At 36.3% G+C, this 114,465-nt stretch overlaps 3 protein-coding genes, 3 long non-coding RNA genes, 1 other non-coding gene and 1 pseudogene across 7 annotated transcripts; 4 read left to right on the top strand and 4 right to left on the bottom strand.

Annotated features, from left to right (window-relative positions):
• Positions 1 to 11,068: 11,068 nt before the first annotated feature.
• LOC147509905 (glucan endo-1,3-beta-glucosidase 3-like) lies at positions 11,069 to 14,744 on the top strand (annotated as a pseudogene).
• Positions 14,745 to 33,158: 18,414 nt separating this feature from the next.
• On the bottom strand, positions 33,159 to 34,678 carry LOC147509904 (uncharacterized). The gene is made up of 3 exons (XM_086597944.1): positions 34,515 to 34,678; positions 33,654 to 34,327; positions 33,159 to 33,449 (listed from the first exon to the last, which is right to left on the bottom strand). Exons 1-3 carry the CDS (start codon positions 34,636 to 34,638, stop codon positions 33,159 to 33,161), a joined length of 1,089 nt encoding a protein of 362 aa, XP_086454070.1. The 5' UTR covers positions 34,639 to 34,678.
• A 2,022-nt stretch (positions 34,679 to 36,700) lies between these two features.
• On the bottom strand, positions 36,701 to 37,960 carry LOC147509903 (uncharacterized). Its single transcript, XR_015216676.1, has 2 exons — positions 37,755 to 37,960; positions 36,701 to 37,642 (listed from the first exon to the last, which is right to left on the bottom strand). It is a non-coding gene; the product is annotated as an uncharacterized LOC147509903 (long non-coding RNA).
• A 962-nt stretch (positions 37,961 to 38,922) lies between these two features.
• On the bottom strand, positions 38,923 to 42,478 carry LOC147509902 (uncharacterized). The gene is made up of 4 exons (XR_015216674.1): positions 42,161 to 42,478; positions 40,997 to 41,099; positions 40,158 to 40,314; positions 38,923 to 39,007 (listed from the first exon to the last, which is right to left on the bottom strand). It is a non-coding gene; the product is annotated as an uncharacterized LOC147509902 (long non-coding RNA).
• A 1-nt stretch (position 42,479) lies between these two features.
• Positions 42,480 to 44,241, bottom strand: LOC147509901 (uncharacterized). The gene is made up of 3 exons (XR_015216675.1): positions 44,175 to 44,241; positions 43,110 to 43,195; positions 42,480 to 42,633 (listed from the first exon to the last, which is right to left on the bottom strand). It is a non-coding gene; the product is annotated as an uncharacterized LOC147509901 (long non-coding RNA).
• A 3,081-nt stretch (positions 44,242 to 47,322) lies between these two features.
• LOC147509900 (uncharacterized) lies at positions 47,323 to 49,996 on the top strand. The gene is made up of 3 exons (XM_086597943.1): positions 47,323 to 47,673; positions 48,067 to 48,893; positions 49,015 to 49,996. The coding sequence occupies exons 1-3, from the start codon at positions 47,323 to 47,325 to the stop codon at positions 49,220 to 49,222; spliced, it is 1,386 nt and encodes a 461-aa protein (XP_086454069.1). The 3' UTR covers positions 49,223 to 49,996.
• A 34,111-nt stretch (positions 49,997 to 84,107) lies between these two features.
• On the top strand, positions 84,108 to 92,295 carry LOC147509899 (26S proteasome regulatory subunit). The gene is made up of 5 exons (XM_086602053.1): positions 84,108 to 84,295; positions 84,377 to 84,437; positions 86,524 to 86,631; positions 91,132 to 91,411; positions 91,930 to 92,295. Exons 1-5 carry the CDS (start codon positions 84,155 to 84,157, stop codon positions 91,949 to 91,951), a joined length of 612 nt encoding a protein of 203 aa, XP_086458179.1. The 5' UTR covers positions 84,108 to 84,154; the 3' UTR covers positions 91,952 to 92,295.
• A 19,576-nt stretch (positions 92,296 to 111,871) lies between these two features.
• On the top strand, positions 111,872 to 111,975 carry LOC147509898 (small nucleolar RNA R71). Its single transcript, XR_015219639.1, has one exon. It is a non-coding gene; the product is annotated as a small nucleolar RNA R71 (small nucleolar RNA).
• Positions 111,976 to 114,465: the final 2,490 nt, after the last annotated feature.

Here is a 114,465-nt window from a genome sequence, read left to right as displayed (position 1 = left end):
ATGTGGATATGGACTGTGCTGCTGTAAACGAAGGTGAAGCTCTTGTATTTGCTTTGTAATTATAACACATATATGAACTTATTTTTGTCGTTTCTCAGATATGAAATTATAAGTTTGCACTATTTAAGAGCATATCCACTATTATGATGGGAGAATCTCTCTTATAAATAAAAGAAATACAAATTATTCACCCTTTAATCAGCAATATGATTTTTCTGCATGTACATTGATAGACACATTGAAGACAATGTCAAGGTTGTGGAAATGGATTTTGGGCAATGTAGAGGGAGTACAAAGAGCAGGAATGGCTATTTAACCAATGTTCATGTTGAAAGGGGAGATCAAAGATATTCAGAACATTATTATGTAGAACTAAAGCAAAACTGTCTCTGCCACATGTTATTAGCAAAGATGAGCCCTAATGCTTGCAGTAGACATTTTGATGATAATTGAGTGAGTCTGAAGCGAGCAGTTCCTATCACAACTTAAGTGTGTCAAAACCGATCCAAGTTTATTAAGTATCTTTCAGGTTTTGGTCAAAGCTATTATAATAAGAATGCTTTCTAGCTCACCATTTTCATAATCGATTATGCTCTTGTGGTAATTTGTGGTGATTTAGGAGAGTTTATATAATGGAATTGCAAAAGCGCCCGATAAGACTAAAAAATCTAGACATCTAAGAATGTTCTTTTGCCTAATTCTTTTCGAGACTACCAATGGTGTGTTTTTTTTTAAAGTTCATCCGGTATTTGGCATTAGGTATTTACATTGTTGAATGTTGAGGTGCATCCACTTATTTACAATTACTCACTTCTTTTTAGAAGGCCCGAAAAACAAAACAATGCTATGATACTGAATACTTACTCCAAAGGTGACAAATGACTTATATTTTTTCGATGCTCGAACACAATATAACTTGAAATAGTCGAATTTGAAAAACGAGTGTGCTAATATTATAAATTTAAACTAAAAATTAACAAACTCAATAGTTACAAACTTTCATAAATAAAAAACGTTAAACTTCGGCCATTACCATATCACGTTCATCCTTTATAAAATGTATTGTGTGAAAAGTTGGTGAATCCTCTGCTTATGCAAAGAATATGTTGGGCTTCCATAAATTTGTTTAATTATGACGCGTCTTCTTTGTTGAAGAATAAGTCTTTTGGTACCTTTAATGTCACGGTGCTTTTGAATCGTCTCTCTCTAATTACGTGTTGTAGAATTTGGATCTTGTTGAATATTAAGTCCCCGGTTCTAGAATTTCTTTTTAGCATTTTTTTTTACATAAGCTGTAATTTTCATACGGCATTATCTGCAATATACATAATAAAATGAAGTCAATAAATAATTGTAAATAATAGAGAAGAGGGAGAAAGTAGGCTACCTGGTTTTTGGATATGTGTAGTTAAATTGTTTTTTTTAGGTTAATAGATTATGTTTTACTAAGTGATTGGAAGTTCACTTTTCGTAGGTTTTTAGTTTGTATATCTCTTAAATTTTGATATTTTGGAACATCGAGCTTCACCTTTTTTGCAGCCACCACTCTATTAGTAACATGGATTATGACACGTGTCGGGTAATTTGAAATTTGGATTTTGAGTTTTATGGTGTGGACACGTGCAAAATGTGTGAGGGGTAGTTGTTGCATTTTGAAATGGCATAACACCAGACACAACACAATAAACGGTCAAACTTGGTAAATGAATCGTTAACTAACGATAGGATTACCTAAAGCTAAGAAATGTAAAACTTTGGGTCTAACACAAATACCCATATTTTATTTTAAATTAGATTTATTTATTTATTTTAATTAGGTAGAATCTATTGGGTTTAGAAACCTCTAAGTATAACATATGTTTTAAGCGGGTATTGTATCTCAAATTCAATTCAAATTTGAGTTGCTACCTCTTATTGAGATATTGAAATGTCTTACACCTAGGTACTCATGCTGATTCATAGCAATATATTGAGAGTCGGGTAAACTAACAGATGATTTCTCAACTTGAGGAGTTTAGGAAGTGCGTAATACAATACCAACTTATTGAAGTGGTTTGCGTATAGGAGAGAATAAAGCAAACAGTCGAGGCAGGTATGGTATTTTTTCTCATTTGTCTAAGAAACTTATTAAGGTGTGGTTTTGACTTCCAATTGGATAGTTGTGTTGTTTTGAAGTTTTGTATCTTCTTGTTGGTAACTCTGATTTTGGACCGGTTAAAAACTCAGATTGACTATATAGACCTGTGGCATCTATTGATATCTTCGTGTTTTCACTGGTTAAACTAAATTTTTAACTTGCTGTGGATTTTTAACCTACCGATGTCTTTAAATGTATGAAAATTTGTGTCGAAGTAGCTTTTTTGTGTTAGATCAGTATATTTCTTGATCTTTCTTAGTTCTTGTTTCCCAAATTTCAGCAAATTTTGGAATTCTCGCTATATCTGCTATATGAGAATGCTTGGGGTTGGGTCCAACTGGTCTATCACTTTTGCTTGAGAAAGGGTTATTTCAACATACCACTTGATTTCACGCCTAAATCTCTTAAATTAAATACAGATGTGGATATGGGTGTGTTGTCATGCGAAGGTGAAGCTCTAGCTTGTATTTGCTTTGTAATTATAACACAGATATGAACTTATTTTTGGCGTTTCTCAGATATGAAATTATAACACAGATATGAAATTATTTCTATATAAATAAAATGACCACATGCATCCTACTGAAAATAGTTTGTACTACTTAAGAGCATATCTACTATTATGATGGGAGAATCTCTCTTATAAATAAAAGAAATACAAATTATTTGCCCTTTAATCAGCAATATGATTTTTCTGCATGTACATTGATAGACAGATTGAAGACAATGTCAAGGTTGTGGAAATGGATTTTGGGCAATGTAGAGGGAGTACAAAGAGCATGAATGGCTATTTAACCAATGTTCATGTTGAAATGGGAGATCAAAGATATTGACCACATTGTTATGCAGGAATGGCAAGCTAATATTATAAATTTAAACTAAAAATTAACGGACTCAATAGTTACAAACTTTCATAAATAAAAAGCGTTAAACCTCGGCCATTAAAAAAATATTGTGACCAACATAATAAAGTTTTGGTATTAAAGTACTAATCCTCATGGTTTTCTTTTCTTTATTATAAAACTCTACATGCCTTTCATTCCTTTAATTTTTTCTTCAAGATAATATATTTTATCTTTGTTGTGTTTATCATCAACCAAACAATCTAGCATAATATTTTTTGAGGATATCAAGTTGATTTTGCTTTTCTTCAACTTCTATTCTTTTTCTTCATAAGTTCTTTGAAATTGAAGTCTTCAATTTCTATATCACGTTCATCCTTTATAAATTGTATTGCATAAAAAGTGCTTTGAATCCTCTGCTTTTTGCAATGAGAATATGTTGGGCTTCCATCAATTTCTTTAACTATGGCGTCTTCTTTGTTAAAGAATAAGTCTTTTGGTACCTTTAATGTCACAGTGCTTTTGAATCGTCCGCTCTCTAATTACGTGTTGTGTATTTGGATCTTGTTGAATGTTAAGTCCTACTTCTAGAATTTCCTTTAGCATTTTTTTTACATAATCTGTAATTTTCATCGCCATTATCTGCAATATACATAATAAAATGAAGTCAATAAATAATTGTAAATAATAGAGAAGAGGAAGAATGAAATAATTAGTTAAATAATTTTTGAGTTTTATGGTGTGGGCACGTGCAAAACGTGTGAGGGGTAATTGTTGCATTTTGAAATGGCATAACACCAGACACACCACAATAGACAGTCAAACTTGGTAAATGAATCGTTAACTAACGATAGGGTTACCTAAAGCTCTGAAACGTAAAACTTTGGGTCCAACGCAAATACCCATATTATTGGGACGTCCTAAAGCTAAATCACCTTATTTTAAATTAGATATATTTTTTTTAATTAGGTAGAAGCTATTGGGTTTAGAAACCCATAAGTATACTATTAGTGTTGGGCCTGGGCCGAACAAATTGCGGGTATTGAATCTAAAATTCAATTCAAATTTAAATCGCTATATCATTTTTCCCACGCAGCTTTCTTTCAAAAGCATAAAATGCAATTGTCTTGTAATGGCGAAGCTTTGGCATTATCATAAATGTCATTGAAGTTTCTTGGACCCTTAAGAGTAATGCTTTAAACATCATACCATCTTTGTTAGCATCGTAATTTATGCGATGCTAACTGTCTCTCTCGACATTGTTTTGTGCTCTACCGGAGTGGTGATAGATTTGTAGTGAAGGTGAGGATCTCGGGATCCTTAGCTGCTAGGATATTCTTTGAACATGCGGCCAGATTCAAGCCGCTCCGGAAGTCGGGAGAGAGACCAAAAGATAAATAGTCGCTAGGTGTTCAACCACGGGGTCACCAATTCGAGAGGGTGGATTTTGGCCTTGACTTATGGGTATTGTTTTGGAGTGGAATCGACGGTGGACAACATAATTGCACAATACTTTTATGACCGGGTTCAATCTAATTGTCGAAGCTGCGGAATCATTGCAAACAAGTTTTGGTCTAGCTTAATTTCATTTCTTGAATTTGGTGGAGGATTAATCTCGATATGATGGCTAAGAGGTATGGGATGAGAGGTAGGCTCTGGAGCCTCTAGGTGGTGCAAACAATTGGAGGTCTAGTTTGTGTGTTGCTTGGTAAAGTGACCACCTTTGGAGGCTTCATTAACTATGATGATTGCTTTTTCTTTGTTGTTCAAGCCGCTTACGGGTGACATTTGGAGTAGTTCCTTCGTCTCGGAAGATATTTGTTATTATTCATCATATATTTTTAGTAGCATCGAGGGACAAAACAATAAACTAAAGTTTTGGAGAAATACTTATGTTCATGTCGATTTTGACTATGTGCCAAATGATGTTGTTGAGAGTACAACCAATATTTGGTGTCATTTCACTTAGAAGATGCACCTAATACCCCCACTCGTCTTGCAATACCAAAAGAAGCTTAATATACCACACCAATTGAAAACTCAATACAAAAACCTAAGCTATATGCAATAGACGACAATTCCCAGACAATAGAGATAGTACCCATGAAACTGAAGATATGTAGTAACTATTTTATAGAAACGGTAAATATCTATTGTTAATTTGAAAGGCAAATCATAAGAGTTTCGAATTGTGTTCTAATTTATGCTAGGGACAATTGATCGGCAATGTTGTTATTTACATAGATCATGTATCTCAAAGACTGACTTATGGGGGGTAGGCTAACACGTGAGGAGCAAAAGGTTTTGTTTCGGATGACCTTATGTGGATTCAAGCCAAAACAGGTTCTTAATGTCATCAAAAGAAAATTCTGAACGACTCTGTATATGTCCTAAAATAAATATTTCATTAAGTTATGATGAACTATAGATAATTCAAATTGAAAAAACAAAAACATAAATTTGATGTATCTAACACTGTGCTAATCCTCATCCAATATAGAATTCAGCTTGAAAAACACTACGCTAATCCTCATCCTCATCCGATGAATTATTTGGGATGCTTAGGTAGTCCATATCCCAATTTGGTCCTCCTATAAGCAATGCTTCATTTATTGACTTCAAATAGGCATTTTCTTTTCTCAAGTTTTCAATATCTTGATGAAGTTGTTTTTCTCTAGTATTTGCTTCATGTAGCTCTTCACGTTTAGTAATGACTTCTTTGTGGTTGATGTCTAAAACCTCAAATTTGTATATCTGCTGTAAGAAGCGGATAGCGTTTCCTGCAGCCGCATTTTCTGAGTCCACTTTCTTAGTTTGATACGTTCCCGGAAATGATTGGCTTATAGGATAATTTGGATTTTTGAAGATTTCTCTCATTATCGGCAAATCTATTATGACATCTGCAGCGTATCGGTTGTTTTCAATCTTTGATATGTAAACTGGTTCTCCCTGGATTTTTTCCTTGATGAGAATTTCTCTCAACGCTGTCTTGAGTGAAATATTGTGTTTGGTTTCATACTCCATGAGCTGCATTTAAAAAAATTAAATTAGTTAATGATTTGGAATGTGATAGTAACGACAACAAAATGTTTTATAGTATAAACGGGGAACAATTACAAATTGTCAACCAATTGGGATATCTAGTCTCACCATTTATCGATATGTTTGTAGAATGGTATAAACTTGGTTGTTAACTTTCGAGTATTTTCTTCATGGAAGTGGGGAGTTGTTGATTCTCTTGTCGGGGAATTCAAAAATTTGGTGGTAGGCTCTCTCTAGGAACTCATCTAGAAAATATTGTTGTTGAAAAGTGGTGAGTTGTTGGAGTCGAGGGCTAAGAAGTGGTCGGAGTAAAATTTGGTGTGTTATCCATAGTTCTTTTGATTTACTCTACTTATGTCTTTCTCGACAATCTTTTCTTTTAATAGTTGTATAATGTAAATAGTTAGTCCCGCCAAGTTTAGTGTTTCAATGAGAAATGCTCCATCTGTTATAGATATAGAATGCTCAACCCTCTCGAGCCATACCCAATTTTATAAAATGGATTACATGTAAGTTGCCTCCTAAATCTGCTTTCGTAGTGTAGAAAATCAGATTGGAAGCTTCAAGCTCTCGAGACAAATCCTTCATGATACTTCTTGAGGAATTTGGTTATTGTCGACAACTTATTTGTTTTGAAAACTTATAGGTAGCTTGTATATGTCAAATACTTTTGTTAATGGCATCTTTACTTCACTCTACACTTTCTTTATCCCATTTTTTCTGACCTCTCCTCTTGAGATTGTATCAAGAATCGGCACCCTTCTTATGAATGAAAAAAATCAAAATTCACTACAGTAATCCTGGTTCCACTAAATTACTTTTAGTTACTGAATAAATCCCACATTGACGTAGTTTCCCAGTTTGTGTTCAATTAAGCAGAATTTACTAAGATGATTTACGTCCTATGAGGCATCCAGCTATAGAAGCATCACACCCTAAGTGTGCCTAATGCATTTAGCTGACACAGCAAACATTACAACATTCTATCGTAGCGAAATAGTTTTAAGACAAATTCTAAAGGTTGTAGCTCTTGTTAAAATCTTGAAGTTTCTGTTTCATACAGTTCTTTAGTCGCGAAAGGCTCAGTGGATACTATGGAGTTGGTGCATTCACCATATCCAACTTCCTTTTTGTCCTTCCCTTTTTTCTTGTCGTGATTTCAGTTGTTTTAGGGACAATAACGTATTATATGGTGAAATTTGACTACGGATTCTCTCACTTTGTGTACGCCATTCTTATTATGTTAAGGCGTTTAGCTGCGTTGCTGTTGTAGAGAGCTACCTAACTGCATGATGGGAATAGTGCGGAGTTGGATGCAAAGTTTATATGAATCTTTTGATGAATTGGGATCCATAATCGCGATCCGAAAGCATCCCGATCTAGTTTGGGCTTCAACACTACTAAATGATATTTTGCTCACTTTGCATGCTCGGCTTAAGGTACACAACTTTTAGCTTAACAGTTTATTTGTATCAATTTGCATTGGTGTCCTAGGTTTTAGTTTATGTGCATGTTTTTTTTACCTTAACTAACCACAATAACTCTAGTAGTACTTGAACACAAACTAATAGAAGGCAATAACATATATATTTTTGATGTTGAATTCATTGATTAAATAAAACATGTTTATTAATACTAATAAATAAAATTGAAGTAGATGTAAAAATAAAAATTTGTTTACCTTAACCATTTGTGTTACTCTTTCAGAGCCTTAATTCAATATCTTCTATTCTATACAATGAAAATTTTTAGAGCAATTCAATTAGATATGTAATATTTGATTCAACATGTATATAGAAAAATAATTGAGAACCAAAAGTTTACTTGTGTTTTTTATATGTTAGGAGTGGGGAGATATGATCATTATGTTTTGTATATATATAAGAAAAGGTTTTCTTATTTCATTAGAATTCCAAAGTATTAGTATGACTCTAATTTTGAACATATCTATAATTTTTTTTGTTTGACAATTAGAAGTTAAAGCATGGTGGGACTCTTTCTTGTAGTCATCTATCTCGATAGTAGAATTTGCGGTATGCAGATAGGGATATGAGTTGGATATCTAGAGTATAGCAACTAAGGAAAAAGTAACATGTTTATAGCGAAAAACTATTTGGCATATCAACAATCACATAAATAATCTACAAAAGCCAAATATTATAAGTGTAAGTACCTGAGAACAAAAGGGAACTCAGTTTTATTAACAGGAAGAAGGCCAATCAAGTTTAAAGCAAGTACTAAAAATTAGAAAATAACAATCGACTTACATATGCCTATATCCAAAAAGCATTATTAAACAATTTCAATGGAAAGTCGACGTCTTCAATGCTTCTCGTTTCTAATGTTAATGATCAAGTTTCTAGTGTCATAGAGTTTGGACGTAAGGATGTAGGAAGTCGTTGTATCAAACAAAAATACTTTTATGAAGGTGGTTCTGAAATTAAGTTTCTTTGTTTTTCATAATCTTAGTTGCAGTCCTATTGTCAATCACATGGATGGACACTTATGAAGTAGGACATCATTTCATTCCTACTTGATTGGTTTGTTGATGTTGTACCGTTTTCACGAACAATTTTGACTCTATAAAACCGGAGTTCTTGTTACTTTTGTAAATCGCGCATACAACAAATTTGTGTGTGAAATGTAGCTTAACAATTTCTGTGGCCGGTTCTCATGTTCTTAATACAATCTATTTGTTGATTCTCTTGACTTTGTTCTTTGTGTCAAATACATCTTTGGTCCTTCTTTTCTTTTCCTTCTTAATTCGAAGCAATTTATAACTTCGGAATCAACATTTTGGTTAATTGATAGAGTTGCAACAACGAAAACAGATAATGTACTTTTGGTCTCGATCAAGAAACTTTCTCCCTTTTGTAACGATTTAGAGGTTTGGATTATGTAGAAAGTGTTTGCCCCTCCATACACCTTTAGGATTCAAGACAATTGGTTTCAAAGATTGCCGATGGACCTGCATGTGTGTAATGATAGTTACCATACAATTCGTAATTTGATCCGGGACTGAAAATGTATAGTTCTTCAAACCCACTACTCCCAATCGCGAATCGAAGTTTCTTCTACCTTGTTGTATTACGGTAGAAAGACAACTCTTAATATAGCAGGCCACATACATTTTAGGAAGTAAACGATTTGAAATTTTATCGTATAAATAATAGATGAAAGTCATGAAACGTATTCAGATTAAAGGAACTTCTAAGACCAAAAGTAAATTGGTTAAATTTTTTTTCATCGTTTTCTGTTGAAGAATTGGGTCAAAGTAATCAACTATGGGAAGTGCTGCCTATGTGTTCTCTGATTATATTGAACATTATCGCTAACACACATTAGGTTAATTTTTTCTTTGTCCTGTGTACTACCAAGATAAGTTGAATAAGAAATGATCAAGGGAAGTCCTATTTATTGGATGAGTATACTGTCAATAAATGTGAATTCGAGGTGCAATCGTGTATATCCCGCTCATTTCCTCGGTCACCGTCCATAATTATCTTTTTCTTACCCTTCCAATTTTTCTTACGTTTTCGGTGTTTTTGTTTAGTTCAGCAAAGACTTGTTTTGATCCTTCTTTCCCCCGCTAGAAAATAGTCCTTGAAAGGCTCCCGTTGTTACGCTTTTCGATCTTTGGAGGAATGATGGTGTAATCGGACACAAAAGGCAGTTTGCTGAATTTATTTGAACCTTCTAGCCCAACAGCATAAGTTGTATCGGGGCTGCTCATGCTTAAATGGCTCAACAAAGACCCAGTCACCTCTAGAGCTCAAGATCTATAGTTTGTAATCACCACTTCTGAGCTTAACACATCCGGATGCATGGTCACAATGTATTTAACCGACCATGTCGCCCCAATTCTGCTCACCAACTCTACCTGCATTGAGAAGTTCTACTGTCTTCTATTGAAAAGTGCTTTCTAACTACAAAATTAAAATTTGAATTGATAGATGACCTGCGTCGATAAAGTCTTCTACGTTTCCTCACACATCATGGAGAACCCAAGTGCCGGGTGACCATGGGACTCCACCTTGGCTTGTACACCTGAAATTTAGAAACATGCCTCTTTGTATAACAGCAGAACCGCCTTCACCCTCTGAAACAATTGTGTGTAGAACCTCGATCGTGCTTCCATGCCACATATGAGCCTTGTATGCTGTGATTAATCCGCTTGTGAGCATCAGTCTGGCGACACTTCTATTATCCAACCTCATGCTTACCACAGTCTTTATAGATTGATCACTATTTGATACATTTGGAAGTTGATTCTATTCTCTATCTTGTATATATGGCTTGATGTTGTGGAACTGCTATAAACCAATAACTATATCTTTTTTTATGGATATAAGTCTATGACTAATAATAATGTATGATAGATCGTAACTTGTTTCCATACAAACACTGAGTTACCCAGACACCCTTTCATGGCAAAGATTAGAACATGAAGTAGCCCACATCTGATCATCTCTTATCACGTGCGTGCACGCACACACTAACTTACTTATACACAAACACACTCACACATGAAATTTGGTTGGGTTTGGAGAAAAATGGAATTTCTTATTGGAGCTCAAGTTGAGTCTAGAGGTAGAGAGACTATAGAAGATTCATTGGTGCATGCACGCACACACTAACTTACTTATACACAAACACACTCACACATCAAATTTGGTTGGCTTTGGAGAAAAATGGAATTTCTTATTGGAGCTCAAGTTGAGTCTAGGGGTAGAGAGACTATAGAACATCCATTGGTGCATGCACGCACACACTAACTGACTTATACACAAACACACTCACACTTCAAATTTGAGTTGCTTGATTTAGTTTATTTTGGACGACATTGAACTGAAAAGCATCTTCTGTGTATATCACATATTGAAATTATTCCTTTTGTTGGGGATTGTGGATCATTTTGCCGAATTTCTGTTCAAGGGAGAGCTCCTTAATCATCAAGGAGATATTTGGAGTTCTGATGTATGGTCCTTTCTTTGGAAAATGGCCGAGATTAGCATTGTATCTAATGGTGCTAAACCATCACGAGAAGATGGTTGGCATTTCAGATTCAGAATCATCTAATGGTGAGTCTTACATTTGCTTCTCAAGAATGATGTGTCCCATGGTTAGAGTTATGGCGTGAGTCGGAGTAGATAGAAGTGACTATATTAATGTTTTTTTGTTGTTCTTTATATGTTTTCGTTCTTCAAATTAGGTAATGATTTTTGTGTTTTTTTCTTGTATATTTTTAGTGGCACGCGGATCAAGACCATTAAATGGAATATAAGACTCCTCTGGACCCTTCCTCATTTGCAAATGCATGATGGTCCGTATATCGGATAATCTTTGGTGATTTGGTGAGTTCCTATTATTCTGATTTTAATTGATATAACTATTTTTAAGGTTTAGTGCATGATATGGGCATATGCTTGTTATTATTGTCTTTGGGTGGTTTTAAAACACATTTTGTAATTCAGTAGTTATCGTATGTTTGACCAACGGTATTCTATATACGAGGAACTTCTGAGCCAAGAGCATCGAATCTGCAGACCTTAACTTTTCAAGATACGGTGGCACCTTTTTCGAGGTAGGCATTTTCGTACACTTATAATGACCTCTCATGTCTTTGATTGAATAAATTATTCTCTAAATGTTTTGTGTTATCATTTTCTTGGAAATTGTATCCCTTAGTAGAAAATCATAAGGTCATGGATGTAGGCAGAATTATGTCCCTCCTACCTGAAACACTTTAAACTTTTAAAGGTCATGGATGTAGGCAGAGGTCTTACTTGTTGTTTCTGCAACATGACCATAAAGACCACATACTGTGTTGAGTGATTTGAGTAAGTACTCAAACACTTCAAACTTATAAAGCTAATGGTCTGATGGATGTATGCAGTGGCTCTACTACTCATCTCTGCAATATGACCATAATACCAGATACTGCATTGAGTCAGCATTTAGATAAAGGAGAATTTTTGGATCGCTAGTTTAGTGAACTATATTTGGGTCCGTTATTTTAAAGTGTTTTGCTTATGAACTTGTATTTGGTTTCCATAATAACTGTTTGCAATTTCTTATATTTGCTTCTCTATCTGTTGCAGTGCAAAGATTGGTATGATGTGTACGAAGATGAGATTTTGATCGCTCGGGCCGTTGTACCTTTTGATTATGGTATGGTATTGTCGGTACTATCTTCGGTCGGTATGCTAAGAAGTACTATCTTCTGACATCCATGATATGACCTCCTTACCTAAGAAGGTATTCCCTCAGTAAGATTTTTCTTCTATCTTGCCTTCCTTCCAATTTTATAATCACAATAATTTTTGGTAGAAATTTCATGTTATCAGATATTGTTATTGTTTGATATGCAAAATTTTGACATCCATTGCATTATTAATTTTCAAGATAAGAGATAAGATTTAAGATTGTGTGAATTAATAACTTTATATGTCTCTAATTCCCAAGATCCTATTGTTTGTCGGATTTTTCCTCTAATCCTCCTTAATTCGGGATGTGTCCATCAATGTTGACATAGATATTTGCTATTTAGAACCGGGGCCTAACTTGTATTAATTTGTCCATGCATCCATGATTCAAAGAAGGGAATATTGCCACAAATTGTAGCTTTTTGTGGTTGAAAACGATCCAATAAATTATGTGATGCATGCCATTGGGTTCCGGGTGATGGAGAGAATTTATATTGTCTTTCTAGCAACCATCATGATCATACTCTAATCTTTCTGCACTTTGGGTGTTTTTTTTCGATGGAGCAGATGCCTTCATCGGTGTGAACATGGGGCTGAGACCTATCGACATGCCAAACCCTACCTGTGTAGTTTCTTACTGGCGAAGGCCCAGCAGATCCGACATGTCCGTCTCTATGATCTTCGACCAAGCAATGCTCCTTGCACTTGCCAACTCGGGCATCCATGTCACCATCGGTGTCCCCAACAATGAGCTCCTTGGTGTAGGGCAGTCCAATGCTACGCTGCTGGGTAGCGCGTAATGTTCTTTGCTCATGTACCGGCTACCAACATCATCACGGTATTGCAAGTAGGCTCGGAGGTTCGACAATCCTTCCTAATGCCGCTTTTGTTCTTGTTTTCGCACTCAAATTCATCCAAATCAGCCCTTGTTGCATCAAATCTTGATGACCAAATTAAAGTTTCCACACCTCACTCGTCTTCCATCATCCTGGACTCGTTTCCACCCTCTTCGGGCCTTGATCCGGTCATGGTACCTTTGCTCAAATTCTTGCAGACCACTGGCTCCCCTCCTTTGCTTAATGTGTACCCTTACTATGATTATATGCAGTCAAATGATGTTATTCCACTGGACTATGCACTCTTCCGTCCATTGCCTCCAAACAAAGAGGCAAAGTGGACTCTAATACTCTTCTCCACTACAACAATGTCTTTTATCTTTGTGGTTGATGCGACTTACTTTGCGATGGCCTACTTGAACTTCACCAATATTCCCATTGTAGTACTTGAGACGGGCTGGCCATCAAAAGGAGACCCCCCGAGCGGATGCCACTATTGAGAATGCGAATATATACAATAGCAACTTGATACGCCACGTCTTTGAATAGCACTTGGAACACCCAAACACCCGGTATAGCGGTTAGTACCCAAGACTGCAATTCAAAGGTATACCGAGTTTGGATTTCATATTTATTATCCCAAATCCTTAATATCTACCTTACTTTTCTTATATCTGTTTTAATACATTGTTATTAATGTATAATGGGGAATGTTAGGAGTCAATCCATCCTCATCAAAACCAAAATACCATAAGAAAAGAAGGTAATTGGTAGATCATATGCGGGCTTCCCAACCTACGAATCTTTGGTTTTTCGTTCTTTCAGTTACCAAACTTATTCTCCATTCTCAATTTAAAACCTTGCCTTTTCGCCAAGTCGGCTCCATTAGTTTTATGCTAGGTATCCTTTTGCCGGATAATTCTAAAACATACAATTCCATGTGATACCCTGTGAATTTCTTAGGTGGAAGAAGGATATAATGCCTGCCTACCAGTCAGATATCTTCTTAATCATTCTTAATCTACTCACGTCCTGTGGACTCGCTTGCATATCCTGCAAAATGTCTAGAGAAAAATCTATTTACTCTGGCTTTATGGGCTAACGGCCCGATGAGCTATTATACAGGACTGAACCTAGATGACGTATGGATCGTTTGCATCTACTACTTGCAAAATTGCGAAAATTAAGCAATTTTGGCATCTCTATCAATTTCCTTACACTCTTCTTTGATGTATGGATCAATAAATGAATCTCTATATTTAATCAATTAGCAAGGACCTCTTAGTTATAAGAATCGGATCATTTATACTGAAAATAGATGAACAATAGCCCTTGGTCCTCTTTGATATACGAAAGTTAAATTTATACCACCTAATTGGTAATGAGTTCTTCCACTTTTCTTTTTCAGGCCGTTGTGTTTTTTGCTTTGGGTGGTTATGGAGCGTATTTTAGGGTTCGGATCTGATACTTCGAGATGATGTGGTAAGTCGGGTTCTTGAGTGTGTGGTAGTCCAAGATTTACATATTTTTTTGTATCGGTCACCATCAGCTCTTGATATAACTTTGTCATTTAGTTCGTTTCATTTTATATATCTAATCGCTTTCGTTTCAGGAGGAGAAAGCCAATGCAAAAGGCATGGCAAATCAATCTGTTAAAAGGTGCTCAAGAAGCGATTCATAAATTAGAGGAGCTTGATATAAGGTATCTCGTTTTTCTTATTTTATTTTATTTAAGTAATTCAGTTTCTAAAAATTATTATTCGTTAGTTGTGTTGAAGAAAGCGTGCAAGCATCCATGCATCCACGTGAACATGTAAATGTACCTAGGTCATCCTTTATTGCACATGTTCACATATCAACTATTAATCACATTCGAAAACAAGACTTACTTACAGGCTTAACATTTTGGGAGAACAAATAAGACGTTAAAGCTACTAATGAGCATAAAGGTATGGTAACCTGATTTGAGTTTCTCATCAACAGCGTAATCAAGTGCGCTTTAAGCAGATTCCGTCAATGGTGGGTGCTAAGACTGCATGCAGATTTTCCAAGCAAATTGATTTTTTTTTCCATCAGGTAAAACCTCCATACAAATTAGTCTTATCTGCTGTAGAGTATGTGCACTTGAGGTTGCTCACAGAGTACGTATTAAATTTCTATATTTTCTTAATGCTTGCATCGTATCTGCTTGCTAGTGTCAGGGCTATCTTCTTTGAACTTTGGTGCTTGTTGTATCTCTAGTGAAAGTCACGATAATTCAAACTGACTCTGTGTTAATTTAGGATGAAAATGAAGTTTTCTTTAGGGTCAAAAGAAGTACTCAGCTGAGGAAACTGATGACTGCATACTGTGATGGCCATCTATCAAGTTCAATTCAATTGCCTTCTTGTTTGATTCACTATCACAATCTAGTATCTTTAGAATTTCTTAAGAGATGACTGACTTTTTTTTTGCTTGTCCTAATAAGATTGGCTACCTAGGCTACTGCAAGAAGTAGGGCCTTTCAACATGTTATACCCCTCCTATCAATATAGAGAGGCAAATACAACTTCAATTTCAATCCAATTTTGGTCTTCTATCAAAAATTATGCAAGTAAAGCTCAAGAAGACTTCACTTTCTCATATTACGGTTGGAGCAAGAATGAAATGGAGGTTCTAATTTATTTTATGCTTTAACAGGGAGAAAGGTTAGATTTCTCCATATATTCTTTCTAGTATGAATTATGTTGTTCTTTATCATTTCATTATCTGATTTGATTCATCCTCTTTTATTGTTTTTTCAGTTATTCCAACTATTAGATCTCTGAAATCGTAATAGCATTGACATAAATAAATTTGAAATCGTAATATCATTCACATAATGAAGAAAAACCAAATTAACTTGTAAAAGACATGTAAAAACATAATTTATAAGCAAATAAAAATGTCAAATTATTTTCTCCATTGTTCATTGAAGAAAATTATACCTACTGAAAACACTAAAATCCTATTACCCATCCTGTTCATTGTGATTCGAGCTTTTCAGGTTCTTTTTGTTGGTGAGACCTCATCTCGTAGGATTTTTGTTCTTATTTTTCTTTTTATTTGATCCATTTTCCTGTATTTTTGACATGTAAGTTTTTCTTATATATGAAAATAAAATTGAACAACGGCCGTAAAGAAAGTTAGTTTAAAAAGATTATTACTACTTTCGATGTTGGGGGTAAATGCATTTGGGTCAATATATTTTTTTTTTCTTTATCGTTTCTTCTTCCAAGACATTGTTTACACTAAATGTTGGATACATTTCATGCATACTGTACTCGTTTATCACAACTTTGAAGATGTATGTCTTTCCAGTATTTTTCTCTAGTTCTCCTTTAATTTCATCCCAATCATTGCCCTGCATTATAGAAATTGAAATGCATTAATATATATTTTCCAAAAAATTATACTTGTTATCATTAAATAATTGTATATTTACTCGCCTTTAAATTCATCTTTTTAATTTTGTCAAATGGTTGTTGCACTATATATTCTGCTCTATTTCCAAAAACAACAAATGTTGTTTGATTTGTTTCATCTTGCACACAAAGTTTAAGATAGTACTTGTGCATAAAAAGAAAACATAATTGAGAAGATTAGTAATATATAAATTTTATGTGTTTTTGAAAATTTAATTTGTTTACCTTTCAGATGGTTCATTGTAAGTAGTTTTACATTCCTTGCAGTATGGTTCATCCCCGGTTTCCACATGTTTGATGATGCAATTTGCAAGATTTGTAGTTCCAACGATTTCCAAAAAGCTTTACGAATCTTGCTTTGTAAGTGAATGACTTTTTCTACAAATCAATATTTACATAATGAAATAAATAATTTTTTTGCATCGTCTTTGCGTAATTCTAACATTACAAACTAACTTTGGTTGCATCTTTCCTTGCCTAATTTAATTAGGTCGATTGATGGTGACTCTGTCCTTACTAAGTACTTCGTAGTGAAGTAGGTTCACCTTCTTTATGTTCCTCAAACTCTATTTGAATGTTTTCGGTCTCAAACACGAATTAGATTAGATTTATGTGTCAATATATATTAATTATTAAATAATAAACATATTAGATTATTTTTACCTCTTTCTCATTTCATTAGGACTGAGGGATATCCAAATTGAAGTATACTTGTGTTGCCGATGTGACGGATGCTTTAAAGACGACTATGGAGTCAAATTAGATAATAATAAAAATTAAGTTTTTAAAATTATAAAATTAGAGATATAAACATCGAAAGTATTATTGAATAATTTGCATACGTCAATTTTTTTCATATAGAGTGGCGTTAATATGACTATGACAATTCCATTAGAATTGTTTAGTGCAGGAGAGAATTTATATTGTCTTTCTAGCAACCATCATGATCATACTCTAATCTTTTCTGCACTTTGGGTGTTTTTTTCGATGGAGCAGATGCCTTCATCGGTGTGAACATTGGCACAGACCCTATCTGACATGCCAAACCCTACCTGTGAAGTTGCGCCAATGGAAGGCCCAGCAGATCCGACATGTCCGCTTCTATGATGCCGACGCGCCAATGCTCCTTGCACTTGCCAACTCGGGGCATCCATGTCACCATCGGTGTCCCCAACAATGAGCTCCTTGGTGTAGGGCAGTCCAATGCTACCGCGCTAACCTGTAGGCGTAATGTTGCTGCCATGTACCACTACCAACATCACCGTATTGCAGTAGGGCTCGAGGTTCCGACAATCCTTCCTAATGCTGCACTGTTCTTGTTTCTGCACTCAAATTCATCCAAATCGGCCTTTTTGCATCAAATCTTGATGACCAAATTAAAGTTTCCACACCTCACTGCCTTCCATCATCCCTGACTTTCGTTTCCACCCTCCCGTGCCTTGATCCAGTCATGGTACCTTTGCTCAAATTCTTGCGGACCAATCGGCTCCCTCCTTTGCTTAATGTGTACCCTTACTATGATTATATGCAGTCAAATGATGTTATTCCACTGACTATGCACTCTTCCATCCATTGCCTCCAAACAAAGAGGCAAAGGACTCTAATACTCTTCTCCACTACAAGAATGTCTTTTATGCCGTGGTTGATGCAGCCTTTTACTTTATGCGATGGCCTACTTGAACTTCACCAATATTCCCATTGTAGTACTCGGATGGCCATCAAAAGGAGACCCTCCTCGAGCCAGATGCCACTATTGAGAATGCAAATATATACAATAGCAACTTGATACCCACGCTGAATAGCACCGAACACCCAAACACCACGTATAGCGCTTAGCACCCAAGACTCTGCAATTCAAGGTATACCGAAGTTTGGATTTCATATTTATTATCCCAAATCCTTAATATCTACCTTACTTTTTCTTATATCTGTTTTAATACATTGTTATTAATGTATAATGGGGAATGTTAGAGTCAATCCATCCTCATCAAAACCAAAATACCATAAGAAAAGAAGGTAATTGGTAGATCATATGCAAAATGAACCTACGAATCTTTGGTTTGTTGCCATTCGCGCTTACCAAACTTATTCTCCATTCTCAATTTAAAACCTTGCCTTTCTGCCAAGTTTTATGCTAGGTATCCTTTTGCCAGATACCCTGTAAAACATACAATTCCATGTGATACCCTGTGAATTTCTTAGGTGGAAGAAGGATATAATGCCTGCCTACCAGTCAGATATCTTCTTAATCATTCTTAATCTACTCACGCCCTGTGGACTCACTTGCATATCCTGCAAAATGTCTAGAGAAAAATCTATTTACTCTGGCTTTATGGGCTAACGGCCCGATGAGCTATTATACAGGACTGAACCTAGATGACGTATGGATCGTTTGCATCTACTACTTGCAAAATTGCGAAAATTAAGCAATTTTGGCATCTCTATCAATTTCCTTACACTCTTCTTTGATGTATGGATCAATAAATGAATCTCTATATTTAATCAATTAGCAAGGACCTCTTAGTTATAAGAATCGGATCATTTATACTGAAAATAGATGAACAATAGCCCTTGGTCCTCTTTGATATACGAAAGTTAAATTTATACCACCTAATTGGTAATGAGTTCTTCCACTTTTCTTTTTCAGGCCGTTGTGTTTTTTGCTTTGGGTGGTTATGGAACGTATTTAGGGTTCCGGATACGGTACTCAGATGATGTGGTAAGTCAGTTCTTGAGTGTGTGGTAGTCCAGTATTTGTACATATTTTTTGTATCGGTCACCATCAGCTCTTGATATAACTTTGTCATTTAGTTCCAAAACCACCATCATTTTTATATCTAATCGCTTTCGTTTCAGAGGAGAAAGCCAATGCAAAAGGCATGGCAAATCAATCTGTTAAAGGTGCTCAAGAAGCAGTTCATAAATTAGAGGAGCTTGATATAAGGTATCTCTGGTTTTTCTTATTTTATTTTATTTAAGTAATTCAGTTTCTAAAATCTTATTCGCTAGTTGTGTTGAAGAAAACGTGCAAGCATCCATGCATCCACGTGAACATGTAAATGTACCTAGGTCATCCTTTATTGCACATGTTCACATATCAACTATTAATCACATTCAAAACAAGATTTTACTTGGCTTAACATTTTTGGGAGAACAAATAAGACGTTAAAAATACTAATGAGCATAAAGGTATGGTAACCTGATTTGAGTTTCTCATCAACAACAGAATCAAGTCGCGCTTTTAAGCGGATTCCGTCAATGGTGGGTGCTAAGATCATGCAGATTTTCCAAGCAAATTGATTTTTTCCATCAGGTAAAACCTCCATACAAATTAGTCTTATCTGCTGTAGAGTATGTGCACTTGAGGTTGCTCACGAAATTTAAATTTATATTTTTCTTAATGCTTGCATCAGATTGCTTGCTAGTGTCGGCTATCTTCTTTGAACTTTGGTGCTTGTTGTATCTCTAGTGAAAGTCACGATAATTCAAACCCGACTCTCGTGTTAATTTAGGATGAAAATGAAGTTTTCTTTAGGGTCAAAAAGAAGTACTTTCGGTGAGGAAACCGATGATCTGATATCTTTGTGATGGCCATCTATCGAGTTCAATTCAATTGCCTTCTTGTTTGATTCACTATCACAATCTAGTATCTTTAGAATTTCTTAAGAGATGACTGACTTTTTTTTTTGCTTGTCCTAATAAGATTGGCTACCTAGGCTACTGCAAGAAGTAGGGCCTTTCAACATGTTATACCCCTCCTATCAATATAGAGAGGCAAATACAACTTCCAATTTCAATCCAATTTTTGGTCTTCTATCAAAAATTATGCAAGTAAAGCTCTGAAGAAGACTTCACTTTCTCATATTCTGGTTGGAGCAAGAATGAAATGGAGGATCTAATTTATTTTATGCTTTAACAGGGAGAAAGGTTAGATTTCTCCATATATTCTTTCTAGTATGAATTATGTTGTTCTTTATCATTTCATTATCTGATTTGATTCATCCTCTTTTATTGTTTTTTCAGTTATTCCAACTATTAGATCTCTGAAATCGTAATAGCATTGACATAAATAAATTTGAAATCGTAATATCATTCACATAATGAAGAAAAACCAAATTAACTTGTAAAAGACATGTAAAAACATAATTTATAAGCAAATAAAAATGTCAAATTATTTTCTCCATTGTTCATTGAAGAAAATTATACCTACGAAAACACTAAAATCCTATTACCCATCCGCTTCATTGTGATTCTTGAGCTTTCCGTTCTTTTTTTGTTGGTGAGACCTCATCTCTAGGATTTTTGTTCTTATTTTTCTTTTTATTTGATCCATTTTCCTGTATTTTTGACATGTAAGTTTTTCTTATATATGAAAATAAAATTGAACAATGGTCGTAAAGAAAGTTAGTTTAAAAGATTATTACCTGCTCGATGACTGGGCTGTCTGTTGGGTCAATATATTTTGTTTTTTCTTTATCAGTTTCTTCTTCCAAGACATTGTTTACACTAAATGTTGGATACATTTCATGCATACTGTACTCGTTTATCACAACTTTGAAGATGTATGTCTTTCCAGTATTTTTCTCTAGTTCTCCTTTAATTTCATCCCAATCATTGCCCTGCATTATAGAAATTGAAATGCATTAATATATATTTTCCAAAAAATTATACTTGGTATCATTAAATAATTGTATATTTACTCACCTTTAAATTCATCTTTTTAATTTTGTCAAATGGTTGTTGCACTATATATTCTGCTCTATTTCCAAAAACAACAAATGTTGTTTGATTTGTTTCATCTTGCACACAAAGTTTAAGATAGTACCTGTGCATAAAAAGAAAACATAATTGAGAAGATTAGTAATATATAAATTTTATGTGTTTTTGAAAATTTAATTTGTTTACCTCTCAGATGGTTCATTGTAAGTAGTTTTACATTCCTTGCAGTATGGTTCATCCCCGGTTTCCACATGTTTGACAGTACAGAATTTGCAAGATTTGTAGTTCCAACGATTTCCAAAAAGCTTTACGAATCTTGCTTTGCAAGTGAATGACTTTTTCTACAAATCAATATTTAAATAATGAAATAAATAATTTTTTTTGCATGCGTCTTTGCGTAATTCTAACATTACAAACTAACCTGGTTGCATCTTTCCTTGCCTAATTTAATTAGGTCAGTGATGGTGACTCTGTCCTTACTAAGTACTTCCAGAAGTGAAGTAGGTTCACCTTCTTTATGTTCCTCAAACTCTATTTGAATGTTTTCGGTCTCAAACCTGCATTAGATTAGATTTATGTGTCAATATATATTAATTATTAAATAATAAACATATTAGATTATTTTTACCTCTTTCTCATTTCATTAGACTGAGGGATATCCAAATTGAAGTATACTTGTGTTGCTGATGTGACGGATGCTTTAAAGACAGCTATGGAGTCAAATTAGATAATAATAAAAATTAAGTTTTTTAAAATTATAAAATTAGAGATATAAACATCGAGTATTATTGAATAATTTGCATACGTCCAATTTTTTTCATATAGAGTGACGTTAATATGACTATGACAATTCCATTAGAATTGTTTAGTGCAGCAATTTTTTCTGAATCTTCACCCCATAGAGCAATATCCAGTTCATAGTTCCTGCAAAAAGAGAAAAGAGATCAGAAATAAGAATTTATTTTGTAAAAAAAATTGTCGAATTATTTTTTTTCTTCGTATGTTACCTCTCATTCATTAGTGTAACATCTCTGAAACCATATGGGCTTTGAGCTGATACTTTTTTTAAAAGCCCTACAAAATCTGTTGAGTAGAAAATGTTATTACAAAAAATACATTTACAAAACAAAACTTTAAATAATTAATAACATACCAACTGTGTTGATTGCTTTGACATAATAATTTTTTTTCTCCATGAATTCTTCAAATTCAACAAATGAAAATTTGTGGTGCCTGAATATTGATGTGTCTTCCTTTGAAGTTGTCACGACTGTTTCTTTTTTGAATGATATTGTGAAGTTGAATCTCACAGGTTGAAATTTAAATGGGGCTGCCTTTACCTCAAAATTTTCAAAATAATAAACTTCTCCTTGTTTCAATTTTGTGTCAAAGTCCTTTTGCAAAACTTTATTGATTTTAGCATGAATTTGGTTTTCCGTCAACAACCTTGAAAATCTCAAAGATATAACAACTTTGTTTTTATCAAAATAGTGCTAATTATTTGTAGCAACAAAAACATTTAAAATTATCAAATAATGAAACTTGAATTTTAATATCAATAGCCTAAACAAATAAATTTTACCTTTTCATCAATTAATATCATCTCAGTTCCAAAGAGTCTTTCCTTAAACCGTGATATCCATAGTCCGCTTTTCGTGCTCTTTTATTTTGCAAAATCCTAAGTTAAGGTTCAGTTAAGTCAAAAGTTTTGCACTTCCTTGCCATTTCGTCGATCTGATTCAGAACCATTAACAATATCAAAATATTGTTAAAAGCATGTAGTTCATGGAGTATAAATAGATTAGTTAAGATTTTACCTTTTTTTGTTTAGGAGTTAAGAATGACAATTGTATATTGGTATTGTATTTATAGGTTTAGTATTAGTATGAATTAGAGGTTGAATTAAACTATTGTTCTGAGAAACGTAGGTAATAGGAATTTAATGTTGAACAAAACACTTAAGTAAATCTTTCTTAAAGAAGATAAACTTTGACATTAATATAGTCTTTATTTCATTGGCCGTAGTAGATAAACTTTGAAATTAGTTTATATTCTGAACGTAATTAATTGTTGTTATTGTTGAGAAATCGTTATGAAGATAAATATTAACCTTTATAGTAATCTAGTGGTAGATTCTATTGGTATGAAGATAAACATTAACCCTTATAGTACCGCACCTTGTCTTTTTTTTCATTATCAATCAATTTTTGCTTAGAAACGAAGTTGAAATATGATTGGAGTAAGTACCAATATGACTATGTCTTACACAATGAGCTGGGGATGCTTCCATTAAGATGGTTACTGGATAGGAAGAGGTAAAGCACTCCAGTGAGCATATCACCAATATTTTGTGGAATTGATCCAGCAATTTGGTTATTTGATAGATCCAAAATATTGACGTTAGAGAGATCTAAGTAGGATAGTTGGGAAGAAAGGTTTTGAAACCAATTTGGTATAGAGTCCGAAATGCTTGCATTGGACATCGTTAATCGCGGTGAATTGTGTTTGTGTTCAACCCATTCGGAAATCTGAGTCCTACATTGCAAGAAGTCATTCCAATATATTGGAGTTGAAAGGGTGGAATCCAACCTGATGCCATATTCACAAAGGAGAGAGTTCCAACTCAATTCTAAAAAAAAAACTAATTTGGGGAGTTTAGCAAAAATCACGTCGGATATAACACCATTGAGAGAGTTGCTAGATAAATCCAAGTCATTCGGGTTCGAAAAGTTGTCCTAGACTTTCGGAATGGTCCCATTCAATTGATTAGATCTGAGATTTAGTTGTGTCGGGTTTGGACATCCTCCAAATGACACGGAATTTTATCTGTGAGTTGGTTAAGGCTGAGATCTAGTTTTGTCAAGCTTGACAGTCTGCCTAAAGACATTGGAATCTGAATAGTGACAACAAAGCTCAGGAAACAAATACTAAGAATCTCATTGCATATATCTTTTAATAGAACAATCCACATTTACTCGAAATCGAGAAAAACATTTACAGTAAGAAATAAAAAACGAACTATTTAAAAAGTACTTTGAGATGAAGTACTCTTCTTAAACTTCTGTACAGGTTACCCAATCAAAATGCCAATGCTCTTGGTATGTCTCACTATGCTTTTTGCCAAAGATTGCTTTTCTAGTTACCAGGTTTATCCCTCTCACCCACAACTCAGCTACTTCAACCCCACTTTCACCAACGAAGTGAAACTCTTTGTTTTTAGTTGTTATGACCCGAAACACTCTTGCCTGATAAGCATCAGCTTTTCTCCGCCGGTTTCTCTCAAATGCTGAACTTGGCCCCAACTCTGTGTCCCTGGAGATCACATTCCTCTTACTTGACTTTCCCCACCGCAACACCCCTGCTTCTCCCACCATTCTCATCACCTTCTTGTGTGGAGCACCCTTGCCTCTCTATGTGTGTTTTTTAACAGAATCTCCATTAAGCACAAACACTATGAACAAACACGTGAGCAACCTCATCCAATATCACACGCTCTGTGTTATTTTGAGCACTACAAAAAGAATTACCAATATCAAGACGATAAGTAAGTTAGGTCAACATAATATGGGTAAGTTAGCAAGTGAAGATATTTATCCAATTATAACTGTTGAAATTAGAAAGCTCTGCCACTTTGAGATAGATAGGCAAAACATGTAGCTTAGTGACCTAAGATAATCAAAGAATTGTAGGTATTTGATCAGTTTCTAGTACAACCCAAACAAAGTGTCCTAGAGAATTACTTGTCTAAATTTTACATATATATCTAGTATAAGGGTCTAGTTCGATAAATTCGATAGCCCAAGCATTGGATAATGATTTCTCTCTAAACTTTCACATAAAATGGATGTAATAAAGTTAGTAAAGTTGCCAAGAAATTTTCAATTAGAAATAATTGAAAACTTCACCCTGTATGCTTAGAGCACAATTTAAATCCAGAATAGGCTGATTGTGTTCCACCACATCTGCAGTCAAACAAAGAAAGCCGCTTATGGGAGATTATTTTATTCGTTAGTAACATTAGCATATAACACTACGTCCACCTCTCATCAATTACTGCAAAATGAGCATACCTCATGTTGCAATGGCATGACGATTAATGGTTGGATCATACCACGCAAGTGGACCAAGGAAACCGTAACATAGTTCACCTGGGTCGGTCGGATATATTATTCAACACACGTTCCACATTCTCATAATGGATGTGTCAAAGATCTTCTGGTCTAGTCCCATGCTTCCAATGAATTTAACCATTGGGATCCAATCCATCTATACCCCCTAGTTCAGAGAGAGAGATATTCATATATATGTTTCCAGGTGGGTCTAAGGGCCTAGGCACATAAACGGATCTTTGTTCCTTTTTCTAAAGCAGGAAACTCACTTAAAAAACACGAAGCAACCATCACATATGTCCACCATGTCAATCCTAATAAAAAACTGTTCACATGTAGAGACTTCAATAATGTTGCCAGAGCTGACATGCTGATCTGGGAAGGGAGGTTTCTACACTATTTTGGTTGTGATTCCATAGTTCAGGTGTACTACCCGCTATAGATCCATGCTCAAGATGAAACAATCTCCACCAACTAAAGTAACATGAAGATCATTGTTAGGGGGTCATATCCATTTTTATTTTTTGCTTTTTGTCAACTCAAAAGTAATGTTTTAAGCGTGCTTACTGCTTAGTATAAATCAATAGTTTGCAGAGAAAAATTTGGAGCATTGGGAAATATACGCTGCAAGTATATATATATATATATATATATATATATATATATATATTCTAACTCCAAAGTGAACAACTGTTTGTTTGTTAGTGAAAGCAAGTACAATCGCAAATAATTAAGGAAACTCCATAAATAATTAAGGAAAAACGTAAAGAAGTAAAATCGCAAACACTTGAAACTAACATTGACAACATTAAAATTACCTTGATCATCCTGAGGTCCGAACACATGATCGAACTTAAACAGCTTCCTAGAAGAATCACCACATAAAATCTGTAGTTCATTATCTTTAAACAAATTAAATTCCACAGATGAACAATCACTTGAAACAGCTTCCTAGAAGAATCACCACATAAAATCTGTAGTTCATTATCCTTAAACAAATTAAATTCCACGATGAACAATCACTTGAAATTTCACCCCGATTCAATGGCCTACATCCGTAGAATGTATGAACTGGTGTCTTGGGATTAAGTTCCATTGTTGGATAAATAATGTGTGAGTTGAGGGATCTTCTGATTTATAGTAAACTCAAAGGTCATGGAGGAACCTCTTTTCTGATTGTCTAGGCGATGGTCGGTATATGATTACCCAGTACCACCTCTAGCATAACCTGCTAGTGGGAGGGATAATTGATGTTCCTAAGACATTCTATTCCTTGTGTGTCATTCAAAGCAATGAGCTGAATTGAATTGGAAGTGGTCCGACATTCACAACCGATAAATACCAACGATCAATGTGGTATTGTTGCTCCATAATTCATAACCTAGTCGCTAACCTCGAAGGTAGTGTACTACATCCATTTCGTATGTAGCTTAAACAAATCTCCGGAACTGAATTTGCCAAATTAACACAGCCGCATTCAGATACAAACTTGATGTGACTCCATTCACATTCAAAAATTTCAGATGATGATGCCTACACGGACACAATCCTAAAATGAAACAACTCACACATCATAACATAAAGGTTCATCAAGTTTGGTCAGCCAAGCTTAAAATATAAATACAACACAACATGTAAATAAATAGGACAACATCAAATTCTAGCGGGTTGATGACAATCAATCCCCTGTTTCCAACCATCAAACTCTTTGAGTTTGAAAATCAAAAATCGAATCGAGATGTGCAAGTATAACATTGATTAAAAAGGTGTGTGTGTGTGTGTGTGTGTGTGTATATATATATAAACTGATTTGCATTATGATCTCCTTAAACAGTTATTCAAAGCTTACACCAAATGCAAGTATAGTTGCAAAGCTTGCTTAATTTGTGCAAATGTGCAAGTATAATAATATGGTATTGTCGCTATAATTTCAACAACTCACCTTTTTCTTGGCTAGCTCAAGTCCGACCAGGTTTAATACCTATATTCCCCTCAAACAAAGTCGCATTAACCAATACCTAGACAGGACTTGACAACCTTGCAATATCAATGAAAACAAAAGATAGGCATATTTTTTGTCGAGGTAATAGGCATATTTTTATATCCCCGATTCCTAAGATCGACCCTGGGCAAGAGTAAGATCTAAAGTTCCTACATTAGATCACACTGAATGATGTTGAGTGTCCAGTCAATATCAATAAAAAAAAAGTGGAGACAACATAAGGTTTTTTTCATAAATGTCATAAGTAATAGGACAAAGAAATTAGACAAAGTTGGTATGAAATAGACAAAGAAAAATACAATCTTCTCTACGGCTTCTAATGCAGTATCATCAAATGACCATTCCAGCATTCACACATAGTATTTCTGCAAAAAACATGTATACGATTTTAGTGGTAAGTCCTTCACAGCAAAAATCAGATAGTAATAGAGCCTTACAATCACTTGCAAAAGAATTTCCAACGCAAACAAAAAATATTAATAATAATATTACAAAAAACATTAAGTATTATGATGTTGATAAGCTTAATCATAAGAACAATACCTTAATCAAATTGCTTGAAAAACCTCTTTATACACAATGTTCTGTGTATATCCTTTTGGCTCATCGTCTTCACTTTTTATTAGAAATTTTAGTCCCTGTCTAGATGTTGTTCTTGAAACAACCACATATAATTGGCCATGTGTGAAAATTGGCCGTGGTAAATAAACACCAACATGGTTGAAAGTTTGTCCTTGGCTCTTGTTTATAGTCATTGCATAGCACACTCTGATAGGAAATTGTTTTCTCTTGAAAACAAATGGCCACTTGGTGTCACTCGGAGATAGGATGATTCTTGGAATGTAGACTGGATCTCCTATATTACTACCTGTTATAATTTTTGCTTCAATAACTTTGGATCCCAACCTGGTCACAATCAACCTAGTTCCATTGCAAAGCCCTGCACTCTGGTTCAAATTCCGCATTAACATTATGGGAACACCAACTTTCAGCTCAATGTTATGGTTTGGCACTCCTGAAAATTGAAGAGTATTCAAAAATTCTATAGGATAGAGAACGTCTTGTTCAGCAGACTTTCCTGCAAAATAATTAAATAATCTTATAAGAAATGTAAAAAACGTCTAAAGGAAAATAGTTTTTTATTTATTTATTTGATGTGCTAACCTTCTATGGGACAAAGTGAGTCTGCACTCAAGTAACTCTGTAAATCTCCTGGTAGTGATGAAATAATGTATGAGTTAATTTCATCAATTGTTTCATTCTTAGGGGCTAAGATGCTTCTTTCCTTGAGGTACTTAACCGAGTTATGATTTCTGGCAAAATCTGGATAAATAGTTGACACAATATCTTGGATAGAGTCATCGGATTTTGAATAAGGAGATCTTCCTGGAATTTGTATCCATGTTCGTTCAATATCATTCTCCATAGCAATTGCTGGCAAGTTTCCATCTCCAAGATCTAAAACCCACTTGCTAAAGTCTTCTATAGAGCTAACTATTTTAGGGTCTACTCGGTCATTTTGTAATCTCATGTTTTGAGTCAGATGAAATACTTTACATTCTTCCCAGATTTTGGACCTGTCAAATATAGATAAATATGGTAAAAAAAATAAATTGTTCAAAGTTACTAAGCAAATTATTTGATAAAATTGTGTTTTTTGATATATCTAAAATCGTACCTATTTATTGAAGCGTCAACAATGTCACCTCTTTTACCCCTTGGAATAACTGGCAAAATTTGTCTGAAGTCACCACCCATTAGAAATGTTTTGCCACCAAAACGTTTGGTTTCTTCATCCATTATGTCTTTTAAAGTTCTATCAACAACTTCAAAACCGTGCCTATGAGTCATTGGTGCTTCATCCCATAAAATAAGATCGGCTTTCTGTATGAGCTTGGCCAGTGCTTCATGTTTTGAGATGTTGCAAGTTGAATCTTCATTGGTAGGAATTTGAATATTAAACCTTGAATGTGCTGTTTGCCCTCCTGGTAAAAGGAGTGATGCTATTCCTGAAGAAGCAACTGCAAGTACAATTTTACCTTCTGATCTCAACTTTGAAATGATAGTCTTGTACAAATACGTTTTTCCAGTTCCACCGCTGCCATAAACAAAAAATACACCTCCATTATGTGAATATACTGCTTCTGTAACTGATTGGAAAACTTCCCGCTGCTCAGTATTAAGGGCTTCATGCAATTTAACTTATTCATCACGTAATGCACGACAGTTATAGTCAAGTTCTTCTGCAATTATTTTATTCCCAGCTGGCATTTGGTCCTTCATATCTGGAAATGGAAAGTCCTTCACAGTTGCCAAAGTTTTTCCTCTTTTGAGCATGATATTTTCAATCTCACACAGAGTGTAATTTTTTATTTTCTCTTCTGATAAATTCAATGTCTGATTCCCATTGTTTCTTCTATACCGATATAAGATGTCTTCTCCAAGAGCATGATGATGTTTTTCCCATAATTTTTCAGGAAATGATATCTCGCACTTCAACATTAATGTCACAAACAGTTCACGTAACGCTTTAGGGCTTTGAAATCCGCTGGCCTCTTTCAGAGCATCATCCCACTCGCTTTGTCATCATCAAAACAAACCTAGTGCCCGAGGTAAATTTAATTTAATAATATATATATATACAAAAAAATGTGCTAAATGAAATCAAATAATATACATGCATAATAGGTGTCTCTAATTATGAAAATCTTTTAAATTTTTTGGAGCATTCATTTTATAAGTTACCTGACATGCCGCTTTGAAAGTAGGATAAGTAGTTCCATTTACTGTTCTGATCTCTTCAAAGCTTCTAGGGCCTTTGACAATATTAAGCAATATATGCAAGTAAAATCTTTCTCCTGATGTAGGGTGAGCATAGTAGACACGGCCGATTTTTTTTTTACCACCACCTTTTCTTGGAGTCCACTCTTTACTTTTGGTTTGCCAAACCCATTTAGTTGGAAAATCCATGTAAGTAAGTTCTCTGGCAGACGGGTACATGGCATTTGCTTTAAGCCACTCTGTAAACTTTGTCTTTGATATATTCTCGCGCTCTATGACTTCTTCTGGTAGATCTTTATCACTGTAATAGACCATTTGCTCTCCTTCAAGATGGAATGGCAACCTTTCTAAGCTTGGGTTTCTGTATTGAATTTCAAAATTCAATAACCTCCAACATGCTTCAGAAGCAGAAAGATAACGACAATCAAGAAAATGTTCAACTTCGTCTACATCTCTAATAGTTTGTTTCCCTGTGCCTAAATCTGTCGCGACATTTTCGACAATAATGGCAGTGGCTCTGTCTTTGCCCTTGTTAATATACTTGAAAAGATATTTGATCGACCTCGCCTTATTACAGTGCTCAACATTTATGTGTGCTTGAAATTTCACACACAAATCGACATTATGTGGTATCACCCACCTATTGTCCAGTTCTTCAGTTTTATCAAAAACTTTAACCGTGACTTTACGACCATTGTTTCTCTCCTATAAATGGTGAAGTCATTGTAATCAATAGAAGTCTCACTGCAAAAGGCCTTAGGATAGTGTCTAGAGCACTTATTTTCCAACATACATGGCGATCTTAAATTTAAATCTCCACAGGGCCCATGTATCATAAACCGTGTGGACTTTTGTTCATATGCAACTTTATCTTAAGTGCGGAAGCTCTGGCGATATTAACTTATTGATCTGAGTAGGGGTCTTTGGCTTGGCACCATTATCCAAAAAAGCAAGATATGAGCGTGTGGTAAACCCCTCTTTGAAACTCTATTGTGTATATTGCTGCATAACAAAAGTTGGAAAGTATTATTTCTCCGGCATAGTCAAAACTTGGAAAAACAAATTGAGTAGAAACTTTGGTTTACAAAAGAATATTATTATTGCTTCGGAATAGATTATATCTTGGCGTCTATGTTATTTTTTCAGCTTTGAATTCTCTTGTAGAATTTAGAGACTATTATTGGCATGGCTTAGTGATTATTATGCCCGAAGATTGAATCAAGACATCGATATCTGAATAAGCACCGGTTGCAGCATCTTGGGTTGTCGCACATAAGAGTGCTTTCCTTACTTATGAAGAAGGTGACAACTGACGCTCAAGAATAAGGGAAGATCTCTTAAGATAATAAAGCGAACTTTTTACTATAGTGAACTTCATTTCAATTAATAGGGGAGAAAGAAAAGATTTGTATATTAGAATTCCATTTGTGTCAATGCTTCGGTTCTCGGATTGGTTATCGCGAATCAAGGGTGCTACTATGTATGCGCATTCAGCATTGAGAGCGTCTACTCTTGTAACTTTAGGATTTACTTGTGAATTAGAGATCAGGTGCAGTTTGGGTTTTCTCATTATAGCAAAATTAGTTAGCAGCTGTCTAACGGATATTTGAAAGCTGCACATTTGGAAACTTAGCAAATAGCATTGCTGTGGTTATTTGAAATCCAGTCTTTTTATTAAAACTACGTATTGGAAAGGTTATTGCTTGCTAGCATCAGGGCTATGTTCTTTGAACTTTGGTGCTTGTTGTATCTCTGTGGTACTGAAAGTCACCGTAATTCAAACTGACTCTGTGTTAATTTAGGATGAAAATGAAGTTGATGATTGCATATTGTGATCGCCATCTGTCGAGTTCAATTCAATTGCCTTCTTGTTTGATGGTTGTCGTCTTAGAGGAGAGCAGACTCCAGATGAGGTATCTATTTTTCTATCACGTGTACTTCATTTTAATCCAATTCATCAGCTTCATTTCTGTGCGTTTAACTTTTGAGCTTGATTGTTGATATTACAGCTTGAAATGGGGGATGGTGATGAGATTGATGCAATGTTGAACCAAACAGTGCATTCACAACCAACTTTGTGGGCTAATCGACTACATCTGTAATATGGTTGGGAGAGGTGAAAAGGTGGGGGGCTATATATTATGTAAGGTTTCAATCAATGCTAAGACGTGTTGAAGTAATGTTCCAGTGTCTCTCATACTTCAACATGTGTTTGTAGTTTTCTTTAGGCTTTAGTTTATCGGTTTTACTCTGATTCTCTGATGGTGTTTTTAGATAAGTTGTTAAATGTACTGTGTGAACTCTTAATTCTGTTTGTTATGGATTAGACAATGTTCAATGTTTAGAGGGAGTGATTATTGACTGACGCAACAACAAATAATATGCTGTCACTATTACTTTTGCCTTTGTAGGGTCCTGCCCAAGCTCAGAATCTGAGAGATTCACTTGCAGAAGTGAAGTCAGACATTGTCGTGAAGGTGAATATTTTGTAAGCAGTAGTAAAATATTATTAGTCCTAAAGTATCACTGCGATTTGGATTCTTTAATTAGTTTATTTTCTGCAATGCAGATCGGCTTGAGAAAAGGCTCCAGTTCCTTTGTTTGAAGCTCGTGGTCTTTGGATTCACGAAGAGAATGGAACCACGGGTGATATCCGGGAAACTAATCTTGTTTTACTACTAATTTCTGATAAGGTTTGTACTTGAGATGCTTTTGAGTTTCGTTTCTTAAGGTTCCGACAAACATGTAATTGGTGCTTGTTTACTAAAGCATTCTAAACGTAAAATTAGTGGAAGATTTGTTAGAATAGAAGCGATATAATCAAAGTACATTTGATTTTTGCTTTTGATTATATAAACGTAAAGCGCACAATACTTTTATTATATAAAGCATTCTAAACGTTTGATAGAAGTAATCCTTCAGTAGTCTTGTCTTGACATTACTATTTGTAACATGCAGAAATATTTTTACCTAGTTTTTCATATTTATTTTTTGTTCAGATCAGTTGTTCAAGCAAGAGGTATGTACTAAGTTTTCTTTATTTATGCCAGCAACTGATGGCACTTATGCATTTTATAAATTATAGGCAAAAGAATTAAACATAAAGTCTGACCTGCCCAAGCTTTACCAAAATGTTTATGCCGTTGCAAATCAGTCATTAACTCGTGCAGTTTTATTTCGAATACCCGAGCAATAATTTCAGGGACATCTTCAGGTTTTAGTCCCTTAGAAACCTTGTCCAATGCCATTTGAATTTCAGGCCATTTGGGGTTGCAAGTAAATGTGGTGAAAATATCAGGAGTTCCAGCCCATCTGGAAATGGCTATGGCATCCTGATAATTTTGAACCATATATCTTGGACCACCTATAAAAAATAATGGTAAAATTAATCATTTGTCATTATATATTCATTTTCAAAGGTTGCAAGTGAGTATTTGGGATTTGATTGAACTTACCTATAAAAGACGATGGTAAAACTAATCGCCTACCAACAGATGCAGGTTTAGTATCCCCAGAAACAACAACATCAACCATACCTTGGTATAGTTCAACCCGAATCGTATGTTGGTTATTTCTAACCCACGAAAAGCCTCATTTCCTCGGCCGGCGATGTATGCATCAACCCAAAATTGTTGCTTCAATCGACCACCTCTAAATATTGTTAGTCCTTCATTTGCTTTCATTTGCATTCTAAAAGCATAATACTCTCTCATGGTAACATGTTGTCTCTTACCAACTTTACTACCATTTCTGTATTTTATTTCAGGTCTATACCCATCAGCTCCATCAGGAAATAAGAGAGGGTATTGCATTGACATAAAACTTGGAAAAGTCTCATCGATCCTCTTCAAGCCGTATCCTTTCTTGTCAACAACAACGTCACGGTGACCTTGAGATTCATCTCCATTACCAACAATGAGACCAGCTACCTCATTAGAAGTTGGCATGTTGTATACTCTTCCGTCAGTCTGTCTTGTACTAATGAGTCTTATACTAACATCAGCAATTTCAGATTCTGTAAATCTATCTCTGGCCATTCTGTAACTCTCAGCTATTATGTTGTTTTCATTTAACATTTCAATGAGTCCTGCTATAATGTTTGGATCTAACGGTTTTTTCTTTTCAATCTTTTTACTAAAAGAGTTCAATCTGTTTTGCACTTCATTGGCTGTATCATATACGTATAACTGGCCAAATTTAGGAATCTGACCTGGCGTAAAGAACAAAAACGAAATTAACAGGTAAATGACATGTAATCACAAAATTATTAAGAAAAATCAAATGTCAAATTATTTTCTGCATTGTTCATTAAAGAAAATTATACATACCAAAACAATATAATATTTTGCACTTCATTTGCTGTATATATGTATAACTGACCAAATTTAAAAGCTAACCTGGAATTGGTAGCAAGGTTCCAATTTTGTGATGATTCTGCCCACTTATCTTATAAACATATGGCCCCTTTCCGTTGTTTATTTTTTTATCAACCACTCCTCCAGTTGATGTGAAAGCAAACATCGAGTTATACGCCCGTATATTTTCTCTATAATTTGCTGACCTTGTACCACTTTCATGATCTAGTAGTTGGTTTAGGAATGGAGGTGCATTAGCCAAAACATGAAGTTGAACTTTTCCATGTAGGCAACATATTCCAAACTGTGGTTTTTTGGTTTGTCTTGTTCGCCCAACCCTTTCTTCATACCATAATATTGCTCCACAAAAAGAACACACACAGTTTGGTTCTCCAAAATTCCATGCTTCTTGAAAATTTCACGTGTAAAAAATAACATAATAACACGCTTAAAATTTTTACATTCTAAATATCAAAATAACATATATTTAAATTCTTACTTGTATGTTCACTTTCTCCAAGCATCATGTCTTCATATGAATTGCTTTCTTCATCAACATCTGATTCACATCCACTGATTTGTGAATAGTAATCATCATCTCTAAGCGAATCAAAACAGTTTCTTTTTCTTTTGAGGTCTGTTTTTTTTTTTTTTATGGGAATTTCTTTTATTAAATCCTTCTTTAACTGATTTTGCAAATCACCAACACCTAGAGGTCTATTCCTCTTTTTTGCTAAAGAAGACATCCGATTAGATCGATTAAATTTACATTCTTCTTTACTTAGTACCGGAGTACTAAGAATTGGTTTTTTTGCCAAACAATTTTCAGGGTCAGATACGTTTGTTCTTGATCTTCTTGCAGCTCTAGGTTTAGTTGTACCATGTGCTGCTCTAGCACTATTTGTAGTACGCTTTGTTGTCCCTCTTGCAACCATATTAGAACTGTAAGTTGCATAAGACATAAAATTATTATTAAGAACTACTAAAATTTACTAAAACAAATATAATAGCTATCAATAAAAGCAAGAGGTCTATTCCCCGCTAGTGAAACAACTTCAACCAGTTTCTAAGATAACAGGAATGCTGCTGGAGATGGACCAGAGGGAGGTACTGCATCTCATAGACGCCCTAGATGCACTGAAGCCCCATCTCCAAGCAAAAAAAAAATCGAATCAAACATAACATAAACAAATTAAGAAGAGTACCTGATTTGGTGAACAATGTCTGAGATATTGGTTGAGTATAAAGGCGGTAAGGAGGTGTTTTGGTTGAGTATGGTAATAGGTTTTGGTTGAATGTGTATAAGTGAATAGTAGATTATGGAGAATTAACCAAATCTAGGGAGGTATTTATAATTATTTAGCATTCCTTTTTTTTTTTAGAGTTGCTTCAATTACTACGTGATTTGTATAGATATAGGAGATAAGGCATGATTTGTATATATCTTAGATAAGATTTTTTTTTCAATTATCTTAAATTAAGCAAATCGGCCTTGGTTTACTTGTTTGGGTCTGCTGAAAATCTCCATCACCACAGCCGGTTGTGAGCTTAACCATATTTGTAATAATAATTACACAAATCTGGTTATTGGTGCAATTTGAAAGATGAGATATGAATGCTTTAAGATCTTGATGTTACTGATGATAAACTTCATGTGTTACGACCTATGGCCTTTTAAAGTGTCCTAATGATAATAGGATACAAAATAACTAAGATGGTTTAACTGCTACATTAATGATTTCTCTCTTTAACATTTTCTTTTTTAGGCAACATGTGAGTATTGGATACACATTACCTTAATGATAGTACAATTCCACTAATCCTTTTTGATTATCGGACTTGCTATTACAATTGAAAAGAACATCTAGTGAAGTAAAATAAATTGGGGAAAACTTGTAAATCTGCCTTCTACATGAAAAAGAAACATTCTGCCTTCTACATGTTTCTTGTGCATTATTTTTCAAAATCTGAATTGAATAACTTTTACACGAACTTAATTGTTTTAGATAATCTTGCATATAGTAATAAAGGCAGGGGTGATAGCTAAGTTTATAGTGTGGACTTGTTAAGAACTAATTAGTCACAAAATGGTTAAGACCATAAATCTAGAACCAAAACAATTTCAAAGAAGAACTATCAAACCTCTTTAGTATTGAGGCTTTATTCCTCATCAGATGATGTTGCTTTACTTATTTCCAACCTACGCTAATCAAATATATAAAAGCGAATTCTAAAAAAATCTCATAACACCATTTAAACAGTTGAGTCGCTTTTGGCAAATTACTTGCCCTTCACAATGTATACAGCAGTATATGAACTGTTACAAAACAACGACAATAATAGCTAATGGAAATAACCTCACCAAAGAAAACATTGGTTCATTTCTTCTTGGCTGCATACATTCTTACCTTGACTCCAGATGGGTATTTCTACTCAACACTCCTGATGACTCTCACAGCAACATTCTGACACATGTCCCTCATAGCAAAACGACCGAGTGGCGGGTATTCAAAGAAAGTCTCCACGACCATGGGCTTAAACAAAATCATCTTCACATATCCTGCATCAAGACAGGTCTGACCATCCTTGGAAATACCAGCTTCAAAACCTCCAGTAGTATAGTCAATAATGAGGACATCACATCAGCCTGCGCTGGGAAGTACCAGTAATCATATTCTTGATGAAATCCCGATGGCCGGGGCATCAATACTTGGTGGTCACAAACTTCTATAATGCGATATCAATGGTGATACCATGTTCCCTCCAATGGTGATTTTGGCAGGAGCTATTTTTTCCCTTTGGCCACAGTAACAGAAAAACGTAGTACACAAAAATGCAAGAAGAACAATGGAAGTAATCCCTGATCCAATTCCAACCCAAAGAGCCCGCTCCTTCACACCTGATGCATTTCCACCCGAACCTGATGGCTTTGATGGATAAGAAAGATCCCCTCTTTGACCGAGCTTAAATATCTCCAATCCATTCAATAATGCATCAGTTCCAGAAGCACCAGCAGATCTATTAGGCCCTAACTAAATCCAAAGAGTTTCAATCTTAGAAGACCATATCGAGGTAATCCGATTTCAGTACGCATGGCAGTGACCATCTTCAGTAAGTTCTCTTGTCAATACTTCGTTCAGTTCATCAAAAAATACTCCGTCAGCCACAAACTGTTAACCCAAAATGAAGACATTAGAAAAAAATAATAATAATATTAGTGAAAGAGCCAGTTTGCATGTTTTAGCAATCAAAACAGAATTAAAACAGAAGCATGCCGCATACCTGCTAGACATGTGTGTCAACAGGAATAACATGGTGTTGGTCTAATGAAAATAGAGCAATGCAGGCTACGACCTTGGGACCAACACCAGGTAAAGCACAGAGAGCTTCAACAACTTCATTAAGATCCAAATTACGAAGAGAAGCAAGCCACTCTACACCTCCACCAGGTTTTGATTGCAAGGACTTAACTATGCCAACTATGTATTTTGCCCTGTTCATCATCCGCAACAACCAAAAGAACAAATGGTAAAAATGTTAGATGGGAGTGGTCAAAAGACCATGTGTTGAATATCTTGAAAAAACTATAAAAAGTAGATGAAATAGAGGAAAAAATGATTTGGCTGCATGCTGGATTGTGAAAATGCTTCATGTATAATTTGACATGTTTCTGTTGGTAAAGAGTCCGAATTCCCTTCCTATGTTTTAAGGCGATTAATCATAATTTTCAGAGAATTTAAATTAAAAAAAAAAAAAAAAAAATTGTATGCTGATATCTTTGGTTTAGACTTAAGTATCACTCTAAGTCTCAATAACTTGGTTGCCATTTTTCTCCCACTTAATATGTTCGTACTATTCGAACCCACACTTTTGAGCCTACAAAAGAAGATCAAGATGGATTATTTCAAAATAAGCGAATGAATGGAAAGTATAACTTATTTACAACTAAAAGTATATTTTAATTATCAAAATTAAAATATTTGATTGACCATTGGTGTTCTAATTTACGCTTGTGAATGCGAGTGATGGTAAATAATAAAATTTTAGTAGTTGCTTATGGCAACAAAACTAAACTCTGGTCATCTATCTTCATATCCATATTGTCATAACCACCCTTAACGTCAAGAAGAGGATAATCTCACCCTTAACGTCGACAACCTTTACAATATAACTACACCATAATTTTAACTCCTAGTTACATATCAAGGAAGGCAATACCATAACACCTATCAAAGAGTGAAATTTTATGACACGTCAATAAATTTACTTGCCTGTGGAAGGATATTATTGACTCCTTTGGTTGAGTTAGTTTAGTACTGCAAGAAGCCAATACCATTTGCTCACTTAATCTGCAAGAACATTGATGCATTGAAGGGGAAATGTAGTAGCAGATGGTGCACAATGCATCATGAACAGATTTCCCAAAGTAATATTTTTAAAAATAATGAATCCCCAATCAACACCATCCTCTAATAATTTTGGCATAGCCTTCCTTGTTCTACTGACATTCCAACATTTTAGATGATGTTGTAAACCTGTTAAGATAAAATCGAACTCAATCTGACCAAACTAAGCAAGATAAACAATTTTAACACTGAAAACTGAAACAATAATTGCAGAACTCGTAAACATTCCAAGTTATCCACAAACTGAAACAGTCCACTAAAGAGATTGAGATTTTTCTCTAAATACTATCATGCACAAATTCATATGATAATACTTAAGAGTTCAAAGTGGCACATTGAAAAGCAAAAACCTAACCTACTAAGTGAACTGAATTGGAAAATAATGAACTAAACAATGTTAGTGTGGCTATAATCTATTTGGGTCTGCGGTTGAATACTCACTCTAAAATTTGCCAGAATTGCATACCCAGTTAGTTGACCTGAAATTGCACTACGAACCATTGTCTTTCACAATTCACCCTACGTTCCAAATTCTAATCCAACACATCGAAGTATCCAACACTATCATATATATAGCTAAAACTATATAATTTTAAAATAAATTATTTGTTATCAATATGTGACACATCAAAGTATCCAACACTATCATATATATAGCTAAAACTATATAATTTTAAAATAAATTCTTTGTTATCAATATGTGACGACCCAATGAAAGTACTCTTTAACATCAAATTTTAGATTACCAAGAATTTAGATTACCAAGATGATCATGATGTAATACAGTAATATGGTCTAAGCTAATATAGATTTTCCAAATTGAACCTAACAGAGAGGAATAATCATCTTCCTTAGGTGAAAGTATTAGAATGAAGAATAATAAGCCTGCAAAGTTTTTTATTAATTTTTTTTTTGGGGTGGATTCCAAACCAAACCGGCGAAGTACTAAATAGTAAAAAAAAAAAAATCCATTGACATTTATTTTCGTTATTATGCTTCGTAAATCCAAAGCATTATTTTAACATGATAGCTAACATTATGAGAAGATGAAACACAGCATGCTATCGATTCACATTAGAAAATATTCACACCATGCAACCATTGGGAACTACAAACATGAATGTTTTTCACATTAATTAGGGACTTGAACTGTACTCAACTCTTATTCAAATAACCCGAGATCCGTGAGCCATAAGCTTAACTGCCAAAACCAACCCACCAAGGATAACAAAACATATACTATGGCAAAAACTTAAAATCAATGAAAGAAGATGATTACCTATAGTTTAGGTTAGTGCTTCGAGCTCTGCTAAACATGCTATTCCTCAAAGTCACTGTTGTGTCAACATGCCAATGCCTAAGGCTCATTCTGCTTGTGCTTGCACATTGCTAAATAAAAGTTGTTGGTCTTTGATATCCAAAAGTAATGAGCATTTCTGCATTATCATAGGAGAAGAAAAAACACACTATAGCCTATATCCACAAACCTACCAATGTTGTCATGTTGATAGCAATGTACCAATCAATATGTTCAAGCATGTCAATGTCTAGCTAAATAATTTACTTATGTGACATGTTAGAAAGATAATTTTTTTTAATATTTGTGGTTTTTCCATTGATTTTGCCTTAGCCAATCCCTTAATATAAAAGCTAGAGAGGTTGCAAATCATGAACTTACATATGCATCCGAAAACCAAAAAAAAAAAACACAAATACCTATCTATTTAGTCATCACAGGCAAAACACAAAATTTATTAGCAAACTGTCATTTAAACTGGGTTGCTTGCAGTCGGAACATGTTGAATAAATCAATGTCTTGTATAATGCCACAAAATAAGCAAGCTCCATGACGAAAAGCCTAACCAAAATTGTACTCAACTCCAAAGAAAAAGAAAGAATAGAAAATGAAGTAAGCAAGTTAATGTCCCATGTCAGATGCTAGTAATGCTATCATTAGCAACTCAGTCTAATCGAGGGAGCGAACATCATAAACAAAAGAACACATAATAAACACTATGGTGAATGCAATGACATTCTATATTCTTTCTGGTTCAAACCATTAACAAACCTTAAATTCCAAATGGAAGAAAACGCAAAAAAGAAAAACAAATTAATTACCTTAAAATGAATGCTAATGTTGGTTCTTTCCAAAATCATGTTGTGTCCATGGTTTAATTGAGTATCTAACCATTTGATAAAACCATATTTGTAAGGAGTGTTCCTACCAAGAAGAGAGTAAAAATACATAGAAGAGGAAGAAAGTCAGATGTTGAAAACAAAAAAAATATTATAATAGAGTTTTCAAATAAAAGCAAAAATATGTGTGTACTGGTTAATGAACCGCCTTGAAAAGCCAAAATGTTAGAATAGAGTGTGTATCATGAAGTGTTTCACCACCCGATATACCACTCTCATCCCGAGTATCATATTATAGACACTCATATACGATATCAAATATTTATCACTTAACTTGGCATGCACTACTAATATCCTCAATACTGTAACTCCTAAAACTATTTGTCATTCATGCAAGCTAAGAAGATGCATCCCTTACAGATTAGTCGAAAACACTTTTATAAATAAGTCAGTGGAGAAGAAAGTATGAACACTAACAACTAAGCTTCGTAGCAAACTTGGTCGGTAAGTAGCAAAATCTTAAATTATAGAATCCAAGTTCCTGACCAGACCACTTCAAACAAACATAAAGTCTCAAAGTCGTATCATACTCTAATTGCAAAGAAAACACATGACATCCAACAACTCATATAGTGGACATATTGGGAAGAATCACTATAAGCTAAACATCATTGTAATAAGCATTGGTTGTTTCAACCGCTTTAACAAATAAGATAAAACTTTTTTTGCATTTTGTTGGTAAAATCCATAACTACAGATCTCTAAGTAATTGGATGAACTTTAAATAGTCCACTTGTTTTCTAAAACACTTGATGAATCAAAAATAAATTGTACCAAAATAATAATGTAATCAGAGTAAAACATCATTCGGGTTCTGGTAGCACGCCATCATGTTCACACGACCATGGTGAATGTCCTATTCATAAGACAAAACGCAAAAAAACAATCATCTTGTGCAATTTTGTTTTTCCTTTTTGTGATTGTTCTCTAATTTTTAGATCACTGTACACATGGATATGTCTACCAAACTATCATCATTAAAAGGCTAGTGGAGTCTAATAATTTTTCAGATTGATATTAAGTACATGACAAAAATTTAGTAAATAATAAAGTTGGGAATCACTAAAGCAAAAGAAAATATGATACCTTCATTGTCCGAGCTTGTTTAGAACTGTTTGATCACTTCTATGTTTTAGAAATAGAGCAGTCGTATATCACTCAAGGGGATCTTTTGGAAAAAAATCAACTAAAAATCGTATCAATGCTTTGTCATGGAGTTTTACACCAAAATAGATTAGCTGCAACTATTTGAAGAATAAATTGACAGATGCAAAAACCACCGCATTTAGAAGGCCTAAAAACTAAAACATTTGAATGGGGTTAAACGGAAAACTCATAAACACATACATCAATTCAGTTCAATAGAAATTATTATAATGATGAATTGGCGTGTAAGATAGATTACCAGATAACGAATGAGATGTAGGAAAAGAGGCGGGTGGAAAGTTGCGCTAACTCATGCTATGAGATCTGCATTGGAAATACTTCCATTGATTCCTCATAGATTTGTATAGTATGTCAAACTAAGAAGTAGTGTCTGATGGCTTAGACACAAATAACTGCAAGTATAAAGTTATCAACAAATAAGTCTTGGATGCACGTTGTTGTATCAATGACTTTCTACTTCATAACAATATGAATTTTTCATTGTTATAATAAAAATTCTTCTTTGTCTACATATATCCATGTTAAGATTTCTTCATTGAGTGTCCATGCTTGATGCTTCCACTAATGGTCCAATTATTGTTGATAGTAGATTGTATTGAAGCATGCAATCTTCAGTTTCTGATGAAGGATTTGAAGGCAGAAAAAAACTATTTAACACCAAGCCTAGGCATGTCAGATCACATCAAGATACCAAACAGTCAAATGCATGTAGAACACCTACATAAAATGCGTGTGTATTAATAAACAGGTCTCTATTTAGTTTCTAAAACTTCTTTATACTAATGATTTCAACATAAATTTTACCTCCAATTAACTCATTAGAATTATATTTAAAAGTCATGCTTGAGTAAATAGAACCATAACTTACCCATCCTGGAGTTAGAATTGGTTTGCAAGCAGGAAGCTCTTTAACACTTTGAACTATTCAAATTGTTTCTTCATCAAAATCACATCCTAAAAAAAAAAAGATGAAATCAATGAAGCATCTTAAATTAAATGCAAATGGGAAAACATTGAAAATAATTGGTCTAGGGCAAAAGCTTGCGGATGAAAAAATGAAAAACAATTTACTTGTTATGTGCGCGATTGTGTGACTTTTTTTTTTTTTTTCAAAGCACTACTACAGCTATCCTGTTCAAGCTAGCATGCAAATAGAACCGTACCCCATACAAATGTCAGTGAAGATACTTACATGAAGTGCAGCTCAACGTGGCATAACTTAGACTAATGTGATATTTAAATTTAATGGGTCACTAAAAAAGTGGATTATCAATTAAGAGAGTTGTCGATATTTAAATGAAGCACCAAAAAAGAAGATGGGCCTACGATTTAGTATGATTAATAGCCTAATATCTTAGCATAAGTGTCCATTCTATCATTGCTAAAGTTGTTATCTTCCATCCAGACTTAACCACCTGTATTTGTTATTGCTTCTTGTTGGTCTAATCTATCTGTAAAATTGCAATAAGAGAAATCCAAATGATATGATGTCATCACACCTAATGGTTTAAGTTTTGCTAAGACATGCAATTCCCTATTAGTTCAGAAATAAGCCTATAGATCATGGTAGAATACAAAGCAATACATAATATCTTGAATGAATGGAAAGTATAACTCGTTTACAATGAAAATTATATTTTATCATCAAAATTAAAATATGTGATTGACATTATATCGGTGTTCCAATATTCTATGTTTGCAAATGCGAGTGATACTTTTAATAAATTACAATAATTTAAAAATATAAAAGAATGTTGCATCATGTGATCTCATGTACACTGATGTGGATGTTCTCATAGTCATAAGAAGTAAGTCTGACATCAGTGCTAGGAGCAGCACTTTTGTGCCCTATAACAGCAAATATATGAAGATAAATTTTGTGCAAAGCTAACTAATTTCAAAGATAATATTGTCGAGTGGGTACATTAGTTACCTTTTTGGCAATTTGACCAAAGGCTTCAATCTATTGCCTAGCTATTACTTGTTGCCTGCAAAATTGCAAAGTACCGGAATTAGCCTCAATGCAAACAATAAAGAACCAATAATCTATATGATATGGAATTCCTGTTGTCATTATGACATAAAAAACTGAAAGCATCGCAATCAAAGACTCTGGGACTACAAACCTCATTTTAACGACTTCTAAAAGCAGATAAACCCATTTTGATGTTGGTTGTGCTTTAGCAAGTACAACATGTACCTCTCATGATAGAATGACAAATGATAGTAGTGAATAGGAACATATGTCTAGCTAGCAAATGAAAATTATGCTTAAGGTCACTCATAGCAGGTAGGATTCCTTAAAAAACCAATCTATGTTACAAATTTTTTATCAAGGCCATCATGGAATCGATAACCAAGGGTATCCCAAATGAAGCATAGAATGATCATATTTAAGTTTGATCAAGTAGTAACTCACCTGGGCCAAAGATCACAAGATTCAATCCTCTAAAGCGACCGGTGAACTTCATCACCAAGTTCTCTTTGAAGATTCACCGACTTCATAAAAGACCAACAATTATTTTTTTAATAGTAGTCCCTGAAGAACTTTGATCTGGCCTTCCAATTTAATCAATCTCAACTCCCAACTTAAATTCAAATGATTCATTTACATAGGACTATCTACCACACTTGACAATAAATGAAACAAATAATACGTAGACTTAAACCCATTAGCGAACATATGGGATTCGGTATATCAGCTCCATCAGTGCACCAAATATATATGCCTATTGACGAATAATAATAATGACTAATATTACAAAGCACTAATCAGGAAAGATAAATCCAACACAACCTATACTTCAATATAGCTAAAACAGTCAGATTTAATGGATACTGTGGTATATCTTGCATAAACTTTGATGCTACAAAACTGATATACAATGGTTTGTAGCTTATATATTCTTTTCAAGAGATACTAACAATATTTGACATATTATTTTATTAATAAATTATCTTATTACCTAAAATGTTGCACACCATTTTGTTGGGCCAGCAGTAATCTTGTGTTTTGGGTTCTCATAGCTCCGGTTCACCCGCTCCAGTGGGTAAGAGCAACCTACAATAACAATACCCAAACCAACAATTTAGATATAAAAATATGCAATATATATTACTCACAATAGAATTAGTTATCACAAAAAATGTTTTACATTTCACAACAGGAAGTTGTATCTATGTGTAGTTAAGAAAATAAATATAGAAAAAAATAGAAGTCCTCCAAATGATTTGGTTATATACATACTACAATGAAACATTCGTCAACTTTTTCCCTTAAGCTAAAGATCGTCAAGGAAGGCCACGTCCGAAAATGCAACTCCCCGTTTGTGTCACACACTCACATGTATTGTATACCGCCAGAGATCATCTAATCTTTCATAGGTTCCCATAGACAATAGTTGAGCCTTGATTTGTTACTGCTCGATGTTCTTACCATGAAAATACTATAAAACTAAAGTCCTCACATATTAAAGTTCAAAATTCTAACGGTTCTAAAAGAATTATATCTACGTGAAAAACTTACCTGCATTCAATGTCTAAACTATGATGTAAAGTATAATGAAAAAAAAATCAAATGTAAAGTATATCTTTTGCAATATACAATACTTCTCTTAAAAAAAATCAATTTTGTCTTTGGCAGTATACAATACTTCTAACTTTGCTTAAATGACAATAACGATATAGGCGATATAGTTGAAGCCAATGAAATACCCATCAAAGAACCATTTCTACGGTTTGGAAATACATAACCATAGCGGTCTCAATTAGATATTCAACAACTTGAAAGTCGAACAAGATCTTGGTATTTAAAACATGGAAGAAACAAATTAGGTAGGTGGGGAGCTTATAGAAACTCAATTTTTTTTATCACGTAGTCTATTACTCAAAACCAATTCATAACAATGTTAATTCAAAGAATAAAAAATCAAAACCTCAACTCACATCAGCCAATTTCGCAACTGTTGATTCCTTAAGCATTTTAATCCAAGGAAATTCATCATTCTTAACCGTAGAAAAAGCAAAAGCCCAACTGAAATAATAAGCAAATCTAATCAACTGAATGTCTTGTTGCAACAAATCAAATCAAAACCAAAAAGTCAAATATTCATTCAGCAAATCAAACCCAAAGTTCACCAAAAATATCAAAACTTTGACTCACTAACAGATCACCATTTAGAATCTATCATCTTCCTCACAGCTATCTCTCCAAGGTCTGATCTTGAATAGAGTCTACAATCTGTTCCCCTTGCCTTTAATCACAGCGGGTGCTTTCTCAACTGACCTGAATCTTTAGCCTCCTTTAATCCCAACGCAGTAAAACTTCTCACTTCTTTAATAATCTTAATCTTAGAATTAGCCTCAAAAGACTCCAACTTCCATTGCTAATTTGACCATTTTCGAAATGGTCATTCGATTTTTTGGACTTTAAGGAGGTGATTATAATTTTGACAAAAATAAAGGACATTTAAGCAAATATAGGGAGGTGTTTCTAATTATCAGCCCCTCCTCTTTTTTAGGAACCAATCATATTGTTCGGAGTGCAAAATAACGCAATATGGTGAAGAGAGAGAATGTCTTGAGTTTATATATATATATATATATATATATATATATATATATATATATATATATATATATATATATATATATATATATATAGATAGGGTTAATTAGACTAAACCCCCCATTTTATGATTCCTTAGACATAAACTCCCATTCTGTTTTCTCCTCATCACACCAACGTCAATATTTTACTTAATACCCTAACTACCCCTGTTGTGTTTAGTGTAAGCTACGACACAAAAGTTGTTTTTAGGAAAAAAAAAACGAAAAAGAAAAAAAGAAACTCCAATTATGCACAAGCTCTGAGTTCCCATCATTCTTCCTCTCCATTGCATCATCTTGGCATTTGCTCCTTTGAAGGTATGTTATTTGTTCTTCAAAAATATTGTCACATTTTATCTTATTTTAAGTTAGGGTTTTTCATGTTTTAACAAAATTTCAATTTTTAACCCTCCTTGTTAATTGTGTTACTAGTTTTACGTTTTTCACATCTTATTTTGTATTTGTACATAGATATGGGTGATGAATATGGTTATAGAGAATTTAGGTGTCACTATGGTGGTGTTTGGAAGCAAAGTGCTTACAAAGGTGGGAATGTTGTGGATTCGGAAAAAATTGAAGGCGATCGAGCAAATTTACTTGATCTTGTTAGTTGGCTTACTGATGTGATTCTTTGTCCATCAAAGCATGCTGCTGGAATTATTTGGCTTGACGGTGACTTGAGGAGAAAAATAATGTCTGATGGAGATTTATTGTACATGTGGAGAAAAGCTACTATAGATGGGCGTGGCTTTACTCACTTGTATGTGGATTTTATGGTTGTTGATGAGGTGGAAATGGAGCCTATTGTTTTATCTTCTGATGAGGTAGTTATTCCTTCTAGTGCCCCACAACCTTTACTATCAACACTTGGAACCGAGAGTGGACCAAAGACACAAAATAAAACACCTAAGAGCACAACACCTACAAAAAAGACTAGTCATGCACATGGGGGGACCATGTTGGAGTAAGAGACAAACAACCTTTAAAAAGAAGACTAAATGTTGAAGTTGGGCTAGAAGAAAACGGTAGTTCTCCTCCAACTATTCATTTTGAAGGTGAGCACAGTGAACCTATACTTGTTTATTCCTTTAGTTGTTATAATATTATATGTCTATTTTAACCAAGCTCTCTTCATTTCTTTGTCAAAGACTATTAAGAGTTCAACTTTGGAGGACATTCAAGTGAAATTGACAACACTGAACTTGACATTGATGCAGGGCAAGGTAAAACTTTTGATTAAAATTAAGTTAATTGGTACTATTAGTCTAATACATCTTCTAAGCAATTACATATTATTGTTTGTAGTTGGTCTTCTAAAATCAAGGACTGTAAGAGCATTTGATGTGGATCAAATAGATGTTGAACAAGAATACTATAGCGCCTTTCCATCTGACGAGGAATATGTGCCTGAAGAAGGTGATGAGGATTGGACTAAATCAGAAGATAATAATGAAGAAGATGCTCAGTCAGATGACGATAATGAAGCGAACAAAGTCAACGATGATAATGAACACAAAAAGTTCTTACAAAGTACTTATGAGATACCTACAGATGATGGGGTTAAATCAACTAGAGAAGCAAATGGTTTGTATGTTGGGCAGATATGGAGAGATAAGTATGAGTGTAGAGACTTTTTGAGACTTACTGCTGTCAAGAGAAAGTTCGCATATTGGTGTAAAAAAAATGATAGTCTTCAGATTGATGCAAGGTGTTTAGATGACTCATGCTCTTGGAGGTGTTATGTGAGATGCATGACAGATCATCTCACCATGAAGTTAAGAAAACTTAATGACCACCACACTTGTGAGGCTAATAGAGATGACATAAATTGTATGGTCAATGTCGGTTGGATTGCAAGGCAAGTTGAGGTGGACATGAAGGAACACCATAAGAGTTACAAGGCATCTGATACTGTCAAAATTATGTGGAGGAGATTTCAAGTGAGAATCAAATATTGGCAAGCCTGGAGCGCTAGGATGTTAGCATTGGAGAAGGTGCATGGTAACTATGAGGAATCATATGGGAAAATTGTTGAATTGTGCAGGTAAATTCCTATTTTATTTATTTATTTCATGGACGTACATGTCATTATTTATTTAATTTTATGTATGTCTTATTTTAGGATTGGCCCAATTTATTGGATTGAGAATTCTTTAATTGTGCAGGCAAATTCTATACTCCAATCTAGGGAGTGTGATTTCTCAAGGCAGGCATGAAAATTACATGAGTTTTATGCATTGTTGTGTTGCATTTAAAGGATGTTTGGATGGATTTGTAAGAGGTTGTAAGCCACTAATAGGGCTTGATGGTTGTTTTTTTGAAAGGGAAGCATGGTGGAGTCTGTTTGTCTATAATAGCTTTGGATGGGAATAATGGTTTATTTCCTCTGGCTATTTACATTTGCAATTCAGAAAATACCGAGTCATGGATGAATTTTTTAGACATAATGGCCCCTCACCTTGAGAAGCACCCGGATCCTTTGTGTATAATATCCGATCGACAAAAGGGGTTAAGGGAGGTTGTTGCAACAATATTCCCAAACTGTAACCAACGGTTTTGCTTTAGACATATGGTAAAGAACATGAAGACTAGGTTCAGGGGGGTTGATGTCCAGGCATGGGATGCAAGAAAGACATTTAGCGGTTCTAACTTTACAAGACTAATGCAAGTGTTGCGCGCTAGGGAGGCTAGAGCTCATGATTATCTCATGAATGAGGATCCAAGAGTGTGGGCAAGGTCTCGGTTTGATACAGTGACAAAATCTGACCACCTTTCAAATAATTTCTCTGAGGCTTGGAACAGTTTTATTTTTGAAGCGCGCTAGAGATAAACCAATAGTGAAAATGGTTTGTAGAATTATGATTATGCAAATGACGATATTGTATGACAGGAAGCAGAAGGGTTTGGAATTGGGAGATGATGAGTTAGTCCCTAGAGTCTCACAATTGATTAAAAAAAGGGAAGATCAATTGTCGAACTATACTTATGCAGGTTTAGATAATAACACGTATTTAGTCACGCATCAATATGGGCATCATGAGACTGTTGATTTGGTGAACAAGTCTTGCACTTGCAATGAGTGGCAAGTGACTGGGATTCCATGTATACATGCTATTTGCATTATCAAACCGAAAAGGCTTTTATATGCAGAGTAAGTATAACACTTTACCTTGCGTTTTATGTTGTAGTTATATTTTTATTTTCTAACTTAATTTTATCTTATGGTAATAGGTTTTGTGATATCCACTTTCTCTACGTTAGAGATTTGACTCTCTAATTTGGCAAAAGAGCGAATTCAAAGTTTCCTTACTCACAAAATTTCGTGTTCATATAGTTGGAGTAAAGATTCGATCTAACCTAAAGTCTAGGACAACTACAATTTGGTTTTTACTCTTAGGGAACTAGTGAGTAAGTTAATACAAATACTAAGTTTCTTTCCTACACAAACATTAAAGAAAAACATTAAGATTAGAAATCATGAAATTAAGACAAAATACAAATTGCTAAAGAAAAGGTGGAGAGCCAATCCTCCTCATGTGAAACTAACTTTTTGATGTTGATTTGAATAAGTTCATTTGATTCTTCCTAGACTCATAGACAAGCCATAATGGAAGAAAACTTGATCCCTAGCATGTATGGCTCATCTCTAAGCTCATACATGTTAGCAAGTGGAACCAAGCAATGACTTATCTCTAAGCTCATCACTTTGATTTCTAACTAGACACTACACCAACTATCATTTTGGGATAGGATGTAGGTCTAGTTGTTCTTCCTAAACAACTTACCAACCCAACAACAAATATTTTCCCTCACATGAGTTGGATTAACTCCCCTATTAACTCCCCTAAAGGGAAGTTAGCTCATGATCCTTGGGACAAAGGATTACTAGTTAGAAATACAAAAAGAGAGAAAGAAAGAGGAAAAAGAAAACTAACTATCTAAACTCACTTGATTTTTATTTATTTCCAACTAGAAGAAAACGAAAGTTTCCTCCATTAAAAACTATTACAAGCTTTCTTACCAAACTAAAAACTAAATAATAAAAATGGCTAAGGAACTAAAATAATACAAGGTAAGGAAAAAAAGTCAAGGGAGTAAACAGAGTGTCCCCTTGTTTTGTTTTCTTCTCCATTTGAGAGACATCTCATTTCCTCCCATGTGAAACATCAAACCACATTTACTTCATTTTTATCCACCACATTAAAACAAAGTGACACCTTGCCTTTTTTTTTCACTATTAACACCTAATCTAATTAATTACATGCAAGGTGTCAACTTTGCACCAATAATTTGTCATTTTTGTCTTGACATGCTCTATGATTGATGACTCATCCAATCTTGCAGGCCCGCATAGTGGGTCCTATGTGCAGTCCAGTGGCGGTCCTGTCTATGGGGAATTTTACAACTTCCCGCCTATGCGTAAAGTTCATCGCCCTGATTGTTTGAGCAGCTTACTTGTCGCATTCGGAGTCCTGGTTTAAGAGGTAGGAGCTTCGAAAGTTTGATGCTTATGTGCAGATTTGGAAAAATTCATATATATGTCGTTCCTCGTGCTTTATCGCAGGTTTAAATAATATTTCCATGTTTACTGCGAATACCTGCAAAAGTATGAAAACATATTTATTTCATGATTATTAAACACATAATTAACCAAATTTATATGTCTCAATGGGGTTTCATAATACACTTTTGGGTGCTTATCACACTACCCCCAAATAGCACTTTGTTTGTCCTCAAGCAAAGAAGAGACATTAAAACAGATAAGTGGCCAAAAATGTGTAGTCTTAACTAATTCTCGTTTCGCAGAGTGCGGTTGCATTGACCATATGCAACAAGGCCTTAAACCACTAGGAATTCCCTAGTGGACGAGTTATAGCCTCGTGAGAGTTTTCCAGAGAAGATACTCACAAACTTCATTTATACTACAACGACTTCGAAGGATGTAAACTTCGTTTCCAAAATTAATCTCATATATCCATATATCTCCTTAGCAGGGAACAAGGATTGATTTCTTTGAAACTCAAGTTAATATGTATTCAATAATTAAAACATCTACATATGATCATGCATGCAGTGAACTTTTCATTGAAATGTACTAGCAGTGTTGTTTATGAATCCTTTGGAGAGTGTACCTAAATGGGTTCTCACAGGTATGTGTCAAAACACAATTTCACTCAAAAAATTTCCACTCAGGTTTTGTTAACTCCAGTATGCAGTGGGCACACGCGTTTCCTCACATCTCAATGATAATGAGGAGGAGCGATGTCGATCAATCACGTCTACTACTTATTATCACACCACCCTACTCCTAATTGAGCTAGAGGTCTTTATTAGGTATTGTGGGGCTTAGGTGATAGTGTACAAGAAAATTGAAATGAATAATCAAAATTTACGAGCATAGGGTCTTCATATATTTATACTAGAGAAATCCTTGTTTTCTTTCCTTCTTCTAACTGAGTTTTCCAACCTTGTTCTTAAGCCTCTAATGGATTTTTTTTTTTTTTAGATGGCTTAAGAACATGATTCTATTTTTCTTTCCTGAAGCAAGTAATTGACTTTTATTTGGGACAAGTCTTTCTCTTTATTCTTTCCACATTTCATCCTATTTCTCATACTCATCACTTAGGTAGGTTCTTTTATTTGGTTTAATAAGGATTTTTTTTTTTTTTTTTTTTTAGTAAAAGTGAAAGGTTTGATGAAAGGCTCAGTGGAGTGACTAGCGGTAAAATTTGTAACAGGTAAGAATTTTTAGCTATGTCGATCCAAAGATGGCCTAAATTCTCGCCTAGGGTTTGGGTGGTGATCAAGTAAGTAGATGCGTGATTTTCTCTAATCGGAAAAACTACTCCTCTGTGTCATCACACACAAATCACTCATGTCAAGGTTTTTGGGTTAGATTCTCACAGGATTTATAGTTTAAGTAACTAACCGTTGGTTCCGAAAACTTACTTGCTATGTACAATCGATGATACTCAAGATACATGAATGTTCATGAAAAGATGTATAAACTATTGCATACGTATTATCTTAAGTTTCTTTAAAACAAATCCTAATTCGAATACTAATGTGAGATTTCTAGACAATTTTTATCATTGAAAAGGAAACAAGACTTTGTCACTAAGTACAATTATTAACATGAAAATAAAAACTATATACAGGTTACAATTTGCCTAATATTTGCTATAAGGTTAAAACACCCCAAATGAATGATGCTTAGTCCTCGGTATCAATAATTAAAGAGAGAAAGTACCGAAACCGTGGAGCAAAATTAGGCTAGATTGTTGAACAAAATGTTGGAGAACATAATATATTATTCAGAAAGAACAATAAAATGTTCAATAACACACTAAACATAGCACACAAAATAATGAAAAACAATAGCACAACAAACATAAAAAATAATAGCACACCAAACATAAGGTTTAGCTAGATATATGTACAATGGCAAGCTCAAGTTTACCATCCAGCAGGATGTGAAGGTCTGACGTCCTCTTTAAGGAAATGCATTTCCTTAGCATCGCGCCAAAAGATAATAGTCTGCCAAATTTCTGCCCATTCTTCATCTCCAGATTTTCTCAAATGTTTCTTCATATTTTCATCCTTCGGGTAACAACGAACATGCCTCAGGTACCGAGCGGTACGCTTCCATTGTCGAAACCTCAATGAACGAATGACACCGAGCGGGATGCTTCCATTGCCGAAACCTCAATGAACGAATGATTTTGTTTGCCGGGCACATAGAATCTACCTTGACCCAGTCATGAAAAGTAGCTGCAAACTCTGGGAAGTGCGTCTTCATGATTCAGCAAGCGGTGACCGGTAAAAGTATATACTGATCCTGAAAAGTGCGAGCTCGTTTCAGGTTGGAGATAATACAACCAAAGATGTTAAATAATGTATGACCTTGAGCCAGTGCATTGAATACGACGCAGGCAGCCTCATTGGCAGTAGAAAAATGCCAATCTCCCATAATGTTCAGGAGAACAAATAACATCGCAGTCCCCATGTTCATGGTCATGCTTGCTAATGGAATGGTGATGTCACGCCATGGCACATGGCCATTTCCTTCTCTTTTAATCTCAAGACCATCACCATAAGAGTCGCGAAATGCTTGCCACTGAAAGGAACGGTAAGAATTATGATAGATGTAATGCCATGATGCAGCAGGTTCGTGGTATGGAAGATCCAAAGTTAGGGCAAGTTGTTGTTCAGAAAAGATGTGAGGTGTGTCACCAACTTGGATTGTGAACCCGTGTAAGTAGAAACCATGCATGGTTGAATCTTTGGTGTGTCTTCCATATTAGCATAAAAGTATGCAGCCAAACTCGGAGAATAAGTTTGGTCAGGTTGAAGAATTAGGGAAGACCACCCGATGTTTGTAATGCAGTCATAGAAGAGATGGCCATAGGTATTGGAATCCATCATAGACTGAAAGGATTGCTCAGGAATGAGTTTGGGAGATACCATATTTGATGAAGATGCAATTGATGAAGATGCCATAGTGGATGAAGTAAAGAAATAGGTAACGACAAAGGCAAACTGGATGGATAAATGAGTATGTAAGAGAATAGACCCTCCTGTAAACACATGTTAAATTATATTAGTCACAACGCAAATGATGACAATCCTATTAAGCATTTCATACAAAAGAAGACACAAAGGTAAGACAAAAGTCATAATACGACGAAAAATGTAATAACATATACGATTATTTATTTATTGACTTAGTAATATTAGAAAATTATGGATTATTATGTTGATCTTGGAGACGCATATCGTGCACCAGACTATTTAGTTCTTCCATTTGTTGGCCGAGCTGCATCTGAATGTCCCCTTGGCTGGTAGAGAGTGTAGTTTGATTTTCCATAAGGAGAGCGTGATTCTACAAGGACCAAGAATGATTTTCTAAGATTTCCTCCTGTTCAACATCATGCTTTGCTTGACGTTCTTGGAAATCCTTAAGAGTTATAATGATGATATTCTGACGAGCATGTAGTTCCCGCATGCCGTGATGAAGAAATTGAATGCCTTCCATGGGGTTAAAAAACTTTAGCATGGCATTTTCATCAAAGAAATGGTCAGGGTTTGAGCTTGGGTCGTTCTGTTCATCTGTTAGAGTATCAGGAGTCCAAAAACCAATGGAGTAGTCGCTTTGGAGCACGCTAATATGTGTGCTTTGAAGGTGGTTATGTTTATAACCACAACGAGAAATGACTAAAGTGGATAACCACAACTTTCTTGTTTTCCCGGTGATCACGTTCGAGGTGGTTGGATTAGACAAAATCATCTCTTTGAGTCCGCTTCTGAAAGTTGAAGTTGAGATGTGACTTCGATCAGATGTACCGATCATCACATTGTGTCCCAACCAGTGGAGCCACGACTTCGTTGATTCTGTTTCAAAGAGCTAAGAAGAACAACGTGATGTCTATTTCTTACTTAGCCATAAGATATGGTAGCTCTTAGTAAACTTTTGACGAATCAAATGATGACTCGAAAAAGGCACTCTGGGTATTCATTGGTATTTGAAGTATGTCGGAGATAATTTCCCTAGTCAATTCCAATCGTCGTCCATAAGCATTGAAGTAGAATTTTCCATTCTCAGGTTCTATAAATTGGTAGAACATCAAAACCAATTCTTGGGAATAACAAGCTGCTGAATGTATAGAAGAGGCGTCCATCCCCGACGTATTATTTCGGTGTCAAAATAAGGATAAAACCGGCCATATTCCAAAACTTTCAGGTAGTCTTTCTCGGGCATTATTTTTCTTGGTTGATCCATTGGTAGTATTACTGAGGGAAGGATAGTGAGAATTATTTGAATGAGAATGGCTGAAAAAAGAAGAGATTTATAGCCAATCTATGAGTCTGTACCAATCTGGATTCCAAGTGTAGTTAATGACCCATGTGATTATGAACAGTAACAATGGGGATCCATAGTAAGTCTTGTTATGTCAGATTTCCAAAAACAATTAATGAGATGTTTCAATGTTAGAAAATACGGAAGAAAGTTTCACAGGGTAGTTAGACTTACACGTAATTTCAGAAATAATTATCAGACCTCAGTAATAGCATATGGATAGAATAATTGAGCTGCATGTGTGACAAGTGTTAAAGCGCATTACTTTGTAGCGTCTTGCGATCTTCTCCTCGAAAAGATGAGTATCAATTAATTAATTTGGTGAGTTTTGGATGGTCTTTCTTTGTTATGGTTTGTTTATTTATTTATTTATTATTATTATTATTATTTTTATTATTTTTATTTTTAGTTTTTATCTATTTACAATTTTTATATACAAATGTACAAGACGAAAGGAACGTGTCAACAACACCGAAGTCCAAATAAAACAACACATCACAACAGCCTTAACTCGAGGGCAACTTTCATGTCGGCCGCTCAACCCAACCCAATCCCGGTGATCGGTGGGCTTAACCTTTATGTTTTGGGGGCCTAAGGTTCAGGATTCGGTACCATCCCCCGACCAATGTGCAATGGTCTAATAATAATATTACCCTTAGTACATATGGTATAGCCTCAAACCGCCCGCTTGATCTGATCCACATAGAAAACCGATCGGGGTTGGCCTGGTGGAATCCATTGCCCGCACGAACTAGGAAATGTCCGATGTTGCATATCACGACTCTCTTTGGGCACCATGTTTGGTGCCAAGGGAAAAATAGAAAACGAGTATATACATGTTGAGTCTTTTTACGTCAGATCCTCAAGACGAATGTGAGTCTTTTAACGTCAGATCCTCAAGACGAATGTGAGTCTTTTAACGTCAGATCCTCAAGACGAATCCCAACCTGTGGGAATAATGGGACGACGACGAAGTTTATCCTGCTGAGCTGGTGTCAGACAATAATATACCTTATACCGGCTCATCTCGGATAGAAGATCAAGACCTGGATAGAAAGGAGTTTGACAGTTCATACACCACCCCATCCTTTTCGCCCGTCACTTTCGAGCAAAAGTACTACGACCATTACCTATTCGAGATGGGTGAGATTTGGACCAAATGATGAGTTGGAGTTCGCAAGGAAGAGAATAGAAAAGGGAGGAGAAAGAAGGAGTTGAGATTTTTGGTACCCATTGTTTTCCAGGAGGAACGTATGCTCGATTATCAGAAGACATTTATACTCAGTTCTGAAGTAGAGTTTTTGTGGACTATGGTTCCGGCACTTGCAACCACACACTCTAGGGATTTTTAGAAAGAAAATAGAAGAGGGCCCGGCTACCCAAATGGTGTACTTTTCTGTTTAAATACATGGAAAGAAGTACACCATTGAATCTATTAGTCTATGTAGACAGGATCATTGAGAAGAGTCTCTTCGACATCTGGAGAGCGCAACTCATGATAATGTTTAAGGCATTGGCCATTTACTTGAAATTCGCTGTCATCATTTACGTTTTTCAAAGAAATAGCCCCATAAGGGGTGACAGCAGAGACGGTGAAATGACCCGACCATCGAGTTTTTAATTTTACTGGAAAAATGTGTAATCTTGAGTTGTACAACAAAACTTTTTGACCTACTTTGAAATCTTTTCTCAATATGTGCTTGTCATGCACTCTTTTCATGTTGGCTTTATAGGATTTCGAGAGATCATAGGCATCACTCCGAATTTCCTCAAGCTCATTTAATTGCAATTTTCTCTTCACGCCTGCCGCATTAGTATTATAATTGAGGCTTTTGATGGCCCATAGAGCACGGTGCTCAAGTTCAACCGGCAGATGACAAGGTTTTCCAAAAACGAGGCGATAAGGAGACATCCCTATAGGTGTCTTAAAAGCTGTCATGTATGCCCACAAGGCATCAGATAATCGTAGAGACCAGTCTTTTCTAGATGGATTGACAGTTTTTTCCAAAATGGATTTGATCTCTCTATTAGAGACTTCTACTTGACCACTGGTTTGAGGATGATACGGAGTTGCCACTTTGTGCGTGACTCCATATTTTTTACTAAAGATTCAAAAATTTTATTGCAGAAATGTTTTCCCCCATCACTAATTATAGCTTTTGGAACACCAAATCGAGAGAAAATATTTTCTTTTACGAACAAAACGACCGTTTTATGATCATTAGCACGACATGCCAATGCCTCAATCCATTTTGACACATAGTTGGTAGAATGTATAGGAAGCCATGTGAATTTGGAAATGGACCCATGAAGTCGATGCCCCATACTTCAAAGATTTCCACAATTAAAATGGGATTTAAGGGCATCATATTGTGTTGAGTAATGCGTCCTAGCTGCTGGCAGCAATTGCATGCTTTGCAATGCTCATGTGCATCTCTAAACAGTGTTGGCCAATAGAATCCACATTGTAGGACCTTGGCCGCAGTTTTCTTACCACTAAAATGACCACCACAAGATTGTTAATGACAGAAAGATAACACATCATTGTGTTCCCAATCGGGATGCAACGGATTAGTTGGTCTAAACAATACTTGAAGAGGTAGGGATCATCCCCTAAATAAAATTTCACAGTGGATAAGAACTTTTTCCGGTCATTACGAGACCAAGATGAAAGGACTTCTTCGGTAACTAAGTAATTTACTATGTCAGCGTACCAAGGGGACGAAAAAATAAAGTACAAGTGTTCATCTGGAAAAGAATCACAGATAAGTTCGGTATCAGTATCAACATCACTGACAAGTCGTGATAAATGATCTGCAACCACATTTTCGCAACCTTTTTTATCTCTAATTTCTAGAGTAAACTCTTGCAAAAGGAGAATCCATCGGATCAACCTTTGTTTTACATCTTTTTTCACTAATAGATAACGAAGTGCCGCGTGGTCAGTGTAGACAATAGTTGGAGAACCCACTAGGTAAGGACGAAACTTATCTAAAACATATACAACGACGAGAAACTCTTTCTCAGTGGTGGTGTAGTTACGTTGAGCTTCATTAAGGATTTTACTCGCATAGTAAATGACAACTGGCTTATCTTCTCGGCGTTGCCCTAGTACAACTCCAATAGCATAGTTGCTCGCGTCACACATTAATTCAAAAGGTTTAGACCAATCAGGTGATTGAATTATGGGAGCGGTAGTTAATGTTGTTTTTAAAATCTCAAAGGCTTGTTTGCAATTGAAACTGAAGTAAAAAACGATATCTTTAAGCATGAGATTGGTTAAAGGTCAAGCAACCTTTGAGAAATCTTGAATAAATCTCCTATAAAAACCTGCGTGTCCTAAGAATGCGCGAATGTCTCGAACTGATTTTGGTATAGGAAGTGAAGCAATTTTTTCTATCTTAGCTTTGTCAACTTCAATTCCGTCTTCTGAAACGATATGTCCTAAAACTATTCCTTTAGTAACCATGAAATGGCATTTTTCCCAATTAAGAACAAGATTTTTCTCTTCACAACGTGTAAAGACCTTTTCAAGATTTGACAGACAGCTATCGAAAGAATCTCCATATATTGAGAAGTCGTCCATGAATACTTCCATAAAACGTTCAACCATATTACTGAAAATGTGAAGCATGCAGCGTTGGAAAGTACCAGGTGCATTGCAAAGGCCGAAAGGCATCCGTCTATATGCAAATGTACCAAATGGACACGTGAACGTGGTCTTTTCTTGATCAGCAGGGTCTATGACTATCTGAAAATAACATGAATAACCATCAAGAAAATAGTAATATGTATGACCGGCTAAGCGTTCGAGCATTTGATCGATGAATGGAAGTGGAAAGTGATCCTTACGAGTGACGACATTAAGTTTGCGATAGTCAATGCATATTCGCCATTTCACTGGGATACGAGCGAAAATGCATTCATCTTTATCATTTCGCACAACTGTAATGCCAGATTTCTTGGGAACAACGTGTATTGGACTCACCCAAACACTATCAGAGATAGGGTAAATAATACTCGCATCGAGTAATTTTAAAACTTCCTCTCTTACCACATCTTTCATGGTAGGGTTTAGGCGACGTTACGGTTCACGCGACGTCTTAGCATTTTCTTCAAGGTGTATGCGATGGGTGCACACAGTAGGTTCAATGCCCTTAATTTCATTGAGGGACCATCCAATAGCAGAACGATGTTGTTGAATGACATTAATTAAACGAGCTTCCTGATCGTCAGTCAATTTTGAAGAAACGATAACTGGGTGACAACCATTTGGATCAAGCTGTACGTATTTTAATTCCGAAGGAAGATGTTTTAAATCAGGGGTGGGCGGAGTAGGTATTAAAGATTCTTGAGGAAAGTCATCATCCATGCAGTAAACAGATTGATGTTCATCCAAGTTACTAGACATCACAGTTGTAGGGTCAAATAATGGTATTGACTCTAATAACTCATTTACTTCCTGTGTATAATCATCGTCCTCAAACTTCGGATTAAGCTAAAGGAAAGAAATTGGTACACTTCATCTTCTGGAAAAGAGTTTGTTAAATACTCTTGCGTAATGCTATCAACCCTGTTAACCTCACCATCATTGTCAGGCTCTGGGATTTGTTTCATCAATTTGAACACATTCACCTCGACCGATAGATTTCCGAAGGACATGGTCATTGAACCATCCCTACAGTTAATAAGAGCATTAGCAGTTGCTAGGAACGGGCGTCCTAAGATGATAGGAATGGAATCACATGCAACTTCTGTATCCAAAATAACAAAGTCTACAGGATAGAAAAAGTCTTGGACTTTTACGAGGACGTTTTCCACAATTCATTTTGGATACTTTATGGAACGATCGGCTAACTGTAGAGTCATGGTGGTAGGTGTGAGCTCATGAAGACCTAGTTGTTTAAATAATTAATATGGAAGTAAGTTCACACTAGCTCCTAGGTCTAGAAGCGTAGTAGCCGTATATTTGTCACCTAAGGTACATGGAACTGTTGGTCTACCAGGGTCCTTGTATTTGACTATACCATTGTGTTCGGTGATGGAGGAAAACTGTTCGGTGAGGAATGCTTGTTGAGGAACATTAGTTCTCCTTTTTGTGGTGCACATATCTTTCAGAAATTTTGCATGTTTTGGTAATAGTTTTAAGGTATCGAGAAAAGGTAAGTTAATTGTCAAATTTTGAAAAGTCTCTCGAATTTCAACAAAATTCTCATCAAGTTTATTCTTTGCCAAGCGTGCAGGAAACGGTGCCTTAGGGCGGAATTTGGCAAAGGGGTCTACTTGCTTGTTTCCTACATTCGGAGATGTTGACTTTGTTGGATCTGGTGAATCCACCGTAGGTTTATTATTGGAAATAGATTTATTTGATCCTTCGGATTCCTTTGGTTGATCATCTGGCATACATATTTGATTGTCTACAATTTTTCCAGATCGTAGAGTAGTGATTGCATGCACCTCACCTTGGTTGGGGGTGCTTGTACTAGGTGCATTGGTGAGTTCAAAGGCTATGTTTGCTGGTTTAGGGTTTGGAACTGCTTGTGTAGGAAACACGCCTTTCTGACTCTTTTCTTGCGCCAATTATTGAAGTGATTGTTGGATAGACGTTAAAATTTGAGACTGTTGGTTCATGTAAGTCAAGAAAGTCTCGCTTTGTCCTATCCGTAATTGGTGTATGCGCAGTTGTGCAACAGTGTAGTAGTTCTCGATTATTGCTTAGAAGTTCTTTGATATAGTTGGGATCCGGATTAAATTTGGAACAAGGCTGCGGTTGGTTTGATAATTAGCATTTGAATTATTTTGAAATTGACCTTGTTGGTATTGTTGATTATTTTCTTGGCGGTATGGAATAAAATTGTTGGTAGGTCGAACAGTGGGATTAAGCGAAACTTGGAGGAGCCCCCATTTGTTGGTTTATTTTGGCCGCCGAAGTTCTGATGTTGTCTCCACGGTGCATTGGGAATGTTGAATGCACATGCCTCCTCCGATTGTTGAGTAGGGGAAGCATATAACAAGGGACAATATGCATCAGGATGGTCAGGACTAAGACAAAGGATACATGGGGCGGTGTCAACGTTCATGACTGATTTTGGTATTTGATCGTTTACTTGAACTGCAAGGGCATCTACTTTTTTAGTTAGGGATTCTATCAAATTTTTTAATTCGGGATCGGGTTTTACCTCAAAAATAGATGTGGCTTTTGTAACATTGTCCTTTGATGACCTAGACGACTCAGTGTTACCCCAGTGTGTACCTTTTTTCGCTTGTTTTTCAAGAAAAGTATATGCTTCAGTAGCTCCTTTGTCCATGAAGCAACCGCCGTTCATTATATCAAGAGTTTCTTTTTGATGATCAGAAAGACCATTAAAGAATGAACGAAAAAGGACAGCTTTGTCTAGTTAGTGATGAGGACATTCTAACAGAAGATCAGTAAAACGACTTCATGCTTCCGTAAAGGATTCATGAGGATTTTGATGAAAGAATTGAATTTTCTAAAACATTTCAGTTGTTTTCTTCTGAGTGTAAAATTAAAGCATGAAAACTTGAACTAGTTTATTCCATGTGTCTATGGACTGTGGCTGTTGTCCTGCTAGCCAAATTGACGCTTTTTCCGCTAAAGTGAATGGAAATAGCCGAAGCAAGAGTTGTTCCTTAGAGACTGCTGGATGGTGAAATGTTGTGGCCACTTGTTGCAGCCTACGAAGATGATTGTAAGGTTTTTCGTGATCCAAACCATGATATATAGGTAACAAACTAAAAACGTTTGGTGGGATACGAAAATCACCGACAATGTCCTTAAGTTTGATGCAGGAAGAAGGTCCTTCCTGTAATGCAGTATATAAGTCCGACAGGGGCTTCTCAGCTGGTGGAGGATCGTCGGCCATAACGACATAAGTTACTAGCGACGAATAATCTTGATGAAGGTAATTAACAGAAAAAGAACAATTTTTAGGCGAAAACTTACGCAATTGCTTATCGTATTTTTTTCGACGATAGGTATGTTCAATTTCATTAGTGAAACCAGACTTTAATCTCATGCAAACATAAAATTCGATCTAATTTACAGAAGGAATTTAGTAGTACTCGAATTTTATTATTATCTTTAAGCATTAGAGTTGAACAACGTTGGCCTAAGCTGCTGCTAACATAGCAGTGAAGCTAGGAATACGTGTGCATAAACCAACGGCCAGGTCACAAGAGAGATATGAAGGAGGCTTTCCGTGTGAGCACGGTTCTAATTAAGTAACCTCAATCTTTCAAGTTTTCTAGACACCGTTGGAATATGATTAAGATTTATGGAATTAAAATTTATGCAAAGGCGGTATTAATTTTAATTTAATTTTTTTTTTAATTTTTTTTTTTTTTAAGATTTATGCAAGGGTTAAAATACAAACATGCAAATACGATCTACTCATACAATACTAGGTGCAGTAGCATGTGAAGAGACTCTACTCATACGAATAGCTATACGAATAGGCAAGCTTGTGTCATCGATAAATACTTCCATACGTACAGGCAAATATACATCAGTAATATGTATATGTATGCTAATTTGTAAATCGATATTACGTAAACGTATATCAACAGTAACAGGCAAATTTGAATCACTCATACGTATCTAAATACACTAGCATGCGAATATAGTATCGTCTCGCAGATAAATCGACAAAACTAAACATGCAAGGTATTATCTGAAACTAAAATCGACTCTTGTATTGCATAATAATTCGATTTTGACAATACTCATTGAGATTGCGAAAGTGTCATATAGAGAGCGACTTTTACCCGTAGGGTTTTAAAAACAACTTATCCAACTCAGATTTTAACCCTCGTTGGAATGTTCTCCTCTTTCTTGACAAAATCGACTTATTAGACAATACCGTGTACGTATACGTAGAGAAATACTAAACATGCAATAATAGACACTTATACATATAAATATAGATAATCATGCAAAACAATACCATTGGTATGTACATATACATTAATATGTAATTCATACCCACTTAATCGCATATAAATATTTACGGGCGTATTAACATGATTCATGCATATTTCTAGCCTAAGACGTAAATAGTAATCCATAAACTAATTTATAATAACTACGTACATGGCGTTCATGCAACAAAATAAAAAAAAAAAAAAAGTAAAACTTTGGAACCTGTAGCTTCCCGCTAGTCCGCCAAAGAATTGAAACAGACGATCCAAATCGTCGACGTGATTAATCCCAATAGAATAGTCGAATTTTCAGTTACAGGTCCAGAGAGTGAGGCCTGGATATGGATCAAGATAGATCAGGGGATGCTGGAGGTAAATTAGGAGCACCAACAAAACAAATACACCTGCGGACGCGAGTTAGACCTGCGGACGCGTGTCCAATACCGCGCACGCATGTCAATGATGCCACAATGAGTTCAACTTTTCACAGAACTCTTATAATCGCCTGCGCAGTGTTTTTCCCAGTCCTAACTTTTGGTACACGGAAGTACACCAAAAAAATCGATGGCCGAACGAGGTTGTTTTCGAGACAAAATACGAAAATAACAAAAAAAAAACATAAGAAAGAACGAAAAGGAAGAAAGGAAGAGAGTGGGGGTTCCCCCTTGATGCAACTTCCAATCTGTAGCACAAGTCCTATGCCTTTAGAATAGCAGCGGTGCCATTTTTATATCCACTTTCTCTACGTTAGAGATTTGACTCTCTAATTTGGCGAAAGAGCGAATTTAAAGTTTCCTTACTCACAAAATTTCGTGTTCATATAGTTGGAGTAAAGATTCGATCTAACCTAAAGTCTAAGACAACTACAATTTGGTTTTTACTCTTAGGGAACTAGTGAGTAAGTTAATACAAATACTAAGTTTCTTTCCTACACAAACATTAAAGAAAAACATTAAGATTAGAAATCATAAAATTAAGACAAAATACAAATTGCTAAAGAAAAGGTGGAGAGCCAATCCTCCTCATGTGAAACTAACTTTTTGATGTTGATTTGAATAGGTTCATTTGATTCTTCCTAGACTCATAGACAAGCCATAATAGAAGAAAACTTGATCCCTAGCATGTATGGCTCATCTCTAAGCTCATACATGTTAGCAAGTGGAACCAAGCAATGACTTATCTCTAAGCTCATCACTTTGATTCCTAACTAGACAGTACACCAACTATCATTTTGGGATATGATGTAGGTCTAGTTGTTCTTCCTAAACAACTTACCAACCTAACAACAAATATTTTCCCTCACATGAGTTGGATTAACTCCCCTAAAGGGAAGTTAGCTCATGATCCTTGGGACAAAGGATTACTAGTTAGAAATACAAAAAGAGAGAGAGAGAAAGAGGAAAAAGAAAACTAACTATCTAAACTCACTTGATTTTTATTTATTTCCAACTAGAAGAAAACCAAAGTTTCCTCCATTAAAAACTATTACAAGCTTTATTACCAAACTAAAAACTAAATAATAAAAATGGCTAAGGAACTAAAATAATACAAGGTAAGGAAAAGAAGTCAATGGAGTAAATGGAGTGTCCCCCCCTTGTTTTGTTTTCTTCTCCATTTGAGAGACATCTCATTTCCTCCCATGTGAAACATCAAACCACATTGATAAGAGCCCAAAACTGTAGTTTTAACCCTGTAACAGTCATACTTTTAGACCAATTATGTGAGTAATAATTAAGAGTTAACACTGATTACGTGTTTTTATGCATTACAGGCTTCAAAGTCTATTATGTGCAGAAATGTGCCACTTTAGCGAGATAAAGGAGAAAAGGTCGGTTACTAAGGAGTTTCGTGACTAAAGGCCAAGATTCAAGAAGACAAAGGCTTTCTAAAGCCCGATCAAAAGCTGAAAAGTCGACGCGGGCAGAAACAGCACACAAGTCAGTAGAACTTCCGAAGGCCATATCTTTGGACTCAGACCTCGGAATGGGGCCTAACTTATGTCAAAACGATCGGCTCGGAAAGAGTTTTCCAATGGTCCAAGCCTTGACCCAATCAGAGGAACACAAGTGGACGAAAAGTCTATTGAAGCCAACTGTAGCTGAAGAGACCTTTTTATACTGAAAGAATTGGGTTTTGGGCCTGATTCTCTGGCCCAAAACATGGCTCCAAGCCCATGCACGATTTTTGGATCTAAAAGTATAAAAACAAAAGCTTAGCTCTTTGTTAATGGTAGATAGTTAGGTTAGAAAATAAGTTAGGTTAGGAAGCTAATGTTAATGGAGTTTAGGGTTAGAAAAAGATAAATCTAGTTTTGAGTTTTATCCCATTAATTAATTAGTTTTCATACCTTGTTTTAATATAGATTATTGAATCATTGTTACTTTTCATTAGATTAATAAAGTTAGTTGTTTTTGATAATCTAGCTTCATTTCCATTAATTGTTTAGTTTCAATTTGCAGATTCAAGTAATTGTCATTATTAGTTTAATTCAATTATTGCATTAGTAGTTTTGAATTGGGTTTAAACAAGCAAAGTTTCAATCTTTATATCATGTCTTGTTTGAATTCCATTGGGAATGATAGCGTGATGATTCTCGGCTAAACCTCCATTGAGGGGGTTGAGAAGCCTTGATGAAAGCTTGATTCCGATTATCGTAGAGTCGTCGTAATTTCCTTTCCACTCTAGAAACGGTTAGTTCACCATGAGAATGGGTTTAATCGTTCACATACTAGTTATGAATTGGTAGGAATGCCATGTGTAATTAGGGATTAGGAGTAACCATATTGTTCTCGGCGATTCAATTCGGATTCTGACGATTAAATGGATAGTAGGATTAAGTCGAGTTAAGGTGGAATCAATCCCCCTCTAACTCCTTATCATAGAATCAACATAACATTCCATAGTTGTTATAATAGTCGACTAGTTGCATCTTGTGGGTAGTTGCATCGTAGTCTAGTTGCCACTTCGTAAATCTCTCATTAGACTTTTTAGAGTTAAGAGTATTTATACGTAGAAAACACAGCATGCGGAAGGACTAGGAGTGGAACGAATCATCTACTCCACTATATCTCATAGGATTGAGAGTAGAAAACTTTGATAAACTAGGCACATAATATAGTTTTAGTTTACTTACGTTTTGAGTTTTATCGTTCATTTCATAGGTAAACTATATATCAATTTTATGTTTATCAAATGGCGCCGCTGCCATCTTAGTTTCACTTTCGCATTGTTTTTGTAGTATAAGTACTTTTCTTAAAGTCCCATTAAACCCACCCACCCTTGTTTGATTCATACTGTGTTTTTTCGAGTCAGCGTTGGAAAGTTCCGCAAAAATATACACGAAACGCGCACCGCCCTAACCGAAGCGCACTGCCACCAAAAGAACAACACATGACCGCCCTAAAACAAAACACTTCAAGTTACGTTACACGACCGCCGCCCCTAAGCTAGAGTTTTCTGATTTTCTACAGTTTTGATTCAATTTTTTGATTTTTCAAGTTTTTCAGTGTTCTAACTTGTTATATACACTGAACACGCGTAAAACAAGACGCTATTCATAAAGCGAAGCAAAGGCCTTGTCAGGTATTCCTTTCTTCCACACCTCGCGTCTCCCCGTTAGAGGTTTATACTAGTATATCGAAATTGTTTGGAGTGTTGATGGTTTAGCTAAATTTGGTCTTAGCCTTGTATGGCATTAAGGTGCAGTCGAACAAAACACCAAACGTAATCACACAACAACGTCAACAAACAATTCTATCTAGTATACCACCCACTACACCTCTAGCTACTATTTCACACACACCACGACCTGATGCCCGGCGAAGGAGAAACTCTCTCTCGGACTTTTATAAAGCCTTGAGCGATAGCCCCAAATCTTGCATCGTTCTAGCGGACCACGTGGGGATTTCGAATCCCCAAATATTTTAATTTGTTACCCGTTTTTCATGGATTAGACCATGAAAAACCTTATCGGCTACATGCATAGGATTGAACAAGTCCTAACAACATTCCACCATCCTACGGTTGGTGCGAAACAAATTAAACTAAGGGTATTCCCTTTCACCTTAGCCCGATAAAGGCGTCTTGGTTAACTGCCCAAGCCTTTAATTACACGTGGACTCGTGGGCTAAACTTGTTCAAATTTGTTTATGGAACATTTTTACCCACCCCTAAAGACGGATGAGATGCTTTCCAAGATTCATTTCTTTTCGACAAAATCCTCATGAATCATTTTCGAGGCTTGGAATCGTTCACCGATCTCCTTATAGAGTGTCCACATCATAACTTAGCGAAAAGACACGTTAGTTAGTGCCTTTTCAAAGGACTTCTACACCACCATAAAGAAGTCCTTGACATAATGAATGGGGTAGTTTCTTAAGCAAAGGAGCCTCCGAGGCTTATAAATTTTTAGAGGATCAAACTAAAGCGAAATAACAACTGGGGGTAGTGGCGATATCCACCATTCCGCTAGTTCATCAAATACAGATTAAGGCCGCGGTATGTTTGAAATTAAACACGATCCCGAGCTTAAAACTCTAATTGAATCACTCACTAAAAGGTAGAGGCCATTTCTGTTCAACAAAAGCCTATCCCGTCATGAATGTAAATTCAAATCCATGTAGTTTATGTTGGAGCCCCGAGCATCCCGACTTCCATTATCCTATAGCCTATGAACAGGGCTTGTTCCATTAATAGTGAACCTAACCCTTTGGAGACAAAATCCCAACTTCGGTTGGAGAAATAACCAACACGCCACACCTCCGAGGTACAATAATCAATATGTTAGGCCAACGACGGTTTAACCAAGCTCCACCACGACAAGGGGCGTGGTCGGGGTAATTTTAATAATTATAACAACCAAGTGCAACCTCGACAAGGATAAGCACAAGGTCAAGGTAGTTATAATAATTATAATGCTAATAGAGGTATCGTTTCGGTAAATAATAATTATCAAAATCCACCCATAAATAATTCACGCGAAATAGTTCCAGTCACACCACCCGTGACTACTACACCCACACAACCGGATCGTCTTGACACCTTCATACAAGTGAGCCAAAAACTTTTCCAAACCATGGCTCAATCTAACCAACAGCTTCTACAATCCGTTAATAATTTAAGCCAACAGTTGGCCCAAGATAAATCCCAACCCAAAGGTGTGTTTCCAGGTCACGAAATACCTAATCCTAAAACAACAAACACAGCCTTTGAGGTAACCAATAATACTAGTAATGAATATGAAAATGTAGGTGAGCTAAAGGCCATCACCACTCTCCGTTCTAGCAGAGTGGTTTATAACAAAGTAACTATGCCTATAGTTACCCCACCAGTAGCCCCTACACCTGCTATTTTACTAGATACCGAAAAAGAAACTAAAGAGCCTACCACTATAGAGGTACCAGTTACAACACAACCTAAGAAACAGAAAGCCACGGTTAAACATTCAGGTGATACCATTGCTAAATATAGACAGAAACCACCGTTTCCACAAAAATTAGTCGTGTTAACTAGGGATACTAATTATGAGGAGATTAGGGACGTTTTCAAGAATCTAACTATAAATCTTCCCTTCCTCGAAGCTATTAAAAAGTTACCACACCATGCTAAGTTTCTTAAGGAGTTGTGTACTACTAGGCGTAGGACCAATATACCAAAAGACGCCTTTTTAACAGAACAATTCCCAACTCTATCTGAACATAATGGAATTGTTAAGTACAAGGACCCCGTTGTCCCATCTTGTCAATGCACCTTAGGAGATTCATATACGACGACCGCGTTATTAGACCTGGGGGCTAGTGTTAACTTACTCCCGTTTTATTTGTATAGACAAATAGGCCTAGACAAAATGCAACCCACTAAAATGACATTGCAATTAGCTGATCGGTCTATTAAGTATCCTAAGGGTGTGGTCGAAAATGTTCTGGTAAAAATTCAGGATTTCTACTATCCGGCTGATTTTGTCATCCTCGATACAGAAGTCGTTAACGACTCTGTCCCGATCATCTTAGGGCGTCCTTTCCTGGCTACTGCCAATGCGCTCATTAATTGCCGCGATGGTTCAATGTCCATGTCTTTTGGCCATCTTGCTGTTGAAGTCAATGTTTTTAAAACAAAGACACAGTTACCCGATTCGCCTATGGATGAAGAGGTTAGCATGATCGAGAGCTTTGCTCGAGATTATTTCAACAACACGTTCCCTGATAATCATATACCCAAATTTCTTTCCTTTGGAAGTTCAGACTCCAACATTTTCATCCCTACACTAGTCGATACACATATTACGGATGAGGATGAGATAGATGACTTTCTCAAAGATGTAGAGGACTATCATAGTAACGTGGATATGACCAATCTAGATGAGGAATTCGATGAGTTTCTTAGAGGAGGTGATGATTCACCCTATCAAGAACTACTTTGCACAACAACCATCTCGACTCCCCTCCTTCCACCCTTTCAAAGGAATCTCGAGTTTGCACTCGATCCTTTTGTTTCTTCATTAGGCTTCATAATTTTTAAATCCACCTAGTAAACAAATACTTGAAAAGAAAACCATTTGACACCTGCATTTTCAGACTTGAGACAGTCCCTACCTACACTATGAATGAGTTTTGTGCTAAACCCACATCCTCATTTTTTCCATACTTTCCTTTTACAACTTATCCATATCCACCATATTTTCCACAACCATTCACCTTCCCACACTTATTTACTAGAACACCCTCTCGCTCAAAAATGAAAAGAAGGTGCATGCTAGGTTACGTAATAGGGTTATCGACTTCGCTTTCATTTCACTAGGTTGCGTCATAGGAAATCTTGGTGATGATTGTGTTTGGATATGTTTTCTGTGATATTTATTTATGGAATGATCCACAACTATTTGGTTGTTGATATATGATAAACCGCATGTTCATACATATGTTTAGATAAAGTCTCAAGTATCGACTATAAACGACTCAACTTTTGTGTTTGGTGCATTTCCTTTCATTTCCATATATTGGTGAGTGCACCATTAAGGTAACCGGGCCCCCCCTACGAGTGTGTGGCTGTAAGTACGGATCCTAAGTCCAAGTTTAACATAATTCACGCTTTTCCACTCTTGCATGTTTTCTCGATTTTTGAGTCATGTTTCTCTATGGGGTGAATTATGTCTTTCTTGTTTTTGTTTTCATTATAAAAGTTTTAATTATAAATATATAAATATATATAAATATATATATATATATATATATATATATATAATATATATATATATATATATATATATATATAAATAGTAATTTAGGAAGTCTCGAAATCGACTTTAAAAGACCCATCGCTAAAAAACAAATTTTCTAAGCTTTGTTGTAAAAAATTTGTTTGGGGGTGGGGTGTTCGTGTTTCCGTCCTAGAATATTTTATGTCCCATTAGAGTTGCTTAGGCCGTTGAATTGTATTACGATTCGGGTTGACATAATCCATGAATTTAGAGTTCAGTCGTTCGCATAACGTACGTCATGCACGCACTTCGAGGCGTTTTCCACTATCTTATATGTCATCCACGGTCGGAATAGAGTGTTTTATGGATCATTAGATTGAAAATTCTCTCCTGATCATTTCCATATCTCATTCACAAAAATCGGACCAGTAACGAAGCGGCAATTTTGATTTGAAGTTTCGCGAAAAATAAAAAAAAGTCAGAAATTTCGAATTGGGCTTGGGCCCAACCCGCACCCGCGCCCTTACCTTCCCCAAACAGTCGCGTTCATCTTCCAAATCGCCATTAACGACCACCAAGCTCCAAACCTAAAAAAAAAAAATTTAAAAAGAAACCTAATTAAACCCACGCCCATAATCAAATCAACTTCAAATCTTCTATAAATCCATCCACCACCACCTCCCCCAAGTAGAAAAAAGCCAAAAACCACCGAAAATCTCAAAAATTATGAACTGTCGCGCCACCACCGTGCCACCACCACGGTTTGTTTCACTCGGTCGACTCAAATTCCAACACCGTACCACATCCCTTTTAAACCCCCACTACATTCTAAACTCCAAAATGGCTCAACAACGTCGAATCTTGTCGGAGCAAGCATTTACTGGAGACCACTTTGCACCGTTTTACGGTGACGAAATGATCAGTAGAAACTGGAATAGCTTGTGGTACTCGACTGAAGCCTTTTACCACGAAGACTTAGTACGACGGTTTTACAACACGAAGGAGGTGGAGGGACTAGAATTTTTGTTATGGTGGCGAAGGGAGGAAGGAAGTAACTCTTGGGTTGTTGGTCGAGATTCTAGGCATTCCGCCTAGAATCCATCCGATGTCACGCTGCAGCGAGTCCCAATACAATGGGGTAGAGCCATTGATGAACGTGGATGATTATCGAAGGAACTACAATCGCGAGATCGCATTGTGTTCGCCAAGATCCCAAAGAACCAACCAACCGGGCTACGGCTCGATGGATTGGTGGACGCGATCTGGGAAGGAGAAGGTCGGCGACATCGGCTGAATCGCCTCCACATTTTATGGATACTCCAGAGCGAAGTACGAAGTTACGATCTTGGAGTTTTTGCTTAGCATGATTAGGGGAGTAGGGAAGTCCGTTTGCACCTCTCCCCTGTGTTGATAACCAAGATCATCTTTGAAGTTGAGAGCCCGGCATCCGATAGGTCTTACATCACCCTACACCGAAATCCTTGCATCTATAAGGAGTGTATCCAATGAGTTTGGAGGTTGCCCGAGGATAGGGTAGAGGGCGAGGAGGATGGTGGAAATGAGAATGCCGAGGAGGATGGGGAAATGAGAATGCCTCGGGAGGATGAGGAGGACTTGACTTGTTTTGATCGCGGATGCCTTGGAGAGGTCTTTGGTCGGATCGTAACGCATGGCTGTGATTCATCGTGGCATCGTTAAACTCAACACTATCTGCAAAGACCTCCGGACTCAACAGGGCAACTATCCATCATAACCGAGATCCGCATTACCGCAGAGAGGATGTGAGGTGGGAACGGATGAGGGCCGAGCTAGAAGCTTCGGCCCCGATTCGGGCCGACATGCTTGCACGATTCCCACCTCATGGGGATTTCCCTTCTGAGGACACACCATCGAGGCACGAGCGTCGTCGCCGAAAGACGAATGGTGCTAGCCCATTGGGAGCTCAGGAGCCATCTCCTGAACGTGTGCCCTCTGCTACCAGTACCAAAGTAGTTGGGGATAGTATGGTTTGATGTTTATTTGTAGTTTTATTATTGTTGTTTATTTTAATGTAAGTTTAATTCCGTAATTTGAATTTTGTAGTGAAATGTACTTCGAATGAAAATTTTAATATAATGAGGTTATTTTCATTGTGCGTGGTTGTTTAATATTGATCCCACCTTCCCAAATTGTTTGGGTGGTGTTATCTATTCCAGCATGATTTTTATATGACCCTTGTTTTAGAATTTAGTGCGGAGTCAAGGTGAAAATATGGCCGTTTAGGCAAATCTATGAATAAGTATATGAAATCTCGATTAAATAGGTAGATTCTATCCTAAATTCAACCTAAAAGATACTAGGTTTGTTTTAGAATCAAGGAAATGAGTTGTTTCCGTTTTGGGGTTGGAAAGTTTAGGATTTCGAAACCGCCAGTAAAACTTTTGGCAACTTTCCAATCCGTTTTAGCAACTTTAAACCTATATAAACTTCATTCATTCTACACTCACAACTCACACTACACCTAACCTTCATCACTCACCTTTCACTCCCACGATTCCCACGTTTCGCCTCAATTTCCGATCTTCAAGACTTCGGGCGCACTTTCACTACCGCAATTTTTTTTAGAATTTTTTGTCGAGGCGCTTCTTTTCAGCGTAGGTGAGCGAACCAGCTCAAACACTGGAATTCCAAAATCTTCATAAGCGACTCGCGCCGACTTCCGTGGACCAAAAATTCCAGTTTTCTGGGGTAGTTTCGGATCATTCACGCCTATTCCAGGCGTAATTTTGAGATGACATCTCCTACCTTGATACCTGAACAGTCTTTTCAAGATTTGTTCCAAAGTACTACTTATGGTGCTTGGTTTTGGCGTTTATCGATCACATCGTAAATGGGAACCTCTTATGGTAAGACCTAATGCACTTTATTCTCCAACACTAGCATCTTATTTTTACGATAACTGCATTTTCTTTGAGAGACCAGATGGAGAACAAGTGTTCTCCATCAACATCGATAATGAACCAATGGAAATTACCAGGTTCTTGCTAGCATTTGTGCTTGGACTTGCTATGCCCGCTGAAATACAAGACCCATGGTGTTATTGGGTAGATAATATGTATGTCTACACTTATGAGTTTTTGCATGAGTCGTATGGCGCAGGCATTTTCCGTATCGAGGACCAAGGGGAATATAACGTCGCCTTTGGTAGCCTGTCCATGAACATCGGAACTGTTATGTTTTGGATCATGCTAAACATTTTAGGGGAATGACGTTTTTCTTCTGTGAATGATGCCACTTGCAGCGTCTTCCTTGCTTTAGCCACGGGACGTATGTGTCATGACCTTCCCCGAACCTTGATGTCTAGTTTAGCTCGATCCCATAGCATGAGGCATAAGTACCTTCTTATGCCTGTTCTAATTTCCCGTATTATGCTATGTTTCTTTCCTATTTTTTGTACACGTTTAACGGATTGGATTACGGCCGACCTCGCATAACCCACCAATAGTATTATTCGATCTTTCCGTGTAATGACTTGGCAGGGTGGAGGATACAACCTCACCGAGTTGCACCCTACACCCCGTCGGACCAAGTGGCTCTTAATAGGTTAGCAATAATAGATGATAAATGGCGGGAAGCCCGGCAAATTATCATGGCATGGCAGATCGAAGGAACCTCACTTCTTTATAGAAGAAGAGGATGAGGAAGATGATGAGTAAAAGCGGGAGATAAGGTAAGTTTTAATTCTAGTTAGTGTCTCGCTTATGTCCCAAGCAATTTCATTCTTGTTAACCCCATAATGGGTAGAACTCGTATAGAGTTGAGTCAGTTTTTATTTCCTATATTAGTACGTTCTAACCTTGTTTTGCATATGTTCCTAAATTTCACGCGATTCAATGGTATTTTTCCTACCCTCTTTATTTAAAATGCTTTGAGGACAAAGCATGTTTCTTGTTTGGGGGGGGGGGGGCATAGAAACACGTGTAATTAAGGCATCTGTTAGGATATAGATAGAGATAATATGCATTTGTTTTCTAGTTAAAAATTCAAAAATATAAATAAATAAGTTCATGCTATACACTTAGGAATATTGGTATTGTTTTTCTTCTCTATGCTTTTAATAATCTAGAAGTCTCACGTAGATTTTGCATTAGAATAATTTTTAGAAACTTAGGTTAATATATAGGTAATAATCTTTGCATCTATCTATAAATATATTACATGAGTATCGATGATTGTTAGCGATAAGTTTCAAAATCTAGGCTAGAGTACTTATTCTACAAATCCTCTGTGAGAATATAGCCTAAAGTCTTATATGAGCCGAAACATTTGAGAAATGACACAAGGGGAGAAGTAAAATCCGGATAGAGAAATCACACGTCCACTTGCTTGATCACTATGCCATATCCTAAGCGAGAATTTAGGCCCTCTTTGGATCGATATAGCCAGAAATTCAAACCTATGAATTATTTTCCGCTAGTCACCCCTCCGAGCCTTTCTTTAGCCTTTCATAAACCACAAATCCTTTACCCCTGTACAAAACAAAACAAAATAAAAATTCAACCTACCCAATTTAGATAAGTCCGAAAATAGAATGAGGAAGAAAAAGAAGAAGAGAAAAACTTGTGTAAACAAAGTTAGTTAATGGCTTCAAAAATAAAGAAAAGAAGTTTCCATCCAAATAAAAGAAAAGAAAAATAAAAATAAAATAAAACTCCAAAAATAGAATAAAAGGAGTCAAAAGCCAAAGAAAAGAAAAAGGAAAAAAATATGGCTAAGGATGGAAACAAAGTGTAGAAGCAAAAAGTAAATAACAAGGTTTTCTCTAGTTACATAATCAAGACTCTATTATCTCGGACTTATCCTTTTTTGAATATCCATTTCCTTCCTTCTTAAACCATCTCCTAATCCCCGCAACACCTAATAAAGACCTCTAGCTCAATTAGGAATAGGTTAGTGTGATATAGTAAGTGGCAGATGTGTTTGATCGACTCGAGCTTCCTTGTTGTCATTGAGATTGTAAGGTAAAGTGTGCCCATGCCTTGCACTGGAGTAGCTTGAAAACTTGAGTGGAAAAATCAGTGTTGTATCTTGACTATTATTGTGAGAACCTACTTAAGGACGCTTATTCGAAGTTTCAGAAACTAACACCCGCTAGGCATTTCATAGTATTACTCATTGTATATATGTTTATTGTAGATGATTGATTATTATGCATATATTAGCTTAGGTTTTAAGCTTGATTACTCTATATGCATTGCTAGTGAGAGGAATAGTTAATTTAGAGCATGGATAAGGAAACAATAGTTTTATTTCTTAGTCGTTGTAGTATAGATGAAGTTTGTGAGTACCTTCATTGGAAAACTCTCACGAGGGTTATAACTTCGTCCACTAGGGAATTCCTAGTGGTTTAAGCGCCTTGTTGCATATGGTCAATGCAATCGCTTCAAAGAACGAGAGTAGTTAAACTCCATTTTTGGTCACTTATTCTAATTTCTCATCTTTGCTTGAGGACAAGAAAAATGCTATTTGGGGTGGTTTGATAAGAGCCCAAAACTGTAGTTTTAACCCCAATAACATCATACTTTTAGACCAATTATGTGAGTAATAATTAAGAGTTAACACCGATTCACGTGTTTTATGCATTTCGGGCTTCAAAGTCCATTATGTGCAGAAATGTGCCACTTTAGCGAGATAAAGGAGCAAAGGTCGGTTACTAAGGAGTTCCGTGACTAAAGGCCAAGATTCAAGAAGACAAAGCCTTTCTAAAGCCCGATCAAAGCTGAAAAGTCGACCCGCGTAAACAAACACACAAGTCAACAGAACTTCCGAAGGCGTATCTTTGGACTCAGACCTCGGAATGGGGCCTACCTTATGTCAAAACGATCGGCTCGGAAAGAGCTTTCCAATGGTCTAAGCCTTGACCCAATCAGAGGAGCAAAAGTGGACAAAAAGTCTATTGAAGCCAACTACAGCTGAAGAGGCCTTTTTGGGTTTGAAAAATTGGTTTTTGGGCACGATTCTGCCCCAAAACATGGCTCCAAGCCCATGCACGATTTTTGGATCTGAAAGTATAAAAACAAAAGCTTAGCTCTTTGTTAATGGTAGATAGTTAGGTTAGAAAATAAGTTAGGTTAGGAAGCTAATGTTAATGGAGTTTAGGGTTAGAAAAAGATAGATCTAGTTTTGAGTTTTATCCCATTAATTAATTAGTTTTCATACCTTGTTTTAATATAGATTATTGAATCATTGTTACTTTTCATTAGATTAATAAAGTTAGTTGTTTTTGATAATCTAGCTTCATTTCCATTAATTATTTAGTTTCAATTCGCAGATTCAAGTAATTGTCATTATTAGTTTAATTCAATTATTGCATTAGTAGTTTTGAATTGGGTTTAAACAAGCAAAGTTTCAATCTTTATATCATGTCTTGTTTGAATTCCATTGGGAATGATAGCGTGATGATTCTCGGCTAAACCTCCATTGAGGGGTTGAGAAGCCTTGATGAAAGCTTGCTTCCGATTATCGTAGAGTCGCCGTAATTTTTCTTTCCACTCTAAACGCGATTAGTTTACCATGAGAATGGGTTTAATCGTTCACATACTAGTTATGAATTGGTAGGAATGCCATGTGTAATTAGGGATTAGGAGTAACCATATTGTTCTCATGGCGATTCAATTCGGATTCTGACGATTAAATGGTTAGTAGGATTAAGTCGAGTTAAGGTGGAATCAATCCCCCTCTAACTCCTTATCATAGAATCAACGTAGCATTCCATAGTTGTTCTAATAGTCGACTAGTTGCACTTTGTGGGTAGTTGCATCGTAGTCTAGTTGCCACTTCGTAAATCTCTCATTAGACTTTTTAGAGTTAAGAGTATTTATACGTAGGAAACACAGCATGCGGAAGGACTAGGAGTAGAACGAATCATCTACTCCACTATATCTCATAAGATTGAGAGTAGAAAACTTTGATAAACTAGGCACATAACATAGTTTTAGTTTACTTACGTTTTGAGTTTTATCGTTCATTTCGTAGGTAAACTATATATCAATTTTATGTTTATCACACATTTACTTCATTTTTATCCACCACATTAAAACAAAGTGACACCTTGCCTTTTTTTTTACTATTAACACCTAATCTAATTAATTACATGCAAGGTGTCAACTTTGCACCAATAATTTGTCATTTTTGTCTTGACATGCTCCATGATTGATGACTCATCCAATCTTGTGGGCCCGCATAGTGGGTCCTATGTGCAGTCCAGTGGCGGTCCTGTCTTTGGGCAATTTTACAACTTTCCGCCTATGCGTAGAGTTCATCGCCCTGATTGTCTGAGCAGCTCATTTGTCATATTCGGAGTCCTGGTTCAAGAGGTAGGAGCTTCGGAAGTTTGATGCTTCTGTGCGGATTTGGAAAAAATTCATATATATGTCGTTCCTCGTGCTTTATCGCAGGTTTAAATAATATTTCCATGTTTACTGCGAATACCTACAAAAGTATGAAAACATATTTATTTCGCGATTATTAAACACATAATTAACCAAATTTATATGTCTCGATGGGGTTTCATAATACACTTTTGGGTGCTTATCATTTTGCAGCCATTATTTCACTGGTAGGGCTTACAAAAATGCTTATAGTGGGAGTATCAGGCCAATGTTGCATGAAGATGACTGGTTAGAGGTGAGAACATATTGAGATAAATATGTTTAGATGTTTATATATATGTTGAGATGTTATCTATGTATATATTGAGATGTTTGTTGTGTATGTGGAGATGTTCATATGCTATTTATGTTTCAGGTCCATCCAAATGAGTTTGTATTCCCACCAATAAGACAAAGGCAACCTGGAAGACCAAGAGTAAATAGAAGGAGGGGTGAGGATGAAATTGTGAACACAACAAGATGCTCTAGATGTGGCATATTTGGTCACAATGTAAGGAGCTGTCAAAATGAAGAAGCTGGAACTGTTAGAGCAAGAAGGAGGGGTAGAAGAAGCGGCAGACCTAGAACCAGACCGATCAGTAACACTCTTCATAGGCCAATAAACCCTGAAACTGAAGACTTGAGTTCTGTTATGGGCAGAGACAATACAAGAGAAAGAACACCAAGTGGAAGAGCTAGGAGAGGGTGGCGAAGAGGCAGCCGATCAGGTAGAGCTAGGGGAGGTAGAGGAGGTATACCGCAACATACAACTGAGATGTCATTTTGTGAGTCTCAACCACCTCCATCACTTAGTCAATCACAGCCAACACCTCCACCCAGTTCTAGTAGGGGGAGAAGAGGGGGCAGAGCAAGTAGAGCATGTAGAGCTAGAGGCGTAAGAGGACCGTGGTCTTCTTAGGAAGTCCTGTTTTGTAGAAAGGTCGTGCTGCTTCTCAACATCTTCGTCATACTCGTATTGCTGAATGTCTTGTTGGTGATGAAACTTGTACTATTGTTTTCACTGCTCGTAATGGGTATACATCCAATTGTTTTTTTTTTTTTCCTTTGAGCTATTTTGTGTTGGAATATATGTAATGGGGAGTTGTGGGGTTTGTTTGTACGTAACTATGTCTGGGTTAGTTTACAAGCATGGTACTATCTTCATTTGAAGTGTGGGGTCTATTTTGTATGTTTTTGTAGTTGTAAATGTGTTGTGATGTAGTGGGCTTGTGAGATTTGTTGTTTGTGGGGTATGTTTGAAACTAGATTGGGAAGGTTCACATGTTTATTGCAGTATTTATTTGCTGCTAGTCTATGACATTTTTTTGGACTTCTTTACTTTGATTTTAGGGGTATTTTCTATTAAACTTGCGCTTTTATCATTTTATGACATTGGGGTTTTGTGATTTTAGAGGTATTATTTCAACTATTGAGTTATTTGGTTTGGGTTTCGGGTTTTGTTGTGTGAGTTCTGTTGCTTTCAGGGTGGTATTGGTACAGGGGCAGTTAGGGTATTAAGTAAAATATTGATGTTGGTGTGATGAGGAGAAAACAGAATGAGGGTTTATGTCTAAAGAATCATAAAATGGGGGGTTTAGTCTAAACATGTATATAAAATGGGGGGTTTAGTCTAATTAACCCTAGATAATATTTCAAACTAGAATAAAGTCCTTTCAGACCATTTTCTTGTAAAATTAAATGGTTTTTAATCCACAATTATAATGGTAATTTGCACAAGGACTAAGAGTAAGTGGATTGCCACATGGCAACTATAAAATGTGCCACATGTATAAAAATAAAATTGTCCGACTCATCTTTTGCCGGAATTCAAGCAATGAACTGAATTGAAATAATTAAAAGGTTAAAGATATCAATTGGGAGTTTTTCTCATAAACCAAAGTGTAAATTTTGAGCAAGTTTATTATGGTAATTTTTTTGTTAAAACTCTATGTTTGGAAAAAATGAAAAGTTGTTAAATTAAGAGTTTGGAATTTTGTTATCCATTATTTTTTACTCCCAATTGCGAGGGAAAAATAAAAAATAACAAAAATCATAATCGTTTAATTCATGCGGTTCTACCTTTGTCTACTATATAATATAGGAATACAAAATTTGGTTTACTTATGAAATTATCGAGGCATCACATGTACGGAGTATTGTTCTCTTTTATTATTATTTTTTTCTTTGTTCAATATTGGGAGCTTTATTGCCAAAGGTTTGTTTTTGTTTTTTTTTTGGAAAATACCTCACAAGCACTTAACAAACAAATAACCCAACTCAATCATGTCGAAACACAAAAGTTGAAATTGGTTCATGCCTTGTTGGAAATAGGAAACTTTGGTTCTAAGCAAAACTTGGATTGTTTTTCACAAGCCTTGTTCTTTACTTCAATAGAGAAATTCAGGAAGCTCTGTTTCTACTTCGTCTATATCATGTTGTAATGCAAAATCTGCCATTAACGCAAAGTGGTCGGAAGGCCAATCCAAAGAAAAAAAGTGTGATTTGGTGAAAAATATCAATGAGGTTTGAGAGTTCCAAATGAGATGTTTGTGTGTGCCTTGTAGGTAGGTAGAGAATATTCTCGCTACCTTTTATGGGGCACGACAAGCTTCAACTTTCCGCCAACGAGTTTGTGTTGCCAGGTCACTTGCTCGATGTTGAGTTTTATTTGTACCACATTCTTTGCATTTAGTTTTTCCTTCTCCCAACCATCTTGTCAATAAAAGAATAGAAAAATGTATTTATTTTATACTAAATTAATAAAGATAGAGGTGAATAACTGGATAAAGATAGGAGAGAGTGGAAAACTTATTTTTTTTTTCCTAAAGTTGTAGCTTTATTGATTTTAATTTTAGATGGAATATTGCAATAATTGGATTTCAATCACCGTATTTTTCATGGTTCGATGGTGAATAGACTTTATTGAAAAATGAAATGATTTTGTATATAGTTTTGAAGGTTCGTTTCGTTAATTCATACTTAATCATAAAAACATTTGCATAAATTTACATCCCTTTTTTCTTTTTATTGTCTCCTTCATCATCCCAGGAGTGATAGTGGGGAAGAGAGAGGTGTCGATTTCAACTTAAGAATTAATTCGCATTGTGGATCCAGATGGTGCGGATTATTCGAACTATGAACCTTTCATGACAAGAAATAGTAATTTAACCTTTTTGAGCTTATGGATCAATAGATAAGATAAACACGTACACCATGACACATACATAGTAGTCCCATTTGATGATGCAACACTGCGCGCTATCTGCCGAAGTTAATTAGCACCCTTAATTGTCAATTTGCATTTTCAACAAAACATACAACCACAACAAAAATGCAATTAGCAAAGTACGAGGATAACAAACTTAATAGTATAAGATGAGTATCAAGTTCCATGTTGTTCCTGCAGCAACACCCATGATTTCGAAACTGTATTTTCAGCAAAGTTGTTGTTTGCACACTCTCATCCATAAATGGATTGTGCTGATGATGCTTCACCCGATTTTTCTAGAAGAAACATAAAATCACTTTTGCAATATTGTTCAACACTAAATAATTTGACAACTCTTCAAATAATGTCTTTTCACTGAATCATAAGTGAGTTTTCTCTTTTACAATGTGAGGTTTTGATTTATATTACTTAATCCAACCTACTAAAAATGCCCTTTTAGTATTGAAAGAAGGCTATGGAAATAAGAAGGTGACCACCAATGTTTGTGAATCTATTGGGGTGGATTTGGAGTCTATATAAGTGGAGTCTAGGTAACGCAGGCTCAAAAAAAAAATGATTAGTGTTTTATTTTTTTTAAATAAATAAAAAAGAAAACAAGTATTTTGGAATTTTTTGACTTAACCCCCCGTAAGTGTAACTGTATAGCGTTTTGAATTAACTAATAATTTCCAAAATCATTTGAGTTTGTGCCTCCCTATCAAATTTATCAAGCTTTGTTAAAATTGAAGTAGATGAAGAAAAATGAGAAAAAATTGAAAGAAACCTTTGAGTTTTTAGTTTTCAAACCACCATTGCAACATATGGTTGCATAACAACTATTGGACATTGAAGCGAGAAACAAAATTGGGATCTAACAACAAAACTTATACTAATGCAACAAGACCAGATTATGGGGTAAGGTAAATTCAAATTTGAAATTTGGGGTTTACAACTTCCAAGTCCTAACGCCCTATTTCATAAGATATGGCGTCACCAATGCATGGCCCTCTAAATAGAGGGCCATGTCAGCCTTTTCAAGGTGTGTTTAGAGGAGACAAAGGGACAAAGAGAACCCTTATATTTTAGTTTATATTTATATTGAATGGTAAATTGGGCATAAACTTTTAGCTAATGTGAAACTGGTATAGTGGAAATGTATTTGATATGTGATTTGCACGTTCGGGTCCTGTGGTAGCAATCCTCCGAAATTCTTTTTTTTTTTTTTTTTTAATTTGGTCTAAAAAAACTTAAAATACTGAAAAAGTTGTTCAAGTATATCACAGACTAGGGGTGGGAATTTGGCCCTAACGACCCTAACTCGGCCCTGACCGACCCGACCCTAAGCCCTATAAAGCCCTTACAACTAAAGCCCTCACAGAGTTTAGGCGGCCGGGGCCGACCTACCCTAATGCCTTCTAAGGCGGTCGGGCTAAGGTTCAAACATAGGCCCGACCCTAACTAAGCCCTAGTTATAATTTCACTATAAAAATACACAACTAAAACTATCCAACTCCTTGTTACATATTTTCAATTAAAATAACACTGTCTTTTGTAATTTATCACTTACCGTATGGGTACTTCTAATAACTTGTCTTATATCATAAAAACTTGTAAACATAATTGTTTTTATCTCACAACTCACGTACACCTCACAACTCCCCGTCTAACCTAGTCGCCAAGAACAATAATGAGCACTGGGCAGTGGGCACTAGCCTAATGAAAAATAGGTTGACGTCAGTAAAAACTCATTCCATACTCTTATTTGTCTTTGTGTTCTTTAATGTTAAATGTAATTTTGGTGAGATTTGAGTACAAGAAATAACGGATTTATGTCATTGAAAGCTCATTCCAAAATATGTCTTGTGCATTTTAACTGTAATTTTGAAATATAAATATGAGTCTCTATGTACTTCAGTTTATTAGATTGTGGATATGCATTTTAAATTGTTGGACTTATCAAGATTTATTACTAGATTGGTTGTTATTCAAATTTCAAAGTGGTGGGACTTTGAGTTTGCAAATCTTTGAATTTTTTTTTGTAATATAAATGAGTTTTAAAACCGATGCGCAAGAAAAAAAGAAAATATATAGGGCCGCCCCAATCGCCCCCTAAACTGCTAAAAAAGAGGGCTTAAGATAGGGTCGGGCTTGAAATTTAGACTTATGACCCGCCCGATGGGGACTTTTAGGGCGGGCGGTCCTTCCCTAATAACCGAAAAGACTTTAAATGTTTAGGGCCGGGCTAGCCCGACCCAGCCCATTGCCCACCCCTATCACAGACTACTTGAACTGAACCCTTACAGGCCGTATTTAAAATTGTGATAGAAATAAAGAAATCTTTCCATGATGGTAACTATAAAGGCCCATATAACGGGCTGTATTTGAAGCCCAATTTTGCATTGGTACCTCAAATTTAAAGATAGAGAGGCTTCTAAAGGCCCCATTGGGCTAAATACCAATGTTTGGGGTAACTAAACTCAAATGATGATACGTCGGTTTATAAACTTAAAAAGCCCAAGTATTTTTATTCCATGCCCACGTACAATACGTCAATACCCAGTACTCGAGCGACACGTACATAAATTGTCCTACCCTATGCCACGTGAGGCTTGTCTTGTTTTCCAAGACAAGAATAATTAAGCATAGTCCGACCAAACCTTTTCAATTCTCTTTTTCCAAAAGCAAAAAAAAAAAAAAAATGGTGGCGCCTAATCTGAAAGCGGAAACGATGTGTTTGATAGAAAAGAGGGAAGCTATAGAGACGGAGATGAATGCTATCATTTCTACTCTCACCCAAGCCGGCGGTCCTGGCCTCACTGGCAATCTTCTTGATTTCGAGGTTCATTATTTATTTATTAACCAATCCGCTTCTCCTTCATTTCATTAATTAATTAATTTATAATTTTTCTTTTTCTTTCAGGGATTCCCTCGCTCTGATATTGACGTCCATGCAGTTCGTGCTCAGCGTCATCATCTTGCTGGTAATTTTATTAGTTTCTTATGCTCTTTTTAGCTATCACTGTATTTAATGAGCCTGCTTTTCTCTATATTGGGTTTCTTTGTGTCTAAAGTTTGGCCTTTTGGGTGTGGGATGTGCCAAGTAACCTTAACACAGTGCAAAGTAAATGCTTAGGCACATCATTAGGGGACATACAAGAGGTGAATGCAAATCAGTCTGAGAATTTTGTAAAAAAGGAGAGACACTCACTACTTTAGTATGGACATACACTACAACTAACTTTAAAAAGTATGATGCCTGTTGGTATTGTGTGGTGTAGTAGTTGGAGATAATAGATGATATGTGCTAAACTGAAATTAAGAAAGTGTCTAGAATTTACAAGTCATGGCATTCTTGTGCTATATGGATTGGATTTAAGGTCAATCTGGGGTTTTAACCTGAACGTCTCTCGTGTTGCAACGTAGTCAATAGTAGCGATATAGTTCCATCATTTTATCAATTATTTTCGGAAGGAAGTAAGTCTGTGTGTGTGTGTTTGTTTTGCTATTTTGGCTCTGAATTACTTTGCTAGCATTACAGGTGGATTGGATACCCCCTTCCTTCTCGAAGACATTTTAGTTGCAAATTAATTTCCGCTCCTTTCGACCTAATCCAATCCACATATTAGGGTTGGACCTGCCCAAGTTGTGCCTATGATGTGCTTGTACGCAAAGCCAGCCCTGAGGTGTTGTGGGCCCAAGGGAAACTTAGAAAGTGGACCCTGTTTGTTCCTTTAATAAAGAGAAGTTATTATATGGTTCACTTGATGTTAGAACAATCGGTGAGTGTGTTCGTTGCTCCATTTTGTTTGATTATCCATCTTAAGGTATGCCAAACCCTATGATTGTAGCAAATTTTCAGGATATTCACCGAAATAATCAAGACAAGCCTAAGAATCAGTGTTTGATTATACCCTTTACTCTTTACATGAACTACATTTAACGTACACTCCTACCAAAGTTAACAACAAAAATCATGTTAAACAGTTAAAGGCTGTTATCTGGAGATGATAATCTCCCCACAATAGAGAGAATCCTCACAAAAATTATCAGCTCATTTGACTATGTGTAGCCTTGTTAAGAGTTATCTAGAATGCTATATGTTTATTCAGCAGTCCAAATTTTATTTATTTTCTAAGTTTGTTTTTTGTTTTTATTTTCGGATAAGGTTAGTTTGATACAATTTAGCTGATTTTCTGTGGGATGATCTCCATTCTGGGGAGATTTTCTTCACCAAAATTCAGCTCTCAATTCATCACTTGGGCTCACTTTTTGCAGTGGAGCGTTTTGAGTGTACTTAAGTGATGCAGGACAACATCATTTAAGTAGAGTTCATGTGATGGGCTCATAGGAGATCAGCACTTGATTCATGAGTACTGAACAAACAAACAAGAGCCTCAAAACACAACCCTTTACAATCCTTAAAGAACTTGGACAAAAGAAAAATCTTTGATTCTCGTTTCTTTGTTTTTTTATTGCTTAAACTTTACGGGAAAGCCCATTTATTAAAGAGATTGAACCATTAAAGGCATAGAAACATTGAACTATTGGTTTTATCAAGGGAAAACCATTAAAAATAAAATAATAATATAAAAAAAACTAAAAGCAAGGAAATTACTTAACATTATCTTGCCTTGCCTTTCCTTGCCCAATCAAAGCTTTCAATGCTCCATTGAAATGACTATTTCCCATGGTTTTAGTCTTTTGGTCTTCATATTTTTCATTTATGTTTATACAACTAGCATAATCTTCGTATTGTGTTTGTTTCTACCAAATCCTTTGGTGCATGTTACTTAAATTTATGAAGCCGAATGTATGCCTCCAATTAAATTTGTTAGAGAGATTTTACTTTGAATAAAATAAAAAGGAGGACAAGTACATCTGGGTAGCCTTTGTGGTTATATCTTTGATGCTAGTGGCAAGATAAGATGAAGTGTTTGTAATCTGATGTTTGTGAATCACATATTTTCTTAGTAATTAATAATAGCATGCTCCATATATCCCAAATGCAATTTGATGACAGCTCTATCAACTACACCATCTAATGTATTGTTTTTGGTTTTATTGCAGAACTGCGTAATGATCATAAAGATATCACAAACAAAATAGAGGAAAGTTTACAAGTACTGCATTCGGCAAGGCTTGCTCGTAACATTTCTGCACCAGCAAAGAGTCCAGGTAAGTTATTATTACTTTTTAGTAGAATGCTCCATTTATGTCGTGGTGTATCATATTATGACTTTAACCTACATGAGCTAATAAGCAAATAAGAAAGAGTGCTCTTAAGAGCGCACCAAATATATCTTGGATGACGCTGTAGCCTCCCTTAGCTACTTTGTTGGTTCCTTACATCTCACCTACTAAGTCCTTTGTGATGCCCCTTCAATTATATAAAGTTCACAACTTGGTTGAGGGAATGTGTATTGGCATGTTGATATACCTCAAAATACAAATAGAAATTAACCTCAACTCTTGCACATTTTACGCAAATTTTTTTGTCTCTCCCACATATAAATTGCGGATCGCTAAATAATGCTGAAGAAGGAATAAAGTCCACTGGAAGATATTGTGAATCACTAACCAAAGATATCGTAGTTTGAAAATGGTGCCACATGTCACAAGGATAATAAAATGATCTTAGTCGTGAAGTTTCAGTATGTCTTGGTCGGTTACCATTCTTCCAAGCTATGTCGAGAAGGTATAGAAGATTACTTGTGATCTTAGTCACCAGAACGTTAAGTGGGAGCGAAAGCGCAAGAGTGTCAAATATGAAAAGCTCCCATTTTGAGAGCGTCTCTAGAGCGTCTATACACATTTAGTTTTATGTAATATATTGTATGTATTAAATTCCAAAATCTAGTAAAATATAAGAAATTTGGGTAGATTGACTCTACTAATCCATCTTTTGCATAAAAAAATGCATAAAAAAGGACTTTATTACTGATTAAAATGCCCAATTGATCGTTTCCAAACAAAGGACATAAACATTGTAACTTGTAAGGGCCTCTTGATTCTTAAATAATACATCAATAACCTAAAGATTGTTCTGTTAAAAAATAAAGAGTTGGGTATTCATTGGGCATGTGTCCCCTATCTCTTAAAACCACCTACATCATTCACTCATTCCCTACTCATCCTTTGTCTCTCTCTCTCTCTCTCTCATGGTTTTAGAAGTAAAAAGATTGCTTGAATTTTCTTTTTTGAGATGGGGAGTACATGATAGTGGTGCTCGTCTCCTTCTATAGCCCCCATTTCTGCACTTCTTAGTTCGCACAGACCATAGATTTTGTCAATACATGGTAGAGTAGACAACATTTACTCAATTGATATCACTGCAATCAAAAGGAAAGTTGAGACTAATCAAGCTGTGTGAATCATATCTAATATCTTTCAACTGGGTTTAAAGGTCTTAATTCTCCATCTTCTGCTTCTATGTCAATTTGATCAAATGGGGTGTGAAAATGGTGACCAATTATATCAAATCTGCAAGTTTTTTTTCTTCAAAAACTGAACTTGGCCTTTATTTTAGTTGAAATCTTACCTTAATGAAAGAATAAATACTCAATAATTGCTTTATCTATGTAGAGCGCGGTTTCGAAAAATGAAAGCGCGGTTTCGAATATTTGAGAACGCGGATTTAACGAGGTTTTGGTCTAAAACCGTAAATCCGTGTTTTGAGAGCGAGAGCGAAAGGCTAGGTGCACGGTTTGGGTGACTAAGCTTGTGGTTCTCTTCCTTGGTGATCAAGATCTTGAATATAATAAATTTTGAGCTAATTTTGGTTGATTTTGATCTTATTTAACCTTAAAGGGTTATTGAATAAATCCATAGATTCTTTATGGTCAGTGTGATCTCATTTTGTGGTTATTCTTGATGGTTGATTTTGTACTGATCGAAAAAGTTCGGATCACTTTTGAGTACATTTTTATCTTTTTATTTATGTATTTATTTTTTTTAGCTTTGATTCTTTGCTCTTTGTTTAGTGCCTTCAACATGTTCTTGGTGCACTGATATCTTTCACCATGACAAACACCCTCGCTCTGTGCTTTGCACTTTAGTGATATTTGCCTTTAGGACCTTAAGTTCGTCTTGCGCTTTAACTGAAGATTGTTAAGAGGATCAATGGTTCACGAGTCTGTGTGGTGAGATAAATCTGACGAATGCTCTGATATGCATGTAATGGAGGATATCTCATCCTTATGTACCTATCTTTAATTATATTAATAAAGTTATACTTTACTGATAAAAAAAAACGAATGCTCTGATAGAGAAATGTCCTAGTGGAGGAACATGATTTACTTAGAAGACATTAACTTCTTGGGTTGACATTCAATTGATGATAATGATCAGGGCAATGTTTAAATTAGTGTTGCCATAGCGATATCCCATGGCACGCAATATTGTGCCGTGACAAAAGATCGCAGTTTACCTAAAATATATGGTGTACAAACTAAACGCTCGCCATGTTGTGCATATGCTTGTTATGTAACTTGTATGGTTTTTCTGACTTATCAGCCATGTGTATTGTTTGGCTAGGAATCCTTCACTGGCTAAAATTCATTTATGGTGTTTGCATATGCATGAGTGCATGACTATTCAAGATATTACTAATAAGTATTAAATTTTGAACTTTTATTTGTTGCTCAGCTTGTTCATTTGGTGATATCTTTTGTGTTGGTTCACGATGTATGAATTCAAAGTTTATTGTGCTAAGTTGATTGATCAATGGTCAATACAGTCATACTCATTTCTCTTTCATATACTTTGCACTTGTATGAATATTATATGTTTTCCAGAATATTGAGTAACTTTTTTCAGAATTGTATTTTATATATATTATTAGTTTCTTCTTTTTGTGCAACACCGACCAAGGTGCGCGCCACTTTTGTGCAATGCACCGCATGTTAATTGTAGCATTTGTGCCTTAAGTGTGTCATATTGCCGTGACCACACTGTATTTTATTTTTTATTTTTTGTCACTGAAAATGCCATATTTGCATCTCTCAGGACTAACTCAATGTCTTTGGCAATCACCTCTTGTCATCCATCTCTGGAAAAGTTAAATTTGATTTCGGTTAACAGGCGACACCTACATATGACCTAGGTTGCATATTTCATCCAGTTTTTGCTTTTCCATGTTTTGAAATGATTTAGTGTGCGCATGTGTAAACCTTTATTCATTTTATTGTTTTGCCTGAGGTGATGAAATCTTTATGTCATCAGAATGTCTTCACTAAGTACGTTTAGTTATACTAAAAGTTAGGCTAGGAGGGTTGCAATCAGTATGCCTACTCCTAATTATCAAGAAGTAGTGGAAAAACAGGGTATTTAACGCCTATGTATATAGTCTGGGTTATTGGACACCCAGCAATAATTAAAATAGAGACCCAAATGGTACTTCCCGTTTGTGCAGCCATGGTGGAATTTCCCTGAAACGAGATAGCTTCACTAGTAGGAAGTATACCCTCAGCTTGGCCATTGTATCAGCTGCAATATTGGAATTTCTCCCGTTGCAGTAATTCTTAGATATTGCAGATTCGGAGTACGTTCATCCCTTCTGGCTTGCACTTTTTACGGCACCTGACCATTCGCTCTGGTTGTCAGGAGCTGCAACAGAGGCTCTTTCAATTGACTCCAGAATGCCTTCAAGAAGAGCCATACATTGTGTCCTGTAGTTTCTTCGTGTACCTATTCTGTTGCACAGCACCATTTCCAACTCAGCCTCAGAAACTCTGTAAGTCACACCAATCCCTGAAGGACCTTGGTTTCCAATCACTGCCTGATCAGTATATCATGTGTTCTTATCTATGTTACGTGGACATGCCATATTTTAAAAATAATCCATGTTGGATACATACCAATGTGGACACACACGGAGACATATTGTATGTGATATACCTCAATTTTTTATATTTTGCCGTGTTAGACACTTTGTATCTGTGTCGGATACGGACACGTATCTGTATCAATGTAACTTAGGTTCTTATATATCTGATAAAATCCTACCAAGGAATAGGAGCTGGTCATTTTAGCCATTTAGCAGCAAGCATTATATATCCATGTCTGAAGCAACTGTCGGACTTTGTGTTACTTTGAGGCCTCTCGTTCTTTTTTATTTTCCTTTGCGACTTTGATACCAGGGCATAAAGTTTCACTTTAAAATGGAGGATTAAGCTGGATGCTTCTGAGTGCATCCATCGTTGCCATGCTGAGAAGCTACGTCTAGTATCAACTTGTTTTTAATAATCAAGTTATTTCCGTCAGATCCTGTTTGAAAACTTTCTTTTGTTTTTGTTTGCTTGTTTGTTTCTTTTCCTTCCTTGATACTAGACACAGTCTTTTGTTTTTGTTTGTTTAAGAAAAGAAAGATGTTTTTCATCCAACTTGCCAAACACTTTATTAATGTCGACTTACTGCTCATCTCTGCAAAATCCTTTACAATATACTGATGCTCTTTTCAGTGTACTAGTGTTGAAACAGGTAGGCTGTCATACGAGTGTCCAAGATATATCTGGGAATGATTTATTTCAGTTTATATTTTCTTGGATGAAAAGATATTTAATTTAACAAACAAAAAAATTGCAATAATCCTATTAAGAAATGAGGTTCATATGTATAAGAATGGTTCTGGTTTCAAGTGTTGGATTTCCCTAACTTTGGTTTCATCCCCATTACAAGATGCTCAGAGTTCCATGGATGTGGATTTAGCTGTTGGTGTTCCATTTGCGATGGTTGATGAAATAACAGATGTGTCCCCATCAGCAGAAGATGGATTACAACTTGGTGATCAGATAATGAAATTTGGAAATGTGGAGTTCGGTGATAATCTGTTGCAAAAGCTTGCTTCTGAAGTTCAGTCAAATCAGGACCGTGCAGTACCTTTGGTGATTCTTAGGCATGGTGCACCAATCAACTTAGCTGTGACACCTAGACAATGGAATGGTCGTGGACTGTTGGGGTATGTTTGGCATTTATTTATTTGATTTTAGGGTTAGGCTAAAGTGCTTGACCCTTACCTGTATTAATTTTTAAAATTGACAATCCCGTTCTTGTCCTCAACAAAAGATGAGAGTTGTAAACTAGGATTAGGTAAAAGATACAAACAGCCATTACAATTATCTAACCCTGCAAGATGGTAGTCTTGCTTTTTATTGGATATGGTATTCATGCTCATCTTCAAAAATTATATTTTCTTTCCTGCTTTGGTACGACCGCAATAAAAAATAGTATTGTCTTTTTTTTTTGGTATGATGACATATTAAACATACTATCGTTCCTTTTTTCATGTTGAGATATATATAAGTTATAGTATGTGGTTTAGTCCCACACTGAGTAGGTAGTAGTCTAAGCATGTGTTCTCTCCTTATTTAAGGAGAGTGAGTCCCTATGGAATGGTAATGGTATGTTGGTATCTAAGCATAATAATATTTTCACTTTCTAGAATTCTTCATTTCTTATTGTTGTTTCTTTTTGCAGATGCCATTTCCGAATTTTGTGATTCATGACAGAAAAGGAACTTTTAGGGTGTCAAGTGCTTGTTGCAAAAGAAGCTAGGCTCCCTACTGATGCGCTGAGACATACCGAAACGTATAATTGCTCTCAATGGTGTTAATTAGCTTAAGATGATTTAGGTATGAACATATATTGCCCATTAGGTGGTGTTTAAGACACGGGATTCTAATGAGATACATGTCTTGTGAGAATGCTGTTCTGATTAGTAGCTAATCCTTTTGCCCGACAAATTATCAGACTCATGTCTACACCCTGTAAAAACAATGCAAAACCCTTTGCTTATTAGTGGCTCTAAGTAATTATTTGAGGTATTTTCACGTTTTCAGGACAGTATTGCAGTGTCTGTTTCATACACATCCCATGCTGTTATGTGCAACGTTTGTTGGGTAGATGAATTTACAGAGTTGTGGTACAGTCAGAAGGCTGATGCTTATGTGTTTGAACTGTTTAATGATGGGTCTCTAGAATCATCGCAGATCATCACTAATATATATTTTCGCACCGAGTTATTGCAATTTCGCCAAGCTCGCTTTTGTAGCATTTTGGAATCCTTTAGTTCTACTTTTTTGTCTAATGGGGTGGGTATGAAAACCCAAAAGCTCATCTCATTTTTTCAAATCTTTCATTTTTTTATTTAGATATATATTATAGCTGTATCCTCATTGCTCTATTTTTTAAGTCTTCACAGAGTCTCTAATATTTGTAAAATTCTTTGGCTAATTATGAAAAAGTAGGAGACAAATAAGGAATTTCCAACTTTGGGCTGGATGTTTATACTATTTTTATTTCCTTGATTTTCAAGATGGTTAAGTTGTCAAAGTTAAGAACGTCTCTTGTTTTTTTAACCAAGGCAAGTAGCAAAGTACTTTTCAAGACCAAAACAAATATTTTCTAAGCTAGGGTATGCTATGTTTAAGGCTCTTCTAAGAGAATATGATTTGAAAGAACTCATAGAACTGTATAATCTTCATCAGTAGATTTAAGAGAAGGCATGTCCCACAACAAAAGTAGCAAGTAAGAACTTTTCTGCATGCCCTTATGCTACAAAGACCTTTAGTCCCGTGAAATAGACTATACATGTACATGAATTAATCTTGAGATTTAGCTAAAAATAAAATAATACTGGAGGAGAAATAAAAAATCTTCTACTGAGGGTTTGATTACCAAGATATCAAATCACAACAACAACAAACGTTATGCAGTAGTACTCTTATGGAAAACATGTTGAACTGTACATGGGATGATGAAAAACCCCATTTCATATACAAAACACAAACTGTGGTTCAAGAGGCCAATGGCGATTCATTGTCTGCATTTTCAACCTCTCTGGTTTCTGTTAGAAAAATGGATTTGCATAAATCCATTGAGATATGAATGAGTAATTTGTCTCCCAAGTTATCCCACTTGAGATGAAATGGGTTTCACTTGAAACAGTACGTAAAGAGAGAAAAACCTCTTCGAAAGGGTGCACTGGTTCGAAACAGTGCATTATGCCGAAAAGGTGCGACCTTTCAAAATAGATACTGGTTCGAAACAGTGTTTTATGCCGAAAAGGTGCGACTTTTCGAAATAGGCAATTGTTCGAAATAGTGCTTTATGCCGAAGTGGTGCGTTCTTTCGAAACATGTGATTTTCCAAAGAGATGCCTAACTTTTTCAAAGAGTCACTGTGCTGTTTCTAAAATGCACTTCTCACCTATAAATAGTGGATGAATTTGGAGAGAAAGACACACCAGATCACATAGAGTTCTGATCTTTCTCTTCTCCCTCTATTCTTAGTCAAATACTATGTTGTTGTGTTCACTGATTCTATAGAATTGAAGTGCTAGCTTTCTATAGAAGGAAATCCGTTCTATCTTGAGAGACAGTTTCCCATCAACCTTCAAGCACCGTGAGAGGGAAAATCTGTCTTAAGGACATAGTGATCATCACTAGGCTCGGATTTAATCATTGGTAAATTAAGTTCATTCGTTGAACTAAAATGCTTGTTTGTTTGTTGAAATTAAAGGTTTGTTCATGATATATTTGTTATATCAATTTTATTTCTTGTTTACTTAACAATAAATATATTTTTGGAATAAGTTTCCTACAAACTTAAGACAGATCTTTAGTGCTCAATCATAGTGATGGCAGTGAGATTCTTGACCTCCTTGAGATAGGCAGGAACGGTCATGCGCATCGCATTGATGTTAGCCCTGGTGAAGCGGTCGATAGGGACAAGAGCATCCTTAATGGGAAGGAGCTCAGCAATGAGCCTCTCTTGCTTGGCAACATGATCCGAGATCTAATCTATAGTGACAGCGACATTGGCAATATTGACAGTTGTGGGATTGTTCTCAGCCATATCAAAGGACGCAGAGGAAAGACGAAAACGGAAGCGGGTTGTGGAAGGAGAAGAGCACGTTCACAAGGAGCAAGAAAACTGGGAGCTGATATAATATAAAAGCTAAAAGTTTCTTAGTATGAAAAACAATTTGACAATGCAATGTTGTCAAACGGTTTCAAAATAAACGAGTGTAACAAGTGTGTCAATGTCAAAAACACTCAAAAGGGATGTGCCATTGTTTGTCTCTATGTAGACGATATGCTAATTTTGGGTAGTAATATGGATATCATAAAATCTACCAAACAAATATTGTCTAGTAAGTTTGACATGAAAGATTTAGGTGTCGCTGATGTTATCTTAGGAATTAAGATCTCTAGGACGGAGGATGGACTTGTTCTATCACAATCTCATTACATTGAGACGATTTTTGAAAAGTTCAATAACTATATTATCACACCAAAAAGGTCACCAATTGACATAAATCTTCATTTAGCCAAAAATACTGGAGATAGCTGATAAGCACCCAAAACTGTAATATTAAACCCCGAGAGACATAGCATTTTGGTCAATTATGTGTTTAATAATCATGAAATAATTATATTTTTGGTTTCCACAGTTAACGTGAATATGATAATAAAACATGTATCAAAGTACAGGAATACTGTGCATACTTGAAGTATTCCCACTCAACCCCACTGAAGCCAACATAGCCTGACTAGAGCCGAAGATTCCAAAAGGACAAAACCAGTGTAAAATGGGTCCACGTGTACATAAGCAGCAAACTTCTGAAGCTCACATCTTTCAAACCTAGACACCGAGTTTGGAAAGTAAACTGCCAGAACGACTAGGGTGACGAGCTCTACGCAAAGACAGAAAGTTGTAAAAATGCCAAAATTCGGGTCGCCACTGGATACAGCGTAGACCCGCTCTACAGGCCCAAAAGACATGATGAGTCAGCATAGGCAGGTGGCAAGTGATGGTCACAATTGTGTGCCACCTTGCAAGAGGAAAAGACGAAATAAATCAATGTATGAATTGATTTAACAAAAAGACAAAAAACCAAATTAAAACAAGATAAGACAAACTTTGTATTACAAAGTTTGGATTGTTGCTATTTAAATAAAAACAAAACATATAAATGGGGGCTTCACGAGAGGAGACCAGGCTATATATATGAGAGGGGGACCTTACCTTTGTGAGTTTTAGTTTTAGTTTTAGACTTTAGTTTTAGCTTTTCATTTTTCTGCTTTCATTTCCAGTACGTTGTCTTGCTTTCCCTTCCAGTAGCTTTCATACCAGCATCAGTACTGTAAGTCCTTTTACTTAATAAAAGTCAGTTCTTTTTTAGTTAAATTCCTGTTCTTCATTCACTTATTTATTGTATACAACAAGTTCAATTAATCATCCAATGACCATGAGCTAAACCCCAAGGGGGAGGGTTAATGATGCTCGTGTGAGGATCCGGATTGACACTTTAATGTTCCAGAACCACTACTTAGGAATTAGGTGTAGATTATGTATCCGTTTCCAAAATGATTGAGACTGTCCAAGTTTGGAGTGCTGATGCTCCAGAACAGTCTTGCGAAAGACCCAAAATATCTCGCGCGTGACTCTATGGTGTCAGATAGCTCTCTGATTTGTCCAGCTGATGTAGAATCGAACCAGGAGCTAAAATGATATTCCAGAAATGAAATATTAGTTCAACTCCTTATGTTAGTGAGATGAGCTCAGAGATGCGTGCATCTCAATAGGGATCGATACTTGACGCCGTCTCGGGTTTGTCTATGAACTCGAGACGGATTAGAGCTGTAGTGATATGGTATTATAACTGTTGAAACTGATTCTTGCATGAGTACGGTTAACCATTTTCCTGTTTCTCTATCTCTGTTTATTTACGTAGAAATCAATCGTTATTATTTTACGTTACTTGCGATTACCGTTAATTTACTTAAACCAACTAAATAACCTAAAATCCTACTCACTAAAAGTTGTAAATCCAGTTGTGAATCTTGCCGAGCCCTAAGGTATGGACGATCCCTTACTCGACCTATCCTACAAACCCACGTGAGTAAGGTAACTTGACTAAATGGACGTTTACAGACTTTGGACTTTGGACTGCGGACTTCGGACTTTAAAAGAACTAAAACTGGAAATTACCGTTTATCAAATTTCGCCGCTGCACGCCTAAGGACTCTGGACATTTAACGTAATAACTGGAATACATCACGGGATAACCCCTCTCTCCTACCCCCTCATCTTTTCAATTTTCATTTGTTTTGCGATACTAATGTATTACGTACCTATTTGCCCCAACTTTTCTTTTTCTACTAACAGATATCTGTGAACCAGATTTTGTTTATCATTATTAGCACAGTCTAAGTATTTCGTAGAAAGTTGAAGTATTGAATTGATATTACAGTCTCGGACGAGACTATAATAGTAGCGTGCGAGACTAACCTGGAGCATCAACACTCCAATTTTCAGGTACAAGCCACTTTCCTTCTCAGTACTATTTTGGACTCTCTAGATCTGGTTATCCACCATCTAGTAAGTTCACGAGCTCAGGAGTTATTTCGATCGTTATATGAGGAATCGGGGGACGCTAGGTTTTGAATTCTTAAACTCCTCAAACTTTGTCGAGGATATTATTTGGTTGATTGCTATAACCTGTTTTACATTGCATATTCGTATGTTGGCATGAGATCTCGTTACATATATAGAATTTTTTCTGAGTATGTGTGGTTCGTCATTACATATTAATGCAGTTAATATGATTCGAATATATTTGGATGTCTGTGTAATTTCAAGCCACCTATTTATATTATTTTTGTATGTGTATATTACATCCATTCACGTACGCGGTATTACTTTGTATGAGTTCATTCTCGATATTCCCCTAGCTCGCATCTAGTTGCACGTATTGGTAGCTATATATTAGTGCATGCGTAGGACATGTTTCTATTCATGTATAAGTAATATAGAGTTGCATGTGTAGACTTCTTGTGTATAACTAGCATGTCAATTGTATGATTAGTCATCTATTTTGGCATCTCCCGTTTTTAATTGCATGTTTCGCAATCACGTCTCTATAATACATTAATTACGTAAACTAAAAAAATAAAAATAAAAATAAATAAATAAGATAAAAAAATAATAAAAAAATAAAAAATAAAAATTTCAACATAATCATATTAATCATAATTGCATAATACACAATAATAAATCATCATCCTATTCCATCAGTGTCTAGCAAACGTGAAAGATTGAGGTTACCTAATTAAGGAACGTGCTAGCACGGACAACCTCCCTCAATTCTCTCAGGTGACCTGCCTGCTGGAATATTCACACATTATCCTAGCTTACCTGCTCAAGTTAGCAACAGCTCAGGAAGACGTGCTTCACCTCCCTCATTCCATAATTCTTAATCCTCCTGTCATAATTCGTTCCTTATGAGCCTTGAATTAAAATTTGTGTTTGTCTGAGACTACGATATGGTAAACATAAGGAATTAGAACTTACATATTATCGTCAGAAATATAATAAACAATTGCATAAGTTATCTCCTAGACATAGTTCTCCCTCCATAAACCAACCTTGTCAAGTATCTCCATTGCCATTATCTCCCATAGTTATGGCCCAGGAAAATCCCACAGTCAAGAAACCCCTTTCGGACTTCTATACTACCTTATAGGAAGAACCTGCTTCCTGCATTAAACTCGATGAGATTGCAGGTGATTTTCGCATTCCGCCAAACATTTTCGGTTTGTTACCTGTTTACCATGGTTAAGACCATGAAAAACCGTACAATCATCTTCGTCGGATGCAGCAAGTAGCCACCACGTTCCATCATCCGGCCGTTACCAATGAACAAGTCTTGCTTAGGTTGTTTCCTTTCACCTTAGCTGATAAAGCTTCAGTTTGGCTCGCGGGAGAAGCACCGCAATCCCTTGACACATGGGCCAAACTCGTACAAGCATTCATGATAAAGTTCTATACTCAGAAGAAAACTACAGAGATGCTTTAGAAGATTCAATTCTTTCGCCAGCATCCCCAGGAATCCTTTATGGAAGCATGGAGCAGATTTACTGATCTACTTTTGGAATGTCCCCATCATCAACTCGACACCGCTGTATTAGTCCAGTCATTCTTTAATGGTCTCTCTGACCATCAAAAGGAAACATTAGATATCATGAACGGTTGTTGTTTCATGGACAAAGGTGCTACTGAAGCATACACTTTTCTTGAGAAACAGGCTTCACGAAACACTCATTGGGGTAACACTGATTCTTCTAGATCTTCTAAAGACACTCCTAACAAAGTTACGTCTATGTTCGAGGTCAAACCCGATCCGGAATTAAAAACTCTGATCAAGTCCCTAACAAAAAAGGTCGATGCTCTTCAGTTCAAGTAAATGATTAAAAACCCAAACAAGTCATGGCTGCCAATGCTTCCCCATGTCTTATTTGCTTAGGTCCTGAGCACTCCGATTTTTATTATCCTTTGGCATACGAGTGCCCTCCCCAACCATCTAAAGAGGCTTGTGCTTTCAACATCCCTAATGCACCTTGGTGACAACATCCAAATTTGGCTTGGCGTCCCCCTGCCCAACAGCCAGGTCCTCTGGGTTTCAACAACTCTTCGGTACGACCACCCACGAACTACAATTCCTACCGTAAAGGAAATCCTCCACAATTCCAGCAAGGGCAAACTCAGCTTCCCAACCCCGCAAATATAGGGTACCAAAACAACCGCAGCCTTGTTCCCGCTAATCCAGGTTATGGCTACTAAAATCAACCTGTAAACAATAATCGTGAACTTGTTCCTGCTGCTCCACTGGGACAACTCACTGCCGATAAAACAGCTGAAAGTTTTCTGACTTACATGAATCAACAATCTCAAATCCTATCATCTATCCAACAGTCTCTTCAGCTGTTAGTACAGGATAAAAGTCAAAAGGGCGTGTTTCCTGGCCAAGCAGTTCCAAACCCTAAACTAACAAACACTGCCTTTGAACTCAACAATGCACCAGGATCTAGTAATCCCAACCAGGGTAAAGTAAATGCCATCACCAGTCTTTGTTCTGGCCGAACCATCGACAATCACATACGTATGCTACACGTTGAATCGACGAAAGCCGCGGCTGACGTCCTTCCAACTCCTACCTCGCAACCTATAGCAGATGATAAATGTAAAATTGATAATTTACCTACGAAATGAACGATGAATTCAAAACGTAAGTAAACTAAAACTGATCTTTTAATCTCGATTATCAAAGCTTCTACTCTCGATGCGAATTGCACTAAGTGGAGTAGGAAGTTCGTTCCACTCCTAGTTCTCTAGCATGGATTGTTTTCTAAGTCTAAGAAATCAGTCTTAAGTCTAATGAGAGCTTTACGAAATGTTATGCTAACAAGACGCGTTAATTTAAATAACAAGATATAATAAATAACAAGATAAAATATAAACTAAAGTTAATCTACGAAAGCTACGGAAATACGATTGTTTGAATCTAGATAAAGAAATAGAGGGGAATTAAATCCACCTCGAATCCAACTTAATAACCTAGTATAGATTGTCGATATCTCGATTTTTTACATTTTCACGGCAAGAATTTCGAGTCTAATCCCTAGTGTTCATGGCATTTCTACCAAGTACTAACTAGCATATGAAGTTAAGCCCACCCATTCTCATGGCTTAAACACGACCTTCTAGAGTGGAATAGATTCTACAACGATTCTATACTAAACAACTAAGTTTTCATCAAGGCTTCATCAACCCCTCTAATGGAGGTTTTAGCCTTGAGTCATCAAAACATCATTTCCCATATTATTATAACTAAACATAATATCAATATTCGAAATTTACTTAATCTAAACTAAACAATGATTAAATTCTAACTAACAACTAAGAAATGGTAACCAACAATAATTAAAACTAGATCTATAAATTGAAATACCACAATTCGAAATTGCTAAAATAACTATTTTTATTTATCTAATCAATCAAGAATAATGATTCAAAGACTTAATCTAAAACAAGAATTGAAAATGGAACTAAAACTTAATTTAATTAATGAAAACAGATCTAGATTTATCTATATTATTTTAGGTCTAACTAGCTACCATTAACAAAGAGCTAAGCTTTGGTTTTTATATGTTCCGATCCAAAAATCGTGCATGGGCTTGGAGTCATGTTTTGGGCGGAGGATCGGGCCCAAAACTCAATTCTTCGATCCAAAAGGCCTCTTCAGCTGCAGTTGGCTTCAGCAGACTTTTCGTCCACTTCTACTCCTCTGATTGGGTCAAGGCTTGGTCCATTGGAAAGCTCTTTCCGAGTCGGTCGGTTTGACATAAGGTAGGCCCAATTCCAAGGTCTGAGTCCAAAGATATGGTCTTCGGAAGTTCTGCTGTCTTTGTGCACTGTTTCTGCCTCCGTGGACTTTGACTTTTCATCTTTTGACCAGGCTTTACAAAGGCTTTGTCTTCTTGAATCTTGGCCTTTAATCACCGAACTCCTTAGTAACCAACCATTGCTCCTTTATCTCATCAAAGTGGCACATTCCTGCACATAATTGACTTTGAAGCCTGAAATACATAAAAACACGTAATCAGTATTAACTCTTACTTATTACTCACATAATTAGTCTAAAAGTATGACTGCTAAGGGGTTAAAACTACAGTTTTGGGCTCTTATCAACCACCCCCAAACAGCATTTTGCTTGTCCTCAAGCAAATATGAGAAATTAGCATAAGTGACAAAAATGGAGTTCTATCTACTCTGCGTCTGCCTGAGTCGCGATTGCATTGACCATATGCAACAAGGCCTTTAAACCACTAGGAATTCCCTAGTGGACGAGTTATAGCCTCGTGAGAGTTTTCCAGTGAAGGTACTCACAAACTTCATCTATACTACAACGACTAAGAAATAAAACTATTGTTTTCTCCTTCATGTCTCAACTATCTATACATCTCACTAGCAAATACATAAGAATAACCCAGTCAGAACCCTAAGCTAATATATGCATAATAATCAATCATCTAAAATAAACATATAACAATGAATAATACTATGAAATGTAATAGTAGGTCTGTTTCTGAAAACTTGGAATAGCGTCCTTAAGTAGGTCCTCACATAAATGTCAAGACAAAAACCACTCTGATTTTTCCACTCAAGTTTCGCTGCTCCAGTGTGCAGTGGGCACACTTTACCTTACAATCTCAATGACAACAAGGAAGCCGGAGTCGATCAAACACATCTGCCACTTACTATCACACTAACCTATTCCTAATTGAGCTAGAGGTCTTTATTAGGTATTGCGGGGATTAGGAGATGGTTTAAGAAGGAAGGAAATGGATATTCAAAAGGACAAGTCTGAGATAATAGAGTCTTCATATTATGTAACTTAGAGAAAACCTTGTTATTTCCTTTTGCTTCTATACTTTGTTTCCATCCTTAGCCATATTTTTCTTTTTTCTTTTCTTTGGCTTTTGACTCCCTTTTATTCTATTTTTGGAGTTTTTATTTATTTCTATATATATATATATATTTTTTTTCTTTTCCTTGGATGGAAACTTCTTTTCTTTTTCTGAAGCAACTAACTAATTTTTGTTTACACAGGTTTTTCTCTTCTTCTTTCTTCACTCATTCTATTCTCAGACTTATTCTAAATTGGGTAGGTTGATTTATTTTATTTTATTTTTTTATTTTGTTTTTGTTTTTGTAACAGGGTAAAGGAATTGTGGTTTATGGAAGGCTAAAGAAAGGCTCAGAGGGGCAACTAGCGGAAAATAATTCATAGGTTTGAATTTCTGGCTATATCGATCCAAAGAGGGCCTAAATTCTCGCTTAGGATATGGCATAGTGATCAAGCAAGTGGACGTGTGATTTCTCTATCCGGATTTTACTTCTCCCTTGTGTCATTTCTCAAATGTTTTAGCTCATATAAGGCTTTAGGCTATATTCTCACGAGATTTGTAGAATAAGTACTCTAGCCTAGATTTCAGAAACTTACTTTGCTAACAATCATAGATACTCATGTAATAAATTTATAGATAGATGCAAAGATTATTACCTACATATTAACCTAAGTTTCTAACAATTATTCTGATGCAAAAGCTATATGAGACTTCTAAATTGTTAAGAGCATAGAGAAAGAAAACAATACCAATATTCCTAAGTGTATAGCATACTTTTTTATTTATATTTTTAAAATTTTTGAAATTTTAACTAGAAAACAAGTGCATATTATACATATCTATATCCTAACAGATGTCTTAATTACACGTGTTTCTATGCCCCCCCCCCCCCAAACAAAAAGCATGCTTTGTCCTCAAAGCATTTAAATAAAGAGGGTAGGAAAATACCATTGAAGCGCGTGAAATTCAGGAACATTTGCAAAACAAGGTTAAAACATACAAATATAGTAATAAAAAAAAAACTGACGCAACTCTATAAGAGGTCCACCCATTATGGGGTTAACAGAATGAAATTGCTTGGGACATAAGCAAACACTAACTTAACTAAAAACTTACCTGCACCCCAGCATTTACTCGTCATCCTCCTCTTCTATATGAGGTTCTTTCGCATCCTGCCATGCCATAACAACTTGCCACGCCTTCCGTCATGTATCATCAACTAGTGCTAACCTCTCTAGTGTTACTTGGTCTGATGGGGTGTAAGGGGCAACCAAATGTGGTTGCACACTGCCATCCCGCCAAGTCATGGCTCGAATGATCTTACCACCGCGATTGGTGGGTCTCATGATTTCGACCCTTTCCCGATACTGCGCGTCTCTGAGAATATGGGTAGGCAAGCCGCCATAATCGCGACAAACCAAGACAGGGCATAAGAAGGTACTTATGCCTCAAGGTATGGCCTCGCTTCGAGTAGCAACTAAAACTTCGGGGAATGTCATACCGACGACGTCCCCTCGGCTAAAGCAAGGAAAACGTCACCAGCGGTATTATTATTGGCGTATAAACTGCCGTTCCTAGAATGTTCATCATGATGAACAACATGGTTGTGCCTACATTCAGCGATAGGCTACTCGGGCGATGTTATATTGGTCTTGGTCCATGATCTGAAACACCCTCCCCCATAATACTCATGGAAATAGGCATATTCATATAGGTATGAGTTATCCGTCATATATCCCCACGTGTGCATAGGGTCGTAATGGCAACCCGAAACCAAAGCTATCAATTGCTTACTTGAATTCCATAGTCGTGCCATCAATAGCAAGGGAAAATTTTTGTTCTCCTTCTTGGGTACAAAAAAAGTAATATTATTATAGAAGAATTCAGTTAGCTTAGGTGAAAAAAGAATCGTCATCACTCACCAGAAGATGCCGCCATCCTAACTGCACGATCCGCTCGCGGAACAATGCTCCATAGGTATCGGTTCCCATCAAGTCTTCAAATGACTGTTCAGGAATCACTATAGGAGGTGTCATCTCAAAACTACTCAGTAGAACAGCTGCGAAAACCTGGAAGAAACCTCAGAAAATCGGAATTTCTTGTGCTTACGGGAGGGCGGCGCCATTCCAGATAGGCGCGAAGTCGCTACTCGTAGGTTTTGGAATTACAGTGTTTGAAGCTGGTCGTCGCTCTGCTTGAAGCGCTGGCGCTATTCGTGAGATTTTCGATTCTACAGTGTTGTAGGCGAGTCGGCTCTGCTTGGCTAGCTGAAAAAAAAAATTTATGGCAGTGTATAGGCGCAGCGCTCTTACCGAAAGCCTTGGCCGGCGCTCGTAAGTGCAGAAACAGAGTTTACAAGAAAAACAAGCAGAAAAAGCTTGGAGTGAAAGGTGAGAGATGATTGTGGGGTGTAGTATGGGTTGTGAGTGTAGAATGATGGAAGTTTAAATAGGTTCTGGGTTTCCAAAACGAATCGGCAAGTTGCCAAATTGTTTTAAGGCAATTTCCGGAAATAGAAAACTGCCAAACCCGAAAACGGAAACTAACCATAGTTTTGATTTCCTAACAACCCTGGTATCTTTTAAACTTGGTTTAGAATAGTAACTTCTAAACTCTCCTACATATCATGCTACCACTACAAAAAATCATAGATATGCCGATATCGGCCTAATTTTCAACTTTGACTCCAAGACAACCTTACGAAAGATGATCAAAATAAATTATATTAAAATAATATGAAATCCAAGCAATCTAAAACAAACAACTTAATATTTAAATCTAACTACTGAAATAAAATTCCACTAACAAAATAATAAAAACAATGAAATAACGAGGACCTGGATGATGGTGAACACCTAGGCGTGAAGAAGATGGTCCCCGAGATGGAGATCGGTTATGTGGTGAAGAATGGCTTGAGCCATCTGGCTCTCGCGGCGACGACGCTCATGCCTCTCGGACTCGGTGAGACGGACTTATCCACGAGTGGCATGCGTCATTAGCATCTCTATCCCGAACAAGCGGTTTGCTTCCATCTCGATCTTGAGTCGCATCTTGGGCTTGGTGATTACGGTGGATAATCTCCAAGTTAGACAAGATATCTTCCCTCGACCCCTTTTCGAAAGCATTTCAACTCTCGTCGAAAAGTTCGTTTGCTTATTTCGGCACAATTTGTCTATGTCGGATATCTTCACGATACGATAACCGCATTGCAAACCAGGTTTTGCGACATTATCATTCGTTCTAAATTAGAAGTATGACTATCGAAATTATCCTCAACCAACCATGTCATATCTTCCCCTTCATTATCCGACTCAACTTCATTCTCTGCGGACAACGGCCAAGTCTCTTGGATGCATTCCTTATAAATACTTGCATTAGAATGCAATTTGATCTTAATAGGAGCAGATTTAGCGACAGACTCTAAATGAGAGCATAATCTTAGTGATCAATCACGGAAGAGGCGCCATGCTCTTTTCCCACTCCTCTAATCACATTCAAAATTAAATCGAGGATGCAGAAATTACACTCATTCGTTTGCAAAATCCGAGAGAACGTCACGGATCGAAGTCCGATGTCGCCGACTTTGTCTTTCCCGGGGCGTTCCTACCAATCCATTTGAAGCTTCTGACCGGTTGATTGGTTCTCGAGGGTCGTCTGGCTTAACGAATGAGATATCGTATTGTATTCACCCTCTATGACCGTATCTTTCATCAAAGCGGGAACTCCGGTTATACCGATTCCTGAATGGTCGTGATATCTAGGTTGGTTCAGGCGTGATTCCTAATAGCTCAGCCAACAACTGTCTCGTTACTTCCCTCCTCGTTCCTGCTATCCTAATGAAAATCCTATTTCCCTCCAATTCTCGTTTCTTATAAAACTGTTCTACCAAATCATAGTGATAGAACTCCTCTGTCGAATACCACAGTATGTTCCAACCCCTCCTAATCATATCGGCGTCGTAATATGGTGCGAAGTGGTCGGCCTCAAACGCGTGCTCCGGCAACATTCTTCGTCGTAGCGCCATTGAAGTTTGAACTGATTTGGGGTTTGTAGATGGTGGTGGATGCAAGTTTGATGAAAACCAACTAAACACAATGGTGGTGGTTATGGTAGGTACGGTGGCAGGTTTGAAGACTTGAATTGGTGGGTGTTTTCTTGGTGGAAACGGTTGGAGATTGTGTTGGTGTTTCACAACGGGCGTGGGTGGTCTTTCTATTTTGATGTATTCTATTTTTATTTTTATTTATTTATTTATTTTTGGTTGCTAGGGTTTAATTTAAATTAGTGAAAGGCGGTTTGAGAAGATGAAGTTGCGATTATGTTTTGGAGGATGGGCGCGGGCGCGCTGTAGGTGCGCGCGAGTTGGGCCCAAGCCCAATTCGATTTTTCGACTTTCGTCGATTTTTAGCGCAACTTCAAACTAAATTTCCCGCTTCGTTATCGGTCCGATTTTTGCGAATGAGATATGGAAATGATCAGGAGAGAATTTCCAATCCAATGATCCATAAACTACTCTATTCTGATCGTGGATGACATATAAGATAGTGGAAAATGCCTCGAAGTGCGTGCATGACGTAAGTTATGCGAACGAATGAACACTAAATTAGATGATGTCAACCCCAATGAACTATACTAATGGACCTAAGCAACACAAATAGAAAGTTCGAGCAATCCGGATGGAAAGACTGATTTCCCACCCCCAAACAAATTTTTAAACACAAAATTTGTTTTAACATGGGTCGTTTAAAGTTAGATTCCCAAGACTTGTTGGATTGCTAGTTCTCTGGGTTTAGATATATATCTATATCTAAAAATGAAAACAATTATTATTATTATTATTATTATTATTATTATTTTTTTTTTTTTTTTGGAAAAACAATAAGCAAATAAAGACATAATTCACACCATAGAGAAACATGACTCAAAAATCCGAGAAAACATGCAAGAGTGGAAAACGTGAACTATGTGAACCGTGGACTTAGGATCCGGTACTTACAGCCACACACTCCATAGGGAGGGCCCGGTTACCTTAATGGTGCACTTACCATTAAATGGAAGTGAAAGGAAGTACACCAATGACAAGGGTCATTCCTCATATATAGGGTCCTGTAAAAGGACTTCCTCTATATCGTGGGGGACGAAGTTAAGTGAAAATGTTTTAATCGTTGACCGTTAACTTGAAAGGTACTGTTGTCCTTGGGATTTACCAAGGTAATTGCCCCGTAAGGGGTGATTTCAATAACGAGAAAAAGGGCGGACCAACGGGTTTTAGTTTCCACGGAAAAATATGTAGAGGCGGGGAGTTGTAAAGCAAAACCTTTTGTCCGACCACAAACTCTTTGGCGCAAGATATGCTTATCATGAACACGCTTCATGTTGGCTTTATAATCCTTCCGAGATCGTAAGAATCGCTCACGGATTTCATCAAGCTCATTTAATTGTAACTTCATGTTTGACACCCGCCTCATCAATATTGAAGTTAAGGCTTTTTATAGCCCACGAGCACGATGCTCTCTAATTCAACGGGCAAATGACATGGTTTCCCAAATACAAGTCTAAAGGGAGACATACCTATAGGAGTTTTGAAAGCAGTTCTATATGCCCATAAGGCATCCGATAGACGCAACTTCGACCCGATCTTTCCTATCGGGGTTTCTTGTTGTTTCTAAAATCTTTTTGATTTCCCTATTAGAAACTTCTACTTGTCCGCTAGTTTGTGGATGATAAGGAGTTGCTACTTTGTGTGTAACTCCATACTTTTTCACTAGGGATGCAACAACTCATTTGCAAAATGTGTTCCACCATCACTAATGATGGCTTTAGGAATGCCAAACCGACCGAGAAAATATATTCTTTAATAAAAATACAACGGTCTTATGGTCATTGCTACGGCAAGCTAGGGCCTCTATCCATTTAGACACGTAGTCCACGCAACTAGAATATAAATATAACCGTGGGAAATAGGGGAAAGGGCCCATGAAATCAATACCCCAAACATAAAAATTTCTACTATCAAGATTGGATTTAATGGCATCATATTACGCTTCGTGATTCGCCCAAGTTGTTGGCAACGAATACACGTCTTGCAATGCACTTGGGCATCCTTAAAAAGGGTAGGCCAATAAAATCCACATTGAAGAACTTTAGCGGCTGTTTTCATTCCACTAAAGTGGCCACCACACTCTTTGTCATGGCGAGCGATAGAACTTCATTATATTCCCACCGGGGAATGCAACGGCGAATAATCGATCCGCATAATACTTAAAAAGGTAGGGCTCATCCCAGTAGTATAACTTGACTCTGGCCAAGAACTTCTTACGTTCATTTCTTGACCAATTATAAGGCATAACATCAGCCGCTAAATAATTTACGATGTCCGCATACCATGGTGATGAAAAAATAGCATACAGATGCTCATCAGGAAAAGAGTCCGGTATGGACTCAGAATCACTACTATCGTCATTTGTAAGTCTAGATAAGTGGTCGGCAACTACGTTTTCGACCCCTCTTTTGTCCTTTATTTCTAATATGAACTCTTGCAGGAGAAGAATCCATCGGATTAATTCTGCTTAGCATCCTTCTTTGCAAGAAGGTACCTAAAATTTGCATGGTCCGTGTAAACTAAAGTTTTTTAGAACCAACCAAATAAGGACAAAACTTATCTAAAGCATAAATGACAGCTAAAATTCTTTTTCAGTAGTTGTATAATTCCGTTGAGCATCGTTTAATATTTTACTAGCATAATAAATAACAATGGACTTATTATCTAGTTTACGTCCCAAGACGGCACCAACCTGCATAGTCACTAGCATCACACATGAGTTCGAAAGGTTTAGACCAATCGAGGTCAGTATAATAGGTGCAGTGGTTAGGCTTTTAAGGTTTCAAAAGCCTGTTTACGATTAAAATTAAAATCAAAGATTGCATCCTTCAAAAGCAGGTTAGTTAAAGGCCTAGCTATTTTGAAAAATCTTTAATGAAACGCCTATAAAAACCCTCATGGCTTAGAAAGGCTCTAATCTCACCGGACAGTCCGTGGTTTAGGTAGAATTAAGCTATCTTATCTAGTTTGGCTTTATCTACTTGATGCCATCACTAGATACAATATGACCTAGTACTATGCCCTTTTTGACCATGAAATGACACTTTTCCCAATTTAAAAGCGAGGCTCTTTTCTTCACACCGTGTCAAGACCTTAGACGGGTTAGACAAGCGTTCGTAAAGGAGTCTCCATAGATAGAAAAATCATCCATGAACACTTCCATAAAGCACTCTACCATGTCACTAAATATATGAAGCATACATCATTTGGAAGGTACCGGGGGGCATTACAAAGGCCAAAAGGCATTCGTTTATAGGCATATGTTCCGAAGGGACATGTGAAAGTTGTCTTTTCTTGGTCATCAATATCAATAATAATCTGAAAATAGCCGAGTAGCCATCCGTAAAACAATAAAAGGCATGACCAGCTAGGCGTTCTAGCATCGATCTATAAATGGTAAGGGGAAAGTGATCCTTTTCGTGTCATAGCATTTAAACGTCTCAGAATCAATATCTGATTCTCCATTTCATAGGACCTTGCGTGACAACATAGTCACCCTTCCCGTTACGCACCATGGTAACTCCCCGATTTTTAGGAACTACATGAATGGGACTTACCCATTCGCTATCGGAGATTGGGTATATAATACCCGCATCGAGTAATCGCAAGACTTCTTCCCTAACCACCTCTTTCATGGCGGGGTTCAAGCGTGCCGAGGTTCGCGAAAGTCTTCGCGTTATCCTCCAAATGGATATGATGAGTGCAAACATTAGGGTCAATTCCCTTAATGTCGGCTAGGGACCAACCAATCGCGAACCGATGTTCCCTAATCACCCTTATTAAACATGTCTCTTCATCCTTAGTTAACAGAGAAGATATAATTATCGGGTGACTACCATCCGGATCAAGTTGAATATATTTTAACTCGGGAAAGAGGTTTAAGACCGTGTGGGCCGGAATGTCGTTGATGTTTCATAAGTGTCCTTATCTTGCGTAATGAAGACTTGCTTAGGTAGCAAGTCTTAAATAATCGATATATGGAGCAACCGACGGGTCTACAATTGGTGTGGACTCGGGATGGTGTTGACTTCCTCTAAGTAGGAGTCATTTACAAAATCTGAAGTTCCAAAAGAAAGGAATTTGTACATATTGTTTTCGTGAAACGTGTTGTTAAAATAATCTTGAGCTAAACTCTCGATCATGCTAACCTCCCCATCTACGCATCGAATTTGGTAAGCTGTTTCATCATTTTAAAACATTTACCTCGGCGGAAAAAGATGGCCAAAAGATAAGGACATCTTTCCATCGCGACAATTTATAAAGCGCGTTGGCGGTTGCCAAGAAGGGCGCCCTAAGATGATGCGTCACAGAGTCATTAGCGACTTACGTATCGAGGATAACAAAATCAGCGGGATAGTAGAAATCTGAACCTTAACAAGCACGTTTTCCACTACACCTTTAGGATACTTAATTGACACGTCCGCTAATTGCAACGCGTTATTTTTGTAGGTTGCATTTCCTCAGACCCTATTTGTTTATACAAGTAATCACGGGGAGTAAGTTAACACTCGCCCCCGGTCTAATAAGGTGGTCGTCGTGTGGGAATCTCCTAAGGTGCATTTTACATGGGATCGACCGGGGTCCTTGTACTTAACAATTCCATTATTTTTAGGATAAAGTTGGGAACCTGTTCAGTTAAAAAGGCGTCTTTAGGTATGTTGGTCTTACGCCTAGTAGTGCACAACTCTTTAAGAAACTTAAGCGTGGTTAGGTAGCTTTTTAATAGCTTCGAAAAAGGAAGGTTTATCGTTAGATTCTTGAAAACGCGTTCTAATTTCCTCAAAGTTTGTATCCCCGGTTAGCATGGCTAATTTTTGAGGAACGGTGGTTTAATTCTATATTTCGCATATGGCTCTACTTGCTATGTAACCTTGGCTTTCGGTTTCTTTGGTTGTGATTTAACTGGTACCTCTACCGTGGTAGGCTCCTCAGTTTCTATTGTGGTATCTAGTTCGATATCCGTGTAGGGAGAAATCGATGGGGTAACTATAGGCGTAGTTACTTTGTTATCAACCACTCTTCCAGAACGGAGAGTGGTGATGGCATTTAGGTCACCTACAATTGTAGTTTCCGTACTAGAATTACCGTTTACCTCAAAGGCTGTGTTTGCTGTTTTAGGGTTTGGTATAAACATCCGGAAACACGCCTTTTGGTTGGGCTTTAAGCTTGGGCTAACTGTTGTATGCCCTGATTTATGGATTGTAAAATCTGTTGGTTTGATTGAGTCATTGTCTGGAAAAGTTGTTGGGTAACTTGTATAAAGGCGTCGATACGATCCGGTTGTGTAGGTGTAGTAGTCACGGGTGGTGCGACTGGAACTATCTCTCGTTGATTATTTATGGGTGGGTTGTGATAGTTATTATTATTAACCGGAACGATACCTCTATTGGTATTATAATTATTATAATTATTCTGACCTTGTGCTTGACCTTGTCGTGGTTGCGCTTGGTTGTTATAATTATTATAATTCCCTTGACCTTGTCTTTGTCCTTGTCCTTGTCCTTGCCTAGGTGGAGCTTGGTTATAATTGTTTGCTTGCCTAACGTTTTGATTATTGTACCCTGGAGGTGTTACTTATTGATTATTTCTCCAACTGAAGTTGGGATGTTGTCTCCAAGGGGCGTTAGGAATAGGATAGTTATTAATAGAGTAAACATTATCTTGTTCTGGTGGTTGTTGTTCATAAGCTAGAGGACAATAATCGTCAGGGTGCTCTGGACTCAAACAGAAATTACATGGGTTGGAGTTTACATTCATGACGGGGATAGGCTTTTGTTGAGCGAAATAGCCTCTACTTTTTAGTTAGAGATTCGAGTAAATTTTTAAGTTACGGATCGGTTTTCTTCTCAAACATAACATACCGGACCTTGATTGAAGAAGAACTAGGCGAAATGGGGATATAATCACTACCCCCTAATTATTATTCCGTTTAGTTTGGTCTTCTAAAATTTGTAAGCCTCAGAGGCTCCTTTACTTAGGAAACTACCCCATTCATTATGTCAAGGACTTCTTTATGGTGGTGTAGAAGACCTTTGAAAAGGCACGAACTAACGTGTCTTTAGCTAAGTTATGATGTGGACACTCTATAAGGAGATCGGTGAAACGATTCTATGCCTCAGAAAATGATTCATGAGGATTCTGCCGGAAAAAATGAATCTTGGAAAGCATCTCATCCGTCTTTAGGGGTGGGTAAAAATGTTCCATAAACAACTGAACAAGTTTAGCCCACGAGTCCACAGAATTAGGCGCTTGGGCAGTTAACCAAGACGCCGCCTTATCGGCTAATGTGAAAGGGAATACCCTCAGTTTAATTTGTTCCGCACCTACCGTAGGATGATGGAATGTTGTAAGGACTTGTTCAATCCTACGCGTAATGGCGATAAGGTTTTTCATGGTCTAACCCATGAAAAGCGGGTAACAAATTAAATATGTTTGGGGATTCAAAATCCCCAATCGGGTCTCTGCTAGAACGATGCAAGATTTAGGGCTATCTCTCAAGGCTTTGTAAAAGTCGGGAGAGAGGAGTCTCTTTTCTTCGACCATTATGTCGGGTATGGTGTGTGTGATAATAGCTAGAGGTGTCGTGGGTGGTGTACTAGATAGACTTGTTTGTTGCCGTGTAATTACGTTTGTTGTTTCTGTTCGACCAGACCTTAATCTCATGCAAGACTAAGTTGAGCTTAACTAAACATGCAACACTCCAAACAATTCTGATATACTAGTAGAAAACCTCTAACTGGAATTGCGAGGTATGGAAGGAAGGAATACCTGATAGAGTCCTTGCTTCGCTTATGAATAGCGTCTTGTGTACGCGTGTCAAGTGTATATAAGAGATTAGAACACTGAAAAAACTTGACAACTCGAAGTTCGAATCAAACCTGTGGAAATCCGGAAATTTCAGCTAAGAGCGGCGCTTCGCTCCGTGCAGGCGAAGTCGCTTAGTGTAAAGTCGAGTTCCAGTGTTTGAGCGCGGGTCGCGCTTGGTATGGGCGTGGGCGCGCTCAGTGGTAGATGAAATTCCAGTAACTAACTTAGCGGGTCGCTCTCCTTGAAGCGTGGGCGGCCGTGTATTTTCTCGCGGAATTTGTCAAAGCTGAAATGGGCAACCACAGTATGAAACAAACAAGGGTGGGTAGGTTTAATGGGACTTAAAAATGACTACTTCTAATATGAAAACAATGCTAAAGTGCAACTAAGATGGCAGCGGCGCCATTTGATAAATGTAAAATTGATAATTTACCTACGAAATGAACGATGAATTCAAAACGTAAGTAAACTAAAACTGATCTTTTAATCTCGATTATCAAAGCTTCTACTCTCGATGCGAATTGCACTAAGTGGAGTAGGAAGTTCGTTCCACTCCTAGTTCTCTAGCATGGATTGTTTTCTAAGTCTAAGAAATCAGTCTTAAGTCTAATGAGAGCTTTACGAAATGTTATGCTAACAAGACGCGTTAATTTAAATAACAAGATATAATAAATAACAAGATAAAATATAAACTAAAGTTAATCTACGAAAGCTACGGAAATACGATTGTTTGAATCTAGATAAAGAAATAGAGGGGAATTAAATCCACCTCGAATCCAACTTAATAACCTAGTATAGATTGTCGTATCTCGATTTTTACGTTTTCACGGCAAGAATTTCGAGTCTAATCCCTAGTGTTCATGGCATTTCTACCAAGTACTAACTAGCATATGAAATTAAGCCCACCCATTCTCATGGCTAAACACACCTTCTTCTAGAGTGGAATAGATTCTACAACGATTCTATACTAAACAACTAAGTTTTCATCAAGGCTTCATCAACCCCTCTAATGGAGGTTTTAGCCTTGAGTCATCAAAACATCATTTCCCATATTATTATAACTAAACATAATATCAATATTCGAAATTTACTTAATCTAAACTAAACAATGATTAAATTCTAACTAACAACTAAGAAATGGTAACCAACAATAATTAAAACTAGATCTATAAATTGAAATACCACAATTCGAAATTGCTAAAATAACTATTTTTATTTATCTAATCAATCAAGAATAATGATTCAAAGACTTAATCTAAAACAAGAATTGAAAATGGAACTAAAACTTAATTTAATTAATGAAAACATATCTAGATTTATCTATATTATTTTAGGTCTAACTAGCTACCATTAACAAAGAGCTAAGTTTTGGTTTTTATATGTTCCGATCCAAAAATCGTGCATGGGCTTGGAGTCATGTTTTGGGCCAGAGGATCAGGCCCAAAACTCAATTCTTTCAGTCCAAAAAGGCCTCTTCAGCTGCAGTTGGCTTCAGCAGACTTTTCGTCCACTTCTACTGCTCTGATTGGGTCAAGTCTTGGTCCATTGGAAAGCTCTTTCCGAGCCGGTCGGTTTGACATAAGGTAGACCCAATTCCAAGGTCTGAGTCCAAAGATATGGTCTTCGAAGTTCTCTTTGTCTTTGTGCACTGTTTCTGCCTCCGTGGACTTTGACTTTTCATCTTTTGACCAGGCTTTACAAAGGCTTTGTCTTCTTGAATCTTGGCCTTTAATCACCGAACTCCTTAGTAACCAACCATTGCTCCTTTATCTCATCAAAGTGGCACATTCCTGCACATAATTGACTTTGAAGCCTGAAATACATAAAAACACGTAATCAGTATTAACTCTT

This window comes from Coptis chinensis, chromosome 3 (genome assembly GCF_015680905.1).
Source record: "Coptis chinensis isolate HL-2020 chromosome 3, ASM1568090v1, whole genome shotgun sequence".
Classification (NCBI taxonomy): domain Eukaryota; kingdom Viridiplantae; phylum Streptophyta; class Magnoliopsida; order Ranunculales; family Ranunculaceae; genus Coptis; species Coptis chinensis.
The sequence above is the reverse complement of the archived record's forward strand: the minus strand, read 5'-3'. Positions and strand labels throughout refer to the sequence as shown.

Excerpts from the sequence above, each read along its gene's own strand:
- LOC147509900 (XM_086597943.1), top strand. The coding sequence starts at position 47,323 with ATGGGTGATGAATATGGTTATAGAGAATTTAGGTGTCACTATGGTGGT. Across the intron at positions 47,674-48,066 it reads TTGTTTTATCTTCTGATGAG|GGCAAGGTAAAACTTTTGAT; the intron begins GTAGTTATTCCT and ends ACATTGATGCAG. Across the intron at positions 48,894-49,014 it reads AAAATTGTTGAATTGTGCAG|GCAAATTCTATACTCCAATC; the intron begins GTAAATTCCTAT and ends TTAATTGTGCAG.
- LOC147509904 (XM_086597944.1), bottom strand. The coding sequence starts at position 34,638 with ATGTTTGCTTTCACATCAACTGGAGGAGTGGTTGATAAAAAAATAAAC. Across the intron at positions 34,328-34,514 it reads AACCTTGCTACCAATTCCAG|GTCAGATTCCTAAATTTGGC; the intron begins GTTAGCTTTTAA and ends TCTTTACGCCAG. Across the intron at positions 33,450-33,653 it reads TCGGGTTGAACTATACCAAG|GATGCCATAGCCATTTCCAG; the intron begins GTATGGTTGATG and ends CAAAATTATCAG.
- LOC147509899 (XM_086602053.1), top strand. The coding sequence starts at position 84,155 with ATGGTGGCGCCTAATCTGAAAGCGGAAACGATGTGTTTGATAGAAAAG. Across the intron at positions 84,296-84,376 it reads GCAATCTTCTTGATTTCGAG|GGATTCCCTCGCTCTGATAT; the intron begins GTTCATTATTTA and ends TTTTTCTTTCAG. Across the intron at positions 91,412-91,929 it reads AATGGTCGTGGACTGTTGGG|ATGCCATTTCCGAATTTTGT; the intron begins GTATGTTTGGCA and ends TTCTTTTTGCAG.